Below are 144,179 nucleotides of genomic sequence, written 5' to 3'. Positions count from 1 at the left end.
ATGTAAATGTTCTCATAAAAACTCCTTTTGCAGCTAGTAAGTTCTTAAGTACTGCTCTGCGGTTTACCTTCCCTTAACATGATGCCTTTATTTCTCCAGAATTTACTTTTAAGTTCTATTCCTACAGAGAATAATTAGGCATCATCCAATATATTTATTAAGCAGCAGAGCATAGGTGAAAATCTTTCCAAGCATAAACCCTAATTTCAAGGTTGAGAGATTCAAGCCCTTTAGAGGTAGAAAACTTAGAAAAGTTGAATAATGGTTTTCACTTTTACATACCTGCCATGTTCCCATGTTGAGTTTTCCATTTGTAATTGGAACCCTGCATGAGAACAAGGAACATGTAAATGCCAACGAGGCCGTAAATTCCTCACAGCACATGTAAACAGTTTCAAACAAGCTAGTAAGGTATCCTTACGTCAGTGTGCAGCCAAACATTGATGATTTAATATGTGCTGGCATGTCATCTGGGCCTGTAAAACTCAGATAACTTAAATTCAGAGCTACTAGGCACCACAGTAGCTAGCAGTCAAACGACAGTGCATATAATGCAAACTCAAAGACGTAGCCAACCAAGTTATAGCCTTATAGCAATTGGGTTAAAACAGAGAAAAGCAAAGTATTCTTCGAAAGAAGAGACGAAGGCCGTGAATGAAACAATGAAATGGAATCGAATACTAACCTTCAAGGGTATGCTTCCATGGTGCAGAGGTCCCCTGAAAATAAATGAAGACAAGAACATCATATAATGCTTGCTAGTGCTGCTGGTACATAAGATGTGAATCATGTGATCATAAAACAGGGGAAAGGAAACAAGACGAAAGTAAGTAACCTCAGGAACAATGGTATTGAGGAATGTCTCTGCATCGTGACGAACATCAGAGTCATAATTCTCATTGATAGTAAGAGAAGCACTTGTGTGCTGCACTGAATATTACCCACAAATAAATATACACAGATGTTATATATTCATTCAAAACAAGCAAAACAAGTGTCGAAAGAAAACAGTATTAGGCAGGCAAACTTACAGAAGAGATGGGCAAGGCCACACTTGAAGTCTGACAAGTCCTCCCCAATTTCCTTCACTATCTGAAAATTCAAATAGAAATTAAATTTCTAAGAGACCTGAACACATGTTTCATACATGTTTCACTGTGAATCCAACTCAATTGATTTCAAATCAAGGGTTAGTGTTTGATGGATGGATCAACTCAAGAATCAAAATTCAAAAGAGTAGGTACCTTAGGGGTGACGAGATGACAACCCCTCTTGAAGGGAGGCAGAGTTATGGTCTTCTGGGCCCACTTAGGACCACCGGCGGCTGCCATTGGAAGTGAATCGACAGCGGTGCCTCTGCCTCTTCTACTCGGACTCAGACTCGCACTGAGTGAGCGTTGCATTTGCATTTTCAATGACAAAGCGATGTATCCCTAAGTAAGCGGGCTTTTGTATGGCCTTTGATTTTCTGTGGTTTGCGACAAAGCCCAACTAAAGCCCATCTTTTAAATAAGAGAAATATAAAAGAAGGAGAAAAATGCAACCGGATTTCCTGTACCCTTGTTTTTCTTTTCTTTTCTTATAATCGCATGATAGAAAGAGGAAAAGGGAATTGTGAATTGAGAGAGAGCGATGGGTTGGAAGTTGTGGTGGTGGTGGTGGTGGTTGACAGCGGCGGCGGTTGAAGTGGCGGCTGAGTCTGCGCATCACCACCTGGTTACTCGTATTGGCTTTGGATCATGCGCCAACCAGGGAGCTCCTCAGGTGACGTCTCTTCCTCCACTCATCTCCTCTTTTTCATTACTATGAAATGACAGGTCGATATCAGTTGTTAGGCGATTCAATTTCCTAATTTATACAAATTGCCCAATGCCGAAATCAAAGTAACATAGTTAGCTTAGTTGTTGGAGCCCCGCCTTCCATGGCTCCGCTCCTCCTGGTTCCAGGGGCAATATCATTATGCCATTGCCCTAATGCCAATCTCCTTACAACAAAATTTGATTCCTAGTAGTGTGTACTCCAACTTTCCATTTGACCGATTACAGTATTTACTATTTACGCAATGTTTCTGTGCGTATTGTGTCTGTCTGCTTTTACTTTCCGCTCGCGAGACCTACTGCAAATGTTTCTTACCTTTTCATATGCCATCTAGCTTCATGGTTTAGGGTTTAGGGCCACACAACGAAATGTCATGCCAGAAAGTTTTTCTTTTGTGCAGCCCATCTGGAATGCAATAATCGATTTTGATCCCCAAGTTTTCATTTGGCTTGGTGATAACATCTATGGAGACATTAGGCGTCCTTTTAAAATATTTGGAAAGGAAAGAACAATTGGTCCATGGAGGAATTCCCCTAGATTTATTCCTTCTTCTGAGCAAGAAATGAAGTCCAGATATGGGAAAGCCAAGTCTAACCCTGGCTATTCTCGTCTTCGAAAGAATACTAAGGTGGTTAATCCTCACATTTCTGTCTGAATCGTTGTTGAGATTCTTATTCTTGCTTGTTCACATTTTCATATAATTACTCCTCGTTCAAAGTGGTAGCATGTCAATCTCGCAGGTAATTGGCACATGGGATGACCACGATTATGGACTAAATGATGCAGGAAAGGAATTTAGCAGGAAAGTAACTAATCAAAGGCTTCTCCTTGATTTCTTGGGTGAACCTCAAGATAGTCCAAGGTGAGGACCTGTTTATAATATTGTCATTATTACCTTATTGATATCCAAAGATGTTGGGGTTCACATTGTTAAAGCTTCCTTGCTAGAACTTCAAAACGTCATTAATTTTAACTTTTTCTAATTCTGGTGTAACTGTATAGAGCTATATTATTAATTCGTAATGCCAAATTATTACTGATTATTTTGAGTTGTTATATAACTGAACAACTGTAGGCGTAAGCAAGACGGAGTTTATGCATCTTATACACTTGGACCCATTGGTAGACTAGTAAAGGTATCAAAGTAAAAGTTTTTTATAGTTTCTCTGAAACATTTTTTTTCTTGTGGAATTTAAATGGCCTTTCCCAGGAAAGCTTATTTGGGATTTAGTGCAATATTATCAGCAACTGAAACTCTGACTAATCAAACATCAGCAACTGAAACTTCCTCAGGTTATACTATTAGATACTAGATATCATAGAGACCCATTACGTAGTGATGGAACTATTTTGGGGAGTTCACAGTGGGAATGGTTAGAAAAGGAGCTGAACAGTTCTCCAACATCAGTTACCATTATTGGATCTTCTATACAGGTATGTTGTCAGTTAATGCCTACATTATATTGAGTTATTATGCTTGAATAAGTGCATAGCATTTGTCGTTCTACACGAAGCTGTTGCTATATATTTAATTTTACTTGTGAACTAGTCCCCAATATTTGGATAGTTGGGTTGGTTACATGTGCCATGTCTCTTCTGCAAGTTTTGTTTATCTGTCATACGTTTGAGTGATTATTTTTTCTTCCAATTCAGGTAATATCAAATCTTTCGGCAACCACTGGGCCATTGTTTTACATGGAATCTTGGGGACGTTTTCCAAAGGAGAGAGATCGGCTATTTAAATTGATAGAAGATAGTAAGGTGGGATATGCATGCTCCAAGATGCATATTTTTAATTGAACTTATTTTAGTTATGACTTCTAGTTATGATACAAGCAGCAGGTGCCTGATGCTGGGTGTTTTTTTTTCTTACTTTTACAAATTAGTCACTCTTTATCTCTATATATCGATCTATCTATTTGGTCTGAGACTGGGGGATGCTTAAATCAGCTCTTTTAAAAATCCTCTTCCTTGTAGAGGGATGGAACGTTTTTCATAAGTGGAGATGTTCACTTTGGAGAAATTACACGTTATGATTGCGCAACTGGGTATCCATTGTATGATGTTACTGCAAGTGGTATTACCCAAGCAGTTGAGAAGGTAGTCCCACAGCCGTTGCACTTGTTAGTGAGATTTTTGGCATGGTTAACTCCTACCACTATGAGAGTCATGGACCACAACTGCAGATATAGGTCGTGCACATATGGTATGCATGATGTCGTAAACGTGACTTGTCTACGAGTTTCCTGATGAGAAAATATCAGAACTTTTACTTTCTGGATGCTTTTTTTAACAGGTCTGCCTAATTTTGGAGCAGTTGAGATAGACTGGAATGCAACTCCTGTGACATTGAAAATTGAAGTGAGGGATGTGAACGGAAATCCAGTGGTAGGTGTAGCCACATCGCTATTGGAATTGCAGGCAGGAAATTTCAACTCTTCGATCACCAAGAAAACAAGAGAGCATCAAAGGCACTGCTCTCTGGAAGTCAGTCTACCATGGATTGTCAGATACCGCCTGGCTATTTTAGCTTCTTGTGCTCTAGCTAGTATGTTACTCTCAGACTTTGAGCTTTACTACAGAGTGCTTCTTGCTCGGAGTGTGCCTAGCTGTTTTGTTTCTTCACTGCATGCGTGATCTTTCAGTGTTTTATGCAAAAATATTTATAGCCTATGGTAATGGATAAATGGAACGAGAAAAAGAAAGAGAAGGTTTTAAAGCTCCATGATAAAATCTGAAAATTGAACTAGACCATCATAAAGGAAGGGGAAGTGCTTCCTGTCTTCGTATTTCCTTTTGTTTGTTTGTCTGTCTGTTTTTAAATTTTTCAAGGGACAAAGAGTGGGGTGGGGACATCAAACCATGTTCAAAGCTCTTTAACTAGATCATCGTATTTTGTTTTGCTTTTTTTTTTTTTCTTTTTTTTTGTTTTTTAATTTTTATATATAAATTTATTTGAAGGTCAGATTTCCTTGAAATGCTGTTTGTAACTGAACAAAGTTCCATTGGATGTTGCAGTTTTGGTAATTGCTTTGATAGGAGGAGTTTGGGCTGCCATTTTAGCGTGCAGAAGATGCGGCCGCGGCCTCAAAAGGAAGTGTGATTGAGCGTGTTGGTAATGGATGGTACTAGTTGAGTTCACTGGAGTTATTATCATTGTCATGGTAGGGGTTGCTTTTTCACCCGATAGTGAGTTTGGGGAAGTATTATTCTTGTTAGATGTGAAATGCCGGGTTCACAATTGGATGTTATACCGTTCAAATTATAGTTATAGGGTTGTTAGGAGTGATGAAGATGTAAAATCACAAAGGACTATGCAACAAAGGATTGGTTTTTTGGCAACAACGAGCACTTGTTTCATTCTGTCTTGTAATCCTTCCATTTTGAATAGAACGAAAGGCAAATTGAACAAATATAATTTTTTTTATTTTTTAATTACTAGACTAGTTGATTCAAAACTAGTGAAAACGAAAATACATGAACAATTCGAAATGTAATTTTTTGTTTTATTTAACGTGCTAGTTTGTTTTGTTTTGTTTCGTCTTGTCTTGTTTAATGGTTGGTAGGCATTCCAGGGACGACCCAAAAAAATGACAGAGACGGGAATACGTCTGAATGCGGCGTGAGAAATTGGAAAGAAAAATCAAACGTCAACAAAAAGACAGTAAACAATTAATAAGACGCGTTGAGCCTTCTGATTTGAATTCAATTAATTAAGGACAAAGATTGTCTGCTTTTTTATTTTCGGTATTTTCCTGTGATCTTTTATTTATGTGATCACGGTTAAGTTATATTAATATTTTATATTACTATTTATTTTTATCTCATTATCTTTATAAAAAAAATAATATAAAGTATTGACGTGGTGCTCACACAAAACAAAAAGAGCACAAAACGACATCAAAAGAGAAGGTAGACAATCCTTGTCCATTAATTAAAGCCAGGCACTGGTAGGTCTCTTTGAAAATTATAAACAATTTCTCACTGACATACAGCCTCATAGGCCACCCGCAGCCGGTGTCCATGATGACCATTTCACGCTTATGGTGCGACTGGGTCGTCCTACTGTTGTTGTTGGTGGCGGCGACGCCTGTGACTGTGGTGGTGGTGCAAGGGCAGCAGAGCTACGTTGATAACAAGCAGCTCGACTGCTACAACGACTACAACACCACCGACGGTTACGTCTGCAACGGCATCGCTTCCTCATGCCTCTCCTACCTCACCTTCCGCTCCCTCCCTCCTTTCTACAACTCTCCCTCCTCCATCGCCTACCTCCTCAACTCCCTCCCCACCCAGATCGCCTCCGCCAACAACGTGTCCGACGTCGACCCCATCCCCACCGGCACTCCGGTCATCGTCCCCGTCAACTGCTCCTGCTTTTCCAACAATAATTACAGTTACTACCAGCACAACTCCTCGTACGTCTTGAAGTCCTCCGACACCTACTTCGGAATCGCCAACAACACCTACCAGGGCCTAACCACCTGCCAGTCCCTCATGGCCCAAAACCCCTTCGACGCCGAAAACCTCACCGTCGGCCTCTCCCTCCAAGTCCCCCTCCGATGCGCTTGCCCCACCGCCAACCAGAATGCCGCTGGGGTCCTCTTCCTCCTTTCTTACATTGTCACCTGGGGGGACGAGCCTTCCACCATCGCTGACCGCTTCGGCATCGACCGCTCCACCTTGCTCCAAGCCAACCGCCTATCCTCCAGTGACATCATTTATCCCTTCACCCCAATTCTGGTTCCTCTCACCACGAAACCTTCACCTTCTCAACTGCAACTCTTCTCTCCTCCTCCTCCTCCTCCTCCATCATCGCCGCCAGCAGCTGGGAACTCCTCCTCCTCCAGCAACAAGAAGTGGATCTTTGTGGGTGTTGGCGTAGGAGCTGCTTGCCTCCTGACCCTCCTTGTTCTTGCCTTCTTCTTATTCCACCATCGTCGTCATCCTCCTCGCCACCATTACCCGTCGTCTCCCAAATCCAAACTACAAGTCTCATCATCTTCTGGTCACAGGAGCCCAGACCACTTGAATATGCCAACCTCGCTGCCTTCATCAGACACCAAATCGTGGTCGTCTACTGCCGTTTCTTCCAGAGGTCTTCGGCATGCCGTTGAGTCCTTGTCTGTTTACACAGTGGAGGAACTACAGAGGGCCACCCAATTCTTCAGCGAGGCCAACAGAATTAACAAACACTCTTCGGTGTTCAAGGGATCGTTTGAGGGGGATGAGGCGGCCATCAAAGTCGTGAAAGGGGAGGGTAATGAGAATGAGATCAACCTTCTGAAGCGGATCAATCACTCCAACATCATAAGACTGTCTGGCTTCTGCGTCCATGAGGCACACACTTACCTTGTCTATGAGTACGCTCCCTCCGGCTCTCTCGCAGACTGCCTTCATCATAATATGTCCTTGTCATGGAAGCAGAGGGTTCAGATTGCCCACGACGTGGCTGATGCGCTTAATTATCTCCACAACTTCTCCCACCCTCCCTGCATACACAACAACTTGAAGACCAGCAACATCCTCTTGGATGCCAACTGGAGGGCCAAGGTTTCCAATTTTGGCTTGGCAAGAGCTGTCGACTTGGACTACCACCGCAGTGATCAAGACTCGCAGCAAGAACAAGCACTCCAACTCACCAGACATGTGGTGGGCACTCATGGATATATGGCCCCGGAGTACATCCAGAACGGAGTCATTACTCCCAAACTAGATGTCTTTGCTTTTGGGGTTGTCTTGTTGGAGCTCTTATCCGGAAGAGAAGCCGTGGCCGCTGCTGCCGCAGATGGCATTGAGAAAAACAGTGAAGAGGTATTGCTATCTGCATCCATAAATGGGGTGTTGGAAGGAGACCGTGTGAGAGAGAAACTTGAAGGCTTCATGGATCCCTACCTCAAGCGTGAGTACCCCTTGGAGCTTGCCTTTTCCATGGCCCAGTTGGCTCAACGCTGTGTTGCTCCTCAGGTCAACTCTCGGCCAAGCATGGGTGAAGCCTTCATCACGCTCTCCAAGATTCTTTCGTCTACGCTCAACTGGGAGCCATCTGATTCTGATCAACTTGAACACTCCACCAGCATCACAGTAAGTCGTGCCAATAGACTCTGAAATTCGGAGTGGCTAATGATTTTTGTGATTGTATTGCAGTCTGCAAAGTAGTGTCCATGCAAACGGCATTGCTCTATTTACCTTGTCATTGTCAACACAACAAAGAGGGGTACATCCCAACTCTCATGAGCTGCTTAACCTTGAAGATGTTTTTAGAACGAATAAATATATAGTGTCTGTCTATTGTAAACTAGTCATTTATTTCTTCCACGAGGCCTAACATACCCAGCGACATGTCTTTTGTAAACTAGTCAAGTATTTTAGGGAGGAAAACTTCTGTCTCCTTGACACTATCTTGAATAAATTCTGTTTGAGCAAGTTTCAGATCCTGAAATACGCTCTTTGCCGTGTATGCTCGAACCTATATCCAGTAAAGGGGCACCATTTCAGACAAATCTAGAAACAGGTAACTAAAAATAGTTTTTAAAAGAAGAAACTTGTTACCGCTGGGTCTGAGCATGCCCCTGAACATAGAGCAAAATGGACTAGTGGCTCAGGGTATTCTAATGCGTATAAATGTCTAGTGCTCCCCGCCTTCAAATTCTTTCCTCAGTGAAACAATGTTTGTTGCTGCTGCATTCACATAGTATGAAGAAAGACATTACAAGCTGAAATTGATTTGAGCACATAATATAATACTAGTGTAATAGGTATGCAATGAACATTGTGAATGCTGGATATGCATCAAATTAGCTTCAAATGATGGTTAGCCAACATACTCTCAGCTTCTAAGGAACAACTCGCTAATATTCTTAAAGCTCAGCTGAGTTTCTAGGGCCATTGTTCACAATGGCGTTGCAGAAGAACGCTCTAATATTCTTAAAGCTCTGCTGAGTTTTTAGGGCCATTGTTCACAATTGCGTTGCAGAAGAACGCACTAATATTCTTAAAGCTCAGAGGCCTATTCTTGTCACAAACACATGGTTGGCTTACAGGATATGTTGAGAATCCTAAAGCAGTCAGACCATATGAGGTTCAGTAAGGTATCAGAGAACAGTATGCATACCGGTGCTGAGTGGTGTGCTCGAATTCCTAAGATGGAGGTCTGTATGATACACGCATTTACGCTATGTCCACCTATATTGTACACTGCCTGAAAATAGGATTGTAAAAGATACTAGTGCCGGTAAGGGTGAGCTTCAAATAACGTTAAAAAATTATTTGTATTTTCTTTTACGTACCTTTAAAATTGAACTACTTTTCGCACGATTATGAGTTCCATGTGCCAGATATGCCTACAAAAAAAATTGTCATAAGCTCCATTAGACATGTATTACACCTATGCCCAATATCTTCCAGCAGTATTCATCCGTTTGCAATCTCTCTGAACGAGTCAAGAAAATACTATGGTTTCTTTAACGTATCATACATGATATATATATATCAATGTCTTAGAAAAGTAATCATTTTGTTACTAGAATATCCCATTTTCCCATAATCATAAGTATATAGAACAAGTCACTTTCAGGGTAAAAGTTTTGATTATGAACTAAAGTTTTACTGTGAAGAGAAAGAAAGGACATAGATGACAAAAAGTTGTAGTTTAGAAGCCATACATGCATCACCAAGGCATTGTGAATGTTAATCCAGAACACAAGCTTCTGTTCACGTTTCATTTTCAGAACGTCAACCTTCTCTAGACTTCGAACCAATGATCTATATAGAGCAATGAAGCATGTCACACTCAAAAGAATCTCTCAAGTCTAAGGAATTTTTGAAACATCAACCAGAAAAAGGGTAAGATACATGATTTAATTAGTTGACCCATCAAGTTTTACCAAAGAGGACAACAAAATATAAAACTATATATATGTCCTACTAAGGTACAATGTGCTCAACCTGAAATTTTGCAGCATCTTAGCAGCATAATTGAAGCTGTCGTCGTCTAAGCATATCTTCGAAACTTCTGTCATTGTAGCACAGGGTCCACTTTTTTCTTTCAACCCTTGATGCACTGTAGCATACTCATTGCAATGTGGACTCCAACTATCACAAGGATTCTTAGAAGAAAATATACTTGAGGAGGACAAGGAGGAAGTAGGAGAAGCTGAAAGGCGCGATCAAGGGAAGCAATAGAGTTGACGGAACTAGAACCCAGTGCCTTGTAAGAATCCCAGCAAAGGGAAGCCTGATCAAGGGAAGTCCTACCCAACTGTGCAATCAGTGTCAAAAGATAGATACAAAACATGTGTGAATATTGGTCTAGACTTGAGACTAGAGGCCATGATCAACCATGAATACCTAGCTAGCTAGTGTTTATATTTGAGCGATATTTACGATCTTCAAAGTCTCTTCAAAATCCTAAACATGTTATGCTGAATCCATAGAATTCAACAATGAAATCGAGAAAGAAAGCTTCAACTCATGAAATTATGTGGTAAATTCCAAATTTGTATACCCAAATTGAAACAAATTTAGAATGAACGAATGAATAAATGGATGGCAAATCAGGAGCAATGCTTATACATCAGGTGAAAGAAACTGAGAGATAAAAACCTAGCAGGAATTAACAAATTAAGACTTGTAAGACTTACAAGAGGGTTAAACAAGGAGAAGAGTCCATTAATCTTGTCAGAAGTAGCGCTGCAATTTAACCAGACCAACATTCATCATGAATTAATATCAGAAAGGAAAAAGATTGAGCTGCTCATTAATCTCAATCCAATCTTGCAAATTTAATTTAATTTACCTCTTCATATTATATCATATGGGATGATTCATTTACCTAGTCTAGTCGCCTTTTGTCTGCCTATCAAGTGCTGGGCACTTCAAACCCAAGCAAGTAAGCACCTGTATTTCCAGAAATATATATATATATATATATAGAGAGAGAGAGAGAGAGAGAGAGAGAGAGAGAGAAGGAAGAAGAAGACGAAGAAGAAGCGAAAAAAGGGGTCAAGAAGCCGACATTGCAGGAAAGAGATGAGTAGAGAGAGAGTGAGTAGTGTAGACAACTAAACCTTCAACTCCTCCACCCCACGTTGCCACGGACTGAGAATAAAATTATGGTTGTAAAATTATTCATCAACTAACTAAAGATATGGCGGGGGCTGGGATCTAAGTCATAATTCAGTCAAGTAAACAAATCCATTAATTATACGAAATGAGACGTGGGACCCCGGACAGCCCACGCTGGCAGGCAGGCAGATGAGACTTGAGTGAGAGACCGGATGAAAGTAGTTTTCTCTCTTCTATTACCATCACCTTTTCTCACATTCTTTTTTTATCTTATTCTCTATATAAAAAATTCAAAACAAGATGTAGATGTAGCGTAATTGCAACAGGTTAAATATAAGGAGATGAAAAATGAAAGAAATTAGGAAGGGAAAGAATCCTACTCCGACTCTGAGGGCATTCCAAAACAGCAGACAATAACGAATCATGATGCCTTTTCTTGGTCTCACATACCAAAATCATGATTTGAGATCAACTCCCTTCGGAGAATTAATTGTACAGATAATACTAGAGACACCACCACCACGTGATGAGGCGATTAATAATCAATTTTTTTTCAATAATTTAAAAAAATTAATTAATATGATTTACAAAATATAATCTAAAAAGATATTGTCTACTTAACGTTTTTTTAATGATGATATTAACAAAAAGAAAGTGTTATTGATACTTCAAAAATCTCGTTCTACACCCCTCACAAATGTATTTTTGTTTCCTAATATAGAAAGTTTGAAGTTTAGAATGAGATTTTTGAAATTTTAATAACAATTCCCTAAAAAAAAAAAAAAAAAGGAAGACCGACACAATAATTAATAGTTTTGATGAACGATTTAGATGGAGGTGGAGGAGTTACAGTTATGATTGATTACGAAGAAAACTGAAAAGGAGCAGGTAAACTTCTTTCGCCAACTCCATCCGTCCACTTTGTTTCTTGCTTGCTTTTTTCTTTTTTTTTTCTTTTTTTTTATTTTTTATTTATTTAGAGAATTGTTATTAGCATTTCAAAAATCTTATTCTACATTCCAAATTTTTTATATTAGGAAAAAAAATACACTTGCGCGGAATGTAAAATGAGATTTTTAGAGTTCCAATAACACAATTTTTTTTTTTAACAAAAGATATTATTTACATCAAGGATGTATGACAGTGGATTAAATCTCACAATGAATTAGCAATAATATGGTTTAAATTCTCCATTATTAAGAATCGAACCTAAGATCTCCTATTACAAGTAAAAAAAAAAAACTAATAAACTATAGTATTAAATGACATTTCTTGCACTTATTAAACTCACCATTACATCATTAATTGCTCCAATCCTAATCCTACCAATGCTTTCTAACTTGGAGTCAAACCACCTTATTTATTGTATAAACAGATGACATCCTAATTAACAATTCTTATAACAATATTTATTAAGCTGCATTTACCAACTTTGATCATATATAAAATTTGTCTCCCTATTTGAAAAGAAAAAAAAGGATTCGTACAAAAATCTCACAGATACACGTCAAATAACGTCCCATAAAATAATTAAGGATACGAACAGAACACCACTTATGTATACAACCACCCCATATAATTATCATCCTTCAATGTAAAAATTAACAGTTGTGCACCAGAGTGTAGAAAAAGTGGTAGTGTTTGGGCATAAAATATAAGTTTGGGCCATGAATGAGTAATCTGAAGTAGGAATTTTTTATTCTCGGCCCATCATTAGTTCTATAAGCCGATGACGTTCAAGCCCAAGATAATACCAACCTAACCGAGTCCTTATGATTGAAGGACCGTGAAGGGATCACATTTGAGCATGGCTTGGTCGAGTTCTTGATAGGTTGAAACTATTAGGGCGCGTTTGGTACGTGGGATGAGACGAAACGGAGTGGGACGGACATGTTATGTCCTATGTTTGGTGCACTAAATTATGTGGAACGCCCTGTCCCACGGAACGAAAATGTATTAAATTTTTGTTCCACCTCCCCCTCTGGAACAGGTCGTTCCGTCTCGTGGAACACAAAAATCATAAAATTTTAAGACAAAAATACCCCTTAGCTTTTGCAATATTTACACCATCTAAATCATACAACAAACCCTAACTATCATCTTCTCTTCTCTGCCGCTGTGAACTTCTTCATCCATGCATCTCCCCTTCGCAACCTTCCTCCTCATCCTCTTATCCATGAACTTCAGCTCTGCATCTCCATTCCAGGTTCGATCTGATTGTGATTGTGTAGCCTCTCGGTCTCTCTTTCCTTGTATTTTGTAGTACTTTTTGTTTCTCTCTTGGTTTGGTGTTTGCTATTGCTTTGAGTATCTACGTAGCTTTCAGTCCTTGTACCACTTTTTGGAGGCTCGCAGTCGGAAACCCTACCCACTTGGACTAATTGAAACTAAACCCCATACCATCCATGCGACAACTGTTGCAACTAAACCCCATACTCTTACAAATCCTCCAATCTTAACTTTAATTAATTTTGATGTAAATTTGAAGTGGCATTATTATTCTTTTCTGATTTGCTTGTTTCGATTTCATTAACACCCAATTCCTAATTTTGTTGAATTTCTTTGTATTTTGTAGTGCTTCAATTTCTTTGTATTCTTTTCTGATTTGCTTGTTTTGATTTCTTTGTATTTTGTAGTGCTTCGATCTTCTCAATACTGCATCTGCAACCAAAGATCTGCCTCTGTTTATCTGCTTCCACTCCCCCTATTGAGCAGTACTGCATTCAAAGGTATCTCCCTATCTGGATTCATTTTTTCAGTGTTCAAGTTTCGATTTTTATGTGCTGAAATCTATAAATATGATGTCTTTAGGTTCTGTTGGATTGGATTGGGTTACATGTTTTGGATTTTCCTCTGTTGGATTGGGTTCTCTGTTGGATTTTCCTCTGTTGGTTCATTGCTGCTCAAAATATAGTCATTTTATATCTAGTTTTCTGTACATTGACCTTTTAAATGTTAAACAAAAAACACAGTGACTATTTTAATTGAACAAAGAATCGTAGTGCTCGATTTTGATTCCCCTCACCAATGTATATGATTGTTGAGTATAATTGCTTGGCTTAGAAGTTTTTGATTTCTAGGAAGGGGAAAAAGCTAGAGTTTCATGGGGGGAGAGAGAAACAGGAGAGCAGGGGTGGAAGAGAAAAATGGTTGGGGTCTTTTGTACTAATTTTTTATATTTATTTTTATTTATTTGAGGTTTTGTGGGGAGGTTGCTCTACTACAGCAACAGAAAAATTAAAAATTGTTTCAAGGAGGAGTGAAATGACTCCAATTTTAGGAAGTTTGTGCTTTTGGTTTGTCATGAGAAAGAGAGAACACGAAGTGGGAGATGAAGATACAAAATAGTAAGTTTAATTGTAATTTAAATTTTTTTTATACTGTTAGTGGAGGAACCCATATGTTTTTTTTATACTGTTAGTGGAGGAACCCATATGTTGGGTGAAGTGGTAGGTCTAAAAATGGATATCATCCAGTGGAAGAACCCATACGTGGTGTTTATTTTTACACAAGATGAGAAGATGTAAATAGTTGGAGGTTCATACCATTTTCCAAGTTCTTTATTAATGTGAATGTTTATGTTATTCTAATTAGGAACTTAAGTGAATAAATCGTTTTCGAATTTGTCAACAAATAATTGCTTACAAATTCATAAAACTTTCCACCATAGTGAACTCTGATCTGCATCATAAATGCATGAACATATTAAAGGGGTTAAAATGCAGGTACTATTTGTTAGCAATAAAGGGCAAGGTTAGCTCCAACTTGGAAATTTCATGGATATATCCAATTCTTAATTTACCATTAGCAATTGTAGAATGCAAAGAAAGACGAGACTTTGTTTCATCTTCATCCATTTTCTTTATAACATGTTTAATGAAGAAATTTTAGAGAGACCAACACAAACATAACACGATCTTGAAAGGCAAAGAAACTGCTCAAAGATAATTTAGCAAAATTTTACAATTTGCAACCCCATCCATATGTGAAATCCAAGCATCTTTGTGACTTCTAATTTGTTTGCTTGTTCTAACAGTGATTAAACTATAGATGTTAATTAACTTAATTTTTAGGTAATCACAAATTAGAAACTTCATTAATTACATTACAAGCTAATACTGATGATGCACCTACTGATGCTTTCAGCCTATTGATGCTGCATCAGTGATGCTGTACCTACTGATGCTGCATCAGTAGCATCACTGATGCTGCACCTACTGATGCTGCACTCAGATTTTCAGTGCATGACAAAGTTGATGCTACACTTTAAGAATTGCAATTAGGATATGAAGCTCCACTTTATTTTACCATTTAATCATACGCTTGTAATTGAATCCTTCTTATGTTGATGCTCCATTCATTCATGTGTTGTTTTTTTTGCATGTGAAGGTATGGATGAATATGAGACTCAATTCTTTGTTCTTTTGAACGTTTGGATTATAATGGCACAAGTCTTTACTATGAATGAACAATTGTTGAGGTATAGACAACAACAAAGGAGACAACGGGAAAGAGCTAATTTAGAGCAAAGGACATTTGTTAGACTTCATGTTAGGAGAAAGGAAATAAATCGTATCACGCGATTGAGTGATACTAACTGTTTGTGGGAGCTGTGAATGGATAGGAATGCATTTGCAATTTTATGTGATTTACTACAAATTCGTGGTGGATTGGTAGATGATGGTCATGTTACAATAGAGGAGCAAGTAGCTACTTTTGTTAACATATTAGCCCACCACAATAAAAACAAGTCAATGCAAGTTAGATTCATTAGGTCTGGTGAAACTATTAGTTGGTATATCCGCATAGTATTGTGTGCGTTGCTCAATTTGCAAGACGTGTTGTTTGCAAAACCAACCCCTATCCCAGAGGATTGCACGGAATTGAGATGGAAATGCTTTAAGGTAAGCATCATAGTAAAATCATTAATAACAAAATTTATTGTTTGAAGACTATTGAGATGTTTGTTTTTTATTGCTCAAATTATCATCAAGAAGAAAATACTAACAATAAAGTAAAAGACAGAGAATAAACATTTAGCAAAATAACTTGCAACAAACTGATTGCAATGCCTTTTCATTTCTTCATATTGTAGAATCAAGCATATGAATATAAAAGACAAAAAAACGCTGGTTACAATGGCCTTTTCATTTCTTCGTTTTAGTCCCTTCTTACTTGTCGTAAGTTGTCTTACTAGCTAATACTGATGTTGCACCTATTGATGATGCATCACTGATGTTGCATCAGTGATGCTGCATATGAAAACCAAAGAGTTGCAATACTGCCCAAAACAACAGTGAAAAAAAAAAAACATATATATTGTTCATTGGATTTGCTTTTTAATTGATCATATACCTTTTCCACTAGGAAGTAATTTAGCTTTGTAAAAAGCTGTAGGCAGATATTAACTTAATTGCATCATGTTTGCTCCACTAACCATATGTTTCTTTGTTTTACATATGTAATATTATGGCTTCTTTGATAGATTATATGGCCACCTCACGTAATTGGAATGATCATGACGAGGATGTACTGCTTACCATCCTCGAGGAGATGGTAGTTGATGGTGTTAGGTGTGAGACCAGCAGTTTTAAGGCTGGTACATTTGTAATGGTTGCCACCAAGATGAGGGAGATGATTCCGGACATTAATATAGAGCCAAAAACATATACAAAACAAGCTGAAGCGTCTAAAAGAAAAGTATTCCTCTGCATATGACATGATGAATACCTCTGGATTTGGTTGGGATGACGAAAATAAATGTGTTGTTGTGGATAGTGACAATGTACTTCAGCTGTGAGTGAAGGTACATTTTGTTTCTTATTCTTTTTCAATTAGTTGCTTTTAAAGTCATAACTTTGATTTCTTTGGGTTCTTATTGTAGAAACATCCTAATGCATCTTACAAAACAAATAAGCCATTTCCGTTGTATCCACGCTTATGTACGGTGTTTGGGAGAGACCGAGCCACGGGTAGTATGGTTGAATCAGCAGCAGATGCAATCGAAAACATGGATTGGAAAATAAGGATGGCGATGAGACATTCGAGATGCCTCCGACTTCACCAACCCCATCTCCTTCTACTGGTACATCTAGTGCATCTCAACCTATTAGGAAGAGGAAGATGACTAAGAATGATGTTGATACAAATATTGTAGCTGTTATCCGTGAAGGTTGGGATAAAGCAGTTACTGAAATGAAGAATTTAGGTGAAAGTTTTACTTTGAGAGAAGCGAAAGCCAGGTTACCTTCTCAGCTTCAGGCCATGGGTCTCCTATATGATCAGGTGTTGAGAATTTCAATGAAATTAGTGAAAGATACTGATATGATGAGTATTTGGTGTACCCTGGATGACTCTCACAAGGTAGATTTCATTAAAATGTATATGGATGGCATCTGAGCATTAGGGGGTTTAGTATGATATGAACTACATCAACTTCTGGAGTTTAGTATGATTTTTTTTTTTCTTCTGAAATCAGGATGAATATTTAATTTGGGATTTCATGTTTAAGTTCTGGATATTTCATGTTTATTGCTTTAGCAAGATAATATCATTAAACTTATATATTTTTCATCCTTGCATGACAACCAATGCCATAGACATCCAATTGTCTCACAGCTCAACTTATAATATACATATTGTTTGACGAAGAGATGAAAGCAGATTGTGTCAAAGATTCCAACATAGCCATTAAATCAACGGTTGTTCTACCACACCAACCTTTTCATTTGTAATTCATCACATATACATAACCATATACATATTGTGGCTACACTGCCATGTGCCAAGTGCCAAGCCAATGGCATGCTCTCACCCTATTATTTTTTTAAATCACATAAAATTAATTGACGTATTATCCCACTAAATTAATTATCTGAGCAACAAAGTACAAATACATGTCTCTTGTTTTCTGTTATACACGGTACGAAATATGAACACATCCAAGTATAGTGTACAAAATATATCATAGATAAGCAGCATCAAGAAGAAGAAGAAAAAAAAAAAATGTTTCGTCCCATCCCAAACATTGTACCAAACAACAGATGGAACATGGGTAAGTTAGTCATTTTAACGTTTTGGTTCCGTTTCGTCCTGCGCTTACCAAACGCAAAACGAAACAACTCTCTCGTTCTATCCTGCACATACCAAACATCACATGGAACCACTATTCCGTCCCGTCCTGTCCCGTCCCATCCCGTCCCATCTGCGTACCAAACGGCCCCTTAAGGATTGGCAATTATTCCGATAGGATTGGAATTATTCCGATAGGATCAAAATTTTATGTTTACTCAGATAAGAATGAATTGAGCTCAGAAAGAGACTAGGTCCATAGTCTTGGTTCGAATGAAGAACCCTAGACTGGGTGAGGGTGAAGTTTTGACTAAGGAAAGATAATTTGGAATATTCAGGTAAATTGCGAGGAAGCTCAGTCCTATTAGGACTCTTTTTGGTAGACTTGTTTATCTTGGAAGCCTTGCATATAAGAAATGACCTTCAACTCAACACACAAATCAACACTTTACGCGAAACCCTCTCACATCCTTAGCAAAAATGAACTGCCTTCCCTATTGGCATATATTCAATTTGGTTAAACATTAAACATCACCGTGTTAACAACCGGCAACACCTTTAGTTTGGTGGAACAACACTAAAGTCGTAGAACCTATCTGGATGTTTAATTTGGTTAAACAACGCTCTCATATACTCGTTGGTTACCTATCCAATTCTCAACCGGCGAAGAGTTTCTGATTCTCTCGTCGAAAGAGGATACTTCATCAGCCTCCTAGCGAAGTGAGGTGTTCTATGATTGGTTATTCCATGTACACTTTAGAGTTTGGCATTCATTCGACCGAACATCTTTCACTATGAAGACACTCATTTCCTTTGAGTAACTTTGTCCTTACAGCCTGATACTGATTCGGCGCACTTATATTTTCACGAATGAAGTTGAAGCTGCTGAACTGGGTGCAAGTGATCTTTAACTTTGCAGTGAGATTAGCAACATTGTCTTCAGGTTCTAAGAACCCTATGTCAAGAGTGTTTCTTCCTCGACCGTAGTCTCTCAGTCCAAAAGTCAATAGCACGATTCGTCACCACCATTACATTCATCTTATTCACTCAATTCACCTCAGTAGAAAGTTGGCACACCTGCATCAACCACAAGAAGGACATAGTTAGCTCTTAGTAATTCGGCATGCTCATCACGTAGGCTTGGTAGTTTTTAGGGTCAATATTTTAGCACGCCCAGTGGGACCCAGTGCTTAAAGCATGAAATCACAACCATCGAAACTTGCTTTGTAAAAAAGAAGACAATGATGGGGAAATCATCTTTAAATCAAGCAATTATGCCTAGCGGTGTAGACTTGGTGCATGACCTTCATGTCCCTGTCACGCCAAATCATGCAGCTCACTAGAAAATGTAATAAATCTCGGCAGCTAGATGTTATAGGCAGTGGTTATTACATAAACAACCAAGTCTGTCGATTGCCAACCTCCAGAAGGGATGGTCAACGAAGAAGATGATAAAGACGACGATGAGACTTCTGACAAATCTCCTAAAGCTTTTATCCGGCGCAATTCATCGAACATACTAGGCAGCTTGAAACTGTTTTGAGCATGAAATCAGTCGACTCAATCTTATACTAGATACAGTCAATCAGCACCATTTTGGGATTAAATGAAGTCAAGACAAAACTAACCGTTTGCTGACTACGCTATTCACTGAGATTCGACAGACTCGATTGGACGCTATCAATGAAAACAACTGCTAAATATATCCCCCTTGAAGAAAAAGATAAACCTTTGTGGAGAAATACCTTTGCTGCCACATCATTTTGAGGGCAGTTTAAGTGGGAACAATGCCAACGAGAACTTTCCTTACGGGCCGCCACTGCTGGGGGTCACAGCCAAAATTGACGAGAAGGGGTATCCCATCACAATTGACATGGATGAGATTCAAAGAATGATCGACTAGGTTGGGAAAAAAGGATCGTTAATCCCTCATATCATCCACCTTTATCCTTAATGTCAAGAAGTTCGAATATCCTCGAGGTTTTAGAATCCCTGATTTTAGTCTATTCTTTGGTAAATCAAGCCTTTCTTTTTTAGAGCACATCGATGGGTTCATTATCCCATGTGGAGATACCAACCATGACTTCCATAAGTTACGGTCTTTCAACATTTCTCTGACTTTTATCGCTTTTCCAGGGTATATCAACATACCGTCAAACTCGATACAAACTTGGATGATTTGGTTAGGAAATTTCATGAACATTTCTACCGAGTTGGAATGGAAGTTTTTGCCTGATCGTTGTCAAGGAAGGCCCAGATACCAGACAAATAACCCGCCTAGTATATATTGCTCAAGCTAGCTAAAAACCGGGGTCGAATTCCTTTTCCTGAGGTAGAATATGTCAGGATAGCCCTAAATGGCCTCGACATGGAGTTCTAAAAGAAATTCCTTGGCATGAACTTCTATGATATGTAGAATTGGCCGAACATGTTAAGCAGTGTGACTCATTGCTTAAAGAAGAAAACGCAATCAAAATGACGTCCTAAGTAACAATGTATAAGAATCCAATTGTGAGTTATGCCTTATTTTAGGATATGGGGGCATCTGATGTTAATAGAGATGCTGTCGAGATCATAATTGATAAGCCATTTGTATGCAAGGCGTTGTCTCGTGCTAGAACAATGAATATTAAGACGCGGATAGTTGTGATCGTGATTGTAGTCCAAACCTTGAAGGCCTGTACCTTTGACATCACTAAGGTCGATGTCATTTTTGGCCAACTTCTTGAGGCTAAGATAATTATGCTTCGGCCAGGTGATGTTATACCTAAGGCCGAATACTTAAAGGGAAAGGTTTCTTGCACATTCTACAATTCTAACAAGCATGCAACCAGCAATTACATTATGTTTCGCAATGCTATCAAGGATTGGATCGATAAAGGCAAGCTTAAGTTTTTTGAGAAGGCACACATATTGGTTGGCACTGATCATTTCCCAGCAACCACTGTCAACATAGATCTTTCTTAGCAGGATCCTCTATGACATCATCTGGTCCCTGCACATCACGCGGTATGTAATTCTGTTAGCGGAGGATCAAGTGTAAATTTGAAGTCACGATCCATGAGCCGAAATTGGATTGTTTGGTCAAACAATTGAAATCAAAGTCCTCCATCAGACCCCAAAAAGGTTGGTTCAAAGTTTTATGCGTCTCAACCGACCACCCAGACTTCAGAGCAAAATTAAACAAGGGTGTTTGATAGGCTTGGTCCATGAATGGATAGTCGGAAGCCACCAATTCACTTAACTTCGACAAGTCGTTCTACGACGAATAATATTTTGACTTCAACATTGGTAGCTCAAGCACATTAACAACGCCAAGAACATTTAAGCCACCAAAGCCACATGAGAATTGATGGTATAGTTATGATTTTCTAGCTGGCGTGTATACTGTAATGTCGAAATCTCATAAACATCGACGTCAGTGCAATTGAGTTAGGGCTCGGCATCGTGCTGAGGCCACAAATGCCCAATAGGATACGACTTAAGTTTGGCAGGCTAGACAAAGAATGGAAATGGATTCTATGGAACAAGTTCCCTTAATCATTACTGAGATTTCTAAAGGAAAGAAAGTGGTGGTCCTAGTAGTGGAAATCAAAATTGAGGATTCTGAGAGAAGGATTAAGCTTTTGCTTTAGTGTGAGAGTTGAAGGCACAAATCAAGCATTTTACTAAGGAGGTCGAAGTATATTGTACTCCATTTTCTCAGCAGAAACCATTAATCAAGGTTCGACAAAATATTATGGGACCACAATTTTCCAAGGCCAGATTAAGGTTGATCAAAATACCATTACCTTAGAAGTCTTGTCAATGACTTAACAACTCTAAGCGGAGCTGGATTAGACGAAGCAGTGGTGCCACCATCACCCTGTTTAGGGGTAATTATCAAAGTCTGAGCGACTTTGGTAGAATGAACATGTTTTTTCCACAAGGTGTGAGATCTGATCCGGATATGGACTAAATCAGATTATTCATAAGTCTTGAAATTCCTACAATCTAGGAATTGGTGTGCGCCGCAAGTAATCACAACTTCTAAGAAAGTGCAATATCTACTTCTAGATATCCTCTAGGATTCTTTCGGCTTAGAACGAGGATTCTATTCTGAAAATATCTTTATCTCTCAATAGTATAAATTCACTCATCTAGAGTTTATCTCCAGTAATGCAATCTCTATACTCTAATTCTCTTGCCCACTACTTGAGTCTAAAATTGCTTACTAACATAATCGTTGGAGAGATTTTGGCTTGCACACCCTCCTCTAGTCTTAGGCTTAGTTATGGTTGTTCTCTATTTTGCAGGTTGCTCGAGTTGTGCCTTCACAATTTATGACAGTGTGAAAATTTTGTTCCAACAATTAGTGCTTTCATTGAGAGTTGAACTCATTTCCTCTCGACCAAATCACTCAACCCTTATGAAGATTTCCCTCCAAATTGTCTTATTACGAACCCCGCATCTATACACACGGTGCCAACCCTAAGATCGACGGGGCTACTGCCATAGACAAGATATAGGAGGACATTATGGAGATTTGTCTATCCTTATAGGTCGTCCAAACGAAGCCTGCTAGCCAAAGAACCCGCAAGGCTTGCTGACATAAAAGCGCAAGTGAAAGATTTGGAAAACGCTGTCCCTCACGTCAAAGAGGCATTAACCTAAGCAACGCCTACCCAGAACTTTACAGAAACTATTGATCTGAGCCCTGAAGCGTCATCACAACGATCTACCCCTGAAAGGCATTACAGAAAGTTAAGAAGACTCTGAGATCTTCATCATATTCAATATTTGGGGAAAGAGACACTCCCCAGAGTAAATTGCATCTATGGCGAACAAGAATATTTGGAAAACACATGGAAAGAAAGAAAATTGCCATGCAAGAAACCTAGAATGGTAGCTTCAATTAAAAAATCGCTAACCATCGACTCCAACATCTTGATGTTCTCCAATAAAGACCTAGAAGACGTCCACTCACCCTACTATGAAGCCTTGTGCAACAAGACGAGCTTTGTAACGTACAATTTCGATCTTCTCATTACTCTTCCGAACGAAAACCAACTTGTAGCCAACAGGCTTCATATGTGGAAGAGTATGAGCTATAGGTCCAAACACCTTACGTTTCGCAAACGAATCAAGTTCGCCTTGGATTGCTTGTTTCTAGTATGACTAATCGGTTCTACGTCAACATTCATCAATGGAACAGGGTTCAATGTCATCACTCAACATGATCTTAGTAGCTATTGCATATGCTAATGCATCGTCAACGATCATCCCATTTCTACATCAAGCATCATTTAAGCTAGCATAATAAACCAAAATTTCACGACTCTCGAGAGGTGGATTTATCTCTTCAAAGACGTTTCCGTAATCTAGAATTTCCTCATGAGTTGGATATAATGAGTAAGCGACAATCGGATTCATGGTAGGCTCTTCAGGTGCCTTGTCGTGGGTTTCCTTTTCCAGGGGTATGAATCCTTTCAACCAAGTGGTCTGCTATGCTTGTGTGTAAGGTAGAAGATTGGCTAGCCGTTAATGTACGTAGATCGGCCAAAGTGGCGTCCTAGGCCTCCAGGAAAGAAGTCCATCGTATATTTGGTACATCCATCTTTGCAGGCACATTTGTAGCTGGAATATGTGATCTTGTCACTCACGCTAGATCGGTGAATGTATCTGGCATGCTCTGAGTTATGCTCTGAAGATCTAATGTGCCCAACACTTTAGTTTCAGACTAAGCGGTGTAGGGATCTAAATGAGACAAAGTGGGAGTCATCCAAGATAATTCTTGTCGTTCATCGAGAATGTTGACATTCTTATCTCTCCCTAACGACGGGAAAACTGTCTCATAGAAGTGACAATTCGTGAAATAAGCGGTAAATAGATCGTCTGTCAAAGGTTCTGAGTAACAAATAATTGAAGGAGAATCATATCCGACATAGATTCCCATCCTTCGTTGAGGCCCTATTTTTGTACGTAAGGGCGGTGAAATCGGCACATAGATCGCACAACCAAAAACGTGTTGATGCAATATGTCAGGCTCATATCTAGTAACCAACTAAAAGGTGCTATATGGTTGGGTCGCAACAGGCCTCAGGCGGACCAACATGGCTACGTAAAATATTGCATGGCCCCAAGCAGCGATCGGGAGCTTGGTACGTATAACCAACGATCGAGAAATCATTTGTAAGCATTTAATGAATGTCTTTGCCAGGCCGTTCTGGGTGTGAACATGGGGTACAAGATGTTCAACTTCAAACCCAACCGACATGCAATAGTCATCAAAAGTTTTAGATATGAATTCTCCAGCATTATCCAATAGAATAGATTTGATCGGATAATCTGGGTGGTGAGCCCTGAGCTTGATAACCTGAGCCAATAGTTTGGAGAATGTAGCGTTCCTTGGTGAAAAATAGGATGATTTAAACGGTCCACAAATGTCCCCTTGAATACCTAAATGGTCTCATGAAGGGCGAATCGGTCCACAAATGCCCCTTTGAATCCTTTGTAAAAAAATAGGAGGATTCGAATGAATCTTGTCATAAGAAGGCTTAACAATAAGCTTTTCCATGGAGTAGGTTTGACATGCGATTCCTTGAATCAAACCTAAATTTCAAGTTAGTGGATGCCCGTGTGATGATTTGAAGATACGGCGTATCGCTGTTCGTCCAAGGTGTCTCAAATGATCATGCCAAAGTGTAATTTCATGTGCAGTCCCAAGGGTAAGGTCGGCCACATAGTGGCTTTCTATAGCGCGTATGGTCGTGTTATACAAACCACTCGGGATACGCTCCATCTTCTCTAGAATACGATTTTGGCCATATTCGTAGGAAGTTATGCATAGAAATTCAACTCCTTTTTCTACATAGGTTTCAACTTGGTAATTATTATCTCTAATGTCCTTGAAACTCAACAACGTTCTTCCGGAACGCGGAGAATAAAGTGCCTCATCAATGGTCAAAATTATACCATTGGACAACATTATATGTGTGTTTTCATATCCTTCAATCAAGTTGGATGGGCCTGAGAAGGTTGTCAGAGGTGCATTCTTAGGTATAAAGTTAGTGAAATAAATGCGTTCATGCAAAACGGTGTGTGTGGTTGCACTATTTGCAAGACAACTAACTTTCCCACTAGTCATACCTAGAATGAAAATTAATTTGAATCGGTCACATGCATAAAAGTTCTTAAAAATAAATATCCATTCAAAATAATTTAAATATTCAAGGATTCTAATAATTAAAAACTTAATATCCAAAAACAAATCACCAACAAATAATCCAAACATAAAGGAAAATTGTTCAAAATTTAACCAAAAACATAGGGGGTTTCGGCCACTATGTGGAATTCGGCCCCATTGTCTAAACTTCAACTTGAAAAATAGTTTATGTCTAAGATTCTAATCTTCTATAGGGGTAACGGCCTCTTGAAAGTTAGAAACCTCCATCTTGGTACTCTCCGGTTCATCCACTTGCATAAAGTTTGATTCAAACATCTTACGACGAGAATGATATTCAACTATAACCTTCTGGGGAGCTCAGGAAACACGGGACCAATGGTCGTTTGAACCACAGCGATAACACATGTTCGCATCCATTATTTCAGGTGCTTTACCCTTATTCCTGAAGTTTGGGGCCTTGGGAGCAAGGCTAGGGTGCTTTTGGGCTTTGTTTCCTCTCTTAGATGGGCCTTGGCTTTGTTGACCTTGACTGGGTGGCTTCTGGCCTCGTCTACCACACCTATTTTGGCGTTTTGGGCATTTGTTTGTGCTATAATGTGCTTCAGGCATAATAGTCGCCCCAGTAGGTTGAGCTTGATGATTTTTCATCAACAGCTGATTTTTCTTTTCAGCGAGAAGTAAAACACAGATCAAATTCGAAAACTTAGTGAACTTCTGAGCCCTATATTGTCGTTGCAGGACAATATTAGTGGCAGAGAAGGTCGAATAGGTCTTCTTCGATCAAGGTCTCGTTATAGAACTTGAGAAGTGATCGAATTCGATAAACTTCAAAATTATACTCATTCACAGACTTAAAGTCTTGGAAGTGCAAATGCTTCCAGTGATGTCTTGCTTTAGGTAAGAAGATGTCCTTTTGGTGACCAAAACGATCAGCCAAAGCGACCCATAGTGCTCGTGGATCCTCCTTAGCAATGTACTCAATTTGTAGTGTGTCATGAATATGTCTTCGCCAACCGGGCTTTCCATCTCATCTTCAATGGGGAGATACAAATTCTTTGCAATGGAGGTTCACATCTTCAACCCACTTGAGGTAGTTCCTTCCAAAGACCTCCAAAGCGGTAAAGTCGAATTTATTCAAATTCGACATGTTCCTATCACAAAATAAATGGACAAGGTATGGTTAGTGTAATGGAGAAAAATCAATCCATTCACATAGGAGTAGAGCATTTAGGTTCTAATAAACATGTATTGGTCTAAATTTGCATGAAAAAACTTTGGGTTTTCATGGGTGATGTTTTTAAGGAAAACTTCAAGTTTTCAAATAAGGCTTGTTTCTAGAAACTTCAAGTTTCGAAATAATTATGAACTTCAAGTTCATATGTTCCTGCAGACAAACGCCAAAAATTAAAAAAAATAAAAAATATATATATATATATATACACACACAAAAAAATATGCAACAAGAAAATATGCAAATAGAACTTTAGGTCTATAATTATAATTAAATTAATTATTTGGACTTCGGGCCAAATTTAAAGTGTGGGTCAAAAATCATAAAACCCAAATTGTCTAAAAAAAAATAAACAATTAAGCTCGGGGCCCAAAAACATGGGCCAAAGCCCACAGGTAGGCTGAGCAAATTGAAACTGTGCGTCCAGGCCCAAAAATGGGCTAGAATAGGTTCGGGCCTAGCATCCAGGCAGGCTCAGCATCACAAAATGAATGGGTTATAAGCGCAAGCCCAAAAACAAAAGCTTGTGAAGGGCTTTGATCTGGTGTGATGCGTACGCGGATACCCCAGTGCATAGGCTAGGATTTGGTGCAACACAGACATAGGGGGACACCAGAAAACTGACTTGGGCTGGTGTTATGCGGGCCAGGAGTCCAAATAAGCCCAATAGGCTTATTGGATATGGGCCGCAGCAGTAAAAGCAAACAAGCCGAAAAAGGGTGTTGTGCGATGCAGGCCCGAAGGTCTAAGGCCCACTAAGGCTCAGGTCTGGAAAACCCAAGACATCATAGCAACGCTGGGTGTTGGATTCAAATCGAAAAACACTCTAACGTCGCTTCAGGCGACTTCCCTCGGTTTGGTCATGACATGACAATGCACGGGGGATTGATTAGATCCCAAAATTTGGACAGAAACCTAAGTTTCGACGTTGAGGGGTTCGAGAAACCTTGAGGATTCGAAGAATCCTTCGAAAAATTCATCGATGGTGATTGGTAACCCATCATCGCTGACGATGGTTTGGTCCCAAAACACGACCGCAAGTCGTGATGTCCCAGAAAGACGACGATGAGATCGTGGCAGACTGCAGACGGTGATGGGACGTGGGTTTGATGCCAAAACGGCGTTGTCTCAGATGGAGCATGGGTTGGGCTTTGGTGCATTACGACTCAATAGGCACGTGTGAGCTTGGGTTTGATTTTGACAAACCCTAAAAAATTTCAATTTTTTTTTCTTCAGATTATAATTCAATGCATATTGACAAATAATTTTAATGAATGAACATATATTTGATGCAATTCATGGCAATATCAAATTCACATAATTCAACAATTATGGATATAATGCAAACACAATTTATGTAGAATCTAAAATTCGAAAAACGTAAAGTTGGGTCATGCATTATGGTGAATGTTCATGCTATCAGGGCTGCAGAAATATCAAGATAAAAATTATTTTTTTGGAAGAACCTAATTGTGGATGAACTGGTTTGATGCAGAAAGCTTCCACGTCAAATTTCTAAGCGCAGTAGTAGGAGCATGCTGGTAACGTGTTGTGGCCTATATTTAACTAACAAGGGAAAGGGGGTCGGTGGCACATAGAGAAAATATAGAGAGATGTGTTTGTAGAATTGTGTAGAGGCTGTGTGTTATTCACCCCTACGTAATGCCTTTATTTATAGTAATAAGAGAGAAAAGAAATCCTTCTCCTCCAAGGACTACAAGTCCATATAGGAAAGAATAACTATAATCAAATCTAATCTAGAATTTACATCATCACACTTAAACAAGAAGTTTATAACAATATTCATATTTTTTAAATATATATAAGTATAGTTTTTTTTAGGTGTAAAAAGATATTTATTTATATGATAAATAGTAAATTTACTCAAATATGCCTAATCCATCTAGGTGCCTAGGTCCCACTATGACAGCCCGTCCCGGACTTTTCGTACCATAGGGGTGAAATAACGGTTTTGCCCCTAATGGATAATTGTTGTTTGTGTGGTTGTTTTGGGTTCTTGGTTGGTTGCATCCCAACCACACATCCATCATCATCCTCATCCCCCTCTACTGTTGACCCTATCTGTCCCGAGACCCTCTCTTTCTCTCCCTTTCCTATCTTCTTCTCCATATGTATGGACAACACCAAAATAAGTCGAAATCGTGGTAGATCGAGGAAACAAATTACACACTTGTGCTCGTGAGATTCTTAGGAGTTCAACCATACCCATTTCAGGTAAGGATACCTTCGTTTTCACGTCGAACTCGGGATCCCTGATTTTGATCACTGTTCATGCACATGTTAATTCTTGTGTTTTTGGGAATTTCAAACTTGTAGGAAGCTTGGTGAGGTTCTTAGAAGGCTCGGGGTGGTTCGTTTGAAGGTTTTGGACGCCGAGATCGTGAGTTGCAGGTTTGGCCGGAGTTGGTGGTGTTTTCCCAGCGAGATTCCATGGGTTTTAGTGCTTGAAAGTGGGATGGATTTGTTCCTCTTGTTGTAAGCTTCATTTTGGTACCAATTTTGTGAAATTTGGATGAAAAATGAAGAAGATATCAAGTTTAGAAAATTTCCCGATTTTCCGACGCCGGTGACGGCGCTGGAGTTTGGCCGGAGAAGATGACGGAATATTTCGTCAGTTTGGACGGAATATTCCTAACGGCGTTAACAGAATCAGTTAGATTTAACGAAATATTCCTGACGGCGTTAACTGACGCCGTCAGTGTGCCAGGCACGTGCCTACGCGTGGGCGGCGCGTGGGGGCATGTGCGACGTCGGAAAATTATTTTAAAAATATAGGGATGTTCGTGAGGTTGAGTAGACCACGTTGGTGTATTCATACACCCCATTTGAGCATTGTACGAGAAGTTATTTCGTAATGTTGGTTATGTGCTTTAAAATTAACGTTTTTATAGTTGTTTCGCATATAGGTGAGACCTATCCCGAGGACGAGTGCGGTCACTCGAGGCAAGGGGGTTACGACCCTTCTACATACCAGTGAGTGGGCTTTTGGTTTTCCGTATATACCCATATACTTATGTTTTTCCCAGAAAGTAAAATGAAACGTTTATACGTTTATATGCTATGCATTATGTTTGCCCATTTAATTATGCATTATTAGTTGCATATGTATTTGTGTGTTGGTGCTGCGGACGCACAGGTAGCCAGGTAAGTTATGGTTTATGTTTATGTCCAGTAGTGATTTGAGATGCATAGAGAGCTCATAACCTGCACCCCCGGTGTTAGTGCTCCCGCCCATAGTTGGGCACAGTCCTTCACGTGATGTTCACCTCCCGCACCACACGCTCATCTTGGATCCAAGTTAGGTGCATAGTCCTGTTGTACAGACCACTTTAGGTGGTTCCAACTCGTAGGTGACCCGCGATTATTCGCCCAGTCTTCATGTGATTGTAGCACTTGAGTGTACTTATTATACACCCAGTCCTGTCGTACAGACCACTTTAGGTGGTTCAGACTCGTGTGCAGGTATAGTTAGTGAGTTGGGGATTCGAGAGATTCAGCCGTACAGGTCACGTTAGGTGACTCCGGCTAACAGATTACATGGCATTGTTTGGCATTACTTGAGTACTTGCATTTTATTTCGAGGCATTTGGCATGGCATTTTCCTGAGCATGATTTATATATATGTATATATTCTATTTTTTTTGGAAGTATACAGGTTTTACGGCGAGTGGTTAGAACTTTGTTTATGAAATGATTTTTGAAAAGCTTTGTTTTTGCCCACTCACACTTTCTGTTTTGCGCCCCTCCAGGTTCTAGTTGGCTAGCACTTTTGGTGGCTCCCCAGAGGATTTCCGGGCATATCTGACAAATTATCACCAGTGTAGGACCACCTTTGGGTGTGTTTATTTAGGGTTGTTTCTTCCGAACTGCACTAGGTCTTTTGTGCTTTGAACTTTGTTTCTCACACTTACGCTTGCACATGTATGTTATTACTTTGTGTATAGCTAGGTTTGTATTTATTCGTACTTTTATTATTATTTATTAGCTTCCGCACTGTGCACATGGTTATGTCACTTCCACGTGACGGCCAGCATGCCCTGATCTCGGTCGAGGTGTGTCACCCACCCAGCAGCCCAACTAGCACCTAGCACCTTTTACAACCATGCCGGTGAGAACATATTTTTATTTTTTATTTTTTAACATATTTTTTATTTTTTATAGTTTTAATTTGAAATAACGGCTGGATACAATGCAACACCGACTTTTATCCTGAACTACTTGATCTCTCACTATAACTGAGCAATGCCTTATGACCAAACCTAATCGCATCTAAAATCTAATCCCTTGCTGCTTCAATTACATGTGGGTTTTGTGAACTCAAAAGGTGGCTGTGAAATGAGTGTGGAGAAGGATGGATCGTCTGTAATCCGTTCCACCATGTAGGCACCAATTGCCGGAGTTTAGCTACAGTACATTAGGTGTTTTTAGGTTTTATTGTTTAAAATAGGTGTAAAGGTAAATCTACATAAGGAATTGGGTTTGTGAGTATAATTTAGGTAGTAAACGAGAGTTTAATGAGATATTGGTAGCTTAATTAAACATAAGATGGGTATAGAGAGTAAGTTATGTGTAAAGAGAGATACGATTTCAAACAAAATTTCTCTCTTTTGAATGTGGGTGGGAATTAATTGATTTAAAAAATAAAAAATAAAAAAAAAAAAAAAGGGCGACGCTGGGCCGCTGGAATTATTGGTGAGAGATAATGGGCCGAAGGAATCTGGGTAGAGTAATAAAAAAAAAATTAACAAAAAAAAAAACGAGAATTAGGCCAAATTTGGATCTTTAGTTGGGCCCAATTTGTGAGCTATGGGGTTCATACGGCTACCTCTGCATACGATGACTTGACATATAAGATAGGGAATATGGAAGAAAATGGAGTTTGAGAAGACAGGTGCCACAAATTAAGTTTGAGTGTTTTAGATAATTGAAGAGAAGTTTCGGACCAGAAATAAAAACAGAAGAAAGTTTGAATATTAAAAAAATGTAAGAATTATCCGCACAGAGATAAAGGCCACTATCTCAACTCTCACTGTATCAGTGCTGCTGCTGCTGCAGGCGTCCACCATCAATCGGAATCAATCACCCACATCTGGCCCTTCCCTCCAAAGAGTGCTACGTGTCCACCCAGCAGCAGAGATGAATCAAACGTGGCAGTTATTGAGCACCAAGACAAGGAAAAATTTTTAGGAGTGCCGGGTACACCAAAAATTTTTGGTGTACCCTCACTCATAAAAATTTTATTTTATTTTTTTATTGAAAAATAAGTGAGGTAGGGTCCACCATTATGAGTGAGGGTACACCAAAAATTTTTGGTGTACCCGGCACTCTGAAAAATTCCTCCAAGACAAGTGACGACACAAGAGCAGCCGCCGCAGCAGCCTTCACTCATCACTCATCTCATCTCCATCTCTTCTCCTCAGCTCCCACCATCTCACACGTATTTGTCTTTCCTTTTACTAATTTTAAAAATAACCAAAAATTAAATTAAGAAGCGAATAAATAATTAGTGGAATTTATTGATAAGCGATAAAAAGGGCAGGGATGGAACGGAAGGCCCAAGAAACGAATGGATGAGAGAGAGGTCAGATTCCTCACGGCTCTCATTAATCCACTTGTTTCTACATTCTTCCTATTCATTTTTCCGTATATATTATTCTAATATTAATTATTCCATCAGTGAGAGAGAGAGAGAGAGAGAGAGCGCGCATCTGAAGAGAAGAGGAGAGGAGAGAAGAGAAGAAAACTAGAAAAGAGTTACTTGTGTGTGTACCTGACATCTTGCCGTCCTTGTCGTGATGGTGGTTATGGTGGTGCGGGGTGCTTTTCCTTTTCTTTTGTTTTCCATGATACACCAATAGCATTAGCAACTTCCCTCTCGTCGTCTTCCAAATATCCAAAACACCGTCTTTATCATCTCAATTAACCTAATTCGTTTCCATTTTAGGTGCCTACCAGGCTTGTCTTTCTCATTTTTGTGTCCATCGACAACCATTAAAATTCTACATTGCTAATTAATTTAATCAAACCTCTTTAATTTTAATTTTTCAAACGACACACTATCGTATCTCCTCTGTGGGCACTTGAGGGAGAGCATCTTAATCTAGTGACCATCTAATCACCCCATACATGTGTTAATCTCAAGTGAATCTCGAATCTACAAAATACTACCATCTTTAGAATGTCGACACCAAAGGCAAGACAAATTCGTTCGGCTAAAACATGACTGTTTCTCAAGGAATATCGAATTGTAACCCTAGAAATACTTTTTATTTTTTCCGAGCTAAAACTAGTCAGTTTTATAACAAGAATATACATCTGAGGTGCCATACTCTTTCGACACATTCGCACTTGCCCTCAAATTCCAGTTTCACCATTAATCCTCTACGAATTTAATTAAATATCTCAACATAGTGCCATGACAGATGTTAATATTTCTCTCTAATTTCTTACCAAGCACACCAAACACAATCAAACATTCAACAGAACATCATGTTTTTGTTTTCACATAAAAACACCATCTATATGCACAAAATGTCTTCTGTTACTGTACATGTCATACATACATTCACACACATATATTGCCACTCAAACTCGACCATTATTTTGTTTTTCCAGCAACTAGAAAGGAACCCACAATATTTCTGTACAGGCCAGAGAGGGTAGCAGCTAGAAGCTGTTGTATATATATCCTACGGTTTCTTCTGATTCATTTACAAACTAGAATCCCAGACAGAGACACTGATGGATTACGGGACCATCGACCTGTTCCGTTCCTTCCACCGGAGCTAATAATTAAAAGCCATGCTACTTCTCCATCACCTAATACTGCTATATATGATTCTTCATATGTGCCCCTCTATTTTATCCCACTTTCATATTAAAACTACCTGTATGTCGATGCCGATGATTCACTATATAAACATGTGTATGTATCTATATATTTACCTACTCTAACTTAGTAGTGGGAATGGGAATCTAATCAAAAGGGTGCGCGATGAGGTATACCCTTACGTCTTCTGGCATTGCGGTGATTGTAAAGGGGAGGAGTGGATGGAGAAAGATTGGCAGTGCCCTCCTCATCACCCGAACTTGAGGTAGTCCTCTCCCCCACATGAGTCCCACGCTCGTAATTAAGTGCATTGCCATTCATCAGACGGTTGAACATATGCATTGTCTTCGTTATCTTCTTTGGAGTTGTTGATTCATCTGATTCTGACCCGCCATAGAAACCATCCCTGCTGTGCTTTGTTCTCATCACTGCAAATGTGAGCTCTCGGTCACCGCGCATTATTCCTCCAAGCTTCGAATAGCAAACCAAAATAATTAAGTGGGATTTAAATCAAACAAAAATCATAGAAATTGTTCAACCCCAATGCGTAGCACGGTCAAGTATAACCACAGTGGAGAGAAAAGATAACAGGGAAGAAAGCAGGGGGTGCAAACTAGTCCTTAATCCAATGTGATTCCAAAGTAATTAACCACCACACAATAAAACGAAGAATGCCAAAGTTGAACAATGAAATTATACAAATGAAAGGAAATGAAAGGGATACCTTGCAACCCAAAGAGCAGAACCGAAAGGAGTCGAGGAGGCTTCGGCAGCAAATCTCACAAGTGTTGGTGACTCCCTTTCCGGGCCTTGGCTGCGGCCTCTCATTCAGAAACACAATCTTTGCGCTGTTGATGATGTATGTCTGCACGCACGATATATCTATGTACTTCTGAATCTCATTCACTCTGACCACATCATGGTATGAGGACCGTCTTATCTACGGACATGAAACAAAACCAAAACCACCCACACCACGCATTAGTCCTTGTACACATGAAATCCCAATCAAGTCTTGACACTTAACGGTAATCAACAACAACGAAAAAGGGGAAATTAACAAGAAATTGAAGGCAATGAAGAAGGAAGGAACCTGGACAACGCGATGATCTTTGTGACGGATCAAACAGTAAGGGCAGATAGCATGCCCCACGCAATCCAAGCAGAACATGTTGCATTCGCTCTTGTTTGAATCGCCGTGAATCTCACAATGGACGAAGTAGTGTGCTCTTAGCATTGGTTTTAGCCAAGCCGGACAAATTGCATCGTCTTCTTCGCTCCCAATTCGCCCCATCGGTAGAATTGAACTCACCTGATTCACTCATAATTAGTATCATACAAATCATAATCGACAATTATACAACTGAGCAATATAATTTCATACGAACCAACAAGCCAACAAGCCAATTAGGAATCGAGCAAATTGAGCAATGCGGTGAGATTGTAATTCATTAAATAAATGATGAGATTAGGTATTGAATTAGCACCATGGCTCTCTTGTCTTTATGCTCTTTATCTTCTTCTTCTTCTTGTCTTGCTGATTGTCGATAGCAACTCCGAATCTGTCCAGCTTCTTTTCCTTCTTCCAAAACTAATTAAACCCTTCTCCTTCCACTTCCATTTCCACTTCCCAGAGATTAAGATTGAATCTTTCTGGAAAACACAGATTAAGAAAAGAAAACCTAACAAATTAAACAGAAATAAAACCACACAGAAAAAAAATAAATAAAGAAAAAGAAAAAAAAAAGCTCTGAGATTGTATTGCGACCATTATAACTATATGAAAGTGAAATTAAGGAAAAAAAGTAAACAATTAAGAGAGAATATGTAGAGAGAAGATTACGATAGCGAAATGAGACCTTAGAACTTGAAGGCAGGCAGGCAGGCAGGCAGGCAGGCAGGCAGGCGTTCTGAAATCGGCAGTGGGGAGAGAGAGAGGAGGGAGAGCAAAGCAGGACTAGTACCACTGCAAGTCTTCCAGGACTACTTCTAGGGTAAAACACGAGGTCACCGCTGTGAGATAAGTACGCCAAACTAGACTATATATTTCTATATTTATATTTATATGAAAAAGTGTTATTTGTATTTCAAAAATTTTATTTTACATTTTTTATAAGCTTATTTTTCTTTTTTAAAATAAAAAGTTTGAAATATAGAATGAGTTTTTTGAATTGTTAATAATAATTCTTTTTATATATATGCCTAATTAAAATAGAAATCACCGAAATATGGGAAACAATCCAGTTGCTTTATATATTCTAATTGCTAATCAAATTTATAAGGCAGTCGTTTAAAATCCTGCTTTTATTCTTAAAATAAACAATATGAAAAAAAGAAGGAAAGTTAAAACTGAAAAGGTGGAGGAAGAGGAGGAGCTGGACAGTGGAAAGGAAACGTGCCCACATTTCCTTACAGACGAATGTATCGACGTTCCATGGACTTCAAAGCATACATCCATCACAACTTATTCCTCCTTTACTACCCGCCCGATCACTCCACCTGTTTGTGCCTTGACCGTTCGATTGATTGGCTATGGGTGGGCCACTTGTTTAAATTTTGGCAAAGTGGGCCCTCTTTTGTAATTTACAGATGTTTGATTTTAGTGCCGCCACAAGTGCATGGTGTTCGGCTTAGAGTGTGTATCCGGCCCGGTCCAAACTCCAAATCTTCTCCTGTGGTAGTCAAAGCACAATGGAAATTTTTAGTTTATTAGAAACATGGTCATTAGATATGAGACGGAAAAAGTGGTTCACATAGTCTATTTTAGAGCTCCAATTAGGGCTTTATAAAATAATCTCTTCCAATGAGGGGCTATTTGTGCTTCCTAAAATACCAAATTGTGTTTCCTACACACTCCAAGCATGAGCCCAAACTAAAAAATTTAGGATTTGTTACAAATTTTATAATAAAATGTGAATGTGTAAATCCTAGATAGATTTGGTTACTAGTTATTCTTTTCCTATATGATTGTATTTACTTGGTGGACAAGTAATTCCTCTCCTCTTTACTACTATAAATAAAGGCATTGTGTAGGGGGAATAACAACATCTCATATACATACAGAAATCCCTCAGTTTCTCCACACTCTCTCTCTTTACCGCACCCCCTATTCCCTTGTCAATAAATAGGCCACAACACTTTATCTACACGTTTCTTTGCTGCCCTAAGGAATTTGACATGAAATTTAGGATTCTCATTTTTTCTTTGTTTTATTTAACAAAGTAAATATACAAATGAACGGTTGGAAGCCAAAGTCATAGAAAAGAAAAGACTAATGAGGTAATCGCCAAATACCCGTCCCTTTAGTACCATCTGGGTCTAGGGACATCGTTTGTGATTGTGAAACACGACCAACCAATAATCTTTCTTTGCAAACCTTGGGCGTTTTTAAGGTGCGGACGTTAGAAATGGACCTTGCATGCCGACGGGAATCAGATGGTCATGATTTGCTCACGGTAAAACAGGGTTGTTGTGTCCTAGTGTAATTAAAAAAATTTAATTTTTTTTATAGAGTATCTTTTGTTAGAGAGAAAGGGGGAGGAGGGCTGAGGGTTACTTCGCCGTTCAAGAGGGAAAAAGATGTAGAGAAAGGGAGCTGGGTTGAGAATTCTGTTTGAGGTGGATTGAAGTTACATTGCGATTGTGACCCGGTAATCTTATACCTTCATTTTTTTTTCAATGGGTATGTTTTTGTCGCCAAGAGAGGGAGAGATTACGGTTTTCTTCGCCAAGAATGAGAGGCAGGACATAGGAGGTGGTGAAAAGGGTGAGCGCTTGATTTCATGTGGATTGAAATTGTGCTTGGATTGGAGTTGGCAAGGGTGGCTCATTCAGAACCATTGAAGAAATCAAGAACCTATATTATAATCCATTTCCATTGCATTTTGGTTTTTATAATTATGGGATTTGAATCTATAATAATGGTGGGTGGTTACTAGTGGATTTGGTTAAAATCATGAAATTGGATTTTGGATATATAGGTGCAAAACTTGTGTTGGGTTGTGATACGTTGTGTAGATTTGTAGCATGTACATTGAAGTTTAATTCAATGGGGATGAGTTAGAAATAGAAGAAATTGTGGTGGAAAGATATGATTGAATCTTGTGCAGAGATGGTTGAATTAGTTTCTTCCAATGGTAGACGACGAGTTGAAACCGAAATTGAGAATGGAGTTTGATTCATTGGATGAAGGGTATATTTTTTACAACAATTATGCACTTGCAACAAAGTTTGGGATTCAGGAGCATGGTAGTAAAAAGTCCAGTGTTAATTGTTAAGTAAGGAAATAATTTGTTTGTTTCATACAGGTCACACTAGGTCACTCCGACTCATGTGCTAGCCTAGATTGATGAGCTACAGGTCCAGTCATACAAGTCACGTTAGGTGACTCCGACTGGCATACTATTTTATATTGGTTTCACACCTGGCTTACATTTATTATTGCTGAGATATGATGACATGGCATACTTCATTTTTCGCTGCTCTTGTGCATTGGTTTTCATACCTATGTAGTAGTATTTTCTGAAAACTATACAGGTTTTATGGAGAGGGGTTATTATGTTCATAAATATAAATACGTTTTCAAACGCTTTGTTTTTGCCCACTCACCCTTCTGTTTTGCGCCTCTCCAAGTTCTAGGTAGTTGTTCATCTTTGGTGGCTCACGAGAACTACTTGGCGGTTCAAACGTTCTACTAAATAAAGTAGGGATCTTCTCCCTGTTTGTATAATTAGTACTTAGTTAGTTCGACTGCACTTTCGTTTCACTTATGCTCTGATATGCGTGTATCTTATACTTGATCACTTTCACACACTTACATATTATCTCTAGTTAAATAAGTTAGTTTTAGTTTTTATTTATTCGCCTTTTTCTTATTATTATCACTTCTGTTGCGCACTTAACTACGTCACCCTCACATGACGGCCAGCACGTTTTGACTCCGATAGGGGTGTGTCATATGGTTCAACAACTACAATCCAAAAAAATGAAGAAAAACTTTTATTTTCCACTTTTATAAATAATGCTTATTTTCATTTCGAAAACAGTAGTTTTAACTTTAGTTGAACAAATTTTTTGAGTTTGTGTCATGTCATCTGAGTAAAATAATACAACCATCTATCATTTAGAACAAGCTAAATAATAATATAGCATCCAAAATAAATGAAGAAAAACTTTTATTTTTCAGTTTTATAAACGGTGCTTATTTAATTTCGAAAAGTTATTTGAATTTTATAAAATATGGGAGAGTTAAAAGGATGGACTCACAAGTCTCATCCAACTTTGACCAAAGAGAGTGAGAAAGAAAAAGATAAAAGAATAGGTGGATAAAAAACGAAAGCTTTCCAAACCACATTTTTGCTTTATCAATGGTTAGGTTGCTCTCTTTCTTTTGCTCTCTGATCTCAGTATGTTATCAAATATTTACAAGGAATTAAAAGCAAAAGCAAAGCAATGCAATGCAAGAGGAAGAGGGTGTGTTTCAAAGTGAACAGGATATATCTTATATAAATAGCAGATATACCGTACTCTGTTAGAATTAAGATTACAATGATATGACAGCGGAAGGAAATTAAGAGACCTACATTCAAAACAATCCCTTCATTGCCAAAACTCTTCTTCTTTCATATTTCTTTTTCAGTTAGAGTGCTAAACTCTTCAGCGGGTAGAAGAGTTTCATTGTATTTTTCAAATTGAGGCCCAATGTATGTAGTGAGCCTCAAATATTGAGGCCCAATCTTTGTCATCAAGCACTGCTATTAACCACATGGTTGTGGATTCGATTCCTGCAGACAACACCAATGTTGATGCACAACATCAGATTGACTTTGGAACAACGTAAGTGTCTAGGTGTGATCTTCGCAAGGTTGCTTCTGTCACTTAGTGTAGCTAATATGCCAAGAGATCAAGATATGGAAGCAAACAGAAGATGCACGTGGTTCACTCTAAATTGGATTAAGCAAAATAACAACATTATAGATTAATTGTAGAATAATGGTCTATTTTTACAGTTGAAGAGAGTCGCACACTTTCTTCTGCAATCGATGTGGGACTCTAGAAGCTTTATTCTGATGTTGACACTTGTTGTATTGTTATTGGCCTCCTGGTTGGTGAGAAACTCTTGTGCTTTGGCTAAGGTGCCTTAAACGAATCCTTCAGTGGATTCTAAAGGTATGAAGTTTGTTGGAGTAGTTTTTGACCCGCCATGGAGTGAAACCTGCACAGGTCAAAGACAAAGAAACACAGTGGGTCCAAGCCCTGTGGAAGGTTGTCACGCCCCGATCCTGACATATGTCTAGGATCGACACATGACGTCACCAAATACCCGTATCTCAACATACCCCACCTCCGGGATATGGCAAATCACAACTCGAGAATCAAATCGCATAGTAATTTTTCGTATACTTTATGGCTGCATCTAACCTCCTCGTTAGACTGCCTACGCAACCTCATTAGGGATCAAGTCATTCGTAGTTCTCATTCACTAATTTAGACATATATTCTAGTGCGTTCTAATAGGAATACATAGCATCTGTAATCAATTATTAGAACTTGACATGCATGACATTACCAAGTTCAGGGCTACAAAACAAACCAACATGCCGTTCAAGATTCTCATTCTATCCATCATATAAATTCCATGTTTTCAGCACGATACTTCCATCCACAGTATGTAACATATCAAATAACCAACGAAGCACATATTATTCTCAAGCCACTTTGATCAACTAAAATAATCAGAATAATAACGACCATAACCAAGGTCATTCCGCAATATCGTCAATCAATCAATTCATGAATCAAAGATACATGATCTTAGCATTTAATTATGTTAATCAATGAATGCAGTAACATATCATTTCACAAATTTAACCACAGAACTCTATATATTCACAAGGTCTATTGTGGGTAATTCTCATTCACTCGAATCTAGGGTTCTAGACTAACCTTATAGGAATGAGCAAGAGCAAGGATTCCGGACCACTCAACGGAATCGAATGACACAAGGTTCCGGAGCACTCAACGGAACCAAAATATCAAGCGATTTCTCATAATCTATCCAGACCTGTCATATGTAAAATCAATGCCTACATCATGGAAATGGTGCACCGGCCAAACGGAACTCGGATAAGCTGCAGAGCTCAGGTGAGTGACAATAATTCAAGTATGCGATAATCAATAAAAAGAATGACCATCGATCATAGTTTATAAACCTCAAATATAAGTTCGTAATTATGAAAACATAGTCAAGTCTCTAACAACTTTGAGTCACCTAGACATCCAACAGCTTTTCCCATTCAAACCACCAAGATTCTCAAAAACCATCGTTCATATGTACATTAAAAACTAGGGCTAGAGACAGTTAGGCCGAAGCCTACATAAGTAACCAAACAGGAAGTGGCCCCCCATAGCTGATTAACCAAGCAGAACCACCCTTGAGTAGCCATGTAGGTAGTGACCCCCCATCACGGATTAACCAAGCAAAGTCACTCCCATGAATTTGTTAGGCAGTGATCACCCATCGCGGATTAACCAAGCACGATCCATAAATAATATGGTCCCGTATCGCGAATTAACCATGCAGGACCATTAGTGACCCCCCATTGCGGATTAACCAAGCAGAGTCATACCTACATAACTGTTAGGCAGTGATCACCCATCGTGGATTAACCAAGCATGATCACTCCTAAGTATACATGGCCATAAGGATCGCCCATCGCAGATTAACCAAGCACAATCCATAAATAATATGGTCCCCCATCGCGAATTAACCAAGCAGGACCATCCATGTACCCCTGCTACATGGTGCAGACTCGGTGTCACCTAATCCCGTGACACTAGGGTAACGGTCCCCTACTAGCCCTTGCATTTCTCAACATTTCAAATGTATATTTATAACACAATTCATAAACTTTCAATATGCACTTCAAATCACCTTTTCACAAATATTTCCAATCCATGAATCAAATCACATTTAATAAAAATAGATCGATGGCCAATTATAAAATCACATTTTAATAGAAAGCACATTTATAAAACCAAGTCATATCCACAAGATACTAATATAAGAAAATAGGGTAATTACAATTTCACATATAATAAAGTCACTCACCAAGACAAGTCCGCAAAGCCTCACTGAGTCTCTAGCAATACTAATTTTAGTAATTTAAATGGTTCAATACCTATTGACCAAAAGTCAACTTCCGATCAACGGTGGGATCCACGTCCCTACGTAATTTGATCAAGAAGATCCGCACATCAGATTTTGGATCCGTAACTTCCTAAGGTATGCATTATGCTCAAAGAACAACATACTAAAATCTCCACCAATTGTTAGAATTAAGTGGCGGTTAACAATTAATTTTACTAACGTAGGAATCCAATTCAGAAAGATCTGTACATCAGATTCTCGATCCATCAGTTCTAACTATCCTTAAATATTACGTTCTATAATGCATTAAATTTTGGTGAAGATCCAACGGTCTGATTGTCGATTCAAATTTTGATCAAGTGATGTATCATAATGAAACTAAGTTCAAACAATCAAACCACTTCATACGAATATCAATTATGAATTCAGGGCATCTAATTGGACTTAAAAAGACATCGTCGGGCCATTGGCCATGCGCCGCCGCACGCACCGCCGCAGGTGGTGGACGGCAGCCTCGACTCGCCGGAAAATTCAAAAATTACCAAATTTTACAGGCAAGTATATCTTAGTGAGGGGAGCAATTTTCATACCTGTGGGTATTCCTCGATTGATCGCCAAAACGAACTTCGACACCTCATCCAATGCTTGGGCCTTGCTCCAGGGTTAAGAGGAGTCTATTGGTAGTGATGATCGACGGTAATCATTGTCCGAATCACTGTAAAATGAGAAAACTCGCCGGAAAACCCTCAGAAATTTGTTGCTTCGACCTAGAAAGATGTAAAGGAAAAATGGAAATCCAACACTACAGGGTTGTAAGACTCATTAAGAGCTTTCCATGGACACCAAGATTACCAAAACGGAAGTCGGATGAAGAAGATATGGCCGGGTTAAAAATGGTGGTTCGCGGGTGAAAAATGACCCATTTTTGGGTCTCTCCTTTCCCCTCCCTTCCCATTGGTCACTCTTCCCTTCCTTTTCTCTCCCGCACACTCATCTTCTTCTCTCTCCCGCTACCACCTGGCAGGGACGAGTCTCTTTTTTTTTCCTTCCTGATTCATTCTCCTTTTCTCTCCCATTTCCAATTGGTCCCTCACTCTCTTATCTTATTGGTCCCTTTCCCACAAGGTGGGAGTTCCAAAATAAATTTTAAAATCTATAATTTAGTAACAACTTCAAATGTCTGTAATTATACTATTAAAACCCGGACTCCCAAACGGCTTCCGCCTATGTGCTTGTGGTTTCAAGATCTATTCGAAAACGTTATTTGTGACCTCGAAAGGTCAACGAATCTTAAAGATTAATTACGAAAATTCAAACCCGATAACTATGCGATTTAATTCCCAAAATTTACGGAATTAAAATTAAGTATTAAAATTAACGTAAACGTGAAATACGAATTTAAATTACCAGATAAAAATGAATAGTGAAATTCCAGGGACGAGATTTCACAAAAGTGGTTCCCGACATGGAGTTTTGATGCCTAAGTCGTGGTAGTGAGGAGGATGTAAAGTGTATTTCTAGGGTGTTCAGAGCTTACCTGCAATGAAGGGCCATGGGGCCTATTTATAGGCCTTCCATGGAGTCGGTCTACATCACCGGTTATTCCCCTTCATTGCCGGGAATAAGGGTTTGACGAGAAGACCATTCTGATGTACGGACGCCACGTCGAAGAATGACTGTTTGTCTCTTCTCCATCGTGGGTGGGCGGAGCAGCAACGATAGATTGGGTTGTCTGACACTTCACGTGGCCAAGAGGGTACTACGCAGTCTAGCCTACGCCACCGAACACCTAGACAGTTGACAGAGTCCGTACTCCGGACTGTTCCTATGAGAACCCGTATTTTATATTGGTGAAATCCTTATGTTTAAGTTATTATTTATTTTATTAGACTTGAAGCTAAGTTTTGGAATATTTTTCTTAGTTAAGCCCTAGAACCATGCTTATGCTTAGTCATAAGTTTATAAGGTGGACGTGTGAAGCTTACCATGCGGCCTTATGTCTTATCCTTTTTAAGGTGCTTGTAAGCACCATGCTGGGTTGGACGTGTAGCCCCACAATTCAAGTCTTGCATGCAGTTGACACATCTTATTGCCACCATTTAATCATTAGCTTAATCACCTAGTTAGGTGTCATCTCCTCATGTTATAATTCCATGCCAATTGACACGTGCCTTTATGAGTCACTAAGTTTTGGAGCCGCTCGGTACTATAAATAGGGACTCCATCTCTCTGTTTTAAGAATGTGAGTTGGATTGGCAATAATGACACACCCCGACCGAGATCAGGGAGTGCTGGCCGTCACACGAAGGTGACGTAGCCATGTGCGCGTGCGGAAGCTATTAAGATAGTAATATAAAAGTATGAATAATTAAAAACTAGCATACAAAGTACTAAAACAAGTGCTAGCGTATGTGAGACACACTTTCAGAGCAAGTCTACAGCAGTCAAAAAGGAAAGATGCGACATAAATACACCCGAAGGTGACCCTACAATGGTGAGTGTCTGTCAGAAATGCCGGGACGCCCTCTGGGAAAAACCACCGAACCTGCTAGACCACTAGAACCTGGAGGGGCGCAAAAACAAAAGCGTGAGTGGGCAAAAACAAAGCTCTTTGAAAACTCTTTAGCAAAATACATTCTAACCCCTCGCCGTAAAACCTGTATACTTCCCAGAAAATGAACATATATATATACGTATGTATAGATATGCCAATCATGCTCCAAAATATGCCATTCATGCTCGAGAATATGCCACAACGGAATCTCATAATCAAATGTAAATGCTCAAGCGTAATTCACATCAATAACATATAATCTGGCAGCCGGGAGTCACCTAACGTGACCTGTACGGCTGCATATAGAGCTCCAATCTCATCTCAATAACTGAATCTGCACACGAGTCGGAACCACCTAACGTGGTCTGTACGACAGGCTTGGTGTAATATATATATATATGCTCTAGTGCTACGATCACGTGAAGCTGTGCGATAAATCGCGGGTCACCTACGAGTCGGAACCACCTAATGTGGTCTGTACGACAGGCTGTGCACCTAACTTGGATCCAAGGCGAGCATGCGGTGCGGGAGGTGAACATACACGTGAAGGCTATGCCCCTAACTCTGGGCGGGAGCACTAACACCGGGGGTGCAGATTATGAGCTCTCTAAGCATCTGAAACTACTACTGTATACAAACATGAATACCACTTACCTGGCACTTACCTGTGCGTCCACAGCACCAATACACATATATAAATGTATGCCGCTACTAATGCATGTGATGATGCATAAGTGAAAATAATAAGGTGCATGGCATAAATCAATTACCCTTTTTAATCTATTTCTGGGAATATAAATGTATATAGGTATATACGGAAAACAAAAGCCCACTCACTGATAAGTGGAAGGGTCGTAGCCCCCCTGCCTCGAGTGCGTACGCTCGTCCTCGGAATACGTATCACCTATACGCGCAAAAGCTACGAAAACGTTAATTTAAAAGCACATAACCAACTTCTCGTAATAACTTCTCATACATTGCTCAAAATGGACAATTGAATATACCAACGTGCTCTACACAACCTCAGGATCACAACCATATTTTTAGAATATTTTTCCTCCGCCGCACGCGCCCCCACGCGCCGGCCAAGGCACGACCCTACGCGCCCCCCACGCGCGGCCACGTGCCATGCACACTGACGGCGTCAACTGACGCCGTTAGGAATATTCCGTTAAAACTGACAGATTCCGTTAACGGCGTCAGGAATATTCCGTCAGATTTGACGAAATATTCCGTCACCTTCTCCGGCGAGACTCCGGCGCCGACGACGGCGCCGGAAAACTGGGAATATTTCCAACCGTGTTTTCTCACTCGTTTCTCAACCGTTTTTCATGATTCAAACGCCAAAATGAAGCTTAGGACTAGTAGAACAACGTTAGAGCACTTTTAAAAGCTAAAACTCACTAGATCATACCTGTCCACAACTTCAAAAACCGGCCAACTTTGAACAGGACGATCCCGACGTCCAAACTCGTCCAACGAAGTGCTCCGAGGTTCCTTGGGACCTCACTAAGACATCTACAAGCTTAGAAATTCCAAAAACAGGCTAGTTTAAGGTTTGCATGAATAGTAACTAAAACGGACCTCGTCGAAACGACGTGAAAACGTTAGAATTCTTACCTGAATTTGGTATGGTTGTGCTCCTCACAACCTCACGAGTTCAATGGTGTAATTGGTTTCTTGATTTGTGAAGGTTTGAGTATATGTGTGTGTTGTCCGTATGAAGAAAAGAAGAAGAAGAAGAATAATGGAGCTCGGGGAGAGAGAGAGAGAGAGACAGAGAAGAGACAGAGAGTGAGGGAATCCCGGGAGAGAAAGAGAGTGTGTATGAGTGTGTGTGGTCCTACAACACCACACAACACAAAACTACACGTAAAGTAACGAACTAGGGGTAAAATGGTCAATTCACACGTACGTTTTAATAATCCCGGGACGGGATGTCACAAATAAGGTCTATGGTTGCATGCATGTTAATGAGAAAGGAACCATGAGAGTTTGACATGCAAAGTGTTAGTCCTAATATGTGTGTGTGGAGAGAGATCGAGTTACAAAGAGACAAGAAAGAGAGTTTGGGTTAGTATGCTTGTTGTGTGGAGATTGTTAGTTGGGTTGTCTTGCCAAAGCTTGGATAATCGAGGTGAGTGGTTTATATAATGTGTTGCAAATATTCTTATTTTCTAATAAACGAAAACCATGAGACATCATGGGTTTTGAGCTATTTTTTAATCTCTCGATTTCAAGTCAAGCATGATGGATTTTGTGAAGTACTTTCAGAGTTGTTATATATATATATATATCTGATCAGTGAATTGTTTGAGATGTTCATGGAGCATGAGAACTTTGGTGTTGCATTAATCCGAGGGATAAATGTAAAGTGCACACGGGGACATTAGGGCAAAATGGCCATTAGGGGTCACGTGGTGAGTTACAATTTATGAAGGATATAGTGGACATGTGAAGGGATGATGTGATATGAAATTACGTGATTAAAGCTTTGATATTATTATTGTATTTTCTAGAGTGTGTAAAATGGCATCTCTTGACTGACATGTTATATATTCTACTCACTGAGCAACGGTGGTTGTTGCTCACCCCTCACCTATTATTTTATAGATGAGTTATTTGGCAAGATAAGTGTTGGAAGAGCTGAGGTTGTGATTGAGGAGAAATTTAAAGATTTTAATTTATTACTTTTATACACCTTGCAAGGATTTTGGAGTTATTTTTAATAAGAGGAGTTCATTTTCCAACTCGTGTCAATTTCATTTTATTTATTTTTACTTTTATTCGCGTTCCGGGCGCGGGGTTTTATTTTTTCACCGACCCCAAGTTCGGGATGTGACAGTTCCAGTTGACTCTGAGAGTAAGTCGATTATGTTCGTCCACACTGGGAACTACCTGATTGGATCAATCCTCTAAGGGGGTAGGCCTCGCTCCCGATGGTGCGAGTGTATGTGATATTCACTCCAGATAGGCGATAATCTAAGGTCTTACAAAGTTGATCGGTACTCAGTAGTTTGGAGATTAGTGAAGTATGGTATAAACCACGAATATCTTGTAACAAAAGAAGAATTTTTTTTGTCATTTTTTTCATTTTTGTCCTTATCATTAAATAAAGTTATTAGATTGCTTTTGGTTGAATTTTAAAGTTTTGAGGTTATTTTCATTAGTTTTTCTTTTAATAAATTATTAAGAGGTAATTATTATTATTAAAAATCTAAATATTATCCCTCAACAATAATTAAAAAATTATCTTAACATCTCACACATCTAACGCCATTAATTGCTCATGCTAATGGTGTAATATTGAGTCCAAACACTACTAGCGAGTTCTAATAAAGTTGTGATATATGTCTTGAGTCGTAAAGATACACGTATCAAGGAATATCGTGTTTTATTTTTTTAATTTGTAGTTTCGTTTGTGTATTTCTTGGTGTAAAGGATAGAAAGTGAGTACTATAAAAGAGAATCACTTGAAAAAAAAACACACAACTAATAATTGGGGAATCACTCACTCCAACAAGAAATTGAAAAAACGAAGCATGCTTTTTAATATTTGTCGTAAGATGCTCTACAAACCAACAAGCAAAGTGAGCTAATTAAAGAAAAATATTAGAAAGATCATATTTTATATTATATTGGTATACCATATGATGTGTAGTAAGTCAATTAATGGATTTATCTCATTAGATATTTATTGTATACATTAATTGTCAGATTATATGATATACAAATGTAGTGTAAAATAATAATCTCGTTAGCATTATTCATAATTAAAAGCAGATAAGGAAGCAAAATTTTCCTTGATTTCTCTTTGTATCGGATTTTCGTCGAAGACCAATGCAATTGCCCACGACTAAAGTATTTAAAAGACAAACGCCTTGACTTTGGTGCGACGGTATCTTCTTTTTCCACAGCAAAGTGCACAAGTGCTTTGTGCCCTCAACCCCTTTACTCAATTTTCTTTGAGTAAAGCTATTCATATCACGTTTTTGTATCATATTTTTATACCATCTTAGGTAGTATTTGATGTAGACAACCACATCATTTGAATTAATCAGATTTTTAGATTTAATTCATTATTTAATAAACTAATAATTAAAAAAAAACTAGTTAATTAAATGGTGATTGTGGTATATGAAGAGTCTTTCTCCATCATTCATTTTCTTCGTGACCTTGAGATGAGACTTAATTAGTGCAAGCTTTAACTCCACAATTTTTTTAGTTCTAATTATTTGATTAAGGTTGCGTTAGTTTCATGTACAACATGTTTCACGTAGGGCAAATGGAGTGGCTCACAAGATCAGATCACCCAACATGGCCTTTGAAATCGTTGTTGCAGCTGTTGTGCCTTGATGTCAAGTTTGCCTTCTTGTCGGACGATAATTTTCTTGTATTTTATTAAAAGTATGCGGATCTCCTTTATATATATATATATATATATATATATTAATTTTGCTAAGGTTTCCCATATAATTTTACTTGGATAAGATTTTATCCGAGAACATTTTCTTTGCCACATGTCCACGCTTTGATTAATTCACCAATGAAATGTCAATTTCTCAGGAAAAAAAACAAACAAACAAACCACTAGAAAAATGTGAGAAAATCAAATAATTAAACAATTTTCAGTTTTATTGATTTTATGCTTAGATTATTCTTGATTCTTGAATGAGAGGTAAAACTAAAAGGATGGACATTTTCGGACTACAGTTCACGTTGAAAGGTGAACCCCAAACAATGTAGCCTTATAAATCCTCAATTTAGGTCCTTGATCATTAGATCACTTTTCCCCAAATAGTGTCAACTTTTTTAGCATAAATATTCTCCCTTGTGCTTTGCAATTTGCACCACCAAAATAACAAGCTAGCTAACCAGAGATCCATTACTCGACCAGCTGCAGAACCAACCATGATGATTAGCAATAAACCCTTGAAGAAGACAAGAACTTTTCTCCTCAGGAGGTCAGAATCAACTGCCTCCCAATCCCAATCCCAACCCCAATCCCAATCCCAACCCACAAAGCTGGATAATATTGTCCCTAGAAATAATAAGTCTCCTTTGCTCGAATTCCCCACATCTCCTCAACTGATATTTGGGGAAGAGATACTTCAGTTCGGTCATCACCAACACCCTCTGTCCCAAGTGATCCTGCCCGACCTCTTCACCTGCGCCGGCTGAAAGGAGTACGGCGCCGGCAAGAGGTTCATTTGCCAACAATGTGATTTTCAGCTCCATGATTTTTGTGCCTTGGCTCCTCCAGCTCTAAAGAACCATCCCTTTCACTTCCAACACCAACTTGTTTTCTATTCTAAAGCAGGTAATTCATTCATAACGTACGTCACTCTCATAATCAATTGTCATGCATATGTACATATCAGACGTCGTTATTTCATGTACGTAGACTAATTTAAATACAGGTTATCTTGAAACAATTCTAAACTAGCTAGCTAGTGGCTACTCGTACCAAACTGTTGGTTACTAATTAGATGCTTACATTCTAATACATACACATGTGTCTTTCCTTTTATGCGATACCACGCTGAATATTTTTTTCATTTAGTTAAAGGAGGAATTGCACAATCCAAGTGCGATGTTTGTCACAAGCCAAGCAAAGGTTATGCTTTCAGATGCAGCGCATGCAGCTTCCAGATGCATCCTTGCTGTGCGATGTTGTCTTCAGAAATAAACCTGCAGACTCACCCACATACCCTAAGGCTTTTACCAGCAGCAGCAAGTGGTGGTAGTGGCGGAGATTCTTCTGGTAGCAGTTTTGTTTGTGCGGAGTGCAGGAGGAAGAGGTCGGGCAGGGTTTACCACTGCAAGGTGTGTGATTACCATATTCATGCAGTTTGCGCCAAGAACATGATAAATGGGCTGCAAGAAAACGGCCTCAAGGGGCGAGAAAAGCCGAGTGTGTTGGGGACTGCTGCTCGCCTCGCATCTCAAGTCGTCATTGAATTCATAGGCGGCCTCATTGAGGGGCTTGGGGAAAGTGTTGCCGAAGTATTCGTTCAGAATATTGCCCGATCAGGAAGACCCAATGCCCCTAATTGATCGATGAAGCTCTCCACTTTGGACTGTATATTTATGAATTACCAAATAGAATATGACAGGTTCATCGTACGGTGTCAGTCATGTATTATTTACTTATTCATTTCACTGTCTTTCCCGATCCTATTCGGCTACATAATATAACGGTCTTGTATGATAATGGGTGGTTGACACGTGGTGTGGACTAAAAAGACCAAGTCAAGTTGCCTAGAGCAATTTTCTACTCCCTGTTCCTAAGTATGACTTATTTCTCCTCATAATTTAGACAAATATCGTATGAAATATTCCCTCGGCCGAATAGAAATAGTGCAAGATTAATACATGATAATTTATAATAAGTCTTTTTAAGACAACGTGATCTCTCATACTGACATAACTCCTCAACTTAGTCTCTAACAATAAAAATCGATAGAAGTTAGTCTCGAATTTGTTAATCATAAATATTTTTTATCATTCGTTTCGGTTTTCATTTGCTATTTAGTTTGATGATGTGGCACATAAGTGATCCCTTCAATCTAATAATGTGTCGCTGTGTAGATTAATAAAACAAAATTATTATTTGAAAATAGTTTAGGTCTTCAAAATAACTAAATTTTTTCTTAGTGAAGAGAACTTAATAAGGAAAAACAACTTAAAAAAGGTGAGCGGTCGCTGACATCTAGGTTACTTGGGAGATGGTTGCGTCGGCTGGATGAGAGGACCTATTTTTTTAATTCTTTAAAAACTATTTTTTTATGGTTATCCACATGGCAACACATGATTGAATTGATGGTATCACCTCATATGCCTTATCATCATACTAACATAAAATATAACAAAATCTAACGACAAGACAAATGATTTATGATGAACATACATAGTGACCACTTTTATCAATTTTCATTTTCAAAGACCAACAAAAAGTTATAACAATCTTAGATATTATTTTGGCTAAAAAAATCTTTATAAATACACGTCTTGTTGATGTTGTGACATGTTCAACAGAAATACTATAGTACTCCAACGGTCCAAGACCGAAAGGGACGAGGTCGAAGGCGTAATAGACATCTTTACCGTTTGTCAAATAATATCAATCTCTGAAATTTACACCCGAAAGAAACATTTAAAAAAAATCTAGAAAGCAAGAAATACGCTTAAATAAACTATATTCAAATACGATGAAACTGTCCTTCCCCTGATTGATCCTCCGCCCTTCAACTCTACAGTGAGAAACTTGGGCTTATATCTCCATACTAGAAAAGAGGACCCACCTATATTATTAACCTCTAATTTTGGTATAACTGCTTATTTTTATCCACCTACACTTCTTCCTTCTATTTGGGTCTCCGATATTTTTCCTTCATCCCCCTTTCCATGGATACTTATACGATCTTACAATCTGCCCGTCGCCAACGTTTCATCTTATCCAACATTATAATAGGTTGCCCCGCCAAAAAGGAAAAAAAAGAAAAAAAAAACACATTATATTAGGTTCTGTCTCAAGGGCAGAAGAGTTTCTACGTTTAAAGGGGGAGGGAGACAAAAAATTCACCCATTTCGCAACACAAACGAGCATAACAACCCAAGACTCTGCACATGCCTCGGATTAGTTGGAGATAAACATCCAGCATCTGAATCACCAAATACCTGAGCCTGATTCAGAATTCTCTTGCTTATGAGGTCCCCCATCACACCCCTGCGCTTCCTCTTGAATGCCGCTAAGCAGAAAACTTCTCTTTTCCATCGTGACCATAAAGCTAATCTGGAAGGTCAACGTCAACCCAAAGTTTGTTTCTCTTTTCTTAATCAGTACTTATCCCATAAAAGATTAAATTGTGCCAAACTCCAAATTCTCCCACTTGAAAGGAGCAACTAAGCCGATGTCTGGGGAGCCCCTCAAGAACAAGCACACACACACACAAACAGCAGCTATGGCAAGCATAGAATGAATTAAGGGGCGCTGAAGCAAGCCTTGTGCACCTGGAACTCTCCTACTGTATTTGGTTGCCGCAATTGCACACTTGGTACATGATCTACTACCTTGTCTGGATCGCGTATTTGTCCTATGCTCCAGCTCCATACTCATCTGAGGTTGATCTCTCTCATTTCCAATTGTGACAGTAACCTGACTATTTCTTCTGTCAGCAAGCTTACGAGCCACCAAGTTGTTATAAGAGTAGTTATTCCTCATCAAAGCATAAGCATACGGAGATTGCCCACTAGCATCCAAAACGGAGTTCCAGCAGTTCAGGCCAATCTAAAGGGAAAGAGTAAAACAAAAGATCAAAAGAAAAATCAAAATCTATGTCCGCATATTTGTAAGACTGGTAGTAAGTTTTATACCATCCATTAGAAAAGCACACAATCAAAATCTATGAGTTGGATTCAAGCGCGATGTGCAAACTCCAAAAAATTTTATAGACAAGCAAGCCAACAGTTATTTTTACCTCCTGCGGGTCATTTGTCAAAGCATCAATCATGTCATCCGTACTTGACATACAAGCAGCCAAATGAAGAGGTGTCATGCTGCCAGGTCCAGCAAGATTAGGTGGAAAGATGTATCTCTTGTCAATGTCACTATTAACTATAGAATAATTAATGAGCAAGTCAACCATCTTCCTGCATCTCCTTTTTACTGCCCGGTTCAGAAGCTGCATGTCTGACAGCATAACTGACCCTCCCGACAGCGTATCACTGTCAAAGTTTCTTTCAAATAGTATGTCTAGAAGTGTTTTAACCAAAGCACAACAGTCTTTCTCGACACTGAATGTGAGTAAAAATTTGAAACGGCTGAGTGCATAATGAGGCTCTTGAAGCATGGAACATATCCTTTTTCTTTGGAAGAGCCATCCTAGCTCATTCAAAAAGTGAAGGGCTTCCTCCCTTGATGTCGGCCGCCCATAATCATGACTTTCATCTTCTGATATTACATCACATACTTTTGACTCAGCATCAAACACTGACTCAAGGACTTTCAATTCTCTGCAGATTGTCGCATCAGCTATTATCACTGGAAAACTGTTGCCCCTAAAACCATTTTCCACCTGTTCATATTAGCAAAGGTCAGTACAACACAAACTTTTCTACATCAATTTCTGAAACAAACCAATTATTCCTTAAAGTTTTACCTCTATGAAACAGCGACCAAGAACACCAGGAGATGCATCACGAATTTGAAAACTACCCAAGTTTATCTCATCAAACATCATTCCATGATATGCTGAACCAGTAGCTTCCTTTGACGTGTAACCCCCCATATACGTGCAATGAATCCTGCATGACCAGAAACTTTAGAAACAGAGACGAGGAATTCACAAAATAATCTTCACACAAAAGAAAATTGTACTAACCTGGTGCCAAGGGTATTCAAATTTCTACCCCTTAACAGAAGAGAAGTTTCTTGCCCACCCACAACAGCCAAAGGGGCCACAGAGATCAACTCTGGAGAACTACATGATCTCCAAGCTTTGCATGTACGAATTTTTTCTGAAAAATTATGCCACGCAAACATAACTCAAGAGAAAATTACAAGGCAGCATGCCAATGACACACAAGTCATACTTAGAAGCTGCTGCAGAAAAACTTGTTGAAGAAGTGTTACTATCGCATAAGAGCTACTAGAAAAAAAAGTAGAAATCACAATTCAAGAGCTCCATAAACATAACAGTTGAAATGCTATGGAATTAAAGAATTATCAAAATACAGAAAAAGTTGATTATGAACAAAAGAATTCTTTTGGCCTAAATAAAATGAGAATGAAAAACAAAAGTAAAAGAAACAAAAGTGGAAGCACACTGGTAAAAATTAGAAACAGACAGTAAGTTGCTTTTTAAAACAAAAGCACAAGCACCTTATTAAAAATCAAGCACAAAGGGGGTTGACGTATCAGTAACCAAAAGCCACCACTACTAATCAGTACTTACCATCTTTGTGTGATGCTAATTGCCTGCCAGTATTAACTAAAAACCTCCCACTTCTCCAAAAATCAGAATCTGAACTTTGAACCAAAGAACTGGCATGCTGAACCAGGTTTTCTTCAAGCTGAAAAATATACACGCGCCGTACAAGTGGTCAGCCAAAGTACAATAAAAAGATTGCCGATTAGAACTAAAAAAGATCACTCACTTGCTCCCAGGAAGCAGGTGGCATTGATACATAAACTGATAGAACGACACAACCAGGCCTTATGTAACTCTCCATTTCAGATGGACTGTTGGAAAGCCAATTGTATATCTAGAAGAACAGAGCAACAAACTTTGTAAGAAGCCCCCCTCCCTCCAAAAAAAAATAAAAAATAAAAATAAATAAAAAAGAAAGAAAGCTGTACAAACTACAATGTTGTCTTGACAATTCATACAACAGGAGTGATTAAAAAGAACCATAAACTCCTAACCTGTGTGCGCAATGTCCCTGGTAAATGACTTGGATCTTTATCAAATAGCTTAAATAATATCCTTCCTGTGCGATCCTGTCCGAGAACAAAACAATCAATTCAATCCCTCAATAAATGTAGACAAATATCCAACAAAAGTGTACAGACATGAAATAAGCAAAACGTAGTAAGTCAACAGTACCTGCGCATCAGAGTTCAAACTAGAAGGTGAATGGTCCGAGCCAGAAGAAGTATAGCCAGGTTGGTTAGGGAAACTTTGAATGGAGGTAGCTTCAGCTCCCCTATTTGACCCTCTAAAAAGATCAAAAGGCATGTTACTGCGACAAGTCCTGCTAGAGTCGGGGTTTGCGCTGACCTCTTTGCTTACCAACAACTTCTCAGACTTAACAGTTTCTGCCAAACTCTTCATCGGAAACAGTGTATGCACAACAGGAGGGGAAGATGAAGGTGACCTATCCTCAGTGGGATTACTACTGTCAGAAGAGAAATACTTTCTAGAAGAAGCCAGTTTTGGCAGGCTGTCATTCTCAGGTGAGGAGCTAAATAGCTGTAAGGGTAAATTAACTCGAGTTTCTTGAACCTGGCCGTCAGAATCTTCCATGGGAGACTGGTAACTTGTACTACTTCTCTCTCCCCCAGCTGAATGAATCTCTTGTGGAGGTATCTTGTGCAAATTGGGACCAGCTGCCTGGTCAGAGCAGGTCAACTTAGTTTTCTCACTGTCACTGCTCTGGCTGCACTTCTGAGATAACATTGCCAGAGCTTCTGGAGCAGATGTTGCTAGAGTAGCTGATAGTACAGTAAGCAAGTCCATGGTTGCTGTAGATGCTCTTCCATTCAATTTGTTTTGCAGATCTAAAGAAAGCAGTTCAGAAGCTTTCCTAGTCAAACTTCCAAGATTCGGCAACTTGGCAGCAAGGTCTGCTGGCAAAGGTAACGAATTTATCTTACTAAGAATCTGAAGGAGCTGCTCTCTGTCCAATACCGATGAGCCATTGATATTTCTGACATCATTTTTCCCTACAAATTTTAATGCATACATTTAGTAACTGATCACAGGAAATCTAAGATCAATGAACTCAAGACTAGTCTTCTTACCTTGTGGACAGGCTATATCAGCTACCAAGTTGACAATATCTATATTTCCAATGCTTTTGTTATCGCCACCTCCTGGGAGAGTGAGCCGTGAAGTAACATCCTCTGCTTGGGTTTTCCTTCTTCTCCGGTTATGCCCCGCTAGTCTCCGTCTACAACTCCTCTTCCCCTCATCGAACTCTGAAAGGAGGTGAAACCTGCAACAGCAAAAAAAGATTTTGATACGATTTTAGAGCAAGAAAAATCACTAAAACAAAGGGAGATAAATGAAGATGAGAAACCAAAAAACTAATATTCCATTAATCCAAATGACCTGCTGCACTGCTGGCAGAATCTCTGCATCTGCTTGCCAACAAGGGATTTGGTGGATTTGCTGTGAATCTCACAGACTTTATGTCGGCGGTGGTAGTCCTTGGCATTGGACAGATCTTCCTTGCAGTTATCAACTTGGCACATAGGGTAGCTCCCATTCCCATTCCCCGGAGATCCAGACCGGACCCTTTTATTGGGCCTGGGCACGGGCTCCTCCACAGAGGTGAAGCCACCAGCGAGATTCAGCTGAAGGCTCTCATCATGTTCATCTTCCGCCGTGTTCTTCACAGGCCCGGTAGCTTCCTCTTTGTTCCTCTGCTCTGTTGTGAAAGTAGTACCAAGTTGCTGCATCTCGGAGTCCAGAGGCTTGGCAACAAATCTCACAGCGTCCCAGTCCCAAACGTTTGGATTCCAGTTGTTGCCGGGGTTTGTGACGCGCAGCTGCTGCAAGTGAGGGTCTTGATAATTGGGGCCCTGGTAAGGGTGATCGCGCTTCCTCCCCATGGCCGGCGAATCGCAAAACCGGCCCGAAAGCGTCTGGTGAAAGTAAATTGGAGCAGCAACCTGGCCGCCGGCGTTTTCCATCCCAGATTCAAGACAAACCCAAACACACAAAAAATCTACGCAAGCACAAAAATTGGACAAAGTCAATTATTTACTGCTTTACAACAAATCAATCCAAACTCCAAAAAAAGAAAAAAAAATGCAAAAAGCATGAACCTTGATTCAAGAAGAACAAATCATTTCTAGTCATGTAATAGTTTTATAGTTTATTTTAATTTTGTTTTGCGCATTTTGTTGAAAAAAAAAAGAGGTACGAGGGTCGCCTAATAAAAAGAAAAAAGATTGCTCGACACAAAACCGGAATAAATTTAGTAAAATGAATTGCGTACCTTCACAGAAATCTAGAATCCATCCACATCCACATCCCCTTTACCCAAAACTCTTCCCTTTTTTTCCGGGGACCCAAACCGGAGTAAACTCCGACGTCCGATCTGAATACTTCAGACTCCCGTCGTCGATGGTCAGAGACAAATCTCACATGTCATCGACTTGACTGACATCAACAGCGAAGAAGGTCTTCTCTCGTAAATCCCACACGAAATCACAAGAGCGTCTTCGTCGGCGTCTGCTTCCAATAACAAAACCGAATCTGAAACCAAACCGTTATCAACAATTCTGAAACAACGTTCGTAGATCTAACTGATGAAAACAAACCCTCTCTTCTCTTTATCTCTCTTTGACTTTTCTTTTTCTTTTTCTCTCTCTAGACTCCCGAGTCCCAAACTTTTTTTTTTTTCCCTTCTTCCTCTTGTGTCCTCAGCAGCTTAAGCTTGCAACGACAACGTCTTTCTTTTTTCTTTTTGGATAAATTAGGCTACCACCCTTTTTCATTTTTTTTTCCTGAAACTTTATTCCTTTTTCATTTTATTCAATCCCTTAACTAATCTTCATATTATTATTTAAATATTAAGATTATTTACATGTTATCAAATGTCAATTTTTTTTTTAATAGAAGTACATACAAAATCGATAATAGGGTGCTAACAATGGGTCTCAATAAAAGCTTTGTTGGGACTTTCAACTTGAACAAAGGGAAAAAATGTGTCCAGCACCAAACTTAACTGCTAATACTATCCTCCAATAATAAATCAGAAATTACTTCCTCGAACCAAGAAATTGGATGATCGAGAACTAAATCTTGCTAGGTGGTGAGCCACCTTATTCGTATCTCTTCGACCAAACGAAACCTTCCATTGCTTGAAACTTTGAAAGATCTGCCGTGTATCAGCAACCAAATGTCCATAAAGGCCGCGATGCGATGTTCCTTCATTCTAGATTGCGGATATCACCAAAAGAGCATCACCATCGACCTACACATGTTCAGTTGACCATTGTCATGTAAACACAGGTGCTGCATGCGTAGCAACAACCTCAGCATGCAATGCAGAACGAATCCCATTCTCCTAGACCACCATTGCTGCAATGAACTTGCCCTCTGAGTTTCTTACCACAATCCCAATTCCTCCACGCGATTCAATCTCATCCCAAGCAGCATCAAATTTACATTTTATCTAACCAAAATCTGGCTTCTGCCATTTCTGAACTCATTTTGTGATTCTGTGCGATGTGACCTCATTCCATTTTTTGTATTCTGACAGCCAAGTTTGAGCTTTAAGTTGGGTGTCCAAAGGGGAAACCTCTACACCATTCCATAAAAACTCATTGTGCTCCTTCCATATACTCCATAATAAAACAAGCAGCAACTCAAAACTGTCTTTAGATAACGATTGCACCATATGTGCCAACCAACCACATAGGCCATCCTCACTCCAATAGAATGAACAAAATCCCAACGAGCTCACAAACCAAATAGCAGCTGTTATAGAGCAACGTATTAAGGCATGTTCAATTGTGTCTGCTTCTTTGTCACATAACCCACAAACATCCTCCATAGAGAGCTCGTCTTTTTGTCAAATTCACCTTAGATGGCAAAGCATCCATACAACCACGCCATACACAAATCTTAACTTTCCTTGGGACCGCAGCTTGCCACAAAGCTTTCCATAAAAAACTTGGTCTTGTCATTTATCACAGATCTCATGCGCGCATCCCCACCAATACCATGACACGTTCTTGCCACAAAAGTAAGCACTCTTAGTTGTAAATAGACCTTTGGGTTCTTTAGTCCTAATCATAGTATTAGCTGGATTGAACAAACTCAATGGAATACTCAAAATCAGGCATGCTTCATCCTCTAAAAACCAACTACGGATTAAATATGTATTCCATCGAACTCCATCATAGTCCACCATTAATGATCTCACAGTAAGAGAGGTATGCACCCCCATCGATCTGGGTCTAATGACTTTATAAAAATTCTCCCTTGGCAACCAATTGTCCCCCCAAATTTGTATTCGTAGGCCATCTCCAACCCTCCACTTAGCACCTCTCTGAATAATTAGTATGGATGATGTCACACTTCTCCAACAATAAGACGAGTTTGGTATAACTAGAGCCTACAAAAAATCTGTTGTAGGGTAGTACCGAGCTTTGAATATTTGTGCAATAAGAGACTGCGGTTGTTGTATTACTCTCCACCCTTGCTTGGCAAGCAATGCAAGGTTGAAAGCATATAAGTCCTTAAATCCCAAGCCACCCTCACTTTTTGGTTTACATAGCTTTTGCCATTTAATCCAGTGTATTCGATGCTTGCATACTTCCCTTCCCCACCAAAATTGCTCCACCATTTGGTTCAACTCCTCACAAAAAGACTTAGGCAACAAAAACGTCTGCATCATGTACAATGGAATTTCTTGAGCTACAATTTTTATCAAAATTTCTTTGCCAACACAACCCAACAAAGAACCACGCCAGCCATTCGACTTCTTCCATAGACGGTCCTTTATATATGCAAACGTAGCTTTCTTAGATCGTCTAACAAACACCGATAGGTCAAGATACCTATCATGATACTCCGCTCGTTCCATCCTGAGACAATCAGCCAGAACCTATGCATCCGTGTCCGTTAAATTTCTACTAAATGCCACACTACTTTTTGAAAGGTTAATAGCTTACCCACATGCACGTTCGTAAGTTTTTAGCATCTGCTTCAACTATACACACTCCTGGAGAGAACTCCTAGCAAAGATAAAGTTATTGTCCGCAAAAAGAAGATGATGAACACTTGGGGCCTTATTACAAACCTGGACACCTTGAATTCGGCCTTATGCTTCCCACATATCAAACAATGCAGATAAACCCTTAGCACACACAATAAACAAGAACGATGACAACGGGTTTCCCTAGCGAATTCCACATTTAGGTTGTACAAGACCCACAAGCTCCCCATTTAGTTTGAACGAATAAGAAATTGTAGTAACACACATCATTATCCAGTTTATCCTTTCCTCTATAAATCCCAGCCTCCTCATCATTTACTCTATAAAACTCCATTCAATATGATCATAAGCCTTACTTATATCCAACTTCAATGCCATCACCCTATTCCACCTGTTGTTCTTTCTATGTATATAGTGTGCAATCTCCGAAGCTACCAAACAATTATCTGAAATTAACTGTCCCGGAATAAATGCATTTTGAGAAGGTGATACAATATCCGGCAAGATGACCTTCAACGTATTAGTAAGAACTATGGAACAAATTTTGTAAATAACATTACAAAGGCTAATCGGCCGGAGTTGAGTCATTGAGGTAGGATCAAGTTTCTTAGGAATTAAAGTAATATGGGTATAGTTAATTTTCCTAAGCATACGCCTAGATGAAAGGATAAACTTGACCCCATCACAAACGTCAAGTCTTAGAGCCTTAATCGGATGCATTTGGAAAAGTGAAAACTTAATTTCATCATTCGAAACCAGCCTAAAGAGTTCTTGGTTCATTTCTACCGATACCTTAGGAACCACAACCCTCAAAATTTTCGTCGCACCTCAAGAGTCAAATAGTTTTGTGAAATACTCCATGATAACAGTCTCTATACCCATTTTATCCTTATGCAAATTCTCGACCTCATCAAATAACCCATGCAATCCGTTTCTCCTTTGTCGTCGATTTGCTTTATGGTGAAAGAACTTCGTATTTTGATCACCAAGCCTTAGCCAATTTTCCTTAGACATCTGACGCCAAAATGCTTCTTCTTATGCAAGTAAAGAATGCAGCCGGGTATATAACTCATGCCTTTGGGCAATAGTTGTCTCGATAAAAGGTTGTCCAAATAAAGAGTTCGACTTGTCTTCCGTTTCTGAAATTTCCCCAGGAATTCAATGTTTCGTGGTTTTTGGCCAATTAGTCAATTGGATTCGTATTGCCTTAATCTTCTCCATGACTTGGAACATAGGTGAGCCTTAAAAGTCCGATGCCCACCCTTGTTGTATCGCAGCCCCACATCCATCCTTAACAGACCACCCTTCCTATATCGAAAGGTCCTTTTAAATTTAACTCTTCTATTTTGAATCCAGTCCAACAAAATTGGTATATGATCTGACAAGGTAGGCTTTAAATGGGTGACTTTGAAATGTGGAAACAAATCAATCCAACTATGTGGTGCTAAGACTCTGTCCAAACAAACTTTAATTCCACCACTCCTGGTCGTCACCCAAGTGAACTTATTACCTATAAACCCCAAATCTTGTAGTTGGCAACATGTGAGACCATTTTGAAAATCCTCCATTTGTCGTTCACTTTGTAAATCACCACCTTCCTGCTCCTCGGCCCGCAAAACCTCATTAAAATCCCCCATGCAACACCACGGCAAGTTCGAAGTATCTCACAGATGTTGAAGCAAGCTCCACAATTTATGTCTTTTCGCCTCCGCTGGAAAACCATAAAAGAAAGTAACTCTCCAGTGATTTGCATCTCCTATCCTTCCAACCTCCAAATCAATATGATTATAGGAATAAGATCTTAACAAAAGATTGGCCACCGTTCACCACATGGCACATAAACCCCCCGAATGTCCCAAACTCAGTTCTGTAAACGCAAAATCAAACTTCAATTGTGATTTTAATCTCTTCATATGCTTCTTTAAGCTTTTAGTTTCACACAAAAAAATCACTATGGGATCTTTAAAGAGAACGAGTCTCTTAAACGCCCTAATTGCCTGGAGGTTCCCAAGCCCTCGACAATTCTAGCTGATGCAACTCATTGGGCTTAGCAGGGTTGATCTCCGTCAGCCGCTGTAGAATTCATCGATACTGAAGTAGCATGTTTCTTTGTTACAGGGAAATTTCACACCTCATTTTTCCCACGCAGACCTTTTTTCCTAATCTCTATAGGGATAAATTGTTTTGGTTTTGACTTCTTAATTTTCTTTCTGTGAAACACACTTCTTGGAGGGCGATGACCCTGTTCAGCACCAGGCCCAAAGATGAATGGTGCCAAGTTGAAAGGATCAGACCCTAGAGAAAGAGAAGAATCATCCCGTACAAAACTGCCATCTTTTCTAGCCATCTCTCTAGAACCATCTCCTGACAAAGAAAGTGCTAAATTCCCTATAAAAGCCTCATTCACTTCCTGAGCTGACACATTATCCCCCACTCTTGGTGTAATTTCTATCCCAAACAAAAGCAATGGTTGTGGTACAAGTGTCACGTTGCCCACAGTAATAAGTGATGTATTCTCATGTTGGGTCTAAGTATGCTCCCTCGGCATATATGGTAGCAATGCCATAGTATCAGCTAACATGCCGTTATCATTAAAAACTTCATTAAGATTAGGTATGTAGTTCCCTTCCTGACCATTCTCCCCACATAATATGGGTTCCTCCACTGCATCATCCATAAGGTTATCTAATTCCTCCGACAACAGTGCTTCATCACCCAACGCACCATCAGATTCGAGCCCAAACCTTTTACCTGTAGGTCGTATGTAATCTTTCTTTAACACATCATCTTAGAACCATCTACCATATGGTTTAGCCATATTGTCCACTCATTTACCCGTCATATCGCTCACATTGATCCTCAACATGATCCATCATTCCACAAAGAAAGCAAGTTAATGACAGTTTCTCATAACGAGCATCAATATTCATAGTCGTGCCCTCCAGTTGTATAAACATGTACAGTCACAACGACTTCCTCACATCTAGTCACACCTTGACTCTAAGAAAACTACCAAATTACTCATCCTTGTGACTTTGGTCCATAAGAACATACTATCCCAGTAGGTTCCCCAAGAACTTACCCATTGGGCAAGTCATATAACAAAGAAGCAAACCCTTAAACTAAACCCAAAATCTTGAGAATGCAGCAGGACCCTAGCAGGATATGCCAGATTATCTGCCTTGCCAAGTACAAGTAGATACTGCTTATTAATAACTAAGGTCATCCTCTCAGAACGGTGGTATGCTCTTGCATTGAATCTAAAGGTAAATTGATCTTCCTCTAAATCAGTCACAACTACATCCGTTTTAGGACACCAAAGATCCCTTATTTGTCTCTTAAAACTCTCTTTGTTCACCGGTTTAGAGGAAAGTACCCTTCCCACAAGAAACACTCTCGAAAACTTCAAGGATGAAGCCTCATTTTTATCAATCACAATCACCTTCTATTATTCCTTTGTAGTAGCAAACTGGCTTGCAAACTTTGACACAATGTCCTCCATTGACATCAAACCGTTTGTGACCCAGAGCCAACTTCGTGTGCAAAGCCTTAAACATTGAACAAAGAAGTGTAAGAGTTTTCCCCACACCATGAATTATCCAAGAGTCGCACCCCATATGCCTGCCTCCTCACTGTGAAAGAGCGGCCTGAAACCATGAAACCCTAAAATTTCTGACAGTCGCCAGTCACCTTCCTAAGGTTCGCGAGAAACTTATTAATCATTTTCAAATATATCTTTTTAGTATTTTATTTTTTCATATATTTCTATTTATATTTTTTACCTTTTTTTTAAATTTTACTAATATCCTTATGGGAATTGTTATTTGCACTCCAAAAATCTCATTCTACACTCCAAACTTTCTATATTAGGAAAGAAAAAATACTCTTGTGAGGAGTGTAGAATGAGATTTTTGGAGTGCCAATAACACTTCCCATTCTTTTTAGTTTTAATTTGTACCCATGATTTAGAATTTTAATATGTATCCATATTTGTTTATTTAATTTGTATCCATATTTTTTTTGTAATGTACCCCATGATAGTTAAGTCAGGAGAATCTTACAGGATATCTAGAAGTAGATATTGCATTCTGTTAGGAGTTATGATTACTTCCGGCACACACCAATTCCTAGATTGCAAGAACTCCAATACTTATAAGGATTTGATTAGGTCTAGATCTTCAGAAAAAAAAAGAAAAAAGGATTGGGTCTAGATCGCATGCCTTGCGGAACAAGTATGGTCATCCAGCGTAATTGATTGGACTCCGCCTATTGCCTAAGAATAGCGTGATGGTGGCACCGCTACTCTATCCGATCCAAATCCACCTGGAGTTGGTGAGTCCATGACAAGACTTCCGAGATAATTGTATTCGGATCAGCTTTACTCTGGCTCTGGAAAATCATGGTCTCACAATTGCCCTTACGGCTATCTCCAACTAAATGGGCTAAACATAGCCCATTTCCAAATTATACCTCTACAATAAATTATTTTTTAATAAACAGTGCCAAGCCACATTTATATACCATCTCCAACCAAAGGGGGCTATTTTTTAGCCCATCAATAATTTATTATTTAAGTTTGTTCTTTAATTTTATTGGTTAATTGGATTAACTACCATATTAAAATAAGGTTTCTGAACATATTTTGAGTGCCACTTATCGCTAAATGAATAAATCTCTGGATTTTTTTATCCTTTGGTTGAAGATGTGGCCAGTTCAAAAAATATTGAAAAACTTAAATTTAGATTATTGGAATAGGTAAGAGAGGGGTGTTTATGAAAATGATGTTAGAAATAACTTAGGTATTCATAGGAAAAAAAAATTAGATTTTTATTTTAGATATCAGCTTGGAAACAAAATAAATAAAAAATAGGCCCCTTAAATGGGCTACCCAGCTAGGTAAGAATGCCGAGCCCGATGGCCAAAGGGCTAAAGCTTGGCCTGGTGGGTGCCCTTTTCCTTTGGCCTAGCTCTTCATTGGAGTTGGGTTTTGGAGCATTTCGGGTTGGATTTTGGCCTATAGCCCTATGGAGATGGACTAACTATCCATTTGAAAGGCAACATGTTCCCCTTGAGGATGGATTGTTATCCAAAGACCATGCCTTTCGAAGTAAGCTAAAATATGTACAATTTAGTCTTCGGTTTTTTGTGCGCTGGTCTGATCCTTAACATTAAAGTGGGGTAGTTGAGTCACTTAAATTTTCGTCACGTAACATCTAAAATCATGCAAAATCAACTACAATGATGATGAACACCTCTGTTGCATGTGCATGGTCCTTAAAGAATCAAACATGTGTTTTAATGATTTGCTTCGATCCTTGCACGCGTCGATCTCTAGGTAAAAGACTCTTCATTTTCAATGGTGAGATCCTTCAATGATTGGTTCTTAAATAGTTGTTTCTCCTTTGAGATTTTCGTAGTCATTTTAATCTTCACACCATGGGGCTCTTGTGTTTTAATCAAAACCTTCCTTTCGTACCCAATTTCTTATATGATCCTTCGATGTCCAGAGTCCTCAAACCAAAAAACCTCTTTTTTCTCACCAATCTCTACCAAATAAGGTTATGCAGTACTCAATTTAGCCATAATTTGATGCTAACATTCGTCGCTTCTTGCTATTTGTTCCACAACATTCATCGCTCGTAGCACTTTCCCTGCAGTCTCTGGATATGAGTTGAATCTCAGCAATATGTTGAGATTCTTTAGATGGTTCTTCATCACCGCTATCCTTTTCTTCCTTTGCTTGTGGATGGCAACGATGGTGGGTCTTCGTTCAAACACTCGCCCTCATTGTAATATCTTACCCGGAAAGTAGCAAGATGGGTATAATACGCATTTGATCCAATGATAGACACTCCTTCAGAATTGATGTTCTTGGCTAAGTATGCTAAATAGTCTTCAAAATCTTCCATTTCCAAGGGTGAAGGCTTGTCTCCCCCAAAACCGTTGTACTAACTTGAACCCTTATATTGGGGCTTAGATATTAAACATGTAAGACCCCATATAAAAAAAAATGAGTATATAAATATGTGTGTAGGTACTTATATTTATTTCAAATATAATGATTTTTTGGGTTTCTTTTATACTATGTATACAAGAACTCGTATTTTTGACATGTGAATTAGTAGAGTTTCTTGTGAATAGTTCTTATTCGTGGGTTAGGGTATGACAAAACATTTGTTTGTGTGAATATTTACTTGTCTGGTGCCTTCTTATCCATGAAAAATTTCTAATATGCTAAACTTTTCTAAGTAAACAAACTTTGAGAAATAAAATAAGCAACATAGTGTAAGGCCCAAAATACCACCTCCCTGAAGTGAATGCAGTGTACATCCATTCCCCAGTGCAAGCCTGGAGTGAATAGAGGGCCAAACCCTCCCCCGTGGGGGAATGATCTAATCAAGTGGTTCCTGGCGTGATCAAAGTAATCAATCTTGTATCCATAGTCAAAGCACTCAGAGCGCGTTTACATAAGGATAATGATAATAAAAAAATGGAATTAAATTTCGATTACGGATTACTCCAGTGTTTACTAATTACTAGGGAATCAATAGTGTGGTGGACCCCACCCGAAATTAGAGTAGTGGGATTCCCTGGATAGATGAGGTATTTGAATTCCAGGAGGGTGAAGGAATCAAGAATGCATTTTTTTTTCTTCCTATTGTGCTCTCATTCACATTGTGACAACCCGTCCCGAATTAAAATATATTTTATCTTGGAAAACGTGGGAATGACGATTTTGCCCTTGAAACGATGTGTGGTGGATGTATAAGCGGGCTAAGGAAATGGACCAATTACTGTACCTCCTACCTTCTTGGGTCTAATTAGAATTGTGGGTTTGTTTTGATTTAAATTGTTAGCCCTAAACCTTATGGCCCAATCAGGGCCCTGTTATTCTATTTCTGCCCAATCTCATAGCTCAATCACACACACACCCACACGTACAAACTTTCTTTCCTTCTTCTTTCTTCTCGACTTTCCTCCCTTATTCGTACAATCTGAGCCTTCAACTCTCAAACACCATCCATACTTCATCGATCGAGCTTGAGCTTTGCATAAACGTGTTTTTGGGGACTTCACGAACCTATCCGTACCATTGGATCAAAGAACGGATCACAAGAACCCGAGAACCTAAGAGCTCCGGTGTGGTGCTCTGTTGCTCCGTCATGATCGTGGTTAGTTCATGGAGTTGTAAAGCTTAAGGGAGTCTTAAAATTACTCCATAGAGACCGGGGGACAATTTTTGGAGGAATTGGATGTTGGGAGAGGTCAGTTCCACAAGTTCCAGTTTAGTCGGAATTTTCCAGAGATTTTCCTACCACTTTTCGTCGGTTTTAGGACCTTTATGAGGTAAGATCGTGTTCTTCTAGTTCAAGGCTTCAATTTGATATAAAATTCGTGAAATTTGGTGTTGAAACAACGGAGATATTGAGATTAAAAGTTTTTCTAGAAACCGGCGAGTGCAGCGACAACCAGCGATGGAATCCGGTGAACCACCGAAGAAGACAGAGCATATTCCGTCAACCTTGATGGAATATTCTTAATAGTGTCAAGTATATTTAACGGAATATCATAGTATTTAACGGAATATTCCCTAATGGCGTTAGGGTTACCATCAACGTGCCTGCGCGTGGCCGGAGCGTGGGATGTTGAAATTTTTTTCTAAAAATATGGGGATGCTCGTGGTGTTGAGTAGGCCACGATGGTATATTCAAACACCCTAATTGAGCAGCGTATGAGAAGTTATTACACGGCTTTGGTTATATGCTTAAAAGTAACGTTAAAATAGTTGTTTCACATATAGGTAAGACGTTTCCAAAGGACGAGCACAGCCAGACAAGATTTAGGGGTTACGACCCGGCTACATACCAGTGAGTGGGCTTTTGGTTTTCTATATATATATATGTATACCCGTTTCCCAGAAACTGTTTAAATGGTTTTTACGTTTTAAATGTCATGTTGTATGCATTACATATTAGAATATGCTTTAATATAGTTGTGCATATTTTTGCTCGACGCTGTGGATGCTCAGGTAAGCTTTAAGTGAGTATATAGCGATGGTTGTGATGGTAGTGTGTATGATTATGATGAGTTACTTTCAGTGATTTATATCCTGCACCTCGGTGTTAGTGCTCCGCCCGAGGGTAGGGCCTATCCTTCACGTGATCGTTCACCTCCCGCACCATATACTCACCTTGGATCCAAGGCAGGTGCCAACTTATCGTATAGACCGCATTAGGTGGCTCCGACTCGTAGGTGACTTGCGATACTTCACACAGCCTTCACGTGATCGAAGCACTTGAGCGTAGTTATTTACACCTAGCCTGTCTACAGACCACATAGGTGGTTCCAACTCGTGTGCAGGATTTGATTTGATTGTTGAGTTATAGATTCAACCGTACAGCCCACGTTAGGTGACTCCGGCTGATTTGATTGTTGAGTTATAAATTCAGCTGTACTCGTGTGCAATTCACCTGGCTTACTTATTCATGGTTGAGATGATTGTCATGGCATACACATGGTTTGGTTATTCTCGAGTATAGTTTTCATAAATGTTTACAGTATTATTTTACGGGAAACTTATACGGGTTTTACAGTGAAGGGTTATTACATTTGAAAAGATAAATGGTTTTGAAAGTTTTGTTTTTACCCACTCACACTTTCTGTTTAATGCCCCTTCAGGTTCTAGATAGAAGTTCGTGTCGATGGCTCACGAGGACTTCACGGCGGTTCTAACAGACATTCACCAGGGTTTCTTTTATGATCTATATAATTAGTAATTAAACTTCTGGATTGCATTCTGATACCTACGCTCTGGTTATGTGTGTCCTTTACTCTAAACATTTTCACTCGCACTGATATGTCAGTCTAGTGTAATTAGTTAGCAAGTTTTTATTTATCCGTATTTTCATATTACATTCACTTCCGCACAGTGCACATGGCTACGTCACCCTCACGTGACGGCCAGCATGCCTCGTTTGGGGTAAGGGTGTGTCACACATTATGCACAACTCCATGCTCATTCACATTATGCACAATTCCATGCATATGCCGAAGAGAAGAAACTACAAATTTGAGCGAGAAAATTTAAATATTAAAGTAAATAGTTAAATTAATAAAATAAAAATAAACAAAAGCATTTTAGTGTGTCTATGAAATAAAAAAGCAATTTAATTTTTTTTTCTTACTATTATATATTATATCAAATTTTATTAAAAAAAGTATATAAAATATTTGATTTGGGACAAGGGCATTTTAGTAATCATATTGATTTATATTCCAATTCTGCTGAATTATTAAACAGCTTTATGAAATTAATGTCATTTCTATTCTGATTCCAAAACATTTAAGTAAATAGCTTCAACATGAATCTGTTCTAACTTCTCCTCATTCCAACTCCTCAATTCAATTCATCCTATTTTCATTACTATTACGTAAACGCGCCATTAGAGTGGATTGATTCACTCCGGAGTACAGGCTCGGTACTAGGTTGTCATGCCTAGACTGCACAATACCTTCTCGCTCACGTGAAATGTCAGACTGCAGCAACTGGCATGGCTGTGCTTTCCACCCATAATGTGGAAGAGACAAATAGTCCTTCCTGGATGTGGCATATGTATGCCAGAATGGTCCCCTTGCTGACCACTAATTTCCTCGATGACTCAGGGGAATGACAAATAACATGGATCGACTCCACAATGTCTATGAATATTCCTGGTGACTCCTCAAAAAAGGTTAGACACTCAGGATCCCAAAAAGATTAGCATTGGAGCCTCCACATCGGGAACCACCCCCCAATGCTTAGACTCACGATATCTGCTTGTTTTTTGCTCATGCAATTCTTTACTTGACGGTCGGAAAACAACTCCAACAGTTTGGTGTTTCCATTGAGAGTTCACATTCATATTCCCTCACAAACAGTGTAATTATGGCTTATTCTTCCACTCCAGGACCGTGGACGATGGACAAGAAAGTGAGCGAACCCTAGCACAAACACAGGGAAGGCAAACATAGGCGCCCGAGGCATGTAGATTGCTCGGAGGCACATAAATCATTCGAAGCCACGCAGAGAACCTCGTAGAGATTTGCCCTCTTTCACACTGCTAAATATTTCCCTCAACAACATCTTGAACAAGATTCGGGATAAGCCTTTTTTTTTCCAAAAACCATGTTTGAAGGTGAATCCGAATCTGAACGCCAATGAGTATTACAACTATCACAAAGCCTATGGCCACATGACAAGAAACTGTAGAAACCTTAAAGAGTTTATTGAAGATCTGCTTGATCGTGGCCACTGCTGGGAATTTGTAGCCAAGAAGGCGAATGAGGGTAAACAAGGAAATGCTCGAGGAGAGGCTTTGATGGACAAGAATGAAAGGGAAGAAAGACCTGTAAAGAGGCCTACACTCCATATAAACTGTATTTATGGGACTTAAGATACGTAAGGTTTTCTCGAAAGGGGCAAAAAGTTGCTTGTAAGCAGCCAAAGATGGTGACCTCGATCAATAAACCACTTCCCATCAACAACAATATCATAATGTTCTTGAACAGAGACTTAGAGAAGGTGTGTAGCCTTCAAGACGATGCCCTCATTATTACTTTACAAAATCGTTCACGTGAAGGTGAGCCGCATCTTGGGTGGATGGCAGAGCTGGAGTCAACCTACTCTTTAAGGATATTGTGGAGAGTATAGGACTACTCAATGACTTCACCAAAACTCGATTAACTCTGATGGCTTTCGAAGGTACACCTATCCAAACCTTAGGAACCCTCAAACTCCCTGTCGTGGCCAACCTCTATAATCCCATGATCAACTTCCATATCCTCGCTCCCCATCTCCCCATAATGAAATTTTGGGATGAAAGTGGATACGATTGGCAGTATACCCATAGAGCCACTCATTTGATATAATAGCTTTTGGAATACTTATTGTGTTAAACTATTATATGTTTAATGAAGGGCAAATCTTATTGTTAATCACTACTTATTGTATTATGTGTTTAAGCAATAAGGGAATCCAATGAATGTATGTAATCTAAGAAAGAAGTGATCTAAATAAGTTAGATTAACGAGACCTTTCTCTTATGTTCATTCCTAAAACGTTCCTAGCCATAGGATTGCCAATTGGGCATTGACAATCCGCTAAGGTTAGTATGTGTTATGTTAACTCAAGCGTGAGTATGGCTAGTCTCAAGTCATTTAGTGTTAGACACTGAGACAAACACATAAGTGCTCAAAAGGTAATTGAGTACACTGAACTACGATCAAAAGAGAGTTCGAACATACATGTCATGTAAGAACTCATAAGTTATAATATGCAAACTAGTCCTTTGACCTGAGGCATCATAGATGTCTTATGGTTAGGTCCTTCATCTTTGATAATGTCAAAGGCATTCCAGCGAGAGTGTCCACGACATTATTGGGGTCAAGCTATCTAGTCATGTAGGCATATGAATGCACAACAAGGGATCTCTAACCTTCCATGGTGGAGGGAGAATACTCTAAGGTATGATTCGGGAGTCTTTGGCCAAAGCATATGAATATGACTTAGGAAGTTTGTTCCAAATCATATTCAATAGAATCATATAGTATCACATTGGATAGTACACATGAAACAAACTATCACTCAAACAATGTTATTAAGAGTATTGTATTAGAGAAAGACCGTATTGCATTGTAATTGTAACTAGATAGGTTCTCCAACCACTTCTACTTAGCTTGGGTAGCCATGACATACTGCTAAGTGTCATTCATGGTTTGCAGAAGCCTTTAAGATTAGCAAACACTAATCTTCATCAAAGGGAGAATTGAAATGTAGTTTCAATTCACAATCGATCGTTAAGAGTAACAATCGCCCACTGCCTCGCTAATTGGAACCTAATGGATCGTACACCGAGTAAGGATGAAAGTGAAGAAATATAAATGAGATGGATAAGCAATTAAATAGTTTAATTGAGAATGGTCAAGATTAATTAATTAGTTAATTAATTACACGAAAGGTTCGTATTGGGCTTTCAATTTTGTTTCAGGTCTTAGGGGCCCAAAAGTGTTTTTGGTCCACAAGGCCCATTAAGTTTAAGTTGTATGACAACTAAAACAAAAGGGGCAATTAGCCCAATAACAAAGTCAAGGCTAGGCATAAGGGTGAGTGGAAGGCCGGCCACTTAGGGAGACTTTTACTAGCATAAAAAATCTCTCTAAGTCATCCATCTTCTCTTCACACTACATCTTTGGTGTGGAGACTTAGAGGTGCCAAACCTTTGGTACTTTTTGGAGTTCCTTTCCTCACATCCTCAAGGAGCAAAGGAGATTCAAAAGGAAGAAAAATCAAAAGGAAGATTCAAGGAGCTAGGAGGTGGCCCTCCACTTGGGTGAATCCCTAGTGTAAACAAGGATAAGCTTCAAGGGTAATGAATCTCAAAAACTCTCTTCTCTTTAATGTTATTAAAGAGTCTTGTGGTTTACCATTCACTAGGCTTTGAAAATCATAGGTTTTTAGAATTGTTTTGAATGCATGTCTACATTAAAGTGTTAATAGTTTGCTTATGTGTTCAAATGTTCTCATATGTTCTTTGCTAAGACAAATTTTTTTCTTCAGATACACATTATGAGAGTCGTCCCATCTACTTATCATCAAGTAATCTAATACCCTACTCTCTTCGGAGTGAAAAGAATTGAGAGGGATCAAGCCAGCGCCCTTTCCTGTGCAGTTTCAAGTTTCAACTTCATTCGCAAGCTCAATTGAGCAGAGGTACCCACTCCGACCATCAACCTCGTATAGCAGTCAAAACCTGGAGGCTCGACGAGGAACTTTATGGAGTTCAATATTGGCCTCGACCCCTAGGATGACTGTACATCGGAATCTAAGGCATACGAAGACATTAAATATATTGCCTTTGATCCGGAAGGCCAAAGTGGAGGGCCAAAATCGGAGCCAAACTCTCGGTACATGAAAATGAGCTTTTTAGTAAGTTTTTGCAAGACAATAGAGACATCTTTGCCTACTCGACAGAAGACATGCCTAGAGTCGATCCTAGAGTAGTCTGCCACAAGCTACATATGGACCCAAACTTTAAACTTGTCATTCTAAAAAACAGGAATCATGATCCAAAATGGGGCAAATCATTGAAACGGAAATCGACAAACTTATGGATGCGGAATTCATAGTGGAGGTATACCATCCAGAATAGCTGGCCAATATGGTGTTGCTTAAGAAGAAAAATGGAAAATGGTAGGTCTAAGTGGATTTTACTAACTTGAACAAAGCTTGTCCAAATGACAATTTCCCACTCTTGCAGATTGACTAACTCGTTGATGCCACGTCGGACCATGAGAGGCTCAGCTTCATGGACGCAAACTTATAACCAGATTTGCATGGACAAGTCCGACATGGAAATGACTTCTTTTGTGGTGGATAAAGGCACCTACTACTACAACGTAATGTCATTTGGTTTGAAGAACGTTGGGGCTACCTACCAAAGGCTGGTCAGCCGAGTCTTTAAAGAAAAAATCAGAAAGACTATGGAAGTGTATGTCGACGACATGGTTGTGAAAAACAGGTAGAATGGCGATCATTTGGAGGACTTGACGGAGTCATTTCAACTTACTCCGCAAGTATTAGACGAAGCTTAACCCGAAAAAATGCATCTTTGGCGTCCAAAGCGAGAAGTTCCTAAGGTATTTGGTACCACAGAAAGGGATCGAGGCAAACCTAGACCAAATAAAGGCGATCATAGATACACAGTCCACTAGGATGGTGAAGGAGATCCAAAGCCTCTTGGGCAGAGCAACAACGCTCAGCAGATTTTTATCCACATCGATAGATAAGTGCAAAAATTTCTTTAATGCCATAAAAAAGAACATGGGCTTGTTGTGGGATGAGGAGTACGAATAAGCATTCCTTAAACTAAAAAAGTATTTGTCCATACCTCATCTTCTCTCGAAGCTTGTCCCTGTGGAAGATCCAAATTTGTATTTAGCAGTGTTTGAAGTCGCGATTAGCACTGCTCTAGTTCGAGAAGATTTGGAAGACCAGAAGCCAATATATTATGTATGAAAAGCTCTCCTCCAGAGAGAAGATACCCAAAGATGGAGAAGTTAATTCTAGCATTAGCCATGGCAACAAGAAAACTAAGGCCCCACTTCAATTCATTTCGGATTGTGGTCATGACAGAATTCCCACTGCGATTGATCCTCAACAACCTCGACAGCTCCACAAGAGTCAACAAATGGGTCATCAAACTAAGGTAACATGGATTGATCTATAAACCAAATACCGTCATCAAGAGCCAAGCACTTATAGATTTCATTGTCGAGTTCACCTCGAAGTCTATAGGAATAGAGGGGCCCACCCTAGAACCATCGGAGACCAACACCAGATGTGCATGTATGTAGACGAATCGGCCAACACTAATGGAGCCAGGGTCGGACTAGTAATGTTCACTCTAAATGGCTCTATAATGGTGTAAGCATTGAAGCTAGGTTTTTGTGCTAGCAACAATGAGGCTGAATACAAGGCCCTGTTTGCCGGACTACGAAGCCACTTGACGTGCACAAATCCACCACCTATTCTTGACCTTTCCTTCTCATTGGTCTACCCTTCATTTGAAGAACTACCACGACCTTCCTCTTCTTATTATTTGACTCAAATTGATCCTCCTTAACCACCTCAACAACCTTATCTGGTTTCTTCATGTCACCATTATCACCAGTACTCTCGGCCACCACTTCCTCTAGGCACTGCCTGGTAACATCTTTCAAACCATCAAGTGAATCCCAATCCGGATGTACAAATCCATGACCAATCCTTGTGAGCCTCGAGGATCACAATGAAGGCGCGATTGATCAAGTGCGGTCGATTCCCACACTACGAGCAAGGTCAGAGATAGTCATGTAAGTAGCAAACTTTACGACAATGTAAGGTCCAGATATGTCGCCCTCTCACTCCCTAATGACCCTAAGCACGTCCTTGATTGTAGTCTCATCCTTATTCGAGAGATTCCTGATCTAGGCATAATTCTGCCTCTTCGTGGATCAGCTCTGAAAAAAATATCGAGGGCTCGTAGATATGCTCTTCAGCAGGTAGAGTGCACGAAACTTGGAAAGATCCATTTTAGTTTCATAGATCCGGTTCAGCTTGTCAAATACGTGCATAACCATATAGGTAGTGAAGGTAAGGTTAATGGGCGCCAATTGGTAATGCACCAGCACCTCATTGACAAAGCCAGACAACGGGAATTGAAGGCCTATGCTCAAGTACTGTGAGGAATACGCACAGTAAGCTGGGTCGAATTTGAGGACATGGGTGGGGCACTAAAGACATCCTAACTCGTGACCAAGCTCGGTCGGGCGAGTTGAACAGATGTGATGATTGTGGTATCAAAAAGAACATCACTCGGCCTAAGGTTCTAAAACCTGAAGACTAGGTTGCTTAATTCACTATGAAGTTCAGGATCTTTTGCATTGGGTTCGACTACTTCAACTATAACAATGAAAATATACCTGATCGATATCAGGCCATGCATGCAGAGGTACTCAAATAAGATGAGTGTATTTATGGTGAATGCGGTTTAGCCGTCTGAATGTTGAACTATGAAATGCACTTTAGAGTAACCGATCATAGAACACCTTACTTCATTGGGTCTAATGTTGTGACCTCTTTCGGCGAAAGAATTGAAAACTCTTCACCAGCCGAGAATTGGATAGATAACCTACCAATCAGAAACAGTGTTGTTTACTTGTCCAAATTGAAGATGCTTCTAAATCGCCTGATTCTACAACTCAAGTGTTGTTTACTTATCCAACTGAAGACATCGCTGGTTGTTAACACAATGTTATTTACTTATCCAAACTAAAGATGTGTTAACAAAAGAGTTAGGATAATTAGTAGTTTTCTCAAGTTCGCATAGAATGAGGGTTTTTGAATAGAGCATTTTGAGTTGTTTGTTAAGTTGAAGGGGGCTCTCACGTTGCACAACGTCTCATATATATAGGGGCAAACTTCGTGATAAATATGTCTGCCAAGGTAGAGTCCTAATAGGACTATTCCTTCTCGACACTTTCCTGGATATCCTCTATTTATCCCTTCTCTTGCCTTCTTTAGCTGAAGCTTAAACCTTATCCAGTCTTGGCTTAATTGGCTTTGAAGGAAAAAATTTGTCCTAGCTAAGAACATGTGAGAACATTTGAACACATAGGCAAACTATTAACATATTAAAGTAGGCATGCATTAAAAAACAATTCTAAAAATCCATGACTTTCAAAGCCTAGTGAACGGTAAACCACAAGACTCTTTAACAACAGTAAAGAGAAGAGAGTTTTTGAGATTCATTACCCTTGAAGCTCATCCTTGTTTACACAAAGGATTCACCCAAGTGGAGGGCCTTCAAGTCACCTGCTAGCTCCTTGAATCTTCCTTGTGATTTTTCTTCCTTTTGAATCTCCTTTGGTCCTTGAGGATGTGAAGAAAGGAACTCCAAAAAGTACCAAAGGTTTGGTACCTCTAAGTCTCCACACCAAAGATGTAGTGTGAAGAGAAGATGGATGACTTAGAGAGATTTTAGATGCTAGTAAAAGTCTCCCTAAGTGGCCGGCCTCTATAGAGAAAAAATTTCTCTTCTTTGACCCAAGAAAAACCCTAGTGAGAAAAAGCTATAAAGATGACTTTATACTACCTCACATGTGAGTGGCAAACTTGCAATTAACCCAAGTTTGCTACCACTCACCCTTGGCCGGTTTTGACTTTGTTTTTGGGTTAATTTTCATTTAGTTTTAGTTGTCACACAACCTAAACTCAATGGGCCTTGTGGACCAAAAACCTTTTTGGCCCCAAAACCCAAAACCAACTTAAAAGCCCATTACGAACCTTTCGTGAGATTAATTAACTAATTAATTAATTTTGACCATTCTCAATTAAACTATTTAATTGCTTATCCATCTCATTTATATTTCTTCACTTTCATCCTTACTCGATGTACGATTTATTAGGTTCCAATTAGCGAGGCAGTGGGTGATTGTTACTCTTAACGATCGATTGTGAATTGAAACTACATTTCAATTCTCCCTTTGATGAAGATTAGTGTTTGCTAATCTTCAGGGCTTCCACAAACCATGAGTGACACCTAGCAGTATGTCATGGCTACCCAAGCTAAATAGAAGTGGTTGGAGAACCTATCTAGTTACAATTATAATGCAATACGGTCCTTCTCTAATACAATACTCTTAATCACATTGTTTGAGTGATAGTTTGTTTCATATCTACTATCCAATGTGATACTTCTCTTATATGATTCAATTGAATATGATTTGGAACAAACTTCCTAAGTCATATTTGTATGCTTTGGCCAAAGACTCCCGAATCATATCTCAGAGTATTCTCCCTCCACCATGGAAGGTTAGAGATCCTTGTTATGCATTCATATGCCTACATGACTAGATAGCTTGACCCCAACAATGTCGTGGACACTCTCGATGGAATTCCTTTGACATGATCAAAGATCAAGGACCTAACCATTAGACATCTATAATGCCTCAGGTCAAAGGACTATTTTGCATATTGCAACTTACGAGCTCTTACATGACATGTATGTTCGAACTCTCTTTTGATCGTGATTCAGTGTACTTGATTACCTTTTGAGCACCTATGTGTTTGTCTCAGTGTCCAACACTAAATGACTTGAGACTAGTCATACTCACGCTTGAGTTAACATAACACATACTAATCTTAGTGGATTGTCAATGCCCAATTGGCAATCCTATGGCTAGGAACGTTTTAGGAATGAACATAAGAGAAAGATCTCGTTAATCTAACTTACTTAGATCACTTCTCTCTTAGATTAAATACATTCCTTGGATTCCCTTATTGCTTAAACACATAATACAATAAGTAGTGATTAACAATAAGATTTGCCCTTCATTAAACATATAATAGTTAACACAGTAAGTATTCCAAAAGCTATTACATCAAATGAGTGGCTCGGTGGGCATACTTTCAACATGCTTGAACTAGGATTCTGAACCTAGTCCCTTCATGCACTTAATTCATTCGTATATGTTCAAGCATAGGTCTGATCCTCAGAATAATGCGAATCTTAACAAAACTCATCCTAATCCTTGACAATTCTAATTCAATCAGGGCTCAACCGAGCTACGCCTGAGTCTGACCCTTTAGCAGTCCCATATCGGTTGAGTGAATGCTCTCTTGGGCTGGGAGCGAATCGGCTTGATGAATAATTACAGGACCGAGAACCGTGGCCATTCAACTCGGGCTATCATCACTTCTCAACCCAAACCTTGTACTTCAGCCCAAACAAACTCATACTAAATATCTTAATACATTTCATTTATTTAGTAAAATTACTCTTACGCCCCCTATAAAATTCAGCAACTTCCAACCGAGGCCACATAAATTTTCAACAAAGCCAATTCGAATATGTATACTTTCACCAGTCTACTGAATTTGTTCACTTTTTCGGCAGTGTCAACATTTCATCCTGAAAATGTATAAACTTTGAACAGGCACCTACCAAAATTGAAATGAAGAATATTGGTCCTCTCAAGTATTTTTTTTTTTTTGAAATTGAAGTTTAGAAACCAGTAAAGAAATGTGAAAAAATTGTATTGTTACTGAGACTTGAGTGCCTCGTGTAAACATGCTGACAGTCGTTGAAATGAATCACAATGAAATTCAATCTCAATGAATGTGAATGTCGCGGTCATAAGTAGACTTACGTCCCCTCCTATCCTGTCCTGATGACAAATTGACAATGGCGGCATTGTAGCTGCTAATGTGCTAGTTTTGTTGGGTTGGGTTGGGTAGTGTCGTACGTATTCTTTGAATTGGAATTGAGTCGTTGAATTGAATGATTCAAAGTAAAGTAACAAAACAGGTCTTGGTTGTGTCGAGCATAAAAGTCACCTCACGTACATGTACATAATCGTAATTGTGTTACCAATGTTATAGAAAAGGAAAACAATAAATACATAAGAATATGGTTGTATAAAAATAAAATAAAAATCTAATCATTAAAACTCCTAGTGTACCGGGTACTCCGGAGCACCCAAAAAAATCCCTCACTCACCATGCAGATTTGAGCAGCTTAAATGCAAGAACACAGACGGAAGCATACTAAAAATAAAATAAAAAATGGATTAAAAAAAGGTACTAAAAATAATTAATCTTTATTAGCATACCTCATCACAAGCAAGCAATATAGGTAAAAAAAGCATCATCATCATCATCAGAATTGGTTCCTTTTTTCTCCGTTTTGTCGCACATTTTATTCTTCACGCTTATAATAACAATAATAATTAAAGAAACCAACCAATATCAGATGTGAAAGACAACTGCAAACTAGAAGGAAAATAAACCCCTACATACATGAGCACAAAAGAATTGCCTATATAGTGTGTGTGTGTGTGCGCGCGGCGCGCCTCTCTAATACTAATATTATTATGGTAATGCCCCAGCAAATTCTATTACTTTACCTAGTTAAATAACCGCATGTATTCAGAAAAACTTTTCCAGCGGAGACTTCAAATAGGAGCTGCCTACATTGCCCATTAACAAGGCAACGATCAGCAGAACTGTCGCTAAGGCCCACATCCAAGGCTGCATCCTTCTCTTACTGCGGTTGCGTAGAGGCAGAGGGATGGATTTTACCTTGGTTTGCTGAGTTGATTGCGCTGATTTCTGAGACCTCTTTGTTACTGTCACCGGGTTCTCTCTAGTCTCAGGCTGTTTAGGAATTTCTTTTGGGGCTTCTAAGCTTGCTTCTGGAGCAGATTCTCCTTCACTAACATCATTTGTAGCCTTTGTTGTAGTTGCCATCCTTCTTTCCTTCTTCCTTATCCTCTTCTCCCTTTCCAGCACAAGATACAAGCCATTGCACGATCGATACACAGAAGAAAAGAATATTGCATCACATGGGAAATGTCTATATCTACAAGAATGCCTATGAGACGTTCATGGAATTGTAAAGTAGAAGGTGATGAAATATTACCTTCTCTTTCTCTTCAGCTTCCTTCTGTGCTCTTATGGCAGCTCTGGCTTGAGCCTTCTCCACTATTCTTTTTTTCCTCTCCTGTGCTTCTTTAGCTTTGGCCTTCTCCCCCGACCTGCGCTGCTCTCTCAACCTAGCTTCAGCTTCTTCCTTTCTCAACTGTTCTTCCTCCTTTGTTATTTTAGGGACTTCTACCCTTTCCTCTTTAATATCACTTCTTTCAGGAGCAGTTTCTGGGATAATTTCCGAGGAAGTGAGTTTCACAGGCTTCTTCGTTTTAGCTATCTCATTTTTATGCTGAACAACCTTCATTGAAGATATGTCATCTGGTTTTTCAGACACCTCAGGGGCAACTTGTTTTGCTTGTTCCGGAGTGGAAACCACTGTTGCCAAATTATTCTTGGTTGCTCTTACGATATCAGGTATTACAGGGGGCTCCTCATCAGGACCAAGAGAGCGCCCATCTGAGGTTCTCAACCTCCTCAGTGTACTCCTGTTGTTGCATCTGAAGTATTCTTTACGGAAATCATCATTATCATTCCAGAGTTCCATAATTGTTTCCACCTAGACAATTGAATTTTTTGCAATTCACACATAAGCTGTTGTTCCAGATTCTTCAACAAAAAAGGTAGGGGGAAACACAAACACGCAACAACAACAACAACAACAACAGGACTTCATAAGCTAACCTGATTGATACACAAACGTTGTAGTTGTTCCCTATCTCCACTCAGTGCCAGATTATTAGCAGCCTTCACATCATCCTTGTATCTCCAAAAGTATTTGTTCTGCAGATTCAAGGAAAAAGGGGTTAATATCTCATCTAAATTTGTAACAAGGTAAGAAAAAGCATGCACAAGAAAAAGAAAAGGACAAAATCTTAAACCTTCAGGGTACTTGATTTATCAATGGGAAATATAAGCAAACTTAAACATAAGAAGGCTGAAAACTCTTTAAGTCAATGTTAGGCAAAACCTTAAACATACGCCCTTTTAATGGAGACATATAATTAGCTTCACAACATGATCAATAGTGTATTTGTGTGCAGATGTGTAAACTGTAGTACTTGGATCTAACGGAAGACGTGACACAAGACCAAGCGCAATGGCCTTCTAGGATTCATATAGCCAACCCCACTTAGTGGGAAAAGGCTTTGTTGTTGTTGTTGTTGTTTATGTGTAAACTGTAGAGAGAGGATAATTCTAACTGCTATAACGTTTTTCATCAAGGGAATCACATACCTTCTCATATTGTTGTTTCCTCAAACTCTGTAAATGTGCATATGCTTCTTGACGAATGTCATCTGCAGCTCTAAACTGATTAAGTATTTCATTAAGCATATTATTTTCTTCATTAAATCTCTTCTTAGCAGCTTGAGTGACTGCCTCCGCTTTGAGAAGATTTTCTCTGAGTAGATCCATTTCCTTCCTCAGAACCTGTAATATTGGAAGATGGTATAAATACCTTAATAATCTCACTAATATTGGAAGATCGTATAAATACCTTAATAACTTGAGGTCATCTAACTCTTACAGTATTAAACACTAACTAGTCTTGATTCTGGGCAAAAGAAAAATATACTAAAATTTGAATGTGATTAGGTGTTTGTATTTGAAATAGATCTCAGCATATGACTTCCACATAAACTATTTAACATAGCACATCTCCCAGACTGGTTAAATGATACATAGAAATGACGAGTACAATTGAGAAACACTACCTTTAAGCTCAGTTCAACATGGTATTTCTGGTCTAAAGCTTCTTGAACTTCATCCTGCTCACCCAGGCTAGAAGAGAGTTGTTCATGAAGTTGCTTCAGTTGCTTGATTTCGTGAATAAATTGTTTTTCTTCCTTCAAAGGCAAGGTCTCATGCTCCATACTGTGTTCCATATTGCGTATCTACTCATGAAACAAAAATTGAAGGATGCAGACATTCAGAAAAATATAAAAGTATATTCAAATCTGTAACATAAATATATGGCAGTAATTAATAGAACTGAAGGGGAGACAAGTGATCACTTTATAATCCAAATCCTCGATAGAGATGGCATTCTTGACTCTGTTAATCATTAATTGAACAGAATCCATTTCCTTGCGTTTGGCCTTAAACAGGTCTCGTCCAGCTCTCTCTTCAGATCTGGCTGCTTCAATTTTATCGAAATACTCCTTACAAGTGGCCTATCCATAAAAGAATTCCAACAGTTAATGTGGCAAGATATAAAATCCTACAAACAAAATATAGTAGAAGCCATTTGCAAAAGATTCCTCACCCTTTTAGTTTGGATTTAGGAACGAATAGCATCCCGGCTTTTAGTTTTTTCTTCAACATGTAACTGAGCCTGTTTAATCTCTTCTTTTAAATTTTCATCATCATATCTTGGAAACCTTATCAAGAAATAGAACGGCCTTTTTTCTACCTCAGCACCCTTATTCTGCCCTTCCACAGCATCAGCAGTGGAAACTTCCCCAGAAGATGTTGAGGGTTCAGATCCAAGTATTCCGTAAGTGTGCTCCACTTCCGTACATGTTGAATTAACATCACTCTCAATTTGAACATCATTCAAGTTGCAAGTTAATGGCCTGCCATTCTCCACAAAAGAGTCATTCAGAACCCTGGATTCAGATGCGTTAACATCATCATCAGGAATACCTCTGCTTCCCAGAGCAGATATACTCTGAACTTCAGACACTAGTTTTTCATCAGTATTTGGCTTAGCAGGAAAGCCAGCATCTTTTGAATTGTTATCAGAAACAGATATAAAAGGGCTGGCAGCCCATTCAACCTCTAAACTTGACAAACCAGTGTCTACACCTGTGGCATCATTAGATGCCCTTTCTCCGCAACCAACAGAATCAGGGTTGGTCTTGGGATCTGATATTGCATAATTAGCTGTGAAACTTGACAGAGTATCATCTTTACTGGGCACACTCTTGAATTCAATTTCTGATTTTGAATTGAGTTCTGATATCACATCATTAGGTGAGAAACTCGACAGGGTTTCGTCTATAACGGGCACTCTTTCATATTCAACTTCTGATTTTGAATTGGGTTCTTCTGATATTGCATCATTCAGTGGGAAATTTGACAAAGTATCAAACCCAATGGGCGCATTCTCAGATTCAACTTCTGGTTTTGAATTGGGTTTGTCTGATACTGCCTCATTAGGTGGGAAACTTGAAGTATCATCCGAAATGGGTGTACTCTCAGATTCAACTTCTGATTTTGAAATGGGTTCTTCTGCTATTGCATCTTTGGGTGCAAAACTTGGTAGAGTATCATCTACAACGGGCGCACAATCAAATTCAACTTCTGATTTTGAATTGGGTTCTTCTGATATTGCATCATAGGGTGGCAAACTTGGCAGAGTATCATCTACAACTGGGGTACTTTCAGATTCAACTTCTGATATTGAATTGGGTTCTTCTGACATTGCATCAATGGGTGGGAAACTCGATAGAGTTTCATCTATAATGATCACACTTTCAGATTCAACTTCTGATTTTGAAGTAGATTCTTCTGATATTGCATCATTCGGTGGAAACTTGACAGAGTACCATTGACAACAATCGCTATCTCAGATTCAACTTCTGATTTTGAATGGGGTTCTTCTAATACTGTAGCATTAGGTGGAAAACTTGACGGAGTATCACAAAAAAGGGGCACAATCTCCGTTTCAATTTTTGATTTTGAGTTGGGTTCTGATATTGCATCATCAGCTGGGCAACTTGACAGTGTATCATCTACAACAGGTCCACTCTCTGCTTCAATTTTCGATTTTGAATGCTCAGGGCGGCAAGGATTGGGGCTTTCACTATCCTTCTCAGTTATCTTTACAGCATCAGCCTCTAGCCTCACATCATCAATAGAGCAATTTGAAACATCTTCAGTAGGTAGAGAAACGCCATTCTCAGCATTTTGATCTTCTGTTATATCATTATCAGCAACAGCTGAAAAGCTTTCACCATTTCCAACAGCTACTTTCTCAAAACTATCAGCATTTTCACACGATCCATGATTCTCTTCAGGTGTATCAAGTAAGTCATTATCATTTGTAACTAGAGGCACGTGAATATTCGGGAAGCCATCTCCATTACTTTGATCAGAGACACAGCTGTTGACAACTTGAGTAGCTGACTTTGTCGCATCTTGGAGAGAGGCATTTTCAAAAATTATGGGGGCAGATGAGTCGAGGCCATTTTCAGAATATTCATTTTGTTCATGAGCATGACAAGCAGGCAAGTTGTCCGCAGTAGTTTCCTTGGACATGAGATTGCCCACAACTTGCTCATCCAACGATGGGATTGGGGTTGGGGCTCAGGTTGGCATCGAATAATGCTTTGTCTGTTGGCTTAGATCCCTCGAAGCATCTTCCATGGGTACGTCCTCGGCTTCTTTTGGATCCTGGTCAGTCTCTGCTCACTCAGACACCACCACCTCTCCGTCATTGAGATGTGGGGCTTCTGCGGCAGCCTTGTTGAGCAAATGAGATTGGGAATTGTCCTTTTGAGGGTCCAAGTGAAGACCAACAGCACCATTGTTCTGAACAACGCTGCTATTGAGATGAGAATGGACAGGATCTTTGGAAACGATGGCATCACTCCTGGTTACAAAGACACAAGAGACACAAGAGCCGTCAGCGTTGGTGTCGGTGTCGTCCTTAGAAACCCCATTATCGCTCTGATTCCCATTCCCAATCGCAACATTCCCATTCACAACATTGGCAACGACATTCCCAACCTCACCTTTGGAGACCTCAGATTCACAGGCATCAGGGTACACAACCACGCCGGCCGTCATTGTGATCCGAAACAAAATCCCACAAGAACCACAGCCACAACGATACCGATCTAATTGACACACACACACACACACAAAAAGTTGCAAAATTTAAAAATTAAATGTGTTTAATTCCGTTTATAGCGAGTGAATTCAGAGTTTGAAGTGGATCAAAATTTAGGAGAAGTGGGAGATATAAGGGTTTCGGAGATGAGATTGGACTTACCGGTGCAGATCGAACGAGCGGGTGGGAACGCAGTGGAGTCGAATAGAGTCGAGCAGAGCAGTGCAGTGCAGAGGAGAGCAGATCGAGAGGTAGATCAGCCAGCCGACATCAAATGCTGTGGATGGATTATGACTATCTAATGTATAAGGGCGTGTTTGCGAATAAGCAAAATAATATACAGCCTCGAGAGAGAGGAGAGAGAGGAGAGAGAGTGAGGGAGTACGCAGCAGAGCAACAGCTGGCGAAGCAAGAAGAGAGAGCTTGTGCTCTATAAACTTTTTCACACTACCGCCTCGTTTGGCACGTTGTATTAAGCACGGATATGATTAATAATATAGTAGCAGTCATTTGGTGCACTATCGTACTAAATAAGCATCGTTTAATTATACGATCCATCAAATTTAATACGATCGACACCGGACAATTAATACAACCCAAAAGCTTCGTATTATTAGTCGGGGGCGCTAACCAAAAACACGCTCGCTTCTCCTCTTCGGTTTCACACATCTGCTCCTTGGAAAATCCTCTCCATCTTCAAGAGCATTTCCTCGACGAGTTCTTGTGACAATTCGTCCCTAATTTTAAGTTTTATAAATTTTAAATCAATGATTTTACGAAAAGGCCCCTTGAGGCAAAAATTTTAACTTTGGTTGACCATCGGTTAGAGAGACGTAGGACTCATTCTTTTAGTGTAATTGTGTAGTACTTGACGATACGAACGCGTGGGCACAAGTGGATTTGAATTTGGAGCAAAAACAGGGATATTATGGAATTCAAAATGTAAGGGTATTTTGGTAAGTTCACAAATGGAGATATTTCTCCACTTTGGACCACCACATGACTGACATGTGGCACCCAATTCCTCGTGCCCTTTTTCTTTTCCCTCCCGTGATCTCTCCCTCGAGAGCTCTCTCGTCTCTCCTCTCTCACCTCTGTCAACTCTCCTTCTCTACCAGTTCAACCAAAACGCCACCACCTACTACCTTCTCTGGCGAGCTTCGCCATAGCACCACCATAACTTCCTCATCTCCAACTCTCTCTGCACCCATCGTGCACAGTGAAACTACACCACCATCACTAGCTTTCTTCTTAACCTAGTAGTTAATTGTGTTAGCATAAATCCTCAAGGTACTGGGTTCGAAGGCTGGTACTGGTGATGGTGATGATGATGAATGGACAAATGGATGTTATTTTCAAGAGAAATGCTAAGGGAGTTTCGCTCTCTCTCTATTCTCAGTTGCACAACACTGCAACCACGGTGAGCCTCGAGATCCTCAAATTCTTCATGTTTCGAAGCCCTTATAATGTTGTTAACCTTTAAATGGTGATTTGATGACGACTGAATGTAGGAAGCAACCTAGGAAAAATTTCCCAAATTCCTAGAAAACAAGACCCGTGGCCATTTACCCATTTTCAGACCAAATTTTCGGCCAACTCTGATCTCCGTTGGGCCTCCTAAAGGTATGACTCTCTTTTCTACATTTCTAACTTCAAAATGGCTTTTGAATCATCAAGTTTGATTAAATATTGAATTAGAAACTAGCTATGAAAGTTGGGAAGAAATTTCCAAAATTCTGGAAAGTTTGGCCGTGACCATCAAGCCACTTTTAGCTCGTTCCCCCGTTTAACTTTAGCCACGATTGGACCCCGAACTAGTAGAAACCTTTTCTCCACATTCCTAGCTTCTAGTTGGCTTTTGAATCTTTGATTTTGGTTAAGTATTGAGTTAGAAATCAACTTTGGAAGTTAGGAAGAAAACCAATAAAATTCTAACCTTCGTGAGGAAGGTGAGTACTAATGTACTCACGGCGTGTAAGGCCCATGGGATGTCGGCGTGTGCAGTGCATGGCTGCCAGTGTAGCCATCTTGTGGCGGTGCATGGTAGCGCGTGCAGCGGCGTTGGGAGGAACCCGAGGTCCCTTCTTAGGTTTCTTGATGTGCCGAACCCGAATTCGCCCTCCATTTTCTGAAATTCAACTGTTTTAAAATAGTTTCTTTATTAGCCGTACTTTGTACGAAAATGTGTTTATATACATTAGTACGTTACGTATTTACCTAAATGGTTTCATTTCTAGGCAAAATGCATCGCAAGGATTCTTGATGCTACAAGGCGAGTTCGACTTGGCGACATGATCTGTGAGTGGGCATTTGTTTTCATATATATATATATATATATATATATATATATATATATATATATATATATCTTACAGTTTCCAGAAATGTTTTAAATTGATTATGCATAGCATGCCATGATTTGAATGCGTTATATTTAAATATTGCATTATGATGAGATTTGTGATTATGTCAAATGATCCTACGGAGGCGCAGGTAAGTTCAAGTGAGTTATTATGTGGTTGAAATGGTTGCATTATATGAGCATACATATATTCATTTAGAGCTCATATCGCTGCACCATGGTGTTAATGCTCTCGCCCCAGGCCAGGGCACAGCCTTCACATGATTGTTCACCTCCTGCACCGCACGTTCACCTTGGATCCAAGTTAGGTGCTAGCCGTCGTACAGGTTGCATCAGGCGAATCTGACTCGTAGGTGACCCACGCATAGCGCTAGCCTTCACGTGATCGTTGACTCTGACTCGCGTGCTAGCATAAACTGATAAGCAATAGGTCCAGTCGTACAGGTCGCATTAGGTGACTCCGACTGGCATGCTAGTTTAGACTGATTTCACACCTGGCTTACGCTTATTATTGTTGAGATATTGTGGCATGGCATGCTTTTATGTTCACTACACTCATGCATTCACTTTCGTACTTATGTAGTATTATTTTCTGGAAACTATATAAGTTTTTCAGAGATGGGTTATTACTTTCAGAAAAGAGAAATGCGTTTGCTAAAGCTTTGTTTTTGCCCCACTCACCCTTCTATTTTTCGCTTTTATAGGTTTTAGTAGTTGAGCTTCTGTATCAACGAGGATTCTTGGCATATCCCAGTATAGCTGACTACCTATGATGGTATAATCCTTATCTTACCTTACTGTACTTTACTTATGCTCTGTAATCACATGGGAAATGGGTTCATTCCCACTCACAGCACACTCTTATATTTAGGCACTTTTAGGTTTAAATTTATTCACTTCCAGGTGTCGGCCAGCACAGCTCTATTCGGAGTCCTAACCGACATTCTGGGTCATGGTGTGTCGGTTCTCAACCCCAACTGCCACTCCTCTGCAATCGGTCGCCATGCAATTTCCCATCTCGTTCGTCGCTCCTGCTCTATCACGTTTCAGTCGTCAAAGTCAAAGCACGACGATGTGGACAAAGAGGTAGTTAAGATCACGAAGCCCGATCGATGTCAACAACAACAGACTCGACAACTCAATGATCTTCCATCGCTGACAGCGTTGGATCCAGCTCTGACGGCTCCGGTTAACTCGGACCTTTGTCACAAATTGATTTCTTTTCTTCATCAATTTGGATTTTCAATTTAATTAGTAGTTGTTTTGGTTCGTGAATCAATGTGGCTTTGGGGAGATTGAAGAAATGAGAAAGTGGGATTGTATGGGAGGTGGGATTTGAAGCGTGGCGAAGATGGTGAAGAAAGGAAAAAGCGACTGGGAAGAGACTTGGGTTTTTCACCTTCTTTTTTTATTTATTATTTTTTTTAAAATTTTGTATGTAATGATGCTTAATTATTTTATTTTATTTTTCTGTTTTTCTTTTCATTTTAATAATTATTTTGTGATTTTTAAAAAAAATTATTTTAGTCCAACGTGTTAATCTGATACAGCATCAAATGCTCGACTAATTTAGTCAGTATTATCCGACAACTATTTATCTTATTCGACTAAAATAGTTAGTACAGTCCGAGCTGCCAAACGAGGCAGGTTACAGGAGGAGGAGACTTGACTCTCTCCTTCTAGACTTACTAACTATACACTAATGAACTCGCTAAGGGCGCATTTACGTAAGGGTAATGGGAATCAAAAAACGAAATTGAATTCCGATTACGGATTATTCCGGTGTTTACTAAATACTGGGGAATCAATAGTGTGGTGGACCCCACCCGAAACAAGCAATGCAATTCCTAAAATTGGAGGAGTGGGATTCCCTAAATAGATGAGGTATTTGAATTCCAGGAGGCTGAAGGAATCAGGAATGCAGTTTTTCTTCCTATTATGTCGTCATTCACATTATGTACAACTCCATGCATATGCCGAAGAGAAGAAACTACAATTTGAGTGAAAAAATTTAAATATTAAAGTACATACTTAAATTTATAAAAATAAACAAATAAAAGCATTTTAGTGTGACACACCCCGATCAAGATCAGGGCATGCTGGCCGTCACGTGGAAGTGACGTAACCATGTGCACAGTGCGGAAGCTAATAAAATAATAATGGAAATAGTAATACGAATAAATAAAAACTGGTTTTACATAAAGTAATAACAAGTGCAAGCATAAGTGTGACGCTAAGTTCAGAGCATAAAGCCTAAAGCAGTCCAAAAGAAAATGTCGCAACAAAAGTACACCCGAAGGTGGTCCTACGCTGGTGATCGTCTGTCAGAAATGCCGGGAAAATCCTCAGGGAAACCACCAAACGTGCTAGCCAACTAGAACCTGGAGGGGCGCAAAACAAAAGCGTGAGTGGGCAAAAACAAAGCTTTTCGAAAACCATTTAACAAATAAGTTCTAACCCCTCGCCGTAAAACCTGTATACTTCCCAGAAAATAGATATATATATATATATATATATATATATATATATATATATATACCAATCATGCTCAAGAATATGCCGTGCCGAAACCTCAGAATAAAATGCAAGTGCTCAGGTATAATCATATCACTATCATATAATCTGGCAGCCGGAGTCACCTAACGTGACCTGTACGGCTGAATCTAGAGCTCAAATCTCAATCTCACTAACTAGACCTGCACACGAGTCGGAACCACCTAAAGTGGTCTGTACGATAGGCTTGGGTGTAACATATATATACGCTCAAGTGCTACGATCACGTGAAGGCTGGGCGAATAATCGCGGGTCACCTACGAGTCGGAACCACCTAAAGTGGTCTGTACCACAGGACTGTGCACCTAACTTGGATCCAAGCTGAGCGTGTGGTGCGGGAGGTGAACATCACGTGAAGGACTGTGCCCAACTCTGGGCGGGAGCACTAACACCGGGGGTGGAGGTTATGAGCTCTCTATGCATCTCAATTCACTACTGAATGTAAACATGAATTACACTTACCTGGCACTTACCTGTGCGTCCGCAGCACCAATACATACACATATATAAATGCAACTAACCATGCGTAACAAACGGCAATATAATATATGGCATAAAACTAATAAACGTTTAAATCGATTTCTGGGAAAATATAAGTATATAGGTATATAAGGAAAACCAAAAGCCCACTCACTGGTATGTGGAAGGGTCGTAACCCCCCTGCCTCGAGTGACCACGCTCGTCCTCGGGATAGGATTCACCTATATGCGAAACAACTACAAAAATGTTAATTTTAAAACACATAACCAACCTTTAGAAATAACTTCTCATACAATGCTCAAATGGGGTGTATGAATACACCAACATGATCTACTCAACCTCAGGAACATCCCCATATTTTTAAAATAATTTTTCACCGTCGCACGCGCCCCCACGCGCCGGCCAAGGCACGGCCACACGCGTCGGCCACGCGCAGACACGTGCCTGGCACGCTGACGGCGTCAGGAATATTCCGTTATCCCTAACGGTAACTGTCAACGGCGTCAGGAATATGCTGTCAGATTTGACGGAATATTCCGTCGTCTTATCCGGCGAGGCTCCGGCGCCGTCGCCGGCGCCGGAAAATCGTAAAAACTTCAAACCTTTGTAACTTCTTCGTTTTTTAACCATATTTCATAAAATTGGTACCAAAATGAAGCTTACAACGAGAGGAACACAATCATACTACTTTCAAGTGCTAAAATCAACAAAATCTCACCTGGAAAATCACCCCAACTCTGGCCAACCTCGAAACTCATGATCCCGACGTCCAAAACCTTCAAACGAACCACCTCGAGCCTCCTAAGGACCTCACCAAGCTTCCTACAAGCTTGAAATTTCCAAAAACATGAGAAATTACGTGTGCATGAACAGTACCAAAATCGGGCATCCCGAGTTCGACGTGAAAACGAAGGTATTCTTACCTGAAATGGGTATGGTTGGACTCCTACGAGCCTCACGAGCATGGATATGTGCTTGGTTTCTTCGATCTGTGGAGGTTTAGTGTGTGTGTCCGTACAATGGAGGAGGAATGGGGAAGGGAACTGGGCACGGGATAGGGGGTACAGGGCAGGGAAAGTGTGTAGGTGTAGGTTAGTGTATATGTGGCCCAAAACATGCCAACATAAACCCAAAACAACCACAACACGTAAAGGAAACGCACTAGGGGCAAAATCGTCTTTTCACATGTACGTTTTAAAATTCCCGGGACGGGCTGTCACATTTAGGCAATTACTTATGACATCTTCACCTTTGAACTGAATAGTCCAGGCAATTTATATTAAAATATTAATATTTTTTATTGTATAAAATAATTTATTTTTAATTTTGTATAGGAATTTTAACCGATCTCGTCACCAATGACGAAGCCATATGGAGGCCAAGATGGGCACGGGCCCATCCTGAAATGTTTCTTAGTTATATACCCTATATGTTGGTCTTATAACTAAAAAGTATGCAGCTCGTTGGTTATTGGGGTTTTAGCATTCCTACACACCAGGGGTTCGAAACTTGCTGGTTTACCTCCTTTGTGTTTTTTTTTTATAAGAACTAACCCTATCTTTATCAACAATCTTTTTTTGGTTGGTTGATAAAAAATAAGGTTAATTTGACACACCCCGACTGAAAATCAGGCATGCTGGCCATCACGTGAGGGTGACGTAACCATGTGCACAGTGCGGAAGCGATAAAGATATAAGAAATACGAGTGAATAAAAACTAAACCACTAGCAGTACTAGCTAGGATAACATGCTAATGTGAGATTAAGTGTGAAATACATAATCAGAGCATAAATAGCCTAAGTGCAGTCTGACTGGACAAGTACTAATTAAACAACACCCAAAGGTGATCCTACATTTGTGTTGATCTGTCAGAACCACCATCAAGATCCTCGTGAGCCACCAAAGCACTTCTACCTAAAACCTAGAGGGGCGCAAAACAGAAAGTGTGAGTGGGCAAAAACAAAGCTTTTCAAAACCATTTCAATTATCAAAGCTAGTAACCCCTTACTGTAAAACCTGTATAATTTCCTAGAAAATAGAATATATTCGTATCTCAAAACCATGCTCAACAAGCTTTAATCATGAATATGCCATGCCAAATATCTTAATATGAAATATGCAATCTAGGTGATATAAATCAATGCAAATGATATATCAGCCGGAGTCACCTAACGTGACCTGTACGGCTAAATCTAGAGCTACAATCACGTGAAGGCTGTGCGACAAGCTGGGTGTAAATAAATATGCTCTAGTGCTATAATCACGTAAAGGCTGTGCGAAGTATCACAAGTCACCTACAAGTCAGAACCACCTAAAGTGGTCTGTACGACAGGCTAGCACCTGCCTTGGATCCAAGTTGAGCGTGTGTGGTGTGAGAGGTGAAATATCAAGTGAAGGCTAGGCCCTCAACTCTGGCGGAGCACTAACACCGGGGTACAAGTTAATGAGCTCTCTAAACATCTCACATAATCCTCAATTTACATAAACATTCGATAACTCACATGGTACTTACTTGAGCGTCCACAGCGTCAACCATAAATATATGCAACTATTAATGCATGTATAAAACATATGAATACTTGGCATGGTATTTCAAAACATGCTTTCATTTAAAATGAATTTCTGGGAAAAATCAAGATTATAGATATATACTAAAAACCAAAAGCCCACTCATTGGTATGTGGAAGGGTTTTAGCCCCCGAACCTCGAGTGACTGCGCTCATCATCAGGATAGGTCTCACCTATATGCGAAACAACTATATAAATGTCAATTTAAAGCACATAAACAAAACTAGCTAATAACTTCTCATACATTGCTCAAATGGGGTGTTTGAATATACCAACATGAACTACTCAACACCACGAACATCCTCATATTTTTAGAAAAATTTTCTGACCACTCACGTGTTGGCCACGCGCAGGCACGTGCCTGGCACACGTACGAAAACCCTAACGGCATTAGGGAATATTCCGTCCAAAAATGGAATATACCATTATATATACCTAACGCCATTAGTAATGTCGTTGGTATATTCTGTCAAAGTTGACGGAATATTCTTTGTCTTCTCCGGTGAGTCTCGCCTGCTGCCGCCGTTTGCCACCGTCAGCGTCATTGTCTGCAACTTGAATTTTCGCTGGTTTCTGGAAAAACTTCAAAACTTCATATCTTCTTTAACTCTTAACCAAATTCCATGAAATTTGTACCAAAATGAAGCTTACAACGAGTAGAACAAAATCTTACCACTTTTAGGACTTAAATCTAATGGAAACTCACTGGAAAACCCACGATAATCCAGCCACCACTGCAACTCTTTGAAACTAAGCTTCCCGACGTCCAAAACACTTCGTTTTTCTTCTCCGAGCTTCATGAAGACGTTCTAAAGCTCCCTAGAAGCTTAAAAACTTCTAAAAACTTCATGATCACGCTTGCATGAGCAGTACCCAAATCGGAGCTCGCGAGAAACAATGGTTTTCGAAGGTTTCACGTCCAACCAAAGGTATAGATCAACTCCTAGGCTTGCAAGGAGTTCAAAAACACCAACAACGATCTCAATTTGCAACTTGAAGGGTTGGTTTGAGGTTTGTCCGTACAATTGTACAGAAATGGAAGAAAATTCGAGAGAGAGGAGAGAGAGAGTCTACGAGAAAGGCTATGGGTGTGTGTGAGTGTGTGATGTCCAGCTGAGTCACCAACCAAAAACAAATTACCCACGACACCAACTAATGTCTAAGGGCAAAATCGTCATTCCATGCCATCGATAAAAATATTTCGGGACGGGCTGTCACATAATTTATGTTGAAGAAAAATCTCATAATAATAGCATTGAGCCATGATTTTAAATTTTTGTTTGAAATTAATGTTAATTTTATTATCAAAGCTCGTAACAAGTTTTGTTTTTATAATATAATTATTTCAACACTATATATTTCATACATGTTAAACATCTACCACTCTTGTTTGATTAAAACTTTCAATGCTAATACAAAAAGAAGCCTTTAATTTTTATAGAACATACCTATTAATATAGCGATCTCACTAGTTATATTCTATATTTTTTGTCTAATTTTTTTTTTCATATGATTTAAAGGCCCCTCTTAGCCAGAATTATGGCTCCGCCACTATTTGTCACGCCACATGTCTTTATTTGAAAGTACAATTTTTGTAGATAAATTTCAATAAGATTTTTAACCAATTATATCACACCATGTGTCCTTGCCTGTTTAGAATCGTTGATGATAGATTTACGATAAGATTTTTAACCAATCTCGTCACGCCACATGTCACTGTTTGTTTAGAATATTTGAGAATAGATTTCAATAAAACTTTTAACGAATCACGGCATGGCATTATCTACAACCTAATCCTTTTTTTTTTTCTCCATATACCCCACCATCCATCCTAAGAAGCCACACATCAAAATCAAAATCTCTAATAATTCTTCTTCATAGTTTATAAATCTTGAATTCTTACAATGTCTTCTTCAAGGATCTTGTGGGAAATCAATGAGTAAGAGAAAGAATTGTTTAAGCAAGAAGAAGAGAAATGTTCGACCTCCAAGAGGGAGAAAATGAGGCGGAAGAGATGGAAAAGGATGAGGATGAGGATGAAGAATTAGACTTGGCATTCGTGTCGTGTTTTTCGTGTTCATATCATTTTTGTGACATACCCGATATCTTAATGGGTTGTGTCATGCAACACTTGTTAAAGTAAACGAGTAATATGACCTGACCCGAAATTGACCCGTTAATATTGTCAGGTAATATGATCCAACCTATTACCAGTTAAAGAAAATATATTTTAAATCAATAAATAATGAAAATGAAAACTATAATTTGACCCAAAAAATGGATAACATAATACTAAATTAGTATATGCATACCACATTGTCACATAAATATTACTTCAAAACATAAAAAAAAATGTTGTAAAATCGGTGGTATATGTGTTGTGGAATATAAAGTGAGAACCCGTCCCAAATTATTATATATTTTCTCCCTTGGTTTTTAAAGTAAGGATATTATCCTCGTTGGCTTAGTGACGTGGATGTACATATGTAGCTTTAAATTATTTCCTCGCCGTCGTAATTAAATCATACTCAACATCATGAGTGCGTCGACGCAAGTTAGGGCTGAATCGAATTCGTAACGAAAAAATTACGATTAATTGAATACGTAAACAGGTAAATCACGAACCAATTATATTAGGCCCTATTACCTCTAAACCAATTAGATTTTGGGCTTTTATCTTTCTTTGGGCCAATTGGAGCTCTATCTCTCTCATGGTAGCCCAATAAGAAAATATTATTTTCTAATTCTGGCCAATCACACACACACACATACATGTACACTCTTTCCCTCCTTCTCGACTGTTCTCTTTTCTTCTTCCTTCTACACCCGAGACACCCCACATGCACAAACTACACCAAAACAGCACGGATCGAACCTATGAAGACTACCATCACACTCCTCACAAACTCACGAACCTAGCCATATCCTTAGGTTTCAGTTTTGGTGAGTTTTGACCGTCAACTCACAAGCTCCGATGCGATCCCGGCGTGGTTTCGAGGTTTTAAGGCTTGGAAACATATCCACGCAACTTCCCTAACACTTTGGAGTAGTTTTGGAGTGAAGCGGACGTCGATATAGGTGAGTTTGGAAAGTTCCAGAATTGGCAAAATTTTCCAAGGACTTTTCCGACCGTTTTTCATAGGATTTTGAACTCCTAATAGGTACGAATATGTTCTACTCTTCAAGACCTTCAAATCCATATAAATTTCAAGGATTTTGGTTGAGAAATGAAGTAGATATTAAGCTTTGAAAAATTTCTAGAAATCGATGAACTAAACGGCGACCTACGGCGGTGGACGGTGGAGACTGGCGTGGTCCACCAGAGAAGAAGAGGAATATTTCATCAAAGTTGATGGAATATTCTAACAGCGTCAGATAACACTGTTAGAATTTAACAGAATATTCTGCTATTTTAACATAATATTCCTAAAGCCGTTAGGGTTTTCGTCCTGTGTGCCAGGCATGTGCTTGCGCGTGGCCGGCGCGGTAGCCGTGCCTTAGCTAGTGCGTGAGGGCGCGTCCGACATCCAAATTTTTTTCTAAAAATATGGGGGTGTTTTTGTTGTTGAGTAGATCACGTTGATATATTCAAACACCCAATTTGAGTAACGTATAAGGAATTAATCCTAAGCTTTGTTTATGTGCTAATTAATTAATGTAAAAATAGTTGTATCGCATATAGGTGAGACATACCCTGAGGACAAGCGTGGACAAGCGAAGCTAGGGGGCTACGATCCTACTACTTATCAGTGAGTGGGCATTTGTTTTATATATATATATATATATATATATATATATATATATATATATATATATATATACAGTTTTCAGAAATGTTTTTATATGGAACTATGCTTTGCTTGCCATGTCAGAAGTAAGTTACATTTTAAATATTGCATTGTTACACTTGTGAATTGTATTGTGTGATGCTGCAAAGACTCAGGTAAGCTTAAGGTGAGTATTATGTGATTGAATGGTTTGTATTGCATTGGTATGCACACATTTATTTAGAGCTCATCATGGTTGCACCCTAGTATTAGTGCTTCCGCCTGGGGCTAAGGCCAACCTTCGCGTGATTGTTCACCTCCCACACTACATGCTCACCTTGGATCCAAGTCTGGTGCTAGCCTATCGTACAGACCATAATAGGTGGTTCCAACTCGTAGATGACCCGCGAATTATAGCACAGCCTTCACGTGATCGTAGCACTTAAGTGTACATATTTATACCCAGCCTATCGTACATGTCATACTAGATGACTCCGACTCGTGTGTTAGCCTAGATTGATGAGTTACAGGTCGAGTCGTACAGGTCACGTTAGGTGACTCCGACTAGCATACTATTTTATATTGGTTTCACACCTGGCTTACATTTATTATTGCTGAGATATTATGACATGGCATACTTCGGCTTTCGCTGCTCTTGTGCATTGGTTTTCATACCTATGTAGTAGTATTTTTTGGAAACTATACGAATTTTACAGAGAGGGGTTATTATGTTCATAAAGATAAATATGTTTTAAACACTTTGTTTTTGCCCACTCACCCTTCTGTTTTGCGCCCCTTCAAGTTCTAGGTAGCTATTCATCTTTGGTGGCTCATGAGGACTACTTGGCGGTTCTAACGTTCTACTAAATAAAGTAGGGATCTTCTCCCTGTTTGTGTAATTAGTACTTAGTTAGTTCAACTGCACTTTCGTTTTACCTATGCTTTGATATGCGTGTATCTTATACTTGATCACTTTCACACACTTACATATTATCTCTAGTTAAATAAGTTAGTTTTGGTTTTTATCTATCACCTTTTTCTTATTATTATCACTTTTGATGCTTACTTGGCTACGTTACCCTCACGTGACGGCCATCACGTCTCGACTCTGGTTGGGGTGTGTCATAAAGTAAATGAGACACAATATATACGAGGTTTGGCAAGTGTGCCTACTTCCTCAGGGCAGCAATAGTACTTTTCTCTCATTATGTGAAATAATAGGAGTACAAAAATAACTCACTTTATTTTCTCTCCTCTCTAGCCCAGCTCACTGGTATTTTCTTCTATATCTCTCTTCTTTCTTTCCTTTCTATTCTTTTCTTTCTCTCTTTCTTCCTTATTTCATTTCCTCCATATGTCTATATATCCCTCCTTCTTCATTTGCTCCTTTGTTTTATAGGTAAAGCTAGTGGTAGACAAAGCTTAGTAGGATGAGTGGCCATCCACATTGAGTGGCTAGAATTACTACACTCCCCATTGGATGGCCACAAGTCTTCGATTGATTGTCTTAATGGAATTTCTTCAATAATAACTCATGGGATGAATGGATGGTCCAGAAGAAAAAAAATGCTTTGCACATATGGCCAAAGTAGCAGACCCTTAGATGCTCCCCGAGATTGATGCCTCCCCTGATTATAATAAATCTAGATTAACTAACTTATCATCATGAGGATGCATGTCGATCCAATCTTTGAACTTCTCGCAGTGATGACTTCAGAAATATATAGTTCTAACAGATATGAAGATGTAGCAACAAATGTTTACTTCGTTGGGTGTTGTAGGATCAAACTATTTCCATATGTAAATAAAAATCCTTTTTGTGAGTGATCTGTATGCAAGCTAAAGAGAGATTCAGATTTTGCTTGCCCAAGAAGACAATAGATATTAGTGAGTTCATTCGAATAGAACAAGCACATGTCTATAATTTCTTGGAGATATTAATAGATAAGCTTTATTTCATTTCAATACCCATTTGTTGGTATTGTGCTCCACAAGAAATGTAATAACTGATTCAGTATATTGTGCTAAATACAATAAGACATATACTTTACTTAAGATATGGTACTTCTGGACCAAATATCAATTCATTATTTCCATCATGAGGATGAATGATCTTTCTTAATGCCTAAAAATTGATTAACCATTTGGGTGTTCAACTAATGATCTTCAATCCACATGGTTCTTTAATACCATAAAACTCTTTTGGTGGATAAGAATCGTGTTGGCATATTGTTCGATCTACAGCTCAAGACAATATTCCTTTTAACACTTTATAATCTTTCTATAGGAGTCCCAATCTAATATCATTAACTCTTATAAGAGATTTAGTATGTTGCAATAATATGATAATGATAGTACTCACTAAGGCAATTTATATCATCCATTGGCATTTGAGTACATAATTTGTGCTTTACCCTTCTTGTGCTTATTTCAAGCTATTTAAATCCTTCAGGGATTTTCTACACTTCATGACACATTCTCCTTTGAAATTTTATACAGAGCAATTTGATTCCATGTATACTTGAGGGAATTACTTATGGAGATATGTTTTGGGCATATATATAATTCTCCATTAAAATGAACAAGTTTCACAATGAGAAACCATATTTAAAGGAGTGTATTACAATTTCAGGTTTCGACTAGGAACCTGGTGTCAAATCATACGAGTGTATTTCATTGTATCACAAATGCCCATATGTAACCTTCTAGGTTCAACATCCTTTGGCTATTTGTACTATATATATAGGTCATTTTTTTTCTGTGTTCTTATTAAATTGTAATAGAATTGCCTCTCCATTTTTATTTGCCAATAATTTTTCCTTCTTTCTTTCGTAGACGAACAAAAGAACATGTCTTAATATTACCATAGCTCATTGATGAATCCAGTATCCATACCATGATCCCATATTCTCATGTGCATGCACATGCATATTTTAAAAGCTTTTCATTTCTTTGGATATCCCTTGCCTCTCCAAGAGCATTACACTGTCGCATTCAGTACGATCATAGTTTTGAGAATGTGGATCCTAACCTCATCTTGAGCTTTATAGAGCTTGGACTTTTAATCCCCACTTCTGAGAGTTGAGTTATTGGAACCTATATTTCCATCATGCTTCAGGCATGAGAAATATCAAAATTGCCACTTCTATTGATTGTTCATTTTTGGACATGTATCCATGCATCGACTGTCATCATTCTAGCATGCAGCAATTATGCTCAGTCCATGAATTGCCTTATTGAGATTTCAACACATGTGGCATTTTTGCAACTCGTTAATGCATTTAATAATTTACAAAATTTGATTACTCTTTTGTACATCATTTGAAACAAAATAATATTTAACATCGTTGTTGTCTTTTAGCTGTTATATTCTCAAGTAAAGTTTTGTTGAGAATTTGATGCATCAAGTGTTTTTACTCAAGGGTACCTAATCATCGATAAATAAGGTTATTGTGTGAATATGAATGCACTTTTTACCTCGGGCTGTGAGTAGGATTCCCATCATTGATCTTTGGTCTTCCATTCACTTAGTTAGCCACCAATTTTCTCCCTTTTGACTTCTATGGGCTCATCGTTGATCCTTCTACTTTAGTCTCTTGCATAATAGAAATGGTGTGCAACCTTTGCCCTTGGATGGTCCATAGCTTCGTGGTGACTCATCTATGCTTGGCATCTTCAGTGTAAAGAGCCAACAACATACCAATTATTTTGCGGTGTTGGTTACTTGAGACCCAGCTCCAACAACAGTTGAAGATGACTACTCGAGAGCAATGCAAGGTAATCAATCAGGGAAATATTCCAATCAATTAGTTCCTAATTGGAAGTTTGATTCCAAGTTCCAACTGATTGTTTTCTTTATCTTTGTCTTGTAGGCATGATATGAAATACTTTTGCTCTTGACCCTAATGATATGAGATATTTTTGCTCTTGAAGGAAACAGTATAAGATTTTGATGCTGGTGTAAACCTTTTCGATTGAAAGGGTTTTCTTGCTGAGGAAATGAGTTTGGCATTTTGAGGTACTTGGTTCAAGAGGTATTCTCAGAGAGAATGAAGACTGAATATGTTGAGAGGTTTGGTTGTACATACATTCTCGGCAAGGAAGTAAGTTAGGTGTTTTGGAGGTGCGCCTTGCTATGGAGGACGAAGGTCGACAGATATAAGGATTTTCCAATAGCAGGTAGTGGTGCGGTCGTGAACCTGTCACCCATGCTTGTTGGCAAAAGTGGTGTAGTTGGAATAGTGAACTTTACGCATATTAACTTTGCTAGAGATATTTTGACAGAGTTGTCCTTGATATCCAGAAAGTTGAGATTGCGTCTGGAAAGTGTTAACAAACTTTATACAAGAAAATCCAGCTTTTGAAATTCAAAAAGCGATGTCTCTTTGATTTTTGAACAAGTGGTTGTGTTGCCTCTCCTTTTATAGAGGTATCAATTGTATCCAAAATGCATGCTTTGAAAGTTGCCCACGTGTGAAAATTGTCTATGTTGTATTTCTGGGATTTCACATTATCCAACCCTTTTCTTTCATCATTTCTGAAAATAGTTTGCCCATCTAACCTTTGTTTAGATTTGAGTCTTGGGGGAGACGCACATGTGCCGCTTCAGGATAATATATGGCGTCGTTTTTCTTATCTTCTAATGGTTCTCTTATGATTGGAGACTATGTGATGAGGGATGATATAACGGCTACAGTAGTATCTATGAACCTTCTCACTCCCAAAGATAAATGAATACTTTCAAAGAGGTATGATAAATTGGTTGTTCAAGACTTTTTGACTTTCATTGTTCGGTGTGCGGGTTCTCTATCCAACATGGGCCAACGTCTACTTGCTTGAACTCACCAAGTCGAATCATTAATGGATGAGGTGGCAAGTCTTAGACAAGAGATCAAAGGGCTCAACCACGAGAATAGAGAGTTGCATAAACTTGCAAATATTTACTCGACGAGCACGAAAATAATGCTCAACCAACAGCAGGAATCCGAAAGTTGGATTCAAAGTGATCACTAGAGATTCGTGGCTAGATTCTGAAGGCAACTGATGCCTTCCTCTTCTAGTGTTTTGCCAAGTACTTAGGCATCACATGATCAATCTCAAATGCCTCATTTTCTAAGGTACTGCATAGTACTAAGGCTTTACATGAGCAACATTTGTGAAGGCCTGCCCCCAAACCCCCCTCCCCCCAATTTGTTTGTTTTTGTAGTTGTAGCTCATGTGTATGCACGTGTATGTATAAAAAAGTTTCTCCCATTTGATTTTATACATGTTTGAAAGCTTCTTCTTTAGCTTGTTATATATGGGAACCCATGGAAACTACTGGTTCCATAATTTATGAATTAATTAAGAGACGATGGAAACTTTAGTTCCATGAATATGATTTAATGAGTCTTTAAGTATAGATGTTTTCTAATATCATATGCTTCCACATGAATTCTCGGGCATTATGAATTCATGGAAGTATCTCTTGTGTAAGATGCCGATGGTCACAAAATCAGGTTTTGCTACGTTCACCATTTTCTTATTCCCAAAAGGAAGAAATTTAGGTATGACAGAAATTGCGATAATTAACTCATACCACATATAACATATGTGTACACAAAAGGTTAGAACTTCAAGTTCTTAACATTATTAATATTTTGAACTTCAGGTCAAAACATTATCCATATGTACTCGAAATTTATTCTCAATATCGACATCATTAGAACCTTTGGTTCATATTTTTGGAATTCATGCCCATACTTAATTTGTACATGGATTAAGGAACTTATGGTCCTCATTTACATGAATCAACACTACTACAAAAGAGATATGTGTGAAAAAATAAACATGGTGTTTATCGTTTTCACCTAGTATGAATTCCCCACTTTCTCAATGACCTCCCCCAACTGCCCGGTTGTTCTATCAAATCTCTTTTTCCTCAAACCCTAAAAGCTCAGTGCTTTTCTAATTCTTTCAAGCATATCTTCTTTCCAATCCTATTCATCAACTGACACACTCTTTGTGAAAGGATAAAAACCCAAATCAGCATATTTTCAAAGTATTCAATCCCACTATCGTCAAACCACCAACCATCAATTCTTTTAATTTTTTTTTTAATTTATTTGATTTTTATTTTGCGATTTGTGGATGGAAGTGTGCGGTTTTGAAGACGATGGAATTTGTTGTGATTCTTCTTCCTCTCCCTAGGTGTTCAAAAAAATAATCTCAGTGTAAGCTTTCCTTTTCTCTGCTAGCGGTTTTCGCCTTTCAATAGTATGCGCTTCAACTTTTGTGAACCCTAATCTTTGTACATATTTATTTGTGTATGTATATATCTATGTATCAACGTATATGCATTTTTATGGTTGGATTATTAGATTATTATTAGCTAGGTTTTGCTGTACTGCTTGGAAGTTTGCATTTACTAGCATCTCCACTTCTGTAAGTTGTTCTATTTCTTTCATATTTTATATATATATTTCTTTGAAATTTTTTAATTTGGTTTGATTTGTGCATCATTTAAATTTTGTCATATTGTAAATTTCAATTTTGTTTATCTTAATGTGCTATGTTAATTTTGGTTAGATTGTGAATTTCAATTTTGGGTTGTTAGAGAGGGTGGCCATGAGACTGGGGCATATATAGTGTGAACTGGAGAGAGGGAAAGAGAGAGAGAGAGACAGAGAGAGAGAGACAGAGACAGAGACAGGGAGTTAACGACTGTTTTGCAAAAATAAAAATTAATTTACAAAAGAGTTCATGACTGGACAATGGATAGAGAGACTATCCAAAGAACATGTTACGCTAATCGCATTTGAAAGGACCTTGAAGACAGTTTAGGTACCAAGCAGATAACTATGACCATGGTAAGTAATTTCTGTCATAGCTTATTTGTTCCATTTAATTGTGGGTTATGCATTCTTCCATTTAATTGTGGATTAAGCATTCTTCTTAAATAACTATACTTTTGACTGAGCATCCTTCTTTGTTCCAACTTCTTTCTGGCCTAATGAGTAGCCTATTTGATTGTATATAACTCTATATATCACTAAACTATAAGTTTCTTCGACTTTGACATTTTTATTTGTCATTGTTGATAATTTATATAACATAGTTTATGTTCCTAACATTGTTGAAAACTAGGTGTTCAGAATATTGTCTTAATCACTAATTATTTTCAATTAACATATGTGTACAAAATGGTAGGGGTTATATTTTAGTGAGTTCAAGAACTTGGACAGGCACTACCTGCAGTTGGGGATGCTGATAAGGGATACCTGCTTCTGCAATAAAGTCATCATTGCCAAATATAAACTGTGAAAATTAATATTGAATTATGTATGACTGAAATTAGTTTTTGTCGTGACACGTTTCCTCTGGTTATGATTTGTTGCAATTCAAAGAAGAAGCTATATGCACTCAACATGAAATTGATGCATTAAGAATAGAGTGGGTTAAGTATATTGATGACTTCATCCCAACAGATAAAACACTAGACTAGCTAGTGTGTGAAATTTTAAATTAAGTGAGCATATAGTTTTATTTTAGTAGGAAAGCTCTGCACATTTTATTAAATGTGTTGATTGTGAGATTGTCTTTTGTAATACTTTGGTAATAGATGAATTACAAATTTATGAATCAATACTGGTTTATTTGAGGTAAATATGTTGCTCTCTGGATGGATTATGTAGATCTTGTTTTCAAATTAAAAATACATTATATATGTCATCAAACATATTTCAGGACATGTGTTGAATGGTTCATGGCACACTCTGTGTATCGTTGCTAATATTCAATGACGTTGCAAATGGTTTCAGTGCTATGGTACATCACGATATACAGATGTCATGTTCAGTATACCATGACGATCATTCTTCTGTTTATGACACATTATGCATCTCAAATTGAAATAGGTGACACACTTTTTTTAATTCAATGACGCTTGTTAAGTGTCTCTAGAAGCTATACACAACATTGTGGTATGTCATGTTTAGTATGCCATGATGCTCATTCCTCGGTTTATGACACTTATTCTGCATCTTAAGTGGTAATAGATGACACAAGTTCTTAATTCAATGATGCTTGTTAGGTGTCCTTAAAAGTAATACATGACATTATTTCAACGTCATAAAAAATATCTTTAATGACACCCACAAAGATGACGCTAAACCCTTGCGTCATTAAACTTTTAACATGACCCATAAGCTGCGTCAAGTATGTAAAAATTTGTAATAGTGCAAGGAACTTCTAGCCCTCATTTAATAGTTTGTGGACTGAAACGTTTATGGCCGTCACTTTAATTTAATTGAGTAATTGCTGTTCTCTTAGTTGATTCAAAAACTTCAGGTTTTGATTTGATCTAGAAACTTTGGGACCGATCTATTTGATGAAAATTAATGAACTTTAGGTTCTAATAACTTCGGGTCCTTTATATACTCACCATAACAAAGTGTAGTACACTGAATAAATTAAAGCAATAGACAGTAATTTCAGCCATTGTAAATAAATTGCTTTTAAGTAAATAAAGCTTGTGACAAGGGCCTTGATTTAGTACCATTCACATAAATGTCAAAGCTTAAAGTAAAGGGTAATCATTCCACCCACTGTAAATAAATTGCTTTAAATAAATAGAATTTATGATAGGGCTTTAAACCAGCATCATTCGCATAAATATGCCAAAATAGAAAAGATAATGATTAGGTCTCCATCTTTTGTTTTTTTTTTCTTTGTCTGCCACTTTCTTTTGTTTCATCCTTTTTATTTTATTTTCATTTCACATCCTTAAGTCTAACTCAAGTATAATGACTGCAACTAATAAAAAGATCAAACTGTTAAATCTAACTCAAATTTTAGTTTGATATGGATAAGAGGATACCGAACAACTTTTTTGAAGAAACAGTTTTGATCTAAGCTACTAAAAATGGAGTTTTGGCCCTCATAAGATGGTTGTCTAGTTTTCTGAGGGATTTGAGTTTATGGTAGTATTTCAAAGATTTGGAGATTTCACCGTTGGATCTTTCTGGAATTTAAATATGTTATAGGAGAGGGGATAAGAAATAACTTTCATGAAGGAAGTGTTTATGTTTGAGCACAGGAAGTTGGAGTTTTAGAGTTTGTAATATGACTGTCAGATTTTCTGCGAATTTGGAGTATGTACGCTTTTTGCTTCTGCAAATAATGATATACAATCATGAAGCAAGATATATACTTGATTTAAGAAAATTAAAACTACAGAGATATGAGAATAAAATATAAGGATTTATTATCTGTGAAATTCCAATCGAGAATGGTGAGAGGTAGATAGTGCTTCACCGGATTTATGGCATTGTGTTTTCCACTAACATGAGAGTTTCTCGTGCTGATAACATTTTGTAAAATTAGTGGTATGTGTTATGTGGAATATAAAGTAAACAAGACACAATATTTACAAGGTTTGGCAAGTGTGCCTACATCCTTGGGGCAGCAGCAGTACTTTCTCTCATTATGTGAACTAATAGGAGTACAAAGATAACTCTCACTATTTTCTCTCCTCTCTAGCCCAACTCACTAGCATTTTCTTATGTATCTCTCTTCTTTCTCTTCTTCCTCTCCTCTCTTCTTTTCTTTCTCTCTTTCTTCTTTACTTCCTTTCCTCCATATGTCTATATATCTCTCTTTCTTCATTTGCTCCTTTGTTTTATAGGTAAAGCTAGTGGTAGACAAAGCTTAGTGGGATGAGTGGCCATCCATATAGAGTGCCTAGAATTACAACAACAAAAAAAACATTTGCCTTTCAAGTATTACAAACTCTAAAATAAGAGCCTAATGAAAAACCATTAGTACATTACTACAAAATACCAAATTTTCAAGTATATGCAAAATGAAGGGAGTTGTAATTCAAGGTTGGAAGATGCAATCACAAGTGTTTATATATGCTTTCACATTTTTCAAACTTGCACATTAATGACTATGAATTTTATTTATTTTGAACTCCCTTAAAAATACTATTCATGAGGGTTTGTATGGTTCCACAAATTCAAACGTCGATGTACCAATCCTTAAAGCGTAAAGGATGCGGTCACGACCGTTTGCCTATTTTTTCACATTTTTTCGCACTTGTAAATTAATTATTATAATTTCTTAATGTGTTTGGTAATTTTAAATTACTTGACATTTTTATTTTTAATGTGTTTTATAATTTTTATGATTTTTTGATATAATTTGAATGATGTGTTAATTTACATATATGTATATTTTGTAGCTTCATCAATTGATATAGGTTTTTGTTTTGATTTTGAGATGTGTAAAAATTAGAAGTATGGAATGATATTACAAGCGAAAATCATCATCGATTAGTTCGGACAATCCTATCCAAATAGTTCCCCTCCAATTCCAAATAGTTCCAATCCAATTCTGAATTTCATTGGTTGGAATATAGTATATCTAAAGATGCTGCATTTTGCTTTTATTGCCATCCATTCAAAGGCAACTTTAAACAATCATGCAGTGATGTCTTTACTAGGGTAGGCTTTGAACATTGGAAGCACGCAAGAGCTTGTTTTGAAATACATGTTGGGTTAGTTGGTAGTTTTCACAATAAAGTTGTAGAAGCTGTTGGTAATCTAATGAATCAAAAGGCACATATTGAAACAGTTGTGGTTAAACAGTCAGACGAAGCTCATATGGCTCACCGCACTTGCTTGAATGCTTCAATCGATTGCACTAAGTTTTTGTTGAGACAAGGTCTTTCTTTTCGGGTCATGATGAAAGTGACACTTCAAGCAATAGAGAAAACTATTTAGAGCTCTTGCAATTCCTTGTGGACCATGATGAGAAAATAAAGGTCGTTGTGTTGGTTAAAGCTCAAGGAAATCTCAAGCTAATAGCTCTTTCAATTCAAAAAGATCTTGTCCATTCGTGTTCTATTGAAACCATTAAGGCTGTCATAAGTGATATGAAGAATGCTAGGTTCTTTTCTTTATTGGTTGATAAGGCACATAATGTTTCTATAAAGGAGCAAATGACGAAGGTTTTGTGTTATGTGGACAAAAACATGCAAGTCATTGAAAGGTTTGTAGAAGTTCAACATGTTGCCGACACCACTTCAAGTACTCTAAAGGAGTCTATTGATGCATTCTTTAATTTCAATGAGTTAAGCTTCTCCAATTTACGAAGGCAAGGTTACGATGATGCTTGTAATATGAAATGCGAGTTCAATGGTTTTAAGACAGATTTTGAATCAACAACCTTGTGCATTTTAGGTCCATCGCTTTGCTTATTAACTCCAATTAGTTTTGTTGACATGGCAAAGATAATGTTGATGTTAGCATATTTTTCCTATTGGTAAATAATATTGGAGGTTCATGTAAGCGTAGTGATGCGCTTAGAGATATGCAACAAAAAGAACTTATGAAAGCTCTTGAAAATGATTCTCAAACATGCCGAAGGTACAAGATGGAATTCACATTATGGTAGTTTGATTTCTATGGTTTCATTTGTGGTCAATGTGTTTGAAATGATTGTTGATGATAACACAACTGGTAGTGGAACTGAAGCAAATCGGTTATTAAAAGACATACAATCTTTTGAGTTTATGTTTCTCTTATTTTTGATGAAATCTATATTGGGAGTCACAAATGATTTATCGTAGGTGTAGAGCCAAAAATGATCAAGAAAAAAATGGAAACGACACGTGAACTTTTGGGTAAAAAAGATAAAATTATCCTTGAGGCACACCGGGACTCCCATGCGCATGCAACGAACAATAATGGCTCAATCAAGGTCAAAGGTGATCAAAATGGTATACTTTTAAAGCCTCTCATCACTCTTCATCAAATCTTCACCCACAAGGTAACTCCCAATTATCCTTTTCAAATTGGAATTAATTACCAAAATTAATTGATTAATTTCCTAATTGATTGCAAGATATTATTTGACATATTATCTTGCAATTAGAGCCAAGAAACCACCATAAGTGGCCGGTCCCCATTTCTCCAAATAGAGCCGGCCACACCCCTATATAGACCCCTCATTTCTCCAAAAACTTAAGTCCAATTCTCTTCTAAAATTCTCTAAATTTATCTAAAAACTTTTCCCTCAAATTCTAACTTTGGCATCGGAGATTCTTCTGCCAAAGCCTCTTCCCCCAATTCATCATGGGTGCGTGAGGCTCTTGACCTTGATCTTAGGTGTTAATTGTTTTGCAGGTGCATTTTCATCCAAGCAGAAGAAGGCGAAAATTTGCATCCACAAATTGGTGCTTTCATTGAGATCTTGATTCACAAGCTTGAAGAAGAATCTCGCATTCAACGTTTCTAATTTTTCTTCATTCATTTATAGATTTTCCCACACGTTCCTACTCCTAGAATTTTTTTATAAATTCTTTGAATAGCTCTGGGGAAGAAATACGATGACGGAAAAATTATGAAACAACAACAAAAGGCGCTTCCAACAAATTTGGGTTTTCACCCACTCCACGGATCGCGTAGCAACGATGGCTACCACCAACCATTGCCACTGCCGTGGCCTAATTTCTACAACCAACCTAGCCCGTGCTGGTACTTCATGTTGCCAAATCAAAGGCCCAGCCCGTGCCAACCAATCCTAGCGTGAGCTCATGCTCCAGCGCAGAAAGTCATAGGCAGAAGCCACACGACCTGATGCTCTAGCCCGAACCATGCAGCCAGAACAACAAGCCCATGATTAAGCCCATACATTGAAAGCCTTAATCCGAGCTTTAAAAGGAGAGGCCCCAAGCTCACCAAGGCTTTGGTGCGAGCAGGACTCCTCCACGCGTAGGCCCAATGCGCAAGCAGCCCAACCGTAGTCAATGTAGGTCAAGTTGACTCGTATCCGTGACTCCTAATGCCTATAAAAGCCTATTTTTGGCTATTCTAACCCATTTTTGGTGATTAGGATCCATTTTTTCAATGTTTTTGACCTATTTCATGTAGATTTGGCCTATTTTAGCTCAAATCTCACGCCCGGAGTCCATTAGATTTCCACTACTTAATGAGGCTCATGTCGTCCAAGCTCTTCCAGCCCAAATGGAGAACAACACTTGTCTCGATAAGTCATAGAGTTGATAAGCACCCTCGCACAGTAGACAACCTTGGTGAATCAACTCTTGCAATGTACCAAGATGCAATGTGCCCCAGACGAGGTTTCCCAAAGTAGGACAAGGGCAGACGATGAATATCTCCAACAACGTCCTGGTAAGTAGCCCCTCGACCAGCCACAAACCGAGCATTCGGGTAGTGTACACTCCTAACTAGGCCCCCAAGTTAGAGTATACTCTTGTCTTAGCATGCGGAGTAGTGTGCATTCTCGGTTAGGCCCATGAACGAGCATACATTCACGGTTGGGGCCACACTCCGAAAATCAATTTGAGCAACCTTCCAGGTGAAGTGTTCATTCGCGGCTAAGCCCACAAGGAGCATCCTCCACCTCACATCAAACTAGGCAGCACAATGGACAGAGAGAAGCAGTCACTCAATCAGGCTCAAGCGACAGCCTACGAGAAATTAGCTCGCATGCTAGGAATGTACCACATACACTGCAGTCATGGCATAGACGAGCTGAACACATGGAAAAGCAGCCTAGACCAGCATGTCATGACCAGGGGCAGTCGAGAGCTCTACTACCCTGACAAAGGAAAATTAAAGAAGAAGTAGAGAGGCTCTTGACCGAGCAATTGCATGATTTCCAACGCAACAAAGTCACTGACGAGGCATTACGATGAGACGTGACCAACATAAACAGGTCACCATTCAAGGACGAGATCAAGCAGGCAAAGCCTTTATGCAAGTTCAGCATGCCACATTTCACATCCTCCAAAGGAGACGGAGACCCGGAGAGACACTTGAAGCACTACTGAAGCATAATGGTCCTTTATCGGAACGATGACGCTCTTATGTGCAAGATATTTGCCACCACTTTGCAAGGCGAGGCCCAATATTAATTCCACACCGTGCCGCAACAATCCATCCGAAGTTTCGATGAACTTTCTTTGGTTTTCACCAAAGAATATTCATCCTACCGCTCGATCAAAAAGAAGTCCAACCATTTGTTCAACATCAAAAAAGACCCAAATGAATCGTTCCGCGACTATGTGAAGAGGTTCAAAGTAAAGAAAGCAAAGATAGTCGGATGCAATGACTCGATAGCTAATGTAGCCTTCAAAAAATGACTCTCAGCAGACCACCCGCTGTTTGAAGAATTGATCATGAAAGAAGATCTAACTCTGGCAGACTCTTTTGCTCTGGCAAAGAAGCATGCACTTTGGGACGAGGCTCACCAATGCACATTCAAGGCAAATCTGAGTGATCTTGAATATCAAGTCATCCACTACTCTAAAGGAGATTCAAGGTTTGACCAGATGAGCAATTGCACTCAACTATTTACCTTTGTGATCCACCGATCAACGTGAGCACTTTTTTTTTTACTCAACCGAAAAGAAGCAACAAGAAAGCATTCAAGGACTTGAAGAAATACCGGACTTCACCTACCTGCTATCCAAACCGGAAGCAATGGAGGACTTATTTACATGCTTGATGGTATCTGAAGCAGCAATAAGCTCTACCCAAGCCTTTAGACCCGACCCAATAACTAGCCCAACCTAACAACCAAAGCACAGACTCGACCCGTTGACTTTGACCCATTGACCCGACCGTTGATAGTTGACTTTCTAGTCAACGTTGATCGTTGACTTTTGGTTTAGCTTTTTTGGTTTCGATCGGGAAAAATATGGAGGCGACATGTGGACTTTTGGGTAAAAAGATAAAATTACCCTTGAGGCACATCAGGAATCCCATGGGCATGCAACGGACAATAACGGCTCAATCGAGGTCAAAGGTGATTAAAATGGTATTCTTTTAAACCCTCTCATCATTCCTCATCAAATCCTCACCCATAAGGTAACTCCCAATTATCCTTTTCAAATTGGGATTAATGACCAAAATTAATTGATTAATTTCCTAATTGATTGCAAGATATTATTTGACATAATATCTTACAATTAGAGCCGAGAAACCACCATAAGTGGCCAGTCCCCATTTCTCCAAATAGGGCCGGCCACACCCCTATATATACCCCTTCATTTCTCTGAAAACCTAAGTCCAATTCTCTTCTAAAATTCTCTAAACATTTTTTCCTCAAATTCTAACTTTGGCATTGGAGATTCTTCGGTCAAAGCCCCCCTATTCATCGTGGGCGCGTGAGGCTCTTAGCCTTGATCTTAGGTGTTAATTGTTTTGCGGGTGCATTTTCATCCAAGAAGAAGAAGGTGGACATTTGCATCCACAATAGGCATTACAAAAGAATGTTCAAGAGATTGTAAATGCAATGGCTTTAGTCAACATATGTAAAGAGCAACTACTCTAATTGAGGAATGATGATGGTTTTGATATTCTGATTGACAAAGTATCATCATTTTGTGACCAACATCATATTGAGGTTATTAACATGGATGAGACATATGTAGCTCAAGGAAGGTCGACGTAATGCCCTCAAAAAGACCAACCGCCATTGTTACAAAGTATAGCTCTTTTTTATTGTCATTGATTCCCAACTGACAAAGTCTATTGATCGCTTCAATGAAACAAGTACTAAATTGCTCATTTGATTGGCTAGTTTGAGTCCAAATCATTATATTGTAGCTTTCGACAAAGAAAAGCTACTTCGTCATGCTCAATTGTATCCTCAAGATTTTACGAAGCAAGACCTGTCGGCACTTGAAGATCAACTTGATATTTATATTTATTCTATGCATTCGAGATGTGACTTTTCTTAATTGCAAAGTATTAGTGATCTTGCTAAAAAATGGTGGAGAAAGGGTTGCATCAAGTATTTCAATATGTGTATTTACTTATTGAATTGGCTTTGGTTTTACCAGTTGCAATTGTTTTAGTTGAGAGCATTTTCCTCCATGAATATCATCAAGAGTCCACTCTGCAACAAAATGAGAGATCAATGATTAAATGATAGCTTAGTTGTTTACATTGAGATAGAATTTTTTTCTTGTATTGACAATGAAATTACCATGCAACGTTTTTAGAGTATGAAAGCTTGATGTCAACAAATTTAGTTTTTGTAGCTTGTAACGTTGTTTAATAAAGATTATGAATGAAAAGTTATTGTTTATTGTTTATTTTTTTTCAATGTTATTTTCGTCTATTTTTTTGTAGCTTTTATAGTAGGACCGTTAAAATCCAAAATATACAGGTGCCACTACATGCAAGAAAGGGTAACTAGAATCGAATTGGCTGATAACAATGTTAGACCCTAATTTAACCTTAACCAATTTATGAAGGATAACAATGGAGTGAACTAGTAGTGAAGAAGGAGAACAAGCTCCAATATATTTTTGTAATATAATTGTTTATTCATATAACCGTTGGGCAAAGCCATTATACATTGGTCCATTTATAACAACACAGACCTTATTGCCAAATGGCATATTCTAACAAACTCTCCTAAATGCCACTAATTCTTCATTTAATTAAGTAAACAATTACTAATCAGTGATTAAGATAATCATGCCCATAACATTGTATCTCACATAGCCTTTAGTCTTCCTTTCCCTCAAGCATATACTTAATCATAGTCACCATTCACTAGTTCGCATTTAATCAATTAAAACACATTTTGAATGTAGTAACATGCCTTAGAGAACTCCCTCAATTCCTCACTAGTTATGCACTCAATTTTCACTCAGATTTTCTGACTACACACCCTACACTAGTTATATGTGAGAAGATTGATGTAAACATGAAAAACTAGTACTCACATATGTTATAACAAAGAACGCAATTTCTGGAGTAATTAAACGTGTTTAGATATGATCTCATGAATGGAATGCTACTACTTAGATGCGAGAACCAGTGACACCATATGCTCATACCAAATTCAATCTCCACAATTGAAATGCACAACACTCAAGATAGAAGTCAAGGGTTGTAACGGGGCTTGGGGTGTTGGCTAACAAGGAAAGATAGGGATAAACAAAAGTTCCTTAAGCAATAGCAAGCAAAGTAATGAAATTAAGACCTAGAATTCCCTTAGAATGCAGAAATCAACTGTTAGACAAATAGGGGAGATTCAAACAACTCTTAGGGCCTAATTCATTGTTTTGGGCCCTTACTTCAACAACCAATACTTTTCAACTATTTTTCACTTATTTGTCTTTCTTTTTTTTTTCATTTTTTTATTTTTTTATTTTTTATTTTTTATTTTTTTACAACCATGCCTATGGCACATAACTCACATCAATAATCCTTCCCCCACACTTATTTTCTGCAACACATTAATCAAAAGGAATTCATTCATGCTTACTATGCTTCAAGAACAAGGGTACGGATGGTCCTAATCTAGGCTAGGTGAGGATAATGTGGGTTAACAAAGAACATAGGCTAACACGGCTCAATGGGGTTAAACTTAAACACAAAATGAGTTAAGGACACATGGCTATTTGGCTTTTGGTGGTGGTCACTACACAACTTCATCTTGAATACATGTTATGCAAATCAATGACATGCTTTGAATGAAATGGGCATGAGTTCTAGCATTTGGAACTAAGTGATGAAAACGCCTTCTAAATAGTAACCAAGCAATGAATAATGAGATCATGCAACAACTTTAGAAAACAATAATGCACAGATTTTAACTCTCCAAATAACATTTAGGCTCAAGTCTCACCGGGATGTAGCGTTAGTTTGAGTTCCTTCCTTCAAGCATGTTACAAAAACTGATTTTTATCATTTGTGATTACATGTGAATTCGTAAACTATAACTACAAACAAGCATAAACCAAGAGTATATCAAACGTCCATCCATGTTTGTAACTTTCTTTAACCATCATGCAATTAAAAACCAAATCCTCATCATTGTGTTGGAAGGTAACCTACGACATAAACAAACACACAAAAACAACTCTTTTTGGGTTTTTCAAAGCAATTTTTCAAATTTTTATGGTATTTTCGGATTTTTAAGTCAACATACTCTAAAACACTCTAAAATAGCTTAAAAACACTTAAAAACAGTGGGAAACAAGTTTAGACATGTTAGGTGGTAAAACCCTACGAATTTCATGCAAAAATATCTCAAAACAGAATGTTACCCCCCCACACTTAAACTAAACATTGTCCTCAATGTTTTAGACACAATTAAACACATTACACATAACATAAAGTAAGCAACAAAGGAAAGGGTTTAGGGACGCAAATCTGAGTGTGAAGCGATTCCCAAGTTCGTCCTTTGTTGATTGCATGGGTTGCCTCCCAAGTAGCGCTTGCTTTAACGTCTTCCAGCCAGACGAAACCTTCTTTTAATCTTCACTCTGGCTCACGGCATGGAGGGGTATGTCCTCCACGGTATACTTCTTGAAATTTCTCGTAGTATGGCTCACTGAATGGGCGGGGATAATGATCCTCCCTGATGGTGGTGTTTCGGTTCCGACAATCCATATAACTGCTCCCACCACCTTTATATCGATTGGGCTCCTGCACCAACGAAGGTAACAACCTATTAGTTGAAGTAGGAATTGAGATTGGAATTGAAGACTTACAAACATAGTGTGGTGAGGGCTCAAAAATGGCAGCCCTTTCAACAATGTTACTATGGCTACTTTCGGCCATATTGGGTGGTTGTAGACCAATCACTCCAAGTTCTTCTCCAGCGGTGGTTCCCGATACATCCTTCTTGATAGGTATGGATCCTTTCGGCCCCATGTTCTTACGCACATCTATGACAAAGCAAGAATGGCAATCGTTAGGATTCTTAATAGAGTCATAAACATTAAATTTAATTATATCACCACCAAACTCCATTGTTAGTGCTCCTTTGGCCACATCAATCTTGGTTTGGGCCGTTTTCATGAACGGACGGCCTAGCAAGAGTGGCAATGATGGAGCATCGCTCGAATCCTCCATTTCTAGGACATAAAAATCTGCAGGAAAGATGAGATGATTGACCTGCACTAAAACATCCTCAAGGACTCCCTTGGGATAAACATTAGATCTATCGGCCAATTGTATGATTACACCATCATTTTTCAATACTCCTAGGTTCATAGATGCATAAATTGAATATGGCATAACATTTATAGAAGCACCTAGGTCTAGCATGGCAGATTCAAATTTAGTGTTACCTATCACACAAGGAATTGTAAAACTACCCGGATCTTTGCATTTGGGGGGTAGTTTGCGTTGCAATATGGCGGAGACATTTTCACCTACCTTTACCACCTCCTTGGTCGACATCCTCTTCCTAGTGGTGCAAAGCTCCTTTAAGAACTTGGCGTACCTCGGGACTTGCTTAATGGCATCAAGTAAAGGAATGTTTACTTGGACTTTCCGAAACGTCTCCAGAATGTCTTTTTCCTGCTCCTCCTTCTTTGTTTGCATAAACCTGCTAGGAAAAGGAACATCGGGTGGAACAAAGTTATAATTAATCAATTTTGAACCCAACTTACCTTTGGTGGCCGAATGGGATGAGTTGGGTGCATTAATGTCCCTAGGTAGTTGCGGCAAGGGTGTTTGTACCCTTGCCGTGGGCTTGCTTGCCTCCTCCTCTTCATGTTGCAGCTTTTCATCCTCTTCTTCGCTTGATTTTGGTGGTTGTGGGGCGGTTCCAACTTCCTTGCCACTTCTCAAGGTAATTGCGTTGGCGGTTTCAAAGCCTCCCTTCGGGTTTGGAATGGTTGAGCTCGGGAGCTTGCCTTGGTCTCGGAATTGCCCTACAAACTCCGCAATCTGCCCAATTTGCTTCTCCAATTGATCCACCCTCTTATCTTGGTTTTGCATGGCTTTGGCTTGGTTTTCCTGCCCCTGAGACAAATTAGTTAGTAACTTAAGAAGTGTATCATTATCTAAGGTGTTACCTGAACTTGTTTGGGCAGATTGTGGAGGTGCTTGTGTGGGTGCGAATGGCTTGGTGAAGAAGCCCGAGGGTTGTTGCCTAAAGCCTCCTTGTTGTGGTGGTTGTTGGGGCTCCCTCCATTTGAAGTTCGGGTGGTCTCTCCAACCTGGATTATAAGTGTTCGAGTACGGATCGTTCCTTGGTTGGTTTTGGCCCTGAAATCCAATTGCATTGGCGCTTTCCCATCCACCATTTCCTATGAGTTGTGGGCACTTCTCAGAAGCATGTCCTTGGATCGAACACACCCCGCATACAATCGGTCCTTGCACCCTCATTCCTTCGGCCATCTGAGACACAATGGAAGTAAGATTAGCTAACTGTGAATGAATATCGGGTGTGGAACTTACCTCATGCACTTGCTGCCGTGGGGGTCCTCTTTGGCCTACTCCTTCGTATTGTTGAGCGTTCAACGCTCGGTTAGCGATCAAGACCTTGGCATCCATGGGCGTCTTGTCCACCAATGCTCCACCCACCGAGGCATCGAGCATTTGACGTTCGATTGGTAGGAGTCCCTCATAGAAGTATTGCAGAAGTAACTCCTCCTTCATCTGATGATGTGGACAAGAAGCAACAAGAGATTTAAAACGTTTGTAATACGTAGGAAAAGACTCACCATCTTCTTGCTGAATGCCACTTATCCTTTTACGCAAAAGGATGATTCGAGAAGTTGGGAAGAACTTCTCAAGAAATGCCCTCTTCATGCTCTCCCATGATGTGACGGTTCCGGGAGCTAAATCGTACAACCAATCCTTGGCTTTGTCCATTAAAGAGAATGGAAAAGCCTTCATCTTCAAAATGCTTCCGTCGACGTTGACGGGAGTCATGCTTGAACACACCACCTCGAATTCCTTCAGATGCTTGTTCGGATCCTCCATGGCCAACCCATGGTATTTCGGAATATGGTGGAGCAAGCTTGACTTCAACTCGAACTCCTCTGTCTTCCCTTCGGCAGGTAGGGGATATTGGATACACAAAGGTGCTGCATTACCCAATCCCGAAGCCGCAAGCTGCTTGAGTGTCCGAGTGTCCACGGCCATGACTTGTGGTTCCTCAAAAATCCCTGCCGTGGGTTCCTCCTCCTCCTCTAGGACTTGTTCCTCGAGGTCAGGTTCTGAACTTTGTGGATTTGGTTCGTGTTGCTTCCTCTTCCGTCTCAAAGTTCTCTCAAAATTGCTGTCAAAGTCCGAAATATGCTCACGAATCGGTTGAGAACTCCGAGTCATGCACTAGTACCTAAAACAAGGAAAACAAAACAAGGTCAGAATTCTTAACAAAAACTAAATTAAACAGAAAGTAACAATCCAAGGGATTAGCAAAGTTGCTAATCCCCGGCAACGGCGCCAAAAATTTGATGCTAACTAATTAAGCACACAAATTAAAACCCTCTTGTGACAATTGTAGTAAAGATGCAAGTAGGGATCGTTCTAGACCGGGGATTAGGAGGGATTACTAATTCACTTGGAAACTGACTCAAAAACGTAAAACAAACGTTAAAACACTAAACTAGACTCAAAGAATGCCAAACTAAATAATAAAACACTAAAACAAATCAAAAGACTCAAAGAATACAAAACACTTATAAACACAAACTAAGACACGTTCTAACTAAATTGGACACTAAAGTAAAGGGGGATTGAGGTTTTGACGAAATTAAACTAAATGCAAAGATTGAAATTAAAAGGCAGAATATAAATATGAATGTGATGAAAATATGGATGAATGCTAGCTAGAAGGTTCTTCTCCACACATGTTACACTTGCATACCATTTGATTTTCAGTTGGTCTTTCGATGAATTATGAAACTCAACACCCCGGGTTAATTAGGTCCGCTTAAATTAACCGTCAAGTTTTCCTTAAGTTAATGAATTGGATGGGTTAGCGCAACGCAATTCAAAACATTCTCCAAAAGTCCTTTACGTGAAAAGCACAATAAAGATACAATCAAAGATCATTAAGCATCATGAAAACTATAAGTGTTGACGAGGCATTCGTTACTATGATGAGCATGAAACTAGTGCCAAGAATTCATTTAACGCGATTGTTTATAAGCAACCTCCACTACTTGTGAATATAAATTCATAACTATTAGGTGAAACTCACTTATATTCTAGCATCATATTCATGCATGAAAATTAAGCGTGCACTCTCAATACACATACATAAATAAGTTATCGATCAAGCAGTTAAACAAATTGACTTCACCATTCATGAAATTCCAACCAAAAGTAATCAAATCATATTGCAAGCATAAACATGGTTTCGAATCACCCCCTAGCTAAATAGGGGTTTAGCCCCTCATGTTCACAACAAGAAAAATAAAATTGAATTTAAACATAAAGAACAAAGGATGGATTACACCTAGAACGCTCAACGAATCCACTTGAATTTCTGCGCGTCTAAGTCCTCTTTCCTCTTCTCCTTGATGCGGCAGTGAGGTTAAATGGATGATTTGGATGTTATTTTGGGTTGGGGATGGATTTAAGGAGGTTGGGTGGTGCGGCAAGGTTATGGGGTGGTGTAGGAAGGTGGAGGAAGGCTGCGGCAAGATGGGGGAAAGCTGGAATGAATGGGAAAGCTGCGGCAAGGTTTGTGCTTTTTAGGTCTTTAGGTGGCTGGTGGGAGTCACAGCTTATGGGAGAAAACTGGGTGAATATTAGGATAAAAAATCATGGAATGCACCGCAAAGGGAATAAAATAAATGGGATGGTGGCTGCCTAAATTAGGGTGAATGATAGAATGATGAGTGAGTGGAGTTGCGGCTTAGGAATTAAATGGGATAATGGGATGGTGGCTGCCTAAATTAGGGTGAATGATAGAATGATGAGTGAGTGGAGTTGCGGCTTAGGAATTAAATGGGATAATGGGATGGTGGCTGCACGGTTTGGAATCCTTTTTTAGTTTATTAGGGTCAATGGTAAATGGGGGGGGGGGCCACAGATTAAAGGGAGAAAGTGGGTGAAGGTGGCTGCGGCAATTAGGTTTTTTGGAAGAGAAATCTTGCGGCTTAGGGAGGAAGACAAAAAAAATATGGAATAAAATGATGGTGGCCGAATGAATTAGGGTGGAAAAATGTGAATACTCAAAAGTGACGGCTAAAGAGTGAATTAGGAGAGAATGGTCCAAAATTGCGGCTGCAAGGTAATTAGGGTGATTAGGGTTTAGGTTTAGGGTTTAATGCATGAAATGAGACAAAACTACCCCCCCCCTTGCACGGCAAGGGAAGGGAGTTGGGCTAGAGGCACGGCAAGGAGGTTTAAAGTGGCTAGGGCCATCGTTTTGTGTCCTAAAATGCATACAAGGCCGTCAAAGTGGCTAGAAAATACGGACGTTTAAGTTTAGGAAAGGTTACCAAAACGGGAAACTTAGGGTTAACTTTCCTATATCAAATAGGAAACCTTGTTTGAGTAGGATTCCTCGTTTTGGTAAGAATTCATCGTTGGAGTAGGAATTTGTCGTTTCTTCAAGTCTTCAACTCATTCATTCCTCTTTCGCTCCAAAAGACTCCAATTTGCATCTTCTTGCACACTTTGGCCTTATAATCTGAAAATACACAAAAGTAGCCTTAAACACTAAAATAGCTAAGTAAACACAACATAAATGCACGAGAACAAGCTAATTAAGTCGCATGAATATGCTCCTATCAATCACTACCAACAACTCCCCTCCGTAAAAAGAAGAAACTGGGCATGAAAATTGAAAAGGAAGTAAAAGGAGATTAATATACAATGAAGATATCTCTAATTAATCAGTTGCATATGCGTCTTCTTCAACTGATTATTGTCCCTCGTTTTGAATTTTTTAGGACCATAGCTGAATAGAGCATAGCAGGACAAGAGAATTGAAGAATTGGCAGCTGAGTTGGAAATTTGATGAAGTCGGCATCAATGTAAAGCATATATATCAAGAAAAGGTAGTCACCGTTTTGAAAGATATGGAAGAAGAAAAGGTAAAGATATCAGTAAAAGTTGAGAATGTATGGGTAAATCTAACAAGTTAGAATCCAACCTTAGATTCATCATGTATACTAGAAAAACAGATGCAAGAGAGAGTTGGCTTTCTTTCACCATTACATGCAAGCATCATGTTTAGTTGTTGGGTATTGATAGAATATGGTAGGTAGGAGGTATATTGGAACATGATCCTTTTGTTTTGTTTTGTTTTCCTTTCCCTATAATCGACTGGTAGTTATAATGTTAAATTAAATATGTAGAGTTGTAACAGTAGATAGGGTTTGTTTGTGTAGGGAAGTGTTTCCTCACACCTGCTTGCCTTTTTTCTCCTTGTGCACACTCTTGTTTATCTCTATTATTAAATTGACTAAATCACCAGTACAATCAATGGACATACATAAATATGGGTGTGTCCAAAGAGAAAATAGGTGTGTAAAAAGCAGTTCCGTTGTCAACAAAAGAGTTCGTCAAAAGCGAAAATAGGTGTGTCGAAAGAGAAAATATTGAGCTTGATGGAGTTTTAGTGGATTTCCATAGAGTTCGTGTGGTTTCGTGTGGCATTGTGAAATAAAGTGTATTCTCTCAAAATGGGCAATACGCAGATCAAAGTGGTTATCATTGGGCAATGTCAAAGCATGCTAGTGACCCTCATTGTGTTAGCCCTCACCAATCCCACCATGTGGATCCGGGACTATGGAAGTTGATGTGGAGTATGAAGGCAGTACCAAAAATCAACAACTTTCTATGGAGAGCTATTTCAAATGTCGTTCCTACAAAACACAACCTTTTCTCTCGTCACATTTGCATGGATCCTAGATGTTCCTTTTGTGGAACAGAGGATGAATTTTAGAACATATTCTCGTTAAGTGCTTGTGGCTGGTGCACCATGTGTGGTGCGACTCTCACTTATGTTATCGCCCTAATAATCAAGCAATTACCTCTCTTGATCCCTGGCTTCTAAGCATGGCTACGATGGGATCTACATATTAGGGGTGATGTGTTGGGAAATTTGGAAAGAATGATGTCATGCAGTTTTCAAGATGTTGGCTCCTAACCCTATCTCCGTCATAGCTAGGTGCAACAATCTGTACATTGAGATAACAAATATTTGCATAGGCTTCCATCAATTGGTAGTCAAGGGGATCATTTTAATCATAGGTGAATCCTTCCAATGGACATGAACGTAAAGGTTAGCGTTAGTGAGGCTTGGAACTCTTCTACAATGGAAGCGAGTGGGAGTTGTTATTTGAAACTCTAGAGGTGAACTCATTTGCGGTGAGTACAGTTTCTTGAAGAGGGCTTTAGTTGAAGAGGTTGAAGTTGAAGCAGTGTTAACAGTGACGAAACTTGCTTCAACAAAAAACTTCCATCATTATTACAATCGAGGGTGATTCTAAGGTGGTTGTAGAGGCCATCAATAGTCCTTATCTTAGCAAGGTATGGAGAATTTACCCCATCAAGTAGCTCATTTGCTTGCTGCACTTGCCAACTCGAGGGTAAGACACTTCTAATGGGTTTCAACGCCCCCTCCCTCCTTGGTTCTGGTACTTTCACGTGATGGACTCCCTTATCCTCCGTCATTGGTGGTATGAGGATGGCTACTCAAGTACGCCAAAAAGGACTAAGAGATATCAAGGTGTTTTCTAATGAAGATGTCATATATGACATGATAGTTGAGTCATTTGACTCCTAACTGTCATTTTCTAGAGCAAACAAAGATGAAGTTAACATCTAATCTAACAAAACTATCGTTTAACAAAAGTGCGTGTATATATATTTAATTATTTAATTATTTTGGAACATTTCATTATCATATGCTCTCCTTTAATTTGTTCCAATTTTATCGTCAATGTATTAGTGAAAATTTTCCTCCTTTCCCGCCAGGCGCTGGGGGAGGCTACAATCACCAACGCTGTCAAGGTAAACCTCCTATTAGGGATTGCCACGTCAACAAAAAATGAGACCGCAGGCGCCGCACCGGGCGTCTCCGTATTTAAAAGGATTGTTTCTAGGTTTTCTCTTTTAATTTGTCAGCAGGGTTTAGGGGAGAAGGAGGAGCAAGCAATCCGGACCCCTTTTTCTCTAGGGCTGTAGATATCAATCTCTCCCAAACAAAATGGCTTTCTGGGGTCAGTTTCTCTTCCCTTCTAAATTGAAAATTATCAACGATGACCAACTGTTTGAATTTACTTATTTGGGTTTTCTGTTTAAAAATGAATGCAATTTTATATTTTAGTAGTTAAGTTTTGAAGTTTTCGTTATATCTTCTGCTTGGCTTTTCGGAGCAATCAAGTGGAGGTCGACTGAGTTGTTATTCTCAAGTGTGTTGTTTATTCATTGATTATTACAGGAGTCGAAGTGAAACCCGGAAATCCTTTCACTCACATATTTGATGGCTTGAAGGGACGCCTTCACGTTTCAATGGTAATGCTTCTTATCACAACGACCCCTTATACTTCTTTGCTTTTTGAATCTTCTTTTTTATTAATTTTTTAAGCGTGGAATTTAGCCAAAATGGGCATTGCTGTGAGACCTACAATTTATAGTTTTTTTTTCTCTGAAAGGTTTAGTTTTTCTGCTTTTGGTTGACTGTATTTATAATTTACTTCCGCTTTTACGCATGTGAAAATTGAATATGGTCTAATATTGAGTTATCTGAACATGGTTTCTAATGTTTTGATGTGTTCTGATATTTAGTTCCGACTTAATGTTTAGATCAGTAACGTATGTCGTATTTATAATTTTATATACACAGGCCACACTGGGGAATGGGACTGCGACGAAAAAAAGCACACTTCAGTGTAATGTGGGAAACAAGAGTCCTGTATATCTATGCTCCTTGTTTCCTGAGAAGGCTGAGTCATTGCAAATAAATGTGGAGTTTGAAGAGTGTGAGGAAGTCATCTTCTCAGTTCTTGGCCCTCGGAGTGTTCACCTATCTGGCCACTATCTTCCTCGTCATCAACATCACAATTTTGATGATGATAATTCGTATCCTTTTGTTTAGTGGGATTATTGTTTAGTCCATCATCTTTTCTTCCGTGCTTAATACTTTTGGTCAAATTTCTCTGTTTTTACTGCTTCACTACCTGTCTAATTAGTTAATGGGAAAGGAGAGAAAAAAACTGTAGGACACTTTTTTTTTTTTCCTTCTTCTTTTGCAAAAAAATGGGAACCCAAGAGACTAAGAGACTAGTTTCTTTTTGGGGGGATACTTTCTATCCAAGATCAAAGCTACACAACCCTTTTGGTTATGGACATTTTTCATCGTTTGTTTCATGTGAGGTTATCTTTAGTTTCCCTTTACTATGATTTCAAGAGAATCTTATGGGGAAGATATTGCTAATTCCGAAACCAAGATGTCTGTTGATAGTGAAGAAGACAAGTATGAAGATAGTTTTATTAATGACGAGGACCCAAAAGTCTTCTCAGCTTCTCCTGTTCTTGATAGTGAAGGTACGGCTACCAAATATATGCTTTAAATTTTTCTCTCACAAAATGTAGTATACATGATTTGAAAGTTTGGTCATTAGCAGTAGCTCCTGATACAGGAGTCAGCTTAAAATAAATAAAGCCCAGTCAAGTACAAGCTCCTATAATGAAGAGTCCTAGTCTTTTTTTTTTTTTTTTTTTTTTTTTACGTAACTTAAAGCATCGTTTTGGTGCTTGTTGTAGACAACCTGCTCATGTTCATCTACTTCGTGTTCAGTAGTGTATGACACCAGTTTTTTGGTGTCTGCATCACATTTGTTCAGTTTTTTGGCTTGCATCTTTAGTTCATATCAAGTTAATGTCCTCTTGAAGATGAATCATTGGTGAATTTTTGCAATATTATTCTGAGATATATCTATCTGGTATGTAGAGGAGCTTTTGGATGAGCATAAACCTCATAATGGCAAGGGCCATCGAAGACGACTTCGGAAGATGTACCAAGTGAGTGAGTCGGAAGTGGAGGGTGAAGATGATGACAGATGCCTAACTTCCTCTTTGTACAAGACAAAATCCGGTACTAGAAACACAACAGAGGAAGTTGAAGAAAAAGTTGACAAGAGAGCCGTAGATACCACTACTAGCAATGAAACAGAGGATGGTGTCTTTAATGCTACTGAAACAATGAATGATGCTGATAATGTGGATGTAGATGGTCAGTTGAAAAGGTATTTGTCCTGCTTAATAAGACCATGGAAGCTTGTTAAAAAGATTGATCTCTTCCCATCAGTTGAATATATTTTCATTGTACTTTTACCAAATTGAGTTATTGATACTTGTTTGTCATCTTGATTGCCAAATTGGAATGCAGGCGATTTGACCTGCCAGTAGATACCTTCCTACCTTCTTCTGAAGAAGGCCTTGAAATTGGTGGAACACCAAAGAAAAATAGGAAAGAACGGCTGGATGATAAAGCACTTGAATATGGTTTTTGTGAAAAAGAGGACAAAGCCCAAATTGTTGAAATCAAGGTTGAAAGTAGGACCCAAAATTTGTGTGTGGAGGATGGACAAGAACAGAGGGTGGCCAATCATATGTGAGTTCTTTTTGCTTCATTTGTCTTGAATAAATACATTCTGAATCATGAATCTCAAGTGTGCATACTATTGTTTAAAGTCAGAGAATTTACAGACAATGATGTTTGTTGGTTTTGATTTTCGTTATATTATTGGTGTGCTCAAGCAGCGCACTTGAAGGGCCAGATGATTTTTCAAGGCATTCAACAGAGGTCAACCTTGAAAATTGTGGAAAACTGAAGAAAAAAAGGAAAGAGCGGCCAGAGGATACAGCACTTAAAGCTGGTATCCTTGAAAAGGAGGATGAAAAAGCCCAGAAAGATGACACCAGAGCCAAAAATAGGATCCAAAATTTGTGTGTGGAGGATGGACAAGAACAGATGGTGGCCAACCATATGTGAGTTCTTTTTGCTTCCTTTGTCCCGTATAATTACATTCTCACCTCATGATACTTAAGTGTGCATACTATTGTTTAAAGTTGGACAATTTACAGACAATAATGTTTGTTGGTTTTTATTTTTGCTATATTATTGGTGTGCTCAAGCCGTGCACCTGAAGGGCCAGATGATTTCCCAAAGCCTTCAACAGAGGTCAACCTTGAAAATGGTGGAAAGCTGAAGAAAAAATGGAAAGAACGGCCGAAGGATAAAGCATTTGAAAAGGTGGACGAAGCCCAGAAAGATGACACTAGAGCCCAAATACAGACCCAAATTTTGTGCGTTGTAGACCGACAAGAACAGAAGGTGGCCAAACATATGTGAGTTCTTTTGCCTCGAATAAATACATTCTCAATCATGATACTTGAGTGTGCATATTATTTTTATGGATGGAGAATTTACTGACAATGATGTTTATTGGTTTTGATTTTTGTTTTATTATTGATGTACTCAAGCAGTGTACTTGAGGGTCCAGATGATTTGTCAAAGCCCACAGTAGAGGTCAACCTTGAAAATGGTGAAAGGCCAAAGAAGAAAAGGAAGAAGCGTGAGGAGGGGAAAATATTGGAGATTGTCTGCACTAACCTTGATGATGTTGTTAAAGAGGATAAAGGGCAGCAGGATGAGGCAAAGGGTGGCATCTGCCCAGATCTACCTGTGAGGAGTGAGCAAAATCAGCAGTCAGCCAAGGATGGGTGAGTTATTTTTACCTCAGGTTTGTCTCCGTGTCACAAGATATACTTTTTGCCCCCGTCACTCCACCTCGGTCTTGGGAATAGCATGAAAGGACATGTCCATTGAAATGGAGTGTAAGCTTTAGTAAGCGGTTCCATTGATCAAATGTATTGTCTATTATTATCTTCTATCGGGAAGTTAAAAATTTCTCTCCCTAACGTAATTCCAATATCTATGCGATTTTTAGGCCATGTCTGGTTGTGTGCGACTTTATTATAGTTCCCTTGATTGAGTATAAAATCTGTCTGTCCATTTTTACAGCAATTCTGGCCATGATTCTGGTAGATTTGTTGATGGTCAATCTGATGAAAAGAAAGTTAAAAAGAAGAAGAAGAAAAGTAAAACTGAAGCACATGAGGTAGCTGCGAACACAGATGTGCCTCTCTTGTCAGCAGAAGATAATGTGAATGCCAAGTCATCTCAAGTTAAGACCTTCCCAAGTGGATTAAGTATTGAGGAGTTAGAAGCTGGAAAACCGGATGGCAAAGTTGCCACATCGGGGAAAAAGGCTAGTCTTTCTGAATTTGTATTCGATCTATTTGATATTGATGCTTTTCTAAAATAAATATTTGGATGTAACCCTCCAATGGATAATGGTAGCTTAGCTGAATTATTCTTACTTTGAAACTTTCTTCTAGAGCAAGTTAAAGTAAAAGATTAATGGAGCTATGTTGATTGTAGTAGTTTCTGTTTCAGATAAGTGTTCACTATGTAGGCAAGTTGAAAGAGAATGGCAAGGTAATCGACTCCACTGACGGCAGTGCTCCTTACAGGTTTCGCTTAGGTATCACCAAATGAGATAAACTAATACTTTTACCAAAACATTGTTTCTGCTTTTGTATTTACATTTGTTGCTTCTTGCAGGCAAAGGAGAAGTTATAGATGGTTGGGATGTTGGCATTGATGGTAATGGCTACTAAAATTTGATCTATATTTTATAAATGAGTTTTTGACGTTTTGATTATATTGCTTTTGTTATTATTTCAAGACTCTTGTGGTGTATGTGCATGATTCTCAGGTATGCGAGTTGGTGAAAAAAGAAGACTTGTTATACCCCCGTCATTGGCGTATGTTATTAAAATTTAGCTAACCGATTTCCTTCTCTGCTTTTTCTTTTTCGGTTTCTGACTTGCTGTACATGCTTGCAGCTATGGGAGTAGAGGAGATGGTGCAGGTATACCACCAAACTCATGGCTGGAATATGATGTTGAATTAGTGAAAGCTCATTAAGCGATCAATTCTACAGCGTTTGGTACCGGCCTCTGTATTTTGTTTGCGCATATCGTCTTTTTGAGATTTTTCTCCCCTTCTCATCGGTACGAGAGGAAAAAAAATGAGGGAGTAACAACAGGGTTGGGTATAGTTTTCAAATGTATGGGAACAGCCTCGAGATTTTGCAATAGAAAGCTGGCTTTTGGGATGATTCTGTAAACGTTTTGCTCTGGTCTAATCAAAGTTGTAATTTCCATTTACCCACGTGTTTGTTTTCATAAAGCACCGGATTTATGCAAAAGTTTTGCACAAGAAAAAGAAAGTAATATTCTCAAATGGCGCTAGAATTGCAGTGTTAAGTCTTCTCAAAGTGTACTGATCGGATCACCCGAACTCGGATTGATTGACTTGTCCGGTCGACCCCCAACTGAAGTTTTAATCACCAGCGGGGTTAGTAAGATCCAACATGGGGAGGCAAATAACTATTATTTAAATGCTTAAAGGGGTAATTGGCTGAAATACGAGTTCAAGGTGTCGAATTGGCAAGCTGATACAAGTTTAGGGAATAAATCGACCAAAAAAAATTATATTACAAAACGATCTTCAACTGATCTTTCAAGGCATTAATCATACAAATTATAATTTATACCAAGTATAATTTTGGTATGAGAATTATTAGACCAAATACGAGAGTGATTGTGTTGAAATGTGTAAGGCTATTATAACGTTGTGTTGCTGTATCCATCGACAAGTTGGAAAACTAAAATTAGAGGCTTTTCTCCAGTGCAAATCTAAATTACACATTTGAACAAGAGTACATCCCCTTGAACAAGCGAAATCTAATGGCTCTTGTAGGAATGCACAGTGCACTTTTGACGTGCATTGGGGAAATTTCACTAAAATCAAGCGAGCGGAGCGGAAGATTCTTTTGTGTTTGATGGGCCGCCGATTGGGTTTTGTGGTGTAGAGAGTCCAAATTGGCAGGACTCTGGAGGAAAACCCAGAAAGGTTTCGTGCCTCGGAAAATTTGAATTTCAAAAAGAGTTGCCCGTTGAGCAAACCGATATCAAATTTCCGTCAATACCCCTCCCTTTAACGGGTATATAACTTAGATGCTCTGCCCTCCCCTTTTGTCATTTGAAGTATTTGAAATTTTGAAATCAGCAACCAGCAAATCAGGAATCCAGAGAGACAAAGAAGAGAAAGAGAGAGAGAGAAATGGAGATGATCGGAGGAGAGGCGAATAAAGGAGCGACGGCGATGGAGGCGTTCGAGAAGCTTGAGAAGGTGGGAGAAGGGACGTACGGGAAGGTGTACAGAGCGAGAGAGAAGGCGACTGGGAAGATTGTCGCCCTCAAGAAGACTCGCCTCCACGAGGACGAGGAAGGCGTCCCTCCCACCACTCTCCGCGAGGTCTCCATTCTCCGCATGCTCTCCCGAGACCCCCACATCGTCAAGTTCGTTTCCTTTCTTCTTCTTCTTCTCATCTGTCTGTCTCTCTCTCTCTCTCTCTCTCTCTAACTTTCTTTCTTTAATTCTACAAATTAGGGTTTGATTTCGTTCTTGTATTTACGGAAATGAAATCTTCAATTGATTGATTTGGGTTTTCTTCTTTTTCTGTAAATCCATTGATTTGGTCGGTAAATTGTGAATTAACGAAACCCTAAACCCCAATTCTGAAATAGGTTGATGGATGTGAAACAAGGGCAGAACAAGGAAGGAAAGACTGTACTCTACTTGGTGTTTGAGTACATGGACACTGATCTCAAGAAATTCATCCGCACCTTCCGTCAATCTGGAGAGCACATTCCCTCCCCCATCGTTAAAGTCTGCTCTCTAATTTGTTTGTCCCCCAAATGTTTATTCCCAATCAAATTAATCACACATGGAATTGTGTAATTGAAATGGTGATTTTCTGATGATGCAGAGCCTGATGTTCCAACTGTGCAAAGGTGTTGCCTTTTTCCATGGTCATGGAATTTTGCACAGGTGGCCTTTTGTCAATTAACTTACAAACGACATGCTGCTTCTCTCTCTTTTCTTTGCGCTTTGTTTCTCCCTTCGAGTTTTCTTTTAATTTGGGCTGATTTGTTTTACTTCCATTTATGCAGGGATCTTAAGCCTCACAATCTCCTGATGGACCGTGAGACTATGATGCTTAAAATTGCAGATCTTGGACTTGCTAGAGCTTTCACTGTGCCACTCAAGAAGTATACTCATGAGGTAGTTAATGCATTCACTTTTGGTTACGAGTTATTTTGTTGCTTTTGACAGTAGCTAAGGAATTTGTGCAATTACGACTGCAGATATTGACCCTTTGGTATAGGGCTCCTGAAGTCCTTCTGGGAGCTACACACTACTCAACTGCAGTGGATATTTGGTCTGTTGGCTGTATATTTGGTACTCATCTGTTTTTTACGAAGCTTGCATTTGATTTTCGATAGTTTTGAATTTGTAAAAATTTGCTCCATTGCTTTAACAGTATATTGTTTCTGAATTATAGCCGAACTTGTCACGAAGCAAGCAATCTTCCCCGGGGATTCTGAGCTGCAGCAGCTCCTGCATATATTCAGGTTCACTAAAATGGTTTCCACTTCCCCATTACCAAAAATTTGCCAGACTACTTTCATTTTCAATCAGCCAAGTTCTTTTGCTTATGGATCATTGATGCAGGTTGTTGGGCACTCCAAATGAGGATGTGTGGCCAGGTGTAAGCAAACTCAAGGACTGGCATGAGTACCCCCAATGGAGTCCCCAAAGTTTGGCAAAGGCTGTTCCCAATTTGGACGAAATGGGGTTGGATCTGTTGTTGGTATGTTCGATTTTGCTTCACTCAAAATGTGCTACTTTATATAGGTTTTTTGTTAATCTACCTGGTGATGAATACTAGTTCTAAATATGTTGTTTATCCTTGCAGCAAATGTTGCAATACGATCCTGCTAAACGCATTTCAGCAAAGGCAGCTATGGAGCACCGTTACTTTGATGGTTTGAACAAGGATTCTCTCTGAGTAGGCACGATGAAGCATGCGTGGATCGGGATGGGTAACAGAGATGCGCTCTATAGTAGTACTGAGTTCTATTTGCTCTCCTCAAGCATATTTGCAGTTGTGTTTATAAATCTTTAGGTTCTATTAGAACAAGCATATTTGCTAATCCGTAGGATTCAACGATTCAACGATTCAACAATCTCAAGCATATTTCTATATTCAGTTGGAAGATGGGTATGCTTTACAGTTTTACATTCGAGCAATGAAAACTCACTGGCTTCTGCTCCGATCAGTCATTGTTACTGAAGCGGAAGCAATCGGTAGGTCCAAAGCCAATGTACCTAGCAAATACACATGATTACCCAAAGCCAATCAGTAGATTCTTTTCATTTCTTCTGCAAGACTACCATTACTTTCAATTGAGAAAATTCACTACTAGAAGAACACATATCATGTCAATTTCTGCTCAAGCAGATTTGCAGCTACAACTTACTATTGATTTGGCAAAGTGGAACATTGCTTCTAACGAATTGATGTAAAACTGATTCACAGCCGCGCCACAAGCCCATGAAGGCGGCAGACCAGAATGTAAGTGACAGTGAAGCGAAAGCAAAAGTTCACATACATTCTCTCCTGCCATATTTCAAATATCAATAAACAATACTTGAGAATAAACTTACATTTGTTGCGAAAAAGAGTGAGGGAGCGAACGAGCGAGCAACTGCTTTTGTTGCTAAACAAGAGAAGAGCAAGTGTACCTGTGCTCATCGCAGGTGGGAGTGAAAACTGAAGCAGAAGAAGAAACAGATACAATGGATCAGAGTGCACCAACCCAAATTTCAGTGCCCCTTTAACAACCAAGATGCCTATAAGATGCAGGGCAACATAACGAACAAGTAGGATGCCAACGACAAGAGATTGCTGAATCCCTGACCCTCTCAAACCTCAAACAACAAGGTGTAGTAAGTTGTAAACTAAACCAACAATTAAGTACGACGCTAACAGAATTTGTATGAGTTATTACCTTTTATTTGGTTTCCTCCTATTATCAATGTAAGAGCTGGGATGGCTCCGTCTCTGCAATCATAATTAGCTCATGTTGAGTGAACAACAAACGCTTTGTATAAAGAACACGCAAACCATCTCGTCTGTATATGTTTTGTAAAGTTGGGCATAAGTTTTAGTGTTTTATACCCCAACAAAGAAGCGGTATCTTGAATCACTCGTAGAGGAGCACCATCTCCGATCAGTAATTTTTGAATCTGAGGGATGACTCCGATTGCAAAACCAACAATCTACACCATGAAAAGATTAAGTTTGCCCATTTTTTCAATAATACTGCGCTGAATCTGGATCACAATGAAATAAAGTGCTGAAAGGACAAACCGCTCCAGTGGTTGAAGGGGCAAAATTGTTTTCAGATTGATCTTCTTAAGCACCATCACTATACGTTGCTTTAGTTTACCTGAAGTCAGTACCTGCCAATGAAAATGAAAAAGATACGCTCTATGTAAGAAACTGAAAAGAAATAGGGAACTTTCTCTCGTTAGAGATGTTTGTCATGTTACATTGTGAGATTGCAAATCTGGATCGTACATTCAAATGGGATTCATCTGGTAAGTAGTCTGGATTGACAATTTGACAATGAAACGACGTGTCTCTGTCTTTCAGAAGAAAAAAGAAAGAGAAATCTTAATAAGTTGGAAATACGTAAACAAATCAACAAATTTAATGAATATCGTTGTAATTTAATGGAGTCAGCAACCTTTACATTTTCTTCAGGTAAAGTGGTGTATGGTGGTGCATATTGATCCGGATTGTCCTCAACTATGCCATATTCCTTTGAAGAAAGCAGAGGCTTAGTGCAACTTACTTGGTCTGATGTAGAGGACCTCTCGGCGGACAGATTAGAACCTAGGGTGCTCCTTCTTGAAGATATCCACACAATATTATACACATAGGACCACAAATAAATGGCTTCTATCTGAAGCACGAACGCAATTGTATGCAAAAAAAGAATTAAAGACAGTAAACCATGACAGTTAACAAGGTAGCTACATTGCACTAAAGAGAAACAGTCCCTAGAATTCAAGAGGAAAACTGAAGGAAAAAAAAAAATGTGTCGAGAAAAACGTAATATACACAGCAATCGGTGTGCACACAAACACCTTTTTTCTGGGGGTAGTACAATATATATGTATGATTATATGTTTTAGACATGAGATTTTAATCGTGAGTTTAAATTGCAGTAACTGCGACTTTGCAACTTCAGAGAGGGAAATGGATTGTAACTTATTTGGAGCAACCCTTCCCACCCATTCTTAATTCAAATTCTAGAAAGCCAGATAAAGGAATTTCAAGAAAGCCCAAAATATTGGAACAAGATGTAGAAGGAAAATGTACCGCCATTGAGAGCGAAGCATAAGCCATAGCATAGGTGTGACAGACATCAGTGGCTCCAAAAGGGCTCCCTTTTTCTTTACAAACTGCTGGGACTATAAGGAGGAGCAAGTTTCCCAAATTTCCTGTTCAAGTCAACATCTCAGGAGATGGATTGAACGTGAAACCGAATATGATTGAGAAATAGGAAGAAGATTCATCTGAAATCTCTGTGAGACCAGTGTGAATGTAGAATGTGGAATTACCTGCAGCACAGCAACCCAAGACAAGGCCTTGCAGATGGGCAGGAGGCCTTGTTAATTGGATGAGAATCCATCCGAGCACGGAACCATGACATGATTATATATACATACATGCATACATTTTTATATGTGGATTAAACAAAGTAAATAAACCTCACATTTTAACCATGCTTTGATATGTAATTGTCTGCGCAAGGTTGAAACCCACCAGAGCGGGATTGAATACGTAAAATACAACCTTTTCGTTTGTTTGTTTGTTTGTTTGATCACAAAACACAAAATATGTAGTAAGCAGCATAACAGAAATTAAATGAAGGCAAGTGACGATGATGAATTAACAAGTAATCTACAGTTATAGTGCAAAATTATACACCTAAACACTATAGAATCTAACATTATTTACTTACGGTGTTTAAGTTCTTCCTCGTAACTTCCCCCCAAATATTGACACGATCAAGAGCAAGGTATGAGCCAAGTGCTGTTATCAAAAGCACTTTAATTGAGGCCGTCACAAACAGCTGCAAAAGCTCCATCGTTTTCTATCTCATCCTCCTCTGCCTCTGCAAATATAATGCCAAACGGAAAACACTTGTAAACAAACATGCAATCAAAATGCCAGTTTTGCTTTTGGTAGAGTAATTCAACAACATATAAATAAACATGTATATATACACACACGTGCATACATATGTATGTATGATAATAATAAGAGAATTAGAGAAAAATGAGGGAGAGGTTTTTAGGTTGCGGGATGAAACCTTAAGCTGCTATAACTAAACTCAGGAAGAATTGCTTTGCTTTGCTTTCAAGAAAACAAAGCAAAACGAGCAAGAATATGGTTTAAGAATTTATTAGGAGGAGGGCATGTTTATGCATTTATGCAGCAATGAAACGTGTAGTCGCTTGTCGGGGCTGGGTCGTGTAAGAATATTTTAATATTCTAAAGTGGTCCACATGACACGGTCTATATGATATGTAGGGTTTAACGGATATTATTATTTGTAAATAATTCTATTGGTCAGATTATGAGAAATGTTTCCTACCGAATTACAGTGATGGGTGGTAATTGATTGTGGGCTTTAAATGGAAACAGGTCCTCTCTCTGCCTCACTTATATATATATATATATATATATATATATATATATATATATATATATTGCATATACCCATCTAATATGCACTTGATAGTAGAAAAACAGGATCAGGGTTTTCACGTGCAAATAGAGGCGAGAGAGAGAACACCTATTTTCCTCCTCCGCCGACAGAATCTGATTGGGATCTCATAACGTTCGTTGTCATGGACCAAGGTACGCTTGGTTGTTTAATGTATTTCCGCATTTTATTTATATGTGAAAATCATGAAGTTCGATGATCTTGGCTTAATTGATTTATGATTTACATGTGGTATCAGCCTAGTTGAGAGCTCTCATGATTTTCCATTTATGATTCTGAACTTTAATGGAATCGGTGGTTAACAAGTGTTCAATGTCTGCTGTTTTGAGGCAAACATGATTATATTTTATTTGCATGTATCGAGATTATATTTTATTTGCACGTATCGATTATGCATGTTGGGATTAAGAAATTGTGATCTTAGTTTTATTACAATTTTTGCCGAATTGCATAATTGGGTATGGAAATTATGATGCAATCTGGGCGATTCTTTTAGTTGGAATTAGTTAAAGTAATTTGAATATCTGTGATTGATCATTACGATTATAAACGTCATTCATTTAATTTGTAATTCTTCTTACGAAATTATTTGTTAGTCACCAAAGTGGCCAAACTAGAAAGATCACATGGATTCAAATTAAATGATGATTAATCAATTACTCATGGTAGGATGATGCATATGAACGAACAAAACCTTATTATGTTTTAAAGGTTTGTACATGAGTAATATGTTTTTCATTTGTCATAAGTTCTTAAGGGTCACCCAAAGGTAGACTAATTTCTCATATGATTGATGATATGAATGTGGTGAAAATTGTATATTTCATTTTTTTTTATTTGTTCGGATATCCAAAGATAACGAAACCTGTCTTGTTAGAGATGTACAATTATCAATAAGGTATTATGCATCAATGATTGTTTGTATTGTTGTAGTATCTACCCAAAGGAGAATATGGTAATACACTTACTGTTATTACAAGTGTTTTTATTACTCAAAGCATTAATGTTGCAAGCACTTGTGAATTGCAGTGTCAGTGTCTGTTTCTCTTCATTCACTTGCTCCATCTATTCCCTCACTTAATGGAACGAATTTATCAGATTGGAGTGAGCAAGTTTAGTTTCACCTTGGTGTCCTGGATCTTGATTTAGCACTTTGAACTGATAAACTTACTACTCTTACGAAAACAAGCAGCGCTGAGGAAAAATCTCTCTATAATGCCTGGGAGAGATCCAATAGATTGAGCATTATGTTTATGTGAATGACTATAGCAAGCAACATAAAGACTGGCCTTCCTCAAGCTGAAACTGCTAAGGAATACTTGAAAAATATTGAGACTCGTTTCAAAATTGCTGATAAGTCTCTTGCTGGGACATTAATGGCCGAGCTTACCACCAAGAAATTTGATGGTATGTGAAGCATGCATGAGCATGTCCTTGAAATGACTAATATAACAGCAAAGCTAAAGACTCTTGGAATGAATGTGGATGACTCCTTTCTTGTTCAATTTATTTTGAATTCCTTGCCTCCTCAGTATGGGCCATTTCAAATCAACTATAATGCTATTAAGGACAAGTGGAATGTTGATGAATTGGCCACTAAACTCGTTCAAGAGGAGGGAAGGCTTAAGCAGCAAGGAGAACATTCCGTTCATTTAGTAAGTCAAGGAGCTGAAAGAAAATTTGGAAGAAAGCCTGGAAAGGGCAAGAAAAAAGGATCACCCAAGGTGAATGGGCCTGCTAATGCTACTTAGGCTCATGATAAGGAACATAAAAGTGATTTATGTTGCTTCTGTAGGAAGCCTGGGCATTATCAAAGGAATTGCCAGAAATTCAAAGAATGGTTCGAAAAGAAAGGTGAGCCTTTGGCTTGTGTAAGTTTCGAATCATATTAACTGAAGTTCCTTATAATACTTGGTGGGTTGACTATGGTGTTACGGCTCATATCTCTAATTCGATGCAGGGATTCCTTACGATCCAAACTTTAAATCCAAATGAAAATTTCATTTTCATTGGGAATCGAGTCAAAGCTCCAGTTGAAGCTGTTGAAACCTTTCGTTTAATTTTGGATACTGGATATTGTTTGGATTTATTTCAGACACTTTATGTTCCTAGTTGTTCCAGAAATTTGGTTTCAATTTCGAAGCTTGACCGTAATGGATTTTATATAAAGTTTGGTAATGGATGTTTCAGTTTATATAAGAATACCTCTTTTGTTGGTTTTGGTATTCTAATAGGTGAGCTGTATAATTTAAAGCTCAATAATTGTTTTGCTGAAACACTTTTGACCTTGCATCATAATGTTGGAACGAAGCATTGCCTAAATAATGAAAATTCTTCATGCTTGTGGCATAAACGACTGGGTCATATATCCAGAGAAAGGTTAGAAAAATTAGTAAAGAATGAGATTCTTCCGAACCTAGATTTTACTGATCTTGGTGTATATGTGGATTGTATTAAGGGCAAACAAACCAAACACACCAAGAAAGGAGCCACAAGAAGTTCAGAGCTTCTTGAAATACTTTATACCGACATATGTGGACCTTTTGATGTTCCATCCTTTGGTGGAGAAAAATATTTTATCACCTTTATAGACGATTTTTCACGTTACAGCTATATTTATCTATTGAAAGAAAAGTCTGAAGCAGTGAATACCCTTCAGGTGTTCATTATTAAAGTTGAAAGACAATTAGATAAAAAGGTGAAGATTGTCAGGTCGGATAAAGGTGGTGAATTTTATGGAAAATATGATGAATCAGGAAAATGTCCTGGTCTATTTGCAAAACTCCTTGAAAAGCATGGCATATGTGCACAATACACTATGCCAGGTACGCCACAGCGGAATGGTGTTGCTGAAAGGCGTAATCGTACTCTTATGGACATGGTTAGGAGTATGTTAAGTAATGCATCTTTGCCTATATCATTGTGGATATATGCTCTTAGGACTGCTGTATATTTATTAAACCGGGTTCCTAGTAAGGCAGTTCCCAAAACACTATTTGAACGGTGGACATGAAGGAAACCTAGTTTAAGGCACCTGCATGTTTGGGGTTGCCCAGCAGAAATAACAATTTATAATCCGCATGAAAAGAAGTTGGATTTTAGAACGATTAGTGGTTACTTTATTGGTTACCCAGAAAAATCCAAAGGATATAGGTTTTACTATCCTAATCATAGTACGAGAATTGTTGAAACCGGCAATGCCAGATTCATTGAAAATGGTGAAATCAGTGGGAGTGAAAAACCTAAAGAATTGGTCATTAATGAAGTGAGGGTGCAAATTCCTACACCTATAATTTCTAAGCAAGTTGTTATTCCTACACACGTTGAACCCTTAGACAATGTTGAACAACAAATTAATGACCATCCGCTCCCGAATGAGATTATCACAAATGAAAATGTAGTGGAAGAACCACAAGAAATAGCATTAAGGAGATCTCAAAGAGAACGGAAACGTGCTATTTCGGATGATTATGTGGTATATCTACAAGAGTCTGACATTGATGTAGGAATAAATAAAGATTTGGTTTCGTTTTCACAAACTGTTAACTGTATTGGTTCTAGTAAATGGATTGATGCCATGAATGATGAGTTAAAATCAATGGACCAAAATGAAGTCTGGGATCTCATTGAATTGCCTAAAGGTTGTAAGAGAGTTGGGTGTAAGTGGGTTTTTAAGACCAAACACGACTTTAATGGCAATATAGAATGATATAAAGCCAGATTGGTGGCCAAAGCTTTATTCAGAAAGAAGACGTTGCTTACAAAGAGAGATTCTCACCAGTTTCAAAGAAAGACTCTTTTAGAATCATTATGGCATTAGTAGCTCATTATGATTTAGAGTTACATCAAATGGATGTAAAAACAACATTCTTGAATGAGAGTTTGGTAGAAGAAGTCTACATGGATTAACCTGAGGACTTCGCATTAAAGGGAAAGGAACACATGGTCTGTAAATTAAGGAAGTCAATATACGGACTTAAACAAGCTTCACGACAATGGTATCTTAAGTTTGATAATATCATTGTATCCTTTGGTTTTAAAGCAAACATCGCTAATCGATGTATATATCTGAAGGTTAGTGGGAGCAAGTTTATCTTTTTGATTTTGTATGTTGATGACATTTTGCTTGCTAGTAGTGATCTTGGTCTATTACATGAGATCAAGCAGTTTCTCTTGGAGAACTTTGAAATGAAAGATACGGGTGAGGTGGCCTATTTGATAGGACTTGAAATATTTTGAGATAGATCACGTAAAGTGTTGGGCTTGTCTTAGAAAGCATATATTGAGAAAGTTCAAGAGAGATTTGGTATGGAAAAATGTTCATCCAGTGTTGCTCCAATTCAGAAAGGGGATAAGTTTAGCCTTATGCAATGCCCACAAAATGAATTGGAGTGTGCATATATGGAAAGTATTCCTTATGCATCTTCTGTAGGAAGTCTGATGTATGCACAAACTTGTACCAGACCAGACATCAGTTTTGCAATTGGGATGTTAGGCAAATACCAAAGCAACCCAGGAATGGATCACTGGAAAGCTGCAAAGAAAGTGATGCGGTATTTGCAAGGAACGAAAGACTATATGCTCATGTATAGAAAATCTAATAACCTAGAAGTTATTGGTTATTCAAATTCAGATTTTGCTGGATGTATTGATAGCAGAAGATCAACTCTTGGTTACTTGTTTCTCTTAGCTGGAGGAGCAACTTCCTGGAAGATGCAAAGCAAGATGCTATTGCTATATCCACCATGGAAGCTGAGTTTGTAGCATGCTTTGAGGCTACAAATCATGGATTATGATTACAGAATTTTATCTCAAGGCTTGGCATCATTGATTCCATTGCTAAGCTGTTGAGAATTTTCTGTGACAATGCTGCCGCTGTCTTCTTCTCCAAGAGTGACAAGTATTCTAATGGTGCTAAACACATGGATATAAAATACTTGACTCTTAAGGAGAAGGTTCAGAAACAAAGAGTGTCTATTAAGCACATAAGAACAATGATTATGATTGCAGATCCCTTGACAAAAGGGTTGGGGCCGAAGGCATTTAATGATCATGTTGAAAGAATGGGTCTTGGTCATAGTCCATGATGATTGTCATTTTTATTTTGTTTATGAGAATTTGTTTAATGACAATATTGTGCTTGACACTCTGAGCTCGTTAATTGAACATATTTCTGGTGTTTCCTATTTTCCATTACATTTATACATTTATGTGATTGGATGAATGATAACAGGAATGTCTCTAACAAAGACATTATCGGACCTATATATATGTTTCTCACTAACAGACTGTTTTAGGTAATTGCTAGTGTTATGGTACATGGAAGGGACTATGTTGCTTGTTGATGTACAACCGCCATGACTCGCACTAGTGAATTGCTTAAGATCAGTATTTATGTTGACCAATTGATAGTAAGGATTATTTTGAACTTTACTGCGTGCCTAATGTTTATTTGTTAAACCAGAAAAGGAACATGTGTCACTATGGACCAAGTAGGAGAATGTAAGAATATTTTAATATTCTAAAGTGGTCCACATGACATGGTCCATATGATATGTAGGGTTTATCGAATATTATTATTTGTAAATAATCCTATTGGTCAAATTATGATAAATGTTTCCTATCGAAGTGGTAATTGATTATGGGCTTTAAATGGAAACGGGTCCTCTTTCTACCTCACTTATATATATTGCATATACCCATCTAATATGCACTTGATAGTAGAAAAACATGATTAGGATTTTCACATGCAAATAGAGGCAAGAGAGAGAACACCTATTTCCTCCTCCGCCGACAGAATCCGATTGGGATCTCATAGCGTTCATTGTCATGGACCAAGGTACGCTTGGTTGTTTAATGTATTTCCGCATTTTATTTATATGTGAAAATCATGAAGTTCGATGATCATGGCTTAATTGATTTATGATTTACAGGTTGACCCGACGCCAATGAGATCATGGGATGGCGCTCAAATAAAAAGGTTAATCAACACATGTCTCGTCTGGCATCTGCGTTTCCATCTTTTTCTGCTTCCCTTCTGGTCGGGCTGGATTTCTGGACTTGAACCCTTGCACAGCTCCTCAAGGAAGTGGCTCTTTCTTGCTTGTCGGGCAAGATCTTGCTACTTAGATTACTACAAGACGAGTTTATAGTTAGTTTAAATGGTGCCTTTGTGGGGCATTTGGTATAGACCTTGAGGCTCACAATCAAAACTAACAAGTATCTGAGTGTGTCATTGTTATGTTTGTATAACAGATTGTTGAATGGGTGTGAATTAAGTTGATTACTTGCACCTTAAGTTATTTAGACTTCTTCTAAAAGGATTATCACAGATGAGTTAAGTCTGCATTAGGTTCTTTTTCTTGCCTTGTAAACAAGGACTTTTAGTTCATAACGTTGTATGTCCAAGATGAAGGGAGTTCAAGGCCCTTTTGACCATTTCCTTGATCAAAGTTCACTTTAAGGAAAACATGCTTGATAACTTAACCAGATTTGAACGCAAATGGAAACTCTTAAGTAGAAAACAATTGAAAGTGACTTAAATACATGAAGGAAAGTACACTAAATGACAGATCTATTAAATGTAAGTACAAAGAAAAGAGACTTGGGCAAGATTTAACCTTGTCAAGCAAGGTTCAACTTATTGCAACCACTTCTCTTTATGTTTACAAGGGTTTGTATGCGGTGAGGGATGAAAAGTAAATAGGTTTTACTAGAGGGAATCGATACTACAACACTAAGGGAAGGTAGCAGAGCTTATAATCTTGACAAAAAATGGCTTTCTATGAGGAAACTATAGCTAAAAGGGACTAAATCTGGACAAAATTCAGCTTTCTGGGTGCAAACTGGTTTGAGAGTAAAGTTTGGATGTCTTTTGATGGGTTGGTTCAGTGTCCTCGTCTTTGGTGTCTCTCTCAGATTTTATAGACCATTTAGCCCGACTGTCTTGTCTCTTTCCTTAGCTGATAACATTTGGAAGGCAGTGAGTCATCATTTATTTACTTGTCATGCCCTTAAAAAGCGCTTTTTGGTTGGTGATGAGTTGGTCTTTGTCACTCATCACCTCAATCATAGGCATGTGGCCTAAGCTTTGGCTGAAATGGCTTTCAATCTGCTTCGGGCCTATCGATTGGGCTCGAGCAAGTCTTCATTTACTTTCGCGCCTTTAGGCCTTCATTATTACAAAGCCTAGTGTTTAAATATTAACCTAAACAGTGCCCTCTTTAGTCATTGTCAAGTCTGTTAACCGAGACATAGATAATGATTAAATATTAATTGCACGCTTTAACTCGGGAGACGTGCCATTTACTCAGCCATTTTTCGAATAAACCTTTGCACTAACCCCGATCCTCAACGTTAACTAACTGCATGTTAAATAACCTCCATTTAAATTTCCTCGGCCAACACTTCCATCAATACTTAGTCTCTGAATTTCTAGAATTCTTGATCTTCTTGCCTTCTCAGCTTTTTCTTGCTTTCTGCCTTCAATTACTTTCACTTCTTCCTTCCAAAAAATAACCATGGCCCCCAAAGTTCGCCCTGCATGTGAATATGGAGAAGGGATAATCAATTTGCGCTGTCGGCTCAACGACCTTCATTACCCTTAGGTTGGCCTGATCTTGTTAATTTTCTTCAAATAGGGAGGGGTGCATTCCTTGGGGCCTGCTTGGACTGCCCGAGTCCCAATTGCAATGGAGAACAACATGCCTACTGCCAATTGGTTCACCCCTAACCCTTATTCTGCCGAGATTGGGATTTTGGCCTCCGAGTGGTCGAATTTCAAAAGGGGTTTCCCACTGATGAAGGATGAAGCTTGGTCATGGTGGGGTGGATGAGCTCGAGCCCATTTGGAAGCAGAAGTAGATGGAAAATGGCATCTACAAGCTCATAATGATGTCCAAGGTCACTGTCATAGCCAAGCCCAAGCTTCTAACCATTGCACTCCTCTTCTGGAATAATGGGACCAATACATTCGACTTCAGAATGGGTCCTATGACTCCCACCGTCTTGGATATGGCTCAGGTCTTTGGCCTGAGGCCCTCGGGAAGGTGTGTGGATATCACACACGATTGGTCTTTGCCCTCTCACCCGACTGCTGAAGGCTCGGAGGCTTTTGAGTTAATCACCCACGTGGAGTACAATTCCTCCACCTTTAAAAGCTTTGGGACGTCATTCGTGGGCTTCATCCCCTTTGCGAAGAAAATGTTTAGCCTGCCTTCTCTGACTACAGATAGGGCCCAGGAACACATGTACTTCCTCTTCTACTAGTTGAACAAACATATGTTCCCCAACAAGTCGAAAAGAGTAAAGCTAGAGTAGACCCTCTTGGTGGAGTTACTACACTATTTCGACGACTTTGCCACGGGGCATTTTATCTTGGTGTACCTCTACGATATTCTCCACAAGATGACTAAGGGCGAGCCATTCGAGACAGTTCGAGATCAACCTCAATGGGCCCACCTGGATGGTTTAACTTTGGCTCCAATGGTACTTCCCCAAATTTCGGACGGCCAACCTGGAATTCCCTGAGGGCGTAGCTCCAGCCCGTATCTTGGCAGAGGCTTCCATCACCAATCATTATACTTTCGCCTGCCTCTACTTCCTCAGAATCTGTCAGACTCGAGTAAATTTGGAGTGGGGTGCCTCTATCAGGAGGTACCCTTGGTTCTCGGATCAAATTTTCAAGGATGCCTTTGGGGAGGATGCCAATAGCCTATGTAAAGAAAAATTCATCAGCTAAATCCAATAGAGAGATCTAGCCTGGGGAGTTTGAAGTGACCGAACTGGCTATGAGCGTGGGCTAGAAGTCTACCACCCCAACATTTGTGGTAGACAGCTGGGATTCAAGCAGGCAATCCCAGTGCCCTTTTTTTTTACTTTATGCAATGTGGGACTTCTTATCGTCTTCGCTCTCATTCCAAGGTTACCTTTCGGACAACTTGGCGCAGCATGGAGGTGATGTGCAAGATCGCCCACAAGCTTGTGGCTTTGAACTTCGAGTGCACTCCCTCTTTTGCCACTTAGTGAGAGGCCAAGTGGTCAAGGATATATAATGGGGACATCAAGTAGGCCCACGATCGACTCTTCGGGCATGTCTTCTTCAAATCTCTCCCCAAGAAGGATGGGTTCAAAAATTGGAAGGAAGCCATTAACCAGAAGAACCAGCTCTTGCTAATAGGTAAATCACATTATTTCTGTTTTACTTTCCTTTATGCTACCTTCATAATCTGCCATTTGTTAACTCTTATTTTGGTCTTGCAGCCTAAGGCACCACTGAAGAAGTGGATGTCGGGCTAGATGAGGAACTTGCAGATACCTTGGTCCTTCAAAAGGCTTTTGCTGAGGCAGCAAGGCAAGGGGTAGGGTCCAACCAAGCTGCTAAGAGGTAGGAGACATCTTAGAGCTCTTCAATGAGTTAGAGGCCGAGGTTGGGCCTGAAGTAGAGATAAGGGCCCTTCGTCGAGCAAGAGCTTCTGTGGTGGAGTCTTCATAATCTGAGCCCGAGAGCTACTCCTACCAAGAAGAGAACCAGGTCTCAAACCTCCCAGGCCTCCAAACCTTATTCTGCCCATCCTGTTGAAGTAGGCAAAAAGAAACAAAAATCTTCTAGTAAGTAACTTAGTCTTAGCCTTTTTCTACTTCTTCTCAATTTCAATTTTCTCTGAGTCTCAAGCTAATTTCCCTTTTTTTCTTGTAATCAGGGCCTCCAGCTACCAAGAAGCCTACCCCTACTCCCAAAGAGGGACAGTCGGGCGCAGAAGTGCAGCAAGAAGATAAGGAAGTCCTCGCCAAGATCCTTGAAGAGTTGAAGGTATAACTTTTAATATTTTGAGCATTAAGTCGATTTTGAACTTCTTCTTCCTTAAAACTTTTGTTGAACCTTTGTTGTTTTCTTGAAATAGGGTACTAAAGCAGAGGGGACTTCCCAGCCCGAGCCTTCTTCCTCTCCAGCCCGCGCTGTGAGTCCTTATCCTTCTCAGGCCAAACCCTTAAAGGTATACTTCTTTCCTTCAATACTGGCTTAATTGTGTTTTTTGAATTTTCAAAGCTAATCTTTCACTTATGTTGTTGTCTAGGCAAGGGAAGGGTTTCCATGACACACCCCGACCCGGAATGTCCACTAGGACTCCGAATTGAGTTGTGTGGCCGACACCCGGAGGGTGACAAAGCCATAAAGTGTAGTGATGTGGAAAATGTGAATAAATTTAAACCTAAAAGTACCTAAAGACAAGAGTGCGCTGTGAGCAGGGATGAACCCATTTTACATGTGACGTTAGAGCATAAGTAAAGTACAGTAGTGTGGGTAAGGATCATACCCTCGGAGGTAGCCACATATACTGAGATTGGCCAAGAATCCTCGTCGATATGGACTTTCAGCAGCTAAAACCTAGAGGGGCGCAAAACAAGGGTGATTGGGCCTGAAAATAAAGTTTTTAATAAAAACCTTTTGAGAATGTTATAACCCTTCGCCATAAAACCCGTATAATTTTCCAGAAAATAATAATACATATGTATATAGAAATCATGCTCGAGAGTAGTAAAAACCGAGTATATGCCATGTCAAGTATCTCAGCAATGAAATAAGTAAGCCAGGTGAAATAAATCGATGTAAAATGATATGCCAGCCGGAGTCACCTAATGTGACTTGTACAGCTGAACCTATAGCTCATTAACCAATTCTTGCACACGAATCGGAACCACCTAATGTAGTATGTATGACAGGCTGGGTG

The 144,179-nt window shown here is 39.0% G+C and overlaps 8 protein-coding genes, 1 non-coding gene and 2 pseudogenes across 20 annotated transcripts in view; 5 read left to right on the top strand and 6 right to left on the bottom strand.

Annotated features, from left to right (window-relative positions):
- Positions 1-1,440, bottom strand: part of LOC125467951 (UPF0047 protein YjbQ-like) — a 2,270-nt gene extending 830 nt beyond the window's left edge. Inside the window, exons 1-6 of one of the 2 annotated variants that reach the window (XM_048576819.1) lie at positions 1,245-1,440; positions 1,032-1,092; positions 836-930; positions 686-719; positions 422-476; positions 283-325 (exon numbers count right to left, since the gene is read on the bottom strand). In XM_048576819.1, coding sequence (XP_048432776.1) covers positions 283-325; positions 422-476; positions 686-719; positions 836-930; positions 1,032-1,092; positions 1,245-1,409 — 453 coding nt within the window. In that variant the 5' untranslated portion in view covers positions 1,410-1,440. The remainder of the gene's footprint in view (positions 1-282; positions 326-421; positions 477-685; positions 720-835; positions 931-1,031; positions 1,093-1,244) is intronic. The other variant, XM_048576818.1, reaches the window with a different exon arrangement.
- A 95-nt stretch (positions 1,441-1,535) lies between these two features.
- On the top strand, positions 1,536-5,236 carry LOC103942043. 2 transcript variants are annotated; one of them, XM_009352234.3, is made up of 9 exons: positions 1,538-1,764; positions 2,219-2,446; positions 2,559-2,680; positions 2,894-2,954; positions 3,112-3,252; positions 3,472-3,579; positions 3,796-4,024; positions 4,115-4,366; positions 4,837-5,236. In XM_009352234.3, exons 1-9 carry the CDS (start codon positions 1,633-1,635, stop codon positions 4,923-4,925), a joined length of 1,362 nt encoding a protein of 453 aa, XP_009350509.2. In that variant the 5' UTR covers positions 1,538-1,632; the 3' UTR covers positions 4,926-5,236. The 2 variants fall into 2 exon arrangements, with proteins under 2 accessions (XP_048432774.1, XP_009350509.2); XM_048576817.1 differs by lacking the exon at positions 2,219-2,446 and having other exon boundaries at positions 1,536-1,764.
- Positions 5,237-5,829: 593 nt separating this feature from the next.
- LOC125473661 (protein LYK5) lies at positions 5,830-8,052 on the top strand. The gene has a single exon (XM_048576820.1). It carries the CDS (start codon positions 5,842-5,844, stop codon positions 7,924-7,926), a length of 2,085 nt encoding a protein of 694 aa, XP_048432777.1. The 5' UTR covers positions 5,830-5,841; the 3' UTR covers positions 7,927-8,052.
- Positions 8,053-8,158: 106 nt separating this feature from the next.
- LOC125473662 lies at positions 8,159-10,947 on the bottom strand (annotated as a pseudogene).
- Positions 10,948-32,847: 21,900 nt separating this feature from the next.
- On the bottom strand, positions 32,848-35,229 carry LOC103938758 (protein RGF1 INDUCIBLE TRANSCRIPTION FACTOR 1). 2 transcript variants are annotated; one of them, XM_048576852.1, is made up of 5 exons: positions 35,045-35,229; positions 34,689-34,854; positions 34,295-34,513; positions 33,926-34,141; positions 32,848-33,672 (listed from the first exon to the last, which is right to left on the bottom strand). In XM_048576852.1, the coding sequence occupies exons 2-5, from the start codon at positions 34,689-34,691 to the stop codon at positions 33,352-33,354; spliced, it is 759 nt and encodes a 252-aa protein (XP_048432809.1). In that variant the 5' UTR covers positions 34,692-34,854; positions 35,045-35,229; the 3' UTR covers positions 32,848-33,351. The 2 variants fall into 2 exon arrangements, with proteins under 2 accessions (XP_048432809.1, XP_009347077.2); XM_009348802.3 differs by having other exon boundaries at positions 35,061-35,229.
- A 13,416-nt stretch (positions 35,230-48,645) lies between these two features.
- LOC103952935 lies at positions 48,646-50,181 on the top strand. The gene is made up of 2 exons (XR_007255478.1): positions 48,646-49,224; positions 49,468-50,181. It is a non-coding gene; the product is annotated as an uncharacterized LOC103952935 (transcript).
- A 1,532-nt stretch (positions 50,182-51,713) lies between these two features.
- On the bottom strand, positions 51,714-57,057 carry LOC103938761 (squamosa promoter-binding-like protein 14). The gene is made up of 11 exons (XM_048576791.1): positions 56,631-57,057; positions 55,739-56,357; positions 55,429-55,622; positions 54,512-55,350; positions 54,331-54,405; positions 54,063-54,170; positions 53,861-53,978; positions 53,288-53,423; positions 53,066-53,210; positions 52,385-52,981; positions 51,714-52,194 (listed from the first exon to the last, which is right to left on the bottom strand). The coding sequence occupies exons 2-11, from the start codon at positions 56,320-56,322 to the stop codon at positions 51,766-51,768; spliced, it is 3,225 nt and encodes a 1,074-aa protein (XP_048432748.1). The 5' UTR covers positions 56,323-56,357; positions 56,631-57,057; the 3' UTR covers positions 51,714-51,765.
- A 21,511-nt stretch (positions 57,058-78,568) lies between these two features.
- Positions 78,569-84,525, bottom strand: LOC103952934 (proton pump-interactor 1-like). Of its 6 annotated transcripts, none has more exons than XM_048576802.1 (9): positions 84,362-84,525; positions 84,097-84,206; positions 81,629-83,959; positions 81,378-81,536; positions 81,078-81,257; positions 80,599-80,793; positions 80,047-80,121; positions 79,358-79,921; positions 78,569-79,221 (listed from the first exon to the last, which is right to left on the bottom strand). In XM_048576802.1, exons 4-9 carry the CDS (start codon positions 81,444-81,446, stop codon positions 78,865-78,867), a joined length of 1,440 nt encoding a protein of 479 aa, XP_048432759.1. In that variant the 5' UTR covers positions 81,447-81,536; positions 81,629-83,959; positions 84,097-84,206; positions 84,362-84,525; the 3' UTR covers positions 78,569-78,864. The 6 variants fall into 6 exon arrangements, with proteins under 6 accessions (XP_048432759.1, XP_048432756.1, XP_048432757.1 ...); XM_048576799.1 differs by having other exon boundaries at positions 80,047-80,145; positions 84,362-84,524; XM_048576800.1 differs by having other exon boundaries at positions 80,047-80,145; positions 84,102-84,206; positions 84,362-84,524.
- Positions 84,526-121,723: 37,198 nt separating this feature from the next.
- On the top strand, positions 121,724-126,903 carry LOC103952923 (peptidyl-prolyl cis-trans isomerase FKBP43). Of its 4 annotated transcripts, none has more exons than XM_048576839.1 (14): positions 121,724-121,883; positions 122,105-122,178; positions 122,510-122,745; positions 123,074-123,210; positions 123,617-123,911; positions 124,055-124,279; positions 124,426-124,656; positions 124,804-125,016; positions 125,152-125,391; positions 125,693-125,939; positions 126,128-126,215; positions 126,296-126,337; positions 126,450-126,498; positions 126,580-126,903. In XM_048576839.1, the coding sequence occupies exons 1-14, from the start codon at positions 121,871-121,873 to the stop codon at positions 126,659-126,661; spliced, it is 2,172 nt and encodes a 723-aa protein (XP_048432796.1). In that variant the 5' UTR covers positions 121,724-121,870; the 3' UTR covers positions 126,662-126,903. The 4 variants fall into 4 exon arrangements, with proteins under 4 accessions (XP_048432796.1, XP_018504365.2, XP_009362904.2 ...); XM_018648849.2 differs by having other exon boundaries at positions 121,725-121,883; positions 124,429-124,656; positions 125,155-125,391; XM_009364629.3 differs by having other exon boundaries at positions 121,725-121,883; positions 124,429-124,656.
- Positions 126,904-127,619: 716 nt separating this feature from the next.
- LOC103952922 (cyclin-dependent kinase B2-2) lies at positions 127,620-130,070 on the top strand. Its single transcript, XM_009364627.3, has 8 exons — positions 127,620-128,100; positions 128,329-128,470; positions 128,571-128,632; positions 128,755-128,866; positions 128,950-129,043; positions 129,147-129,216; positions 129,317-129,455; positions 129,561-130,070. The coding sequence occupies exons 1-8, from the start codon at positions 127,862-127,864 to the stop codon at positions 129,651-129,653; spliced, it is 951 nt and encodes a 316-aa protein (XP_009362902.2). The 5' UTR covers positions 127,620-127,861; the 3' UTR covers positions 129,654-130,070.
- LOC103952933 lies at positions 129,984-133,001 on the bottom strand (annotated as a pseudogene).
- Between the last annotated feature and the right edge of the window lie 11,178 nt (positions 133,002-144,179).

The sequence above is a fragment of a genome, unplaced genomic scaffold (genome assembly GCF_019419815.1).
Source record: "Pyrus x bretschneideri cultivar Hongxiangsu unplaced genomic scaffold, Pyrus_bretschneideri_v1 Contig91, whole genome shotgun sequence".
NCBI lineage: Eukaryota > Viridiplantae > Streptophyta > Magnoliopsida > Rosales > Rosaceae > Pyrus > Pyrus x bretschneideri.
The sequence above is the reverse complement of the archived record's forward strand: the minus strand, read 5'-3'. Positions and strand labels throughout refer to the sequence as shown.

Bases quoted from the DNA above. Each gene is read 5' to 3' on its own strand.
- LOC103942043 (XM_009352234.3), top strand. From the start codon at position 1,633: ATGGGTTGGAAGTTGTGGTGGTGGTGGTGGTGGTTGACAGCGGCGGCG. The intron at 3,253-3,471 runs GTATGTTGTCAG...CTTCCAATTCAG, and splicing joins TTATTGGATCTTCTATACAG to GTAATATCAAATCTTTCGGC. The intron at 4,367-4,836 runs GTATGTTACTCT...TGGATGTTGCAG, and splicing joins AGCTTCTTGTGCTCTAGCTA to TTTTGGTAATTGCTTTGATA.
- LOC125473661 (XM_048576820.1), top strand. From the start codon at position 5,842: ATGATGACCATTTCACGCTTATGGTGCGACTGGGTCGTCCTACTGTTG.
- LOC103938758 (XM_048576852.1), bottom strand. The intron at 34,142-34,294 runs GTTCCTTCCTTC...TCATGTCCGTAG, and splicing joins AAGATCATCGCGTTGTCCAG to ATAAGACGGTCCTCATACCA. The intron at 33,673-33,925 runs GTATCCCTTTCA...TGCTATTCGAAG, and splicing joins TCTGCTCTTTGGGTTGCAAG to CTTGGAGGAATAATGCGCGG.
- LOC103938761 (XM_048576791.1), bottom strand. From the start codon at position 56,322: ATGGAAAACGCCGGCGGCCAGGTTGCTGCTCCAATTTACTTTCACCAG. The intron at 55,351-55,428 runs GTAAGAAGACTA...TAAAATTTGTAG, and splicing joins TGATATAGCCTGTCCACAAG to GGAAAAATGATGTCAGAAAT. The intron at 53,979-54,062 runs GTGAGTGATCTT...TATATTTTTCAG, and splicing joins CACCTGCTTCCTGGGAGCAA to CTTGAAGAAAACCTGGTTCA.
- LOC103952934 (XM_048576799.1), bottom strand. From the start codon at position 81,446: ATGGATTCTGTTCAATTAATGATTAACAGAGTCAAGAATGCCATCTCT. The intron at 80,794-81,077 runs GTAGTGTTTCTC...CCAATATTACAG, and splicing joins ATGTTGAACTGAGCTTAAAG to GTTCTGAGGAAGGAAATGGA. The intron at 79,222-79,357 runs GTAATATTTCAT...TATCTTGTGCTG, and splicing joins AAGCTGAAGAGAAAGAGAAG to GAAAGGGAGAAGAGGATAAG.
- LOC103952923 (XM_048576839.1), top strand. The intron at 125,392-125,692 runs GTGAGTTATTTT...CCATTTTTACAG, and splicing joins CAGCAGTCAGCCAAGGATGG to CAATTCTGGCCATGATTCTG. The intron at 126,499-126,579 runs GTATGTTATTAA...ACATGCTTGCAG, and splicing joins GTTATACCCCCGTCATTGGC to CTATGGGAGTAGAGGAGATG.
- LOC103952922 (XM_009364627.3), top strand. From the start codon at position 127,862: ATGGAGATGATCGGAGGAGAGGCGAATAAAGGAGCGACGGCGATGGAG. The intron at 128,471-128,570 runs GTCTGCTCTCTA...CTGATGATGCAG, and splicing joins TTCCCTCCCCCATCGTTAAA to AGCCTGATGTTCCAACTGTG. The intron at 129,217-129,316 runs GTTCACTAAAAT...TCATTGATGCAG, and splicing joins CAGCTCCTGCATATATTCAG to GTTGTTGGGCACTCCAAATG.